The sequence below is a fragment of the Cucumis melo genome, chromosome 5 (genome assembly GCF_025177605.1).
Source record: "Cucumis melo cultivar AY chromosome 5, USDA_Cmelo_AY_1.0, whole genome shotgun sequence".
NCBI lineage: Eukaryota > Viridiplantae > Streptophyta > Magnoliopsida > Cucurbitales > Cucurbitaceae > Cucumis > Cucumis melo.
In genome coordinates, this window is record NC_066861.1 from 29,532,940 (window position 1) to 29,671,306 (window position 138,367).

Below are 138,367 nucleotides of genomic sequence, written 5' to 3' on the forward strand. Positions count from 1 at the left end.
CACATTTGTCAATCATTTATACTGCTCTGATTCGACATTGAAAGTAGATCATCTCCATTCGGAAACTTAAAGGATCTGTCATATTCTTCTTGTTCTGATGACCAATCTGACTTGTTTTACTAGGTTGCTGATTTTGGACTTGCAAAGTTTACCTCTGATGTCAATACCCATGTATCAACTCGAGTGATGGGTACTTTTGGGTATGGCCTTTCTCGAATCCTGTTATTTTCAAATTTCATCGGAGGAAGATCACCCTTTACTTCTTATTGTGTTTTTATAATGAATTAAGTACCATGTCAATACCCTTGAGTGAGAATAATTTCTAGTATCATTGTTGATATTTTCATCGTGAATGTCTCTCTTCCAAAAAAAATCGCCCAAATGAAATTCCACACTCGAGCATGAGCAGTGTTTCGAGATGCTATACACAATCTGATAGATTCCTAAATATGTTGATCAAATCTTTCGTTATTTTCTTCTCAATCTCTTCCACTCTGCATTCAGGTATCTTGCTCCAGAGTATGCCTCGAGCGGCAAACTTACTGAGAAATCAGATGTTTTCTCCTTTGGAGTTATGCTTTTAGAGTTGATTACCGGTCGTCGACCAGTCGATATGAGTAATACTGCTATGGAAGATAGCCTCGTAGACTGGGTAAGTTCTAGTATTGTCCATGGATGATCGTCGTAATCTTTTCTGAAGCTTCACTGTTTTCATTTCTGTTGCTCTCAATGTGATCATGCAAATTGTAAACATTGTAAACCATTTCCATTTCAGGCTAGGCCGCTAATGAACCGAGCTTTAGAAGATGGAAACTTCGATGTTTTGGTTGATCCAAGGCTGCAGAACAACTACAACCACAATGAAATGGCTCGCATGGTTGCCTGTGCTGCTGCTTGTGTTCGTCATTCTGCCAAGCGTCGACCACGAATGAGTCAGGTAACCACAGTTAAAAACCTCCAATGATGCTCTCAACGTATGTGTATAATATACTGAACCACTGCAACTGTTAACCGAGCAGGTAGTACGAGCGCTCGAAGGAGACTCTTCACTATCGGATCTCAACGAAGGAGTGAAACCCGGGCAGAGCTCGATGTACAGTTCTCATGGAAGCTCAGACTACGACACCCATCAGTACAACGAGGACTTGAGAAAGTTTAGAAAGATGGCACTGGGAAGCACAGAATATGGAGCGAGCAGCGAATACAGCGGACCAACGAGCGAGTACGGGCTGTATCCATCGGGATCAAGCAGCGAAGGGCAAACCACAAGAGAAATGGAGACGAGAACAGCAAAGAAAGAGAGTGGAGGCTTTAGTGGACGCTCTTGAAACAAACAAAGGCTTTGTTTTAAATTTTCTATGTAAAGAAACAAACACAGGCTGTTATTTTGACTTTGATTGTTACAAAAGAAGAAAAAAAAAAGACATCATTTTCATATTGAATTAACCCATTTTTTTTCCCTTCCTTTGGATATCTTGTTTTCACATTGTATTTATTATTGTTATTATTAATATTATTTGCTTATAATACAAATTACAAGTAACATGGTTCTTCATTTGCCTTAGGCATATTCTCCAACTTGTCATATGACTTATTCCTTGTATGGACAATATTATTTTTGTTTAAATTTTTGTCATCATTGGAGTTGCATGTTATTATATACTATATTTAAAATTTTTAATACTCTATTTTAATCCATGAATTTTGTTCTAGAAAGTTATTGTTGTATTTTTTAATAATTCGAACATAAATCTAATCTTAAAAGTAGAAATTGAAAGAATTCAAACTTAAAGCCAAAATTGTACAAAAGGCAAAGTAAGATGAACTTGGTGGAAAATTTCAAGCACAAGTTTATTTCGAGTGTGACTTAATTCTTAAATAATTTTAGTTATTAATTTATTATTATTATTGAAGGCTAGTTATTTTTATTTTGAAATGGACTTGTTCAATAACTTCCTATCACAGGGACTTCAACCTTTTCTTAACTTTATATGTAATTCCCAATGTATATTTCTTTATTTCTAAACTTGAAGCTTTTTTACCCCCTTAAAAGATAATATGAAATAGATACTAATTCCAATTTGAAGTATTTGATTGTTTAAAAGAATTAATCGAGTTTAATGGAAATTTACACTTTCAATTCGTGTATAAGATAGATCATAAATTTTTGAGAATATTGATCAAAGACATTTTAAGTCACAAAATTACAATTTCAAGCCTTTATTGGGCATGAAATTAAAAGTGTATAATAGATTTAGAAACTGTCCGATTTTGTGCTAATATGTCCGTGATATCTTTAAAATTATAAAAATTTTATTGATCTATTAGATATAAATTTAAATTTTACACCCGACAACCCTAATGAAGAATTCAAAATTTCAGTGAATTCATTAACTAAAAAAATTGAATAGAACAAAAGAACAAAATACAAAGACTTAATAGAACAAAATCAAAATAAAACAACAAAATTCAGGGCCTAGAGTTCAATTACAACAAGAGGCTGCTTTTTTTGTTCCCCTTTTTTTTTTCTTTCCGTAATACAAAGCTAAATATAAACCTATGAACTAAAATCAAATTTTAAAAATACAAAAATAAAAGAGATTGTTATTAATAGGAAAAAAAAATTGAAACCATTTTCACATATAGCAAAAAAAAAAACTTAAACGGTCTATAGTGAATTTGATAGGCTTTGCTGTATTTCATTAAAACAGGGCATGATGATTGATTGAAACACACAAAAGAGATTGCACAAATGTGGCTTAGAAATATCTTCACAGTCTATTATAAAGGGAACAAATCAGCATATTCCTCAGTCCAATGTGATGAATCGAAAAAAAGGGAAAAAGAAAGGCTGAGATTGGGAAGATAGGTCTCAAAATCTCTTATCTTTCTTTAAAAGGATTAAAAGAAGTAAACCATTGCTTCCAAGGAGCATCATTTTGTTGCTCAAACCATGACAAAAAAGCACTGTCCAACAAGCAGAACATATTAACATAGAGGAGTTGGTACCTCACTGGCACGTATCGGAAGTTTGCAACCTGAATGATCGGCCACACCGTACCTGACAAGATGAATGCGGGGAGGACGTCCCTCTTCAAGTCTTCTTTCACTTCAGCAACGTCTTTACCGTTGGCAAATCCCATATAACTGAAGAAGAAGACTAAATCGATTGGGCCAAAGATTAGACCATCCATTGCCAGTTTTGCCCCAACAAATTTGGCTGATTTTGGCTGTAGCTGAAGTTTTAGCCTTATAAATCTGTCCAAGCCTTCATACCTGTCAAAGGATCAGATGTCTTAGGAATCTGTGTATACACATAATGTACGAGTTGAGAAAAAGCATTTTACATCAATCGTTCCAATGAAGAATAGTACTTTACATCCCAAGGAAAATTTTATATGACCTAATATTAACAAATTGAGTGAATTATATTTAAACCAGCATTAATAAGTTGAGCCTAAATAACATGTCCCAAAATTTGAGTTTGCTAAACCTAAAGCCAAAAGGTTATATAAACTCAAGCACTATGACACTCCCCCACCTTTTTTTCTCTGAAGAGAGTCAGAAATCTCGTGTGGAATAAGGTGCAAGCACATCGCAACCAAAACCCAATTAGCCGCTTTGCTCTAGCACTGAGATTTCTCATCATTCCCTCTTTGAAAGCCCAAACCCTAAACCCTAATTTTCAAACAGATTGATCGATGCCATAGGCTTATGAAATCCCCTTTTAACACTCCCTATTAGAGTTTACAAATTATATATCCACAAACCAAACTCGTGATATATTAAACGCATGTCCTTAAAAGATATTTCCTTGTACAACCCAAACACAAGTTGCACAATCACAGGGAGACATGAGTGGAAAATACAGATAATGCGACCACATATCAAATATCCACCCATATACTCGGAAATCAAAGTTCAGAATTAACGCAGCGATTCTTGTAGTAACAAAGATGATAGATATGGCCAAAAGTTGAAAAGGCAAAGATAAAGGAAACAAACCACATGTGGCCGACTGGTCCAACAAAACCGAATCCAAACATGCTTGTGATTCCAACACGTTTCCAGTTGATTTTGAACTCTTCTACAGCATCTGACTACATAAAAAATAACAATAATAATATAAGAGCACCACGTAGCAACTACTTCCGATAAAAACCAGAGACAGTTCAGGTGAAATAAAAGAGCAAAACTAAAATATGAAAATAGAACAAAAAATAGACGATTGCTTTAGGATCTATTGTGTAATCTCAGTCACAGATTTAAAAACTTGATTATAGATCTAGAGCTGCAAACGGCATCTCTTCTCTATGGTCAGAAAAGGATTATATCCAGTTTACACTTACACACAGCAGCGTTAAAAAATTTATAGTCAAGATAATCATGCCAAACTTGAACTACAAGCAGGTAAGTAGGTAGTGAACTGACAAGAAGATTGACAATTAAGAAACTGTTATTTGATGGATGTACAAGAATGAGGTTCAACCATTAGCAAGAGGCAGTAGGCCTCAAAGGGGCAAGAGGAGCAGAACACAACAGTCAGCAGAAGGATATAGAGATAGATTACAAAAGATCCCCATGAAACGGATCACAAAAGACCCGTACAATTGAAGAGGAGGTAAGAATAGCTAAAGAGAAGGAAAAGAGGGAACATTTGCACCAAGAAACGACCAAATTAAATATATCATAAAAAAAAGATCTGAGTTAGGTGGTTCCTTGTCTTGAAAAATCCTACTGTTTCTTTTTTCTAAAAGAATTCTCCTACTTCTAGAAGAATTTTCTCTCCTTGAAGGGATGTCCCCCAAGAGTGAAATTCAGCATCTGCGGTGGTTCTAAGTAAAATTCTCGCAGAATACTCCTTACTTCAGAAATTCTGAATTAAGGAAAAAGATTGGATGAAATTTGATACTAGCTTTTAAGAATAGTAATTTTTGGATAACTCTTGAAAGTGGTTCTAAGTAATTTAAGAATTTCCAAATTCCTACCAAAAAAGAATCTAACTAGACGATACAAAGAACGTGAAAATGCCTTTAATTAGCCTAATACACATTTCACCATTCCAAAACCTAAATCAGACTCAACTGAAGACTACATTGAACAGATAAATATTACCTTAAAAAAGTTGCCAGAAACTGAGAACAAATATCCTTCCTATACATTCAGACACGAAATGATATCCCGCAGCCCAAGAAATTCAATTAATCAAGAAACTTCAAAAATTCACTGAAGGCAACAAAATAGCATTGACCTGAATATGCAATCAAGAAAACACATGAACAAAACCCTTTTCCTTTCCCTTATTAATTTCACAAAAGAAAAGATCACATAAACAGTAATTTCTTGCCTCAACAGAAGCAGATTCTCGGCTAAAACTAGCAAAAACAAGAAAAATATACATTTCATGGCTCCAAACCGGAATCAGCACAAAACCAAGACAAGAACAGAAAAAAGAATCAAGTCAACAAGAAAACTCCGATCAATGAAAACAAAAACCCCTTAGCACAAATAAGGAGTCAAGAAAGACAACCCAATAAAATTACTATAAAACCGAAAAGGAAAATGAAGGGATTGATGCTCACAGAAGTTGGAAGATGGGTTTTAGCGGCGGAGTGAGTAATGTACTGAGCTGCAATGTCGCCAGTACCCCATAAAAAGCCGGAACTGATGACTTGGGTCTTGACTGGATGGAAGGTGAGACAGTTCTGATACCATTTCCAGAGCCTAAACATGGTGAAAGGGATTCAGAGAAAGGAAAATTTATGGGAAGAAGAAGTGGGTGAAGGGAAGAATAGGGGAGGAAAAGAGGAATGAAGATGAGAAGAAACCCATAACTCCAAATTTCACTGCCGCTTTGACGGCATTGAGTTTTTTTTTTTTTATGATAATTCCTCACCCGCCTTTCTTTCTTCTTGTAATAAGCAAAGGTTTAAATTTTCATTTTAGTACCTAATTTTGAGTTTATTTCATTTTAGCCCCTTAATCTTTATTTATATATATAGTTTCCTTAGTTTAAATTTTAAAGTTTAATTTTTTTTCGTAGGAAATGATTGATGTAAACGGTCTTCCATCGAATTTAAAGTTAGAGGTTTGGTTCTTTTATTGTACGTATTTAAGCTTTTGAAATGTCTATTTTAGTCCTTACCTTATTGTTATTGGTATTCTCATTCCTCTAATACTTTGGTTTGAATAGGTTGTTGGAGTGGAGCTAACATGCAAGAGTACGTGTATCAGTGTGATACAAAGTCAAGGACGCTTTAACACTTGCTCACCTAAGCACGAAAAGAATTACCTACCTCTTGAGGTTAATGGTAAGTAACTATTTATAATGCTCGTCCTCTAACATCTTTAATACAATACGATGCTATTAGGTTAGAGAGTTTATATGTGCACTTCTCTAAACTCTATGGTCAAACCATAAATAACTACATGTGCACTATTACAAGAAATTGTCCCCAAACCCCCACCAGGGCACACTACCCTTGAACTCCTACTCGTTCATAGCGTCACACAACGAATTCAGGACATTCCAAGAGAGGGAAAATCTAGTGGTCAACCCGAGCGTTTAACTTTTATTTTTGAAATGTATGTACTTTTATGTAGGCTATAAGTGCTTTCGGGTTTGGAACTTCTATTAGGCAACTCACAACTAGAAACTACCATTGTACTAAAATGCTTAAGTGTTAATTTATCGAGATCGTAACAAAAAATAAAGATCAAATAATTATTATTTGCAAGCTCAAAACAAAATTAGACATTTCAAAAGTTTTAACAATTTAAACTTCTTCAACCACAAGAATAAACACTTTTGAAATCAAAAAGGTAGAATCGATGTCTATTCAAATGGCAGTCCATCCAACATTTTAACCCCTTTTTCCCACTAGGCCATTAGTAGTTAAAATTGAAATCTAAAGGGATCTTTCAAAATTGGAAGTTATTCTATATTGGTTTAAGTTATTAAATCTTGTTCGAATTGAATTTTCTTTTTAGTATACAATTCCAATTTTAAACAAAATTTGTTCTTGTCCAAATTGAGTTACAAACTTCCATTTTAAACAATATTTTTAAAAGGGTATTTTTCTTCATCGTCCATTATACTTAACCTGTCGAATTTGTCTTTTTTACTCCTCCATTGTAATAGAATTAAAGGGGAAATTTTAAATTCTTCTTCAGATTACACAATTATTTACCATTGCAAATCCATTTTTCTCACGTTCTTGTTTAGTTTTAGTTAAAATTTCAATTTTATACAATTCTTGGAACTACGATTGAAATTAGATATTTAAATAACAAAAGAATAGTTCCACTACCACCAACCAAACATATCATGATGACATGGTTTTTTCAGTACAATGGTTGTGGGAATGGGGAAGATCGAACCTCTCATCTACAGGATAAAACAACACACCACAAAATCAACTCAACAAGAATTGATGTTAAATGATATTTTTTTTATGAATCTTTAACACGAACATGTACAAAACTATTTCATGAATCAATATAAATGAACTGATTTTAGTAAAGAAGAGCAAGCAATGACAAAGAAATCAAACCCTTCAGAAGTCCTCTCAAGACCATGCAATTAACTAAACTATATTGAACTATCAAAATGATAGAGACTCTCACAAGGTAAACTCAGTTCGCAAATCACACTGCCATGAAATTAACCACTGGGATGCAACAATCTCGGCCTTGCACTTACGCTTACCCAGATGATGGTTGTAGCGTGGTTGGTTCAAATCCGAAGGTGAAGAAGAAGATATGCAGATGCTGCTGCTACTAATAACCTAATATCCCAATTCTTAACTTCTTTCAAGTCTACTTCTGTCTATGGTCATAATCTCGGAATTCATGGTTGAAAGTATCTGGGGCATTGACATTCCTCCCGAGACGACGATTTCTGCAATAAAATCGCAAAAATAATGACAGAGTTATGACTGATCTCCAGTGGGAATATGGTTCATCATACACACAAAAATTTCAGTTCTTTATTTCCCATCAACATTTCAGTTTTGAGAATATGTCAGAAACTTTCAGCATTTTCCATGGATCAATGAATTAATCCCAACTCTAACCTTGAGTACAATTCTTATCTAACCTATTTGTATTCTGTCACAAGAACTTGCTCAAACCACGCGATGATGTTGAAATATAATGTAACTGAGAATTGAATACCAACTTTACAAAGCCTCGGAAGTGATAGTTCAGTTCAGTTATATTGGACTTGACATTAGTAGCATTTCTAATATAGGGAAATTTATGCAACAAGCAAGCAAGAAAAAAGTGAAATGGAAGCCTCACCAATTCCTTCTCGAACTGATAAATTTGGTCTAATAACATCTTTGGTATGAACCAAGAAAACGTCTCCAATATAGAGATGGTTCGTTGGAACATAGACACAGCATAGCTCCTCCTCCCCAGAATAGCTCTGCCTCAAAAAAGAAGGGTCAGACAATCAAGTTTACTTAGGTGAGAGGAGAAAGCAAATGCATTTTCCGAAGTCTGAGCTGAGCACTATTGCTCAATAACACTCCCCCTCACCACCACAAATTTTTGTAGATTTAATCAATTAAAAATTCAAGCAAATAATTGTATCAATAAAATTTTCACACAATCAATTTAGACCCTTCACTAGGGGTCTGCTTTAGAACTGTGAATACATAATTTTTCACCATGTAAAAGACATTTTTAAATGCTGAGGATTAACAGAAAATTAGAGAAAATGTTGAAATCTGAAAACAAGTGTGTAATAGTTTTCAGAACGACGGTTTAAATTGGTTCACTAAGGAAAGTTTAAGATTCTAATTGATTTAACCTGCAACGTTTAGAAGAATAAATTGATATTTTTCAAAAGAAAATATCGGATTTTGTTTGCTTTCAGTTTACCTGGAGAACTACAGACGAAGTGATGAAACCAAATGCATATTCACCAATACGAGGATGTCTTATGATAGCTACTTCCTTGAAGGCCTGTGAGTTTTGGTCTGCTTATAAAAATAAAACAATTAACTGACAGAACTCAAGCAACCAAATAAGGGTAACTACAAATAATCAATAACCACCTGACGATATTGCAGAACTAATTTGCTTAGAAGCATTGTAGATATGACGCACAAATGGCATCCTCTTGATAAACCACTCCCCAAGGCCCAGAACAGATGCTCCCAACCAAGATGACATAAACACACCGACCAGGAAGATGAATGTAATGGAAGTTACAAATCCAAGACCTATTCAAGATACAAGAACAAAAAACATAAAGACAGCCAACTCGAATTAGAAGAGACATACAATACAAATGAAGCACGTTGCAAGTAGATAATCAGAGTATTATGATCTGATATTCTTGAGAAATGAAAGACTCAGAAGGTAAAGTTTTACAAGTTCATGAATCCTTGATCAAAATATTATGTCAAATTGTCATATGCCATAGCCAAGAAGAGCAAACTATTGCAGTAAATTCCTAAGATGTATCTGGTACAAAAATTTCAGTATAGTTCTAAACATCTAAACATGTTTTTTGAATAATTGGGGTGGGTGAGTGGGCGTGTGGATGTCTGTGGTGGGGTGGGGGGGCATACTCATCCCCAGGAAAACTGAAATCACCAAAAGGCTAAAGAATATTTGCAAGAGTAATCAAGTCATCATTGAAAATCCGAAAGCTAAGAGTCTTATTCAAGCACAATATGGCACCCTAACTGTATAGATTGTCTGTATGCTGTGTTAGGATAAAGAAAGAAACTAGCAAGGGCAAATTCCAAACATGAAGTGACACCAACCACTAGTTAGTGTATAAAACATGTCAAATAAATACCACAGGAGAAGAAAAGACGAAATAATGGCTTACCAAAGATATTAATTCCAAGATGTGCATAGATTGGAGAGAAGAATCCATCCACAAAACGAATAAACCACCACGTTATGTAGAATGTAATTGCTATAGGAAATAGGATGACACTGCAGGAAGCATTTTATTATAGAAAAATGAAGCATAAATGCAGAGATAAACATCTTAACAAAACAAATAAATGCAGAAATAGGCAGTGGAAGTACAACACTAGACAGAAAAAAGGGTGGAACTAGGCATGCCTAGTTCGCCAACTTGGCCTTATCCAAAAAATAACTTAAATTATTCGAGTTAATTTCTAACTGGGAAAGAGAAAGAACTAGACTAGAAACAATCATTCATATCCGTGACAGTGACCATTATCAAGGGCAAGAGTTTAACATGAATTTTGGTCTAATGGATTAATGGAGAAAAATCCATTTTATGTATATAATCAAAATTTAGTCATTAAGCATAAGCATTTATTGTTAGCCTTAGGAAAGATCCCTTAAGAAGAAAGGTTAACCCTTCAAGGCATTAAGTGCATGTTTGAGAGTAATTTTTAAATCGTCAAAGTCACTTTTGTCATTTGAAAATCATCTAAATCACATGTTTAGTCACTCAAAATTAATTAATATTAAATTTTACACTTTTAAATGTAATTTTCGTATCATTAAAATTAACTTTGAAGGCTTAAAAACATGTTTCAATTTTGAAAATGACAAAGGTGATTTTAACCATTTTAGAATCACTTCCAAGCATAACCTGACTGTCAAAAGACAGATATTACTTGTACATCCAATTGAGAGAAATCAGAAAATTCCAGAAATGGAGAAACACCCTTCAGAACGTTACTTGAACAAATGGCTCATGGTCTCTTCACCAACCAATAAATTGAACTCTATAACGTTACAATTTTCCAAAACATGAAGATTTTCTCCCATGTTCAGCCTACATACCCCCTACACCTTCAATAATTGCCAAACAGTATCAATACACTTGGACAACTGCTAAACCACTATTCTATAGCTGGTGACCACCAAAGGAAACACATAAACCAGCTAAATTTAATAATAATATGAAATTGTTTAAAGCATCAACCCACGGGCAATAGTAGAAAATTTAGTTATGCGAAAGTCAAGGTAAGGTACATGAAAAGTAACTAAAATAAATTATGTGATATGAAGATGCTCGCCAATAGAGATCAGGTAGCGTGCAATCATAGAGCTATTGTTATGAGTTATGAAACAGGAATAAAACAATGTACTGACATGTGCATAAAACTGATTCAATGATTAATGATATATAACAGACTGCTGCAATGTAACACAAGGGATGATCCACGTCAATAGATATCAAGATACCCAACATGCTTATATGACATGAAAGAAAATAAAGAGAAAGAAGAGCTCACCATCCAGTCATGAACTTCTTAGAGGCCCAGCTTCTAACAACCTTGTAAAATGTCTAAAACCAGTATTGAATAGACTGGTCAGGCAGATAATAAGAAAGAAAAATGCATAGCCACGATGAAAACATAAAATCTAATCAATTCAAATTGCCCCAGTGAATATTCTAATCACGAAGAACATACTGAAAGTTAATATTGGTTTGAAATATTCAATTGCTGCTAGGAATTGAAAAAAAAACAACATCAATCAATTTCGTCAAACGAAGTTCTAGGGCAAAGAGAATTCATCCATATTCTGAATGAATTGGTCAAGAATTAGTAAGACGAGGCAAGTTGTGTTAAAAGTACCCATATGCTTTGCTCTGACACTAAGAAACCATAGCAAATTTACCGAGCGCCAAACTAAAAAACGTTGTCGGCGAATCTAACAACCAGTTAAAAATGAAGCATGGACAGCCTAAATTATACCTCTCTGCCAGAATGATGAGAAGAGGAGGAAGACGACGAAGGTTTAGCGGATGCCTCATCAATAGCGGACTCCGCAACGGGAATAAGAAGCTCTCGATCTCGTTCTCTGCTCGCCATGGCAATAGCCGATTTCTCATCACCCATGACGACCACACTAACAGAGCAACACCCTTTTGTCTAATTTTTTTTCTTCCAGAAAACCCTAACCCTAATTCCCTCCAAAAAGCGGTAAGAACAGTGTCAAAATCGGAGAAGGAGCTGAAGAAAAGCAATTTTCCAGAGAGGAAAAAACTTTTCGAGATCTTCTTCCACAATATTGGTAGCTTAAATCTTGTAGCTTTTTGGGATTCCAAACTTGAAATTCTGGAAGTAATGAATTTTGTGAAAGATTGAAAAGCTGAAGTGGGAAGTGGGATTGAAGAATTGAATCAAATTGAAATGAATAGTGGAAAATCATGGAGGAAAGTATGAATTGGCATTGTTGGATTGGTAATTTGGTCAGTTGTTTGATCTTTGAGGACAGAATTCTGCTGTCAATAAGTAGTTTGTGAGCTGTCAATAATTCTTTCTCCCTTTTGGGTTTTTATTTCTTTGAAAATATCGATATTTATTGTTATTGAATAATTGCATTTTGCTAACAAATGTTTACACTTTTTGTTTCTTAAATTACAAAAATAACATCAACAACAAAGCAAACAAAGCTTGTCCTATTCGACAAGTCGTATCAACCAACTAGGAAAGTCCTACGACCATTGCTTTAGAATGTCATTAGTTATTGTCTTGATTGCAACTTTGTTTTGGAAACGATAAATTTATCCATGTTTTAAAGTCAATAGTGTTGTAACATTCAAAATCAATGTAGCGACCAATTTAACACTCGTTAGGTTCTCTATCTCTCTGTTTAATAAATGAGTAATCGTAGCATAATCGACATTTGTGATGATTGAAAAAAAATTGAGAGAGGGGATGCCTTAGTCCTTCCTTTTTTTTCTTTTTCTTTTTTCTAATCATAATGCATGAACCTAGAGGTAAGAAGAGGAGTCCAACGGCGAACTATCAAAAGTGATAAATTCGAAGTTACAGATGATCTATCAATTAATTTAAAATATATTTTCTAACAAATGAAATATATGTACTTTAATTAAGAGACTCGTTAACTTGAATATATTTAGTTTGATGAGTTAGTTGCATACTAAAATTAAAACCTTTCATCTGTTAAAACTCTCATATTTCAACTCATACAACACTAAAAGTAATTTTATTTAAGAAAAGTATTCAAATCTAATCATATTCTTAAATAAAAGCTTAAAACCAATAATCAAATACCAAACCCAACGTAATCTCCGACTGCACTTTTTTACTTCCAAAGTGGATGCTACAATTTTGACTGAGAAATTGAATGAATGGATTAGTATTTAGATTGCATCACGACCTTTGCTAAAGCAGCTAAAAGTTAGTTAATCTCTATCTTGAATAAAAATGTACATCTTAATTAGAGGTATTTTAGCTATTGATGAAGTTCAAACAATTAGGATGCCAATATCGTCTAAAATGTACAACACATTTGGTGGTCAATTGTTGTTCTACGACTAAATGCTAATTAACGAGTATAAACTCTTGGTGGACATTAAAGACTTTACATGTCAAATGATTTAGGATGATTTTCTTTTGTAGTGATCTCGATGGGATGGGTTTCTTCTACTGTTCTTACATGTTGGTTTTATTTTAGCTTATGTCTTGACTTTCAGCTAATATGTTTCCTTCTTACACGACTACGATGATAGTCGATACAAATAATAGAAAGTGAATGACTTGAATTTCAAGGTGGATTCATGATTTGAAAATGGCTATAAAGTATTAGATAACTAACCGATCATTTTTCTTTTTGTCATTTAAACTAGTAGTAGACCAAAATGCACACCACCCTCTGAACTTGGTTTTAAAAACGTAGATTAATTTTCTTAGTCATTATCTAAACATGTCCGATAAAATTAATCCTATTTTTTTTTTAAAGAAAACGGATATAATCTTTAAAAAATACACACAAAAAGGATAGTGAACAAAATCTAAATTTTGGTTGTATTGAAATAAATCTAAAATCATAGAAACAAAATTTTTGGATGGAAAAAGTTAAATAAATATATTAATAAATAATCAATATTAAAGAAAAAAAAGTTGTACAAAAAATGATCAATCAAATCTTCAATCTTAATTTTGATACAATTATTAAATAAATGATTTTTTAAAAAATATATTAAACAAAAACTAAATTACTTACACAAAAATATTTGCAAATAAAAAGAAATTAAAAAATAAAAATAACATATTTTTTCAAATATTTTAATCCATTTTTCTATATTTAAAAACAACAATTTAAACCTATATTTTATTATACAAATTGATAAAATATCTTAATTGAAAAAAAAAGTGAGAAGTTGAAGATGAAGAACAAACAAAGCTCATGCAAAAACCTCATGAATCAATCCAACTAATATTCTCTCCTCCAGATCTTCCACAACTTCCTCTGCTTCTTTCATCGATTCTCGAACCGGCCACCGGCAGCTTACACCAAAAATTCCGTTTGTTGCTTCATTGATTTTTCTGTAATTTCTCAAAAATTCCACGCCGTCACAGGCATTCGCCGGCGAATCCTCCGGCGAAACCCATATTCTCGAACTCCCTATGTTTGACGTAAGTTAAAAAACCGATTAATCTTCAAGAATTTTTTGGTTAGATGAAATGAAACTGATGAATGTATGTTTATGATTGCAAAGTTGATACAGAATGTTGGTTACCATTCGCATTCAGACGGTTGAGCTCATTCTTGTGACTGGAAGGCGGCGAATTGATCGAAATCGGAGTTTTCGGGCTAGATGCAGGTTTGGTAACTGATATTTCATGGTCTATGTACTTCGAGCTTTCTGGTTTGCGGCATGAGTGAATGAGAGAACTCTGGCTTTCGCTACAGTAATCTGTAATGTGGAAAAAGAAAAATGAGCTCATGAGCATCTTGATCTTAACGACGAAAACATGCTTAAAGTAAATTTATGTCTCGACACTGAGAATAGGCAGAAGAACAGCAGCTGATTAAAATTAATTAGATGGAACTGAAGGACATCTGTCACTCTTGATTTAGAATTGAAGCCCCAATTGTACGTTTTTATCTTAAAATGGAGATGAAGATATTTCACTTTTTACAACATCATTATGTGTTGTTTCACTCCTCTTCATCGATGAAGACTTCATTCCTTCTAACATTAGCAAAAATAATAAATGTTGCTAGTTGTATGAATTATTGGAATTTATTTGTGGTAACATGGGACGAAAATGTTACCATATGATGTTTATTTCTTATTGTTTTTCAAAGTTATACCGACATTCTATCCATAATGCCACTGAGTTTTCTCCATCCCAATAGCTACTCTTTACACTTACTTGTTTCTATAGCTATTGATGCTTGTGGATCAATTTGAAATCAGAACTTTTCATATCTTAAATGCTTTACATTCGTATAAAACAAAATATTTTTAGTTTTTTCTGCAGATCTTAGTTTGACTTGCAACAGTGAGCATAACCAACAACCGGTGTTCTGCTCTAGCTGTTCTAGTTTTATTAGTTAGGAGAGTTACCACATGTTTGATATCGGGAGCTACCGCCTTTTTCCTTCCTATCCAATAAGGATGCTGGAGAATATGTTTGATCGGGCTTCTTAAGATTGCTTTTGCCTCCAAAGTTAATTGCCTGCAGAAAGAAGATGTCACAAGTTTTAATTCTCTCCACATGCTAAAATTCTGTTCCTCATCTCCAATCAAATTTTCGGAGCTTCTAACTAATCAATTTTTGCATTTACTCCTCAATAATCTTCTTCCGAAACAATAACAGGGTAAATAAGATGTCATGTGAAAGCATGGGAATATGAGAAATGAAGTATTTTTGGACTCACCGGTGATTTCTCTACAAAAACCTCGTTGATGACCTTTTCTGCAATTGCTTGATTCACGCTGAATGGGCTGCACTCGGGGGCAGTGTCTGATGTAGGAGTAGAGTCATGAGGGATAGGTTCCTCTATGACATTTGGTTTGCGTTGAAGTTTGCTAAGGGATCCCTTTACTTCATCCTGAAATTTTGGCGCAATCTTAGATTTCACGAGTAGATTTTTTCTAGCTACAATATCTTTCCGTGATTCAAAACCTTTCTTATCAGTTGCTTCTTTCTTCTGGAAATTTTGATCGAGTAGAATGTGTGAAGTCCTTTTTTTGGGCTTGATAACATTGATACATTCTTTTGGTTTCCAATCTTCTTCTTTTGGGTACTGAGCTACTTTTCTGTGATAAATTCTTGAGATTGCTGTCTCTTCAGCCCCAATTGACCCAAACATTTTTTTGGAACATAAAGCTTCTACTTTATTGTCATTCTTTTGCTGATGATACTTTTCTTTCATCTTCAGTTTCATGAACTTTTTCTTGTTCAATGCTTCTTCTTCCTCAAATACTTGTGCTTGGCGTTCTTCCCATTCAACCTGTGAAACGCGCACAGGTTTTAGAAGTACAATAGGCTGGGCAGCATGGGTTGACTCTTCTCTTGAATGGCTGTAGCTAGAATAATTGAAATAGTCATTCACTTCATTTGCAGGATGTTTAAGAATGCCTTTGGATTGCTGGGTGTTAGACTCTGAAGTTTTCTGAGCTATCTTGTGTATAGCAGACTTTGGTTTCTTTGTCTCTGCCACCTCCATGCTAAATTCGGGCCTCTGACGATCTGAAATTTTCTCATCAAGAAACTGTTTATGTAGATTTTCATACATTTGGCTTGATTGAGGTTCTAGTCCCATTAGCTTGGCAATTAGATTTTTGCCATTACCCTTCTTTGCTGGGTTTGTAGCAGTGTTGTACATCATTGAAGATTGGCTAGAGCTTGTGGATGCGAAATCTGAAGCCGAGCTTTCCATACTACTTTCAGGAAAGCTGATTCTTTCAGCCATGTTTGTTGAATTTGGGAAGATGAGTTGTCTTGCAAGGTGATCTCGAATCACCTTCTTTAGTTCATCAGCACCATCTCCATAAGAATAATCTGCCGAAAGCTGGGGTTTATGAAATTCATTTCGGTTGAAGCCTGTTCTCTCCATGCCCATATTCCCATTTGTTTTCCTTTCTGTCCGTTCATTTTTCTTCATCTGAGTCATATACCTTGAAGCTTCCTGCAATTTCCCTAGAATGACCAAGGACTGCTGCAAATCAAGAGCTCCTTCAAACAAATCTCTTGCAATTTGGTCAGATTGTGTATCATATTTCATCCCATTAGACCACAGATCGATTGTCCGATTCAGCTTCTGAGCTCCTCTGGACACTTCCATGAGTTGAGATGACGATGAACTACTGATTTCATCTCTTACTTCTTTGATAGCTGTTCTCTCTCTTCGTAACTTACAATCCGAAAATTCATACAAGTTCTTACTAGCTCTCCGGTTTTTGTTCCATTTCTCCATTTTTGATGGAGCTTTCTTTCTTCTGACAGTGCTCTTATCAACTATGCCTTTCGGATCATTACAAGTCAGAAATGATTTGTAAATTCTTGAGCTTAGACTGTCCTGAGACATATCTTAATGATTGAGATCTCATATACATTGGCAAAGCAGAGTCAGATGCCAACACTGCTGATATTCCACAAACCATTTCCAATAATTCCTACATAACCCTGCATGGTTTTGGATATCATACAATAATTTCAAGCTCTAAGATAGTTTTGACCTGTTTGGCTCTGTACAAAGGAGAAATCCAAAAGGAAACATAAGTATGGAACCAAAATAAATAAGGGAAGAAAAAGCTGAAAACGAGAAGGTGTAGGCATAGAAAGAAGGCTAACAAAACCAATAAACAAAAACCGTCCAACGACGACGATGTCACAAAAGACGATACCTGCAATGGAAGTGAGAAGATACAAAACAGAGCGTCTCATTCGACGAAGCCAATCATACCAGTTGATGGCTTTGACTTATTGACAAAGAAGGAAGAGTGAACTTTGGTGCTTCTTTTTCTCTTAGTTTCTTTTTGAAGATTCAATAAAACCAAACAGATTCTTAGAGAAACCTAAAACTTTCATTAATGGCTGCTCTTGATTTTAGTTCTAGCCATTTTCAAGAGTAATGTTGAAGCAAAGCCTGTTATCAGCAAAAAGCAAGAAAAAAGCTTAAAGCTTCAAAGAAGGGAAATTTCCATGAAGTCAAGTTGGTTGAAATATATTCATTACATTACTGTTTCTTACAAATATGTCTCAGAATGTTTGGGCCATTTGTAGCCAACAACTATTTTAGGAACTCAAAATAGAAAATTAATAATTTCATGGCTTTCTATCCTCATTACCAGCAATGTGTAAGGGGAAAATAAATAAAAATTGCAAATCAAAAATAAAATTCCTCCCAATTAATGATTCATGTGGATATTGAATAAAGGGAATCATTGCCTCTCTAATCTATGATATTAGAATTGGTTTTTAGAGAAATTAGAGAGATAGCATTAAATCTTATGCATGGGAAAATCTTGTTATGTTGAGCTATTTTTGTCACCTGAGATTAATTTGATTTTTTTCTAATGGGCATCTCTATCTTTCATTTAAATGCTAATTAGGGCAGTCTTAACATTATTCACTAATCAAATTTCTACTTATTTCTCCATTTGGTATGGTTCCTATTTCTTGTTCATCTTATGAGGGAGGTAGTGCCCTTTGTTTTTCTTTTTCATAAGATTGGTGGAAAGTTAAGAATTGAATTATTTCATTCAAAGTTTATTAAGTAAACCATAAACTTCATATAAATAGTTGATTTCATGAATCTGACTTTAATTAATTTTTGAAAATGATGATTTATTATGTACAGATAATTGAAAGAGCTCCATGGTTAAATGCATTCACATGATTCTTGCAAGCTAAGGTATAGCACTGTTTTTTTCTTAATAATAGTTACTTTTGCTGCCTCTCATAAATGCATTCAAAATTTCACCGCTTTGTTTATTTTTGCCATTTAGATGACATTCAATTTCAAGTCAGAAATTTCTATTATATTTGAGTTTAATTATCCTTTAGGTATGATTGTAGAGTAGAGTCACCAAAATGTATGATTGTTTGAAATGGTGGTAGATAAATTGATAAAGATATTTTTATCGTATCGAAAAGAAAATCATGAAAGAAAAATAATAAATAAAATATCAAATTGCATTTTATGGACGTTTCCATTGGTATCTTTGTAAAATTATTGTTTCGAATGAAACTTAATAATCGCATTTATGTTTATGGTTTAAAATCTCGAAATTAGCTATATTCAGATATGTTGAATTGAATTCACACGTGTCTCGGTCCTGAAATTATCATCTAACTTTTCATATTATATTAATTCATGGAAGGAAGATTGGTTGTTAGAGAAGTTGCCATGTCCAAGTTTTAATCGAGATAGCTAAGAGTGAACATAGTTCACTAATGAAGAATTTGGTATCCATTCCAAAAATAATTAAAACTAATATCTTTCGATTTCGAATCAAAATTTGGTTTGTATGGTACACGCACCACCACATAAAACATATAAACTAAGTTGTTTATAAGTACCAATCAACACTAGCATAGTTTGATAGTGATAATTTATATGCACTCATTTCTCTATGGATTGTTTGAGGCGTTAGTTATTATAATAGTCTAGGTGCAAACTATTTTAATCTCAAGAAATATGGTAAATACTATAGGGAATAAAGGATGAATACAAAATAGTAGTTAGTATACTAACTAATAAACATCTTAACAAAAAGAATTTGAAACAGCAGTCCAATGTAGTTAATCCAACTATTACAGTTGTGGCCATTTTTTGCAATGGTAATCCTAATTTGGGTCTAATATCCTTTGGTCCATCTGTCATCCGGGCTTGAGTGTTCAAACATGGGCCTCATACTTGGGCCAGTTCTTGTTGGACCTTTCACCTCGGGCTTGGGTCTAGAAAATTGGGCTTCGCCAACTTGGCCCTAAGGACTAAATTTATGGACGTGAAGGGCATTTTAGGAAGTTGGGCAATATATATTAAAGAATTGGTTGGGAATGTATTCAAACACGTGCAAATATTTTAGATTAAAATTTACGAGAATTGTCGTGGATATTAAAAAGAATGAAACTATTTACAAAACATAACAAAAAGAAATTTAAATGACCTATAAACGTGATGAACTTTGCTATATTTTGTAAACAATTTCAATATTTTGTAAAATTTAGGGGAAAAATATTTAAGCATTAACCATTTCCATTCCCACGAGTATTCTATTTCTTAAAATAAATAAAGTAATCAATTAATTAATATGGGTTTTTTTAATTCATGGTATTATTTCATTTAAATATTTTTTTTGTTACATTAAGTAATTATTGAAAATGTGATATGAAATTCAATAGTTTTACATTTGATTTCATATTTTGTCAATCGTTGTCTTTTACTATTTTCCTTAAAAAAAACTTACATTTAAAATTTGACTAAAAATTCAAAGAGTGATATATATCATACCCATAATAAATATAATATAAGTATGTTAGAAGGTTGTTTTTGTTTGAGGAACATAATTACAATAAATGTAAATAAAGTATTTATTTTTCCCATTTATTACTATATACCAAACATATTTCTAGAAAAATAGAGGTTGAAATTGGAGACTAAAAACCATAGGTGGAGTTCCACTAATTTGCACGTCTATGTGAGAAAAGCAAAGACCGCATGCCACGTGTTGATTATATTTAATATACACTCCTTTATTTATTATTTATTTTAGATGTCGGCTTTCGCCAATTATCCAACTTTTTTAATTGGATATGTTTTTTTTTTTTTTACAAAAATTAGGTGAGAGATCGAACTTCATCTTTTATGACGGAAAGTTATGTCAATTATTGGTAGCTGAATTCGTTATTTCTATCCAATAGTTTTATGTTTTTATCGTGGGTAATAGTTAGGTGTGTACTAACTTTTTTAGAGAATTGTAATTTAGTTCTTAAATTTTGAATTTAATTTAAATTTAGTTCTCATGCTTCAAATGGTTGGTATTTAATAAGAAAATCTTGGTTTTGTTTCAACTGGGTATCTAGCTTTCAAATTTTGCACTTTTTAACCTCGATCTTTCACTAAACAAGTTTTGGCTAATTTTGCATTTGTTTAACTATTATCTTGAATTTTAAAAAATAAGAATCGATCAATGAGCTGTTAGGTACAAACAAACAGACTTAATGACTTATTAGATACAAAAGGTACAAAAGTGAAGGTTTAAAATTTTACTTTTTAAAGTTCAGAGTTTCGTAAATATAAAATTGAAAGTTCGAAAATCAAACTACCAAATTAGACACAAACCTTCTTAAGATCGACTAACCTCTAATTTGAGGTTATTTTTACCAAAACCATAACCGAATTATTATTCTCAAGACCATACTTTAACTATATTATAACTTTAGTTATTCTCTACACTAAACATAACCAAATAAACTAATTGAAAACAACTTTTTTTAGTTACTAACCAAAAACATATGCAAAAGTTTGTTTAAGCAAAACATGAAGTGGGCATTCTTAGAAACCACTCTCAAAGATCCCCTAAATATCCCTAATTTATGCAGTTTTAATTCAAACCCTAATTAATTTCTCCAAACAAAGCATGCAGCTATTTGACCTTGTAATCTGTGAAATTTAAACATATTTTAAATTGAAAGTCAACCCCAAGAATCATAAATTAATTTTGATTAAAGAAATGGCTTAATCTTATTGGGAATGGACATGTCCAGCTTGGTTCTGTCCCTCCATTGCAACCAAGAACAGTCTGTTTTAGACTTTGGAAAATCTCTCAAGATTTGATTGGTTGTAGGCAATGGAGTTGAGGAAATGTTTGAAATGTCGATATCGATATGTCTAGTAAAAGAAGTTTTATAGTCTTCGAGGGAAATTTAACCTTTTTTATTTCTTTTATTTAATCATAAACATATAGTTTGATCGAGTAGTAAAAGTTGAAATTGGACCCAATTGTGAACCTGAAATGAAAAGAGATCCAATTTCATGATTTATTAACTCCTTAAACGATATTATGAAAAAAGAAAAGAAAAAGCTCTTTACATTGCATTAAAAAAAACTCCTTGTATCCCAATATGAGTTTAACTCAACTAATATCTGTATGTATTTGAGAATCGAGAAGTCCTCGATTCAAATCTACGGTCCTAAAAAAAAAACTCCTTACGTGAGTTCCACAACTAAAATAATTCTATAGATTAAATAACTAAATTCATATCACCGAATGTCTAGATTTATCTAAAAAGAGTAATATTTATTGTGAACTTTATAATATTATTGAGGGATGTCTTTTCCCTTATGAATTATATTAATAATACATTCATGAATGGAGAAACAATATCCTATATATTAACAAAAGAGGGAGGCATATAAGAAAAATATAATAACTAAGATAAGTTTAATACAATATTTTAATCCAATACCTTAAAACAAACGATTTAGATGCCATTTTCTATTTTTAGTACATTACCGTTGTAAATAAGAGACGTAGAATCAAACCTAAAAACTAAAAAAAGAGAGATATTTATGTCTAACTACTCGACCTACCGATTAACTTTAAATGACTTCTAACTTTTTTACGGGTAGAAATCAACCGTTTAGAAAGTTTGGAAGTAAAACACAAACAAAAGTAGCCACTTAGAAAGAAAAACTTACCAATAAAGAAGTTTATTGGTTACATTTACTTTTTTAGAAAGAGAAAAAGAACCAAATACTAAAATCACTTTTAAGAGAGAGAGAGAGAGAGAGAGAAAAAGTGGTAGTTGTGCTTGAATGTCTCTCCCTAGTTTGTTGGCAGCTTTAATCTCTCAACCATTAAATTAAAAGAAAAAACTTAACAAAATTTAGCAGCCTTTATTTCATTCCACTTAAACCCTTCATTATTTGTTTCATAGACATGCACCCCACAATCTATTCTATCAAATAACAGAGGCTAAAGAAGAAAAAAGGAAAACTCCACTATTTTTCTCTTCTCTCTTCACAAATCCAAAAGGCCAAAACCCAAAAAAACCTCCTAAATCAGAAGAAAAGGAAAAACCCCATTTCTTGTTTGCTCAAATACATTACAAACTTTTTTGTTGTTGTTGAAGAAAAGGTTTGGAATCTCAAAATGGTTAGAGCTTTGATTCAGCAGCCAAGTGTTCAGCAGTCAAGATCATTTCAATTGAAAAGAGTGGTGGAACTTCCTGGAAGACAAGCTCATAGTTTGATTTTGGAGAGTGGACAAGAGGGTTCAAGAGATTCTTCTGAACCCCAAAAAATTGGATGGGCTTTGGGTGAGACTAAAGGTCCTGTTTCTTGTCTCGATGCACATGGTATCAGAGCAAGAGGTCATCGATGTCAACCTAATTCAGGTAAAATCGTGTTGTTTTTACCTGTTTAACTCGTATTCGAAACTTTCGATTTTATAAAAAATGCGAAGAAAGAAAGACATCAGAGCTTAGTTTTTATTGAAATTTGTAAGTTTTGACAAAGTTATTTCAAGGTTAGTTTGTGCATATTGAATTGAAAGTTTATGGAGAAAATTGATGCTACTTGACAAGTATAGGGTGAAAATTAAAGAATTTCCTTGTCCTCTTACCATTTTGGTCACCCATATGGTTTTGTTTGGTTTCAGATTTGGATTTGATGAAAGCAAAATTTGCAAAACTGCTTTTGGGTGAGGATATGTCAGGAGGTGGAAAGGGTGTTTCTTCTGCTCTGGCTTTGTCCAATGCCATAACAAACCTAGCAGGTGTCCTTTTTGACCTCCTTGTACTTATAATCTTTCCTCTTAGATCATTCATATTTAGAATCTTAGCATTCCAGCAATCTGATCTCTTGATTGAGAATATATGTTGTAACCAGTTGAGCTAGAATCTAATATGAGTAAATATTGCAGCGTCTACTTTTGGAGAGCAAAAGCTTGAGGCTCTATCTCCGGGGAAGAAAGCAAGATGGAGAAGAGAAATAGAATGGTTTTTATCCGTAACTGATCACATTGTTGAGTTTGTCCCTTCAAAACAAACGTCAAAGGATGGAATAGATATGGAGGTCCTCCCTATCTCTCTAAACCCCTCTTTTTGTTGAGTTCAACACATCTGACCTCTCCGTCACTCTTGACCGCTTTGTGTTCTAAAGAATTGCTTGTTTTCCCTCTTATAGATCATGGTGACTTTACAAAGGAAAGATTTGCTCATGAACATTCCAGCACTTAAAAAACTTGATGCCATGTTACTTGTAAGTACCTCTCCAATTTTCAGTTCTATCATCCTAATCCTTTCATTTGGATTCTCACTTAAAATATCATCGACAGAGTTACCTGGATCAATTTGGGAAACTACACGAGTTTTGGTATGTATCAAGAGATGATGAATCTGCTAAAGATGATACACAAAGAAACGGAGACAAATGGTGGCTACCAGCGGTAAAGGTACCTCCAAGCGGGCTATCGGATGTTACTCGAAAATGGCTGCTGTTTCAGAAGGAATCTGTGAACCAAATTTTAAAAGCAGCCATGGCTATAAATTCTCAAGTGTTGACAGAAATGGAAGTGCCTGAGAGCTACATCGAGTCTCTCCCTAAGGTAAGAGAAAAACTTGTGATCTGAGAAGTACAAACACTTTAGATTGGTCAACGTCACCATGTCCAATGTGTACACTTGTTAACACAGTAGCTAGATGTGTCAAACAAGTATGAGTCCAACATTTTTTTAATCAGATATTGAATACTAGTTTAAGCATTACTATAAATACTCAATTTTGCAAGAGAAGTACATCAAATTCGTTTTTAAGTAGGTAAATCTGCCATATATTTAGAGACTGTATATTTCAGTAAAGGATGTGTCAGTGTCCTATTTTTTCAGAAAATGACATTTCACAGTATTTATGTCTTGTCGTTTTTGTGTCTTGTATTTGTATTTGTACTTCTTAGCTTATAATGATTGGTTCCATGAAATTTGAAACTTGAGCTGAATTTTCAACGTCTTCTTGTAGAATGGAAAAACAAGCTTGGGTGATTCAATCTACAAGAGCATAACAGATGATCATTTCAATCCAGAGCAATTCCTAAAGTCAATGGACTTATCAACAGAACACAAAGTGATTGATCTTAAGAACAGGATTGAGGCTTCAATTGTTATATGGAAGAGGAAAATGCATCACAAGGATTTAAAGTCTTCATGGGGTTCAGGAGTGAGCTTTGAGAAAAGAGAGATATTTGAAGAGAGAGTTGAAAGCATCTTATTCTTAATTAAACAAAAATTTCCAGGGATTTCTCAATCTGCTCTTGATGTATCCAAAATCCAACATAACAAGGTAAAAACCAACACTTTGATCAACTTTTCTTCGGCTAAATTACAAAAATACTCTTAAAATGCATTGTGCTATTTCTTTCAAAACTATTCGTAGAGTTAAAAATTCGTTAGAATGTCGAATGGAAGTCAATAATAAGAACGGTATGGTGACATTCACATTCCTGGTCACTGCTACACCGTTTCATTTTCCTCCGACATCCTATTGGATTTCTAGGGGTGGTTTTGAAAACTTTTATGAAAGAATAGGGAAATAACTTCTTGTACTTTAGAATGTTGAATGGAACTTAGGACATAGAACGGTGCGGTGATGTTCACGTTCTAGTTACTCCTACGTTGTTTCAAGTCCCAACTTTCATCCAACATTCTATTGGATTTCTACTCTAAGGGTAGTTTTGAAAACTTCGAGGAAAGAATTAGCCTTGTTTTTGCTCAAATGTTGAAACATCAACAATCCATTAATCTTAATATTTGCTTTATTGTTCACAGGATGTAGGACAAGCAATCCTAGAAAGCTATTCAAGGGTAATAGAAAGCTTGGCATTCAACATCATGTCAAGGATTGAGGATGTACTTTATGCAGATACTGTTGCTCGAGAGTCGTCGATCGAGGAATCATTGGAGAATCTTCCTATGCATACAGAGAAACAGCTGAGTTCAAGTGATTCTCCATCTTCAAAAACACTTTCAGATTTCATGGGTTGGGAAATTGAGAAAGACAGTTCTTATATAAGATCATTAGCCATTAAAGAAAGTTGCTGTAAAGGAGAAGAAGACATAAATGTGAACAAACCTGGTAATGTTGCAACACCAAAAAGATTGTCTTATTTAGAGAAGCTTGAGAGTTTAGCTTTAAGAAGTCCAACAGCTCGCCACTAATGGAAAAGGTAGAAAGTAAAAAGGGGAAGGTAAAAAAGGATGTAGAGGAAGGTAATAGTGTGAAATTTTGGAGGTTTATCCAATGTAAAAAATTCAGACCCATATAGGATTTTATTAACCTATTCTTTTGTCGGGTTCCCTTCCTTCCTTTGTAAAAAGGAAAGAGAAGTTAATTTTTTTTAACCTTGGGGTTTGAACCATTTGCAATGTAAATTCTTTATAGTTGTATTAACACGAAGCTAATCTAACATCTCCATTTTATTTATTTATTTATTTATTTTCTATTGAGTATATTTTGTTATTTGTTTACCAATATTGTCTCATGTATATGACTGCATTCCACAATATCGTAAAAAATGTTTGAATTCTCAGAAAATTTCTAAAACCAAATGCAAGTTTATATATACAATAAAAGTTTAGTTTTCAAGTGTCAATTTGAGCTTTTAAATTTTTTAAAAGTAAATAACAAAAGAGAGAAGCTCATATAAATGAAAAGAGTGCTAACAGGCTCAATTTTCAAAAAAAAAAAAAAAAAAACTATGAACCTCGTTTGATTTTCAAAAACATTTCAATTCTTAGTCAAGTTTCAAAAACAAAACACTAAGACCAACTTCATATGGCAACCATTTGGTTTTTAAAAAATTGAGACTATACACAATTTTTCCATCTCTAAATTCCTTTATTATCTATTTTAAAAAAACTAATCAAAAATTTGAAAAGTAAAAAAAAAAAAAAAAAAACTTAAATTTTGATTAAGAATTTAACTCTTATATTTCAGCAAATCATGATAAAAAATTAAGAGGAAATAGATTTAATGAAATGACTAACAAATGGACATTACACATTTATCAAAAGAAACCTAGAGGAAGAATCCATAACCATTCTATTTGCAACAAGATGTTCTTCAAAGCATAGTTACATCATCTTTTTCAAGGGTAATAAATCCAACAATCATGACACTTGGATTCATTACAAGATGAAAATTTAACTTTAAACCTCATCCAATTTAGGAGCAAAAAGAAAACCAGAGGCAATAATTTAGGTTTACATTCTTGTAGATTGTAAAGAACTAGAAGTAAGAAGAGACCCCAATTGTCAATAAAAAGAAAACTACAAAGAACAAGTTCCTGCATAGCAAAGCCTGTCATAAAGGCATTGAAATACCTGCAGGAAAGATAAAACAGCATCAAAGAGGGCTTTTGTCTTGCATGAAGCTACTTGAAATGATGAACTACAGAATTGCATGCATAACTTTCTCCCATGAAAGAAATTAACAAAAATTAATGTTAGTAATCAGAAGTCATTTTGTGACCAAAGGGCAAAGAAAATATAACGCTACAGCTGTAAAGAAGCATTTGGGACATGGGTTTAGCTACCCAAGCCAAAACGATGTTTAGAATGAGGAGTTTTCAAAACTGAATTTTATCAGAGGAACAACCGAGTTTGAACAATAACCCACTATTCTAGCCCCCTCACGGTTCACACTGATTTAATTCTATGTTTCAAAACCTGCACCCCAACAACTTCCCTACCCATCAACCTAAACCCCTAAACACATTAAACCTAGGCTTGACGATGCTAAAATAGTGCCACAAACGCCCCCAAGATGTTTTTCTTTAGCATGGACTTTCACACTCTTACTCTTCTCGTTGTCAAGTACAGAAGTTTTAATCAGTGTTTGTTATGAGGAAGACAAAAATAGCAACTTTTTTCGAAATAAGCTCTGTACTACAAATACTATAAAGAAAACATAAGGGAGGAGAAAGGCTACTGGACATCTAACTTTAGTTGACGAGCCAAGATAGAGGCTACTGGACATCTAACTTTAGTTTACGAGCCAAGATAGACTGCCAAAAATTTGATTACCTTGACTTTTGTGAAAATTCCTATTATTTTCACTCTCCAAGCCTCACACAAAGATAATCAATATAGCATCAGTCTAGATAGATTTAGCCTGGTTTCTGAATTTTGAACGTAGTAGCATCTGAAGTATACAACTCCATTTTTGGAAGAGCTACCCAAGACCACAAAACAAAATAGCAATCCCCAAAACTTCCCAGTGAACCAGAAAGAATGAACAACAACAAAAGAGTCGTTATCCTCATAGTCAACCAAACGAGCATACCATTTGAGGGTGCAGGTGCAAGTGGAGTAATAAACAGTTATGCTACCAACTTCTAGGTCTTCCCATTGGAAATTGGTAATGTTTTTTTTTTACAATAAACGTAAGATATCAAATAGATTACTCTTTTCAGGTAGTTTTATGTCACCATGAGATGTGACAACATTCAAGGAAGAAGGTATTTGTCCAAAGGACAAAGGAGAACTTTACATTGGAAGGGATGAAGAGAACCTCCCAATTAAATGCCCACACCCACACACAAAAAAGGAACTCTCCCTGCTCTTAACTCGAACACCGATTGAATAAAAACTACAATAGCTCAAATAACAAAAAAAAAAAAAAAAGGTTCAAAAATCTATTGCAGGTGGAGAAAACGTAAATGTTCAACAATCCCATTCCTTTGAATTCTTTTCGGCCAAATAGCCCAAACATTTGCACCCACCGTAAAGTAATCTACCACAGCTAAGTTGTTGAAAAACTAGACTAATGCTAAAATTGTGTAATCAACTATGGCTACTTCGTATGTATGATCAGTTATAATAATTCTCGTTCAAATACTAAAGTTGCTTGTATGATTCAGCTTGTTGCCTTCATACACCAATCAAAGTGATGTATTCCATCCTTTTCATCCATATGACTCTAATCACAATTCAAAGGTCATGAAAATTCTAGCAGTACAGGCAAACATCAGGCCGATTACCTCAATCGTACTAGAGTTCCGCAAGACATAATGCATTGAACTAGACCCAAACTATGATCATCCTAAAAATTAAAAAAAAAAAAAAAAAAAAAAAAAAAAAAAAAAAAAAAAAAACCCCATTATTTTAAGAAACAAAATTCTATGAAGTGTGAACAAACAAAAGGATATTTGGAATGCTTCTTTGGCAACATTACTCGAGCACATACAATAATGGAGAATCATCAGCATTCACAAGACCCAGATGCAAGAAGAAACTTAAGCAAAACATACCCTGAGGAACCAAACCCCATCCTTGGGATTCAATGGTCAGACTTGAAATTAATCTAGCTGCAGCTATAGCGCTGTGCAATGGCATCAATGACCCCTGACTACTCAACTCCACTGGTAACCTGTAGTCAAAATCTATTCCACGTTTAAGAATTGAACTGAATTTCTTTCAGTAACTGATGATTCTATGATTGTATGATTCTAAGATGAATGGGATTGAAAATGGAGGGAAGAGACAAGTCTTACCGCGAAGTACAATGAAGACGCGATGTAGAAGCTGCGGAAGGCTGAGATTGACAAGTAGATTTGGATGAAAATAGCTCAGAAGATGAAGACCTTTTGTTGAACTTTGGAGAGAGGGATTGCAAGCGGGATGATAACCGAGAGACTGCTTTTAAGGACGCCATTGGAGATTTCTTCGTTCTGAGTGAAGCTATGAGGCCGTGTAACGAAAATTGGGGTTCAAAGAATTAGAGAAGGGTTTTATCAAGCTCAAGTTTTAAACGCCGCCGTTTCTGCCCAATAACTAAAAAGAATTTTGAGGGAAAATAAAGATTTCGCGATTTTATTATATTTTGTGATTTTTTTTTTTTTTGTGTATTTGAAAATAAAAAAATAAAATTATTAACTACCAAAAGGACAGAAAATAGTTTAAGTTATTTGAGTTTGAAGAATTATAAAGGGTTTAAAACCATTGTCATGCATATTAAAAATTGGTTCGAACTTTAATTATATCTTTAATTAGTTTGAGTTATAATAGTATGTGTCTATGGTGTGAATTATTTTAGTTTGGAAAGAAAATAATAAATACCATAACAAATAATAAAAAATGATGTGAACGTCAAATAGTAAAAATTACACCAAATTTGGTATGTTGATATAGCGTTTATAATACCTAATTGAGGATTTTTTTATAGTAGTTACGGTAACTAAGAATGGTTGTTGTTGTTTTGCATGCATAATCTTCGTTCCAAACGACTCTTTATTTTTTCTAAAAAGAACTCTAAAATGAAGCTTTTTATGTTATCGCTACTAATCCATTTTTTAAGTAAGAAAATGTTGTATAATTGTGGAGCCTAATGTGTAAATGAATAAACAAGTTATTAGTTAACTCATATTTCATAATTTTAAGCTTCCATTACATGCATACCGAGATGAAAATTGAAAATTAGATTGATCATCTTTTTAGATAATAGAAATAAATGAGAAAGTAGTTCTCAAATTCGAAGTGGATCACACGTTTTTTTCTCATTTTTTATCTCGAGAAAACTCAACGGAAAAAATAAGGTATCTTTCACCATACCTTGTGGCTTGAGTTTTAAACAACATTCAACAAGTTAAAATAATAAATAAGTATTAAATGGGAGGAAACAACAACACAGAGGCTCCAATCAGGATATCATAAAGTAACTTGCTTTGATACCATCTTAAATCACCAATTGATTCAAAAACTCAAACCAGTGAGTAAAAGCAAATTTAACTGTATATCACTGACATTCTTTACTAGCTTAAGAGAAGATTTGTCAACTAACTTAATTTAATCTACAAAACTACAGTAACTTTTAACATCCCTAAATTTAATAAAACGTGATTTTCATTCTAGTGACATGACTAACTGTGGTTGGTCGAGTTTAACAACTTTTTTCTTTAAATGACTATGATTTTCACCTTTTCTTTTAACAAATACTTTCATTTGTATTTGATTTTTTAAAAGCAAGTTTTCGAAAAACTATTTCTTAGTTTTCAGAATTTGTTTTGATTTTAAAAAACATGGACTAACAATGTATAGCAAAACAAGTAAACATATAGTTGGAGAAATTTAGTATTTTAAAATTAAAAACAAATAAATAAGAAACCAAATGAAGAGTTTGCGAAGTTATTAAATTCAATCTAATATATTGGCAAACATAACACAATACAAAAGAATTTACAAATATATCAAAATTCAAATCAAACAATCGAAATCTACCAGTAATATACCTTCATTAGTAGAAGTTCGTCCTTGCAAAAGTTTATCGAAATTTTGTTGTATTTGCAATTATTTCATAATGTTGCAATATACCTAATAATTGTCATTTAACAACTAATATACTTAATAAATCACTTTACTCAACTACTCCGAATAGAATCTTAAAATAAAATAAAATAAATAAATATAAATAGATCTATAGATTAAATATTAAATAATAAACTTTGGGGTCCCAAATAAATTTTAGGAGTACCTAAGCAACGGCTACATGTTGCTAGTCACATGTCTTGTTTATTTTAAAATAATATAATTTAAATTACAAATTCGTCAAAACCAACGTAAATCAATTAGCACGTGCTATTTGTTGGGTAAAAACTATAAAAGGTACTTTATATTATTTACATCGGTACATAATAGTAAAATTATTGTTAGCATTTGTACGATCGATTTTCACACATCAAACAACTTCATCAATATGGAAAACGTGATATATTGAAGTATTTGTTTTAGTTCGATTTGATTTATTTCGACGCATATACTCTCCATTTTGATATTTACGAAATGTTTGTTCACATAACTATATTTTCAATTTTGGTTAACTTAAAAAAGAAAAAAAAATGTACATTTTGATTCCTTAGAAATAAAAACAAAAAACTAAAATTTTTTATTTGATGGTATGTATGTTTTCAAAATCTGTCACGTTGGTTGGTATGTGGATTTTTATATTATTTAACAAAAATAGAAACAATTCCAAAGATATTTATTTAAAACAAATTTAGAAATTGCAAAAGAGAGAAAAAGAAAGAAAAAAACAAAACAAAAGTTGCCACCAACCAGGCCCATAATTGAAACCCAACAAAATAAACAAATAAATGTAATCTGTTATCTCTTAAATGAAATATACTAAAAAACAAATGACTAAATACAATTTTTTATTCATTACTTTATTTTAATAAAAGTAATGCAACTTGAATATATATATTTACTAGGAAATTCGAATCGAATTGAAGTGGATCATGATTAACGGTGAGCATGATAGATAGAAAAATCGAGTTTAGTTTTGAAAAGTCTTAAATCGAAAAATTTCAAAAAAAGTATTTTAAATGTTAAATCAACCACCTTACTTATCGTGTCGACTTTAATTTAATCTTTCACTAAACCAACAGAAAACGACCTCGACCGACCGAAGATCAATCATGGCAGTTTCGTTATTACTTCCACGTTTTTGTTCAAGCAATTCAACGTATGAACGAGGAATAATCCAATGCTTCCACTCACACATGTTCGAGGTAGGTAGGCAGTCAGCGACCAATAGAATCCATGAGAAAGACTAAACCTCCGGACCAACCAATGATGTATATCCACGTGGAAAAGCATTACCTTTGCACATGATATATCACGTGAAACAAAATTTCAGCGAGACTTTCCGATATTTTTCCGAGAAATTATTCGTTCCCATCCACGAACTCGCACTCGGCCATCTTATGGAGTAGCCGTATATAATTTCCGAAACGAGCTGAATTCATTTCAATTTCGTATTGATTTTGGTTTCTTTGCTTCAATCCAGAGAGAAAGTTGAAGACGCAGCTTAACGAAAGCTACTATCAATCATGGCGGAACCTTCGATCACCATGGAGGTTGGAAATGATGGCGTTGCTTTGATCACCATGTCTAATCCTCCTGTTAACGCTCTAGCAAGAAGCAGTGAGTTTGAGAATCATTCTCTCTATCTCTATTTCGCGTTTTGTTTCTGTTTTTTTATTTTGGATTTTTGTTTCCGGATATGCAGTGTTTCCTGCCATGAAGTCGAAATTTGAGGAGGCGATGAGGAGAAATGATGTGAAGGCTGTTGTTTTGACTGGTAAGTGTCAATCTCCAGCTGACTGGTTCGAGCACAACTTGGTTAATTGATTTTGGTTGGCAAGAATTATTTTGGTTTTCGCTTGGTTCTGCTTAGATCCTCGTGATGAATCTGTGCATTATGTTACTATCTTTCGTGGTAATTGAAACATGAGCTGATGGATTAAATTAAATACGTTTGATGTAGTTTAGCAGCATGTTACACTAATTAAATCTAGTTTTGATTCAAAAAAGAGTCCGTACATAAACTTTGACAAAAATCCCCTGAATGGAGTAAAAGTGATGTGGAAAAGCGAATTCATTATGAAAAACTGAACTGCATGTTAATTTATTCTATTTCATAGTTACATTGATTGTGTTTCGTTTTGGATCCTTTCTCTGATGGGGACAAGAAAACAACGTGATGAAAGTTATGCAAAGGGAGGGAACATGGCCATGACGTAATTTAGGCTTTGTTTAATAGCCGTTTGGTTTTTTCGTTCTTAGTTTTTTAGATTTTGAAAATTGGGTTTGTTTCTCACAATTTCTTTGATAGGGATGATAGTCAGTTTTAGAGCTAACCAAAAACTAAACCAGACCAAATGGTTTTACACACAAGGAATCCTAACCAATGCACCATAAAGAATAAAACCAATGGACTCTTTTAAGGAAGCACTTGAGATTTTATACATTTTCCAAATACAAAAAGTAGTTTTAAAACTTTATTGTTTTTCCAAAACCTGGCAATAACAAAACGAAATTGAAAGGAAGTTATAGGTGGAACTTGGAAATAGTGTTAATAAGCTTATTTTCTAAAATCAAATGGTTCTTGGACGGGTCCATATTTATTATTTTTTCATGTTCCAATCTTCCGTTCATTAAATTAGATATATAAATATATTATACATGGTTATTTAGATTTCCATAGTAATATTAAGGCCTACTTATTGCCTCTGTTTGTACATTACCAAATTATTTTTTCAGCTTAATTATAGATTGCGCAACACAACTGGCAACCACATATGTAGCCCTGCATGTTGCTGAAATTTTCCTACATGAACTAGTAACTTTGTTCTTGTGGTTAGCATTTGAAGATTTCTGAAATTGAGTAACATCCTTGTCTTTTTGTTCCATTCTTATTTTGAACATCCAATTTAATTTATTGAAGGCAAAGGAGGAAGGTTCTCTGGTGGGTTTGACATCAATGTTTTTGAGATGATTCACAAGACTGGTGCGTTCATATTTATTTGAGTTGGGACTTTAAAGGTGGAGAAGTTTGTTTGAGAATTTACCTTTTTGGTTGGTCTGAAATTGCAGGGGACACATCTCTCCTACCTGATGTATCTGTTGATATTGCAGTCAACACAATGGAAGGTTCTTCTCATGTCATTTTTAAAATTTTTTCCTACTTATTGTCTGCCAACTTTTCATTGTTCTCTGGGACTTGTTTGTCTATGAAAATAGAACTCCGTCATTCAGTGGTATTTTGTCATAAGTGCAGATGCCAAGAAGCCAATTGTTGCTGCTATCGAAGGACTTGCTTTGGGGGGAGGGTTAGAGATGGCTTTGGTTTGTGTTTCATTTTGAGCATTGTTTAATTATTTTTCCCCCTTTTGGACCTCTTGCATCAAATCATTTGTATTTTATACAGGCAAGCCATGCACGTATTGCTGTACCTAAAGTTCAGCTTGGTTTACCAGAGTTGTCGCTTGGAGTAATTCCAGGGTTTGGAGGTAAGTTTTTATTTTGAACACATTCCCCCCTCCCTCCCATTTTTGGACAGTCACTGAGTTTATGGGCATTGGTTGATTTATAAGGTACTCAACGACTTCCCAGACTTATAGGTCTACCAAAAGCTATAGAAATGATGCTGGTATGTTAAACATTCTCTATTCCACTTGGCTTTCATGACAAAGTATTCAAATTAGCATCCAAATTAGCATCCGAATCAGTTCATGTAACTCATTGGATGCTATTTTCTTTAATTCCTTGGATGGTAATTTGGAGAAAATTTTAACATCTAATTTTTCAATATCCGTGAGAAATAAGAAAAATTTTAACTATGTGATTGGTATCTCAATAGACCTTGTGAACTAAACTTTAAAGATACCCTAAAATTTTCGTTTTCATATCTGAAAAATCATTTTTGGCCTCTATATCTTATTAAAAGAATTTGGCACCAATACTTTGTTAGGGCCTAGGGTTAAACTTGTTTTCAAATTGATTATTACAGTATAAGTGTGATTATTCTCTTTAATTTTGCATTTCACCCAGTTTTCCAAAACAATCACGTCTGAAGAAGGAGAGAAGCTTGGTCTTATTGATGCTGTTGTCAGTCCAAATGAGTTGATGAAAGTAGCTAGAAAGTGGGCATTGGATATTGCTGAAAGACGCAAACCATGGATTCGTACTCTTCATAGGACAGACAGAATTGGGTCTCTGGCTGAAGCTCGATCAGTGTTAAAATCGGCTAGAGAGCAGGCAAAAAAGATAGCGCCAAACACTCCGCAGCAGCTTGCTTGTATTGATGTTATTGAAGATGGAATAATTCATGGAGGATATAGTGGAGTTCTAAAGGTACCTTTGTATTACATTCTGCGTATACTGTCTTAAGGTGTATTTTCCTGTGTGCAATTATCAACTTGGTTTTGTCCTTGTTTTTAGAAATTTTATTTTGCTGAAACATCTGGCTTGTTACTTGCTGCTGGTTCGGTTACTAACTTAACAATGATTGTGGCAGGAGGATAAAGTATTCAGGGAACTTGTAGCAACAGACACTGCAAAAGGTCTTGTTCACGTCTTTTTTTCCCAGCGTTTAATATCAAAGGCAAGAAGCTAAGACCCTCATCTCCTAACCCAACCAAAAATGGGAAACCACTACTTTTTCCCATGGTGTTAAGGCCTACTATAAAATACCATGTCTTTCTCCAATTTCATTTATGATTTCCAGATGATTTCAGGATGTACTGTGTCACTGATTACTGTACCTTCCAACTTGCTCAGGTACCAAATGTAACTGATCGTGGCCTTAAACCAAGAAATGTGAAGAAAGTTGCAATTATTGGGGGTGGTTTAATGGGTTCCGGCATAGCAACAGCTCTTATTTTAAGCAACATCCATGTTGTTGTTAAGGAAATCAGTCCTGAATATCTTCAAAAGGGTATAAAAACTATTGAAGGTAGGATTTTTTCTGTTACTAGTATTATTTCAGCCTTAAGATTTTGTTTGTCCTCTTTATGGTGGATTACTGTTGCACGTTTTTTTTGTGTTTGTGGAAGATAATATCACAAGAGTACTTCCCTGTTTGATTGTTATGGTCCAATTTTCTAAGTACTTTCCATTAGATAATATGGGTTCTATCTCAGAACCAATTGACAATGGGAGAAATAGCTCAAAATATCTTCTAAAGATTGTAAGGTCCTTTGATTGTTCCAGTGTGAGATCCTCAACAGCCTATTTGAGTTTGCCATTTTTTAACTAGATTCCATGTTTTTTTGGCCGAAAGCTTGTTTGTGCTTCATGTTCCCTAGTACCATATTGGATAGCATGAAGCTTCATCTTAAAACTAATTGGCAAGAAGAGTAGTAACTTATCTATCTTATAAACATTGTGAGGTCCTTGTGATAATTTTATATAATAAATTGAACATTCATAATAATTGAAGTACACGATGACCTTATACTAGTGGAAATAAATAGACCTCAAAGAAACCACTAAAAGAAAATATATAAATGCAAAATACCAAAAAAGAAAAAAAATAACGGAAAATAATAAGCCATAAACCCTAATTTCTTTTTAACAGTGGGATCCTCCGCATGCCGCTCAAAGATGGTGACTCTTTGGGTCACAATTTCTTTGATTGGATCCCAATTTTGTTTTTGGACCATTTATTTTGTTTGAGATTTATGGGTTTTGATGCTATATTAGATAATAAGGAGTTCCATTTTAAAACTAATCGACAATTAGAGAAGTAGCCCATATGTCTTGTATTCTATTAATTAGTTGGATATATAAACATTTAGATATGTTGACATGTTAACCAAAACCATAAAATGCATTTTTGTCAATCATTAGATAGCTTGTTTGGGATTTTGAATAATTTTTTTTTGGATAATAGTTGGTAGAAAAGTTCCTTGCAAAAGTAGTGTGTTATTGACAGTTATAAAATTATGGATCTAAGGTTTTTGGGATTGATCACAATGTACATTTTGTAAGCCGATGACATTTTTAATTAAAGCTTCAAAGCCAAAGTCATGGTGGATTTTAACTGTTATCATTTTTATTTTAAATTTAAATAGAAGCATTGTTATTGAGCATCATTGAACTTTATTGTTCTTTGAATTACATCTGTTATTTATTTGACAGCAAATCTCCGAGGCCTAGTTGTTAAAGGCAAGCTGACACAAGATAAGGCAAATAAAGCTCTTCTGATTCTTAAAGGTTCATTGGATTATTCAGACTTCAAAGATGCGGATATGGTGATTGAGGTAAATTCTTAATTTCAAACTTTCAGGAATTAAAATAACATTGGTTTGGTTGTGCTGACGTCAAATTACTATTACTTATGACAATCTCTCTCTTCAATATTTTTCTCATTTCCAGAATATAATTCATGTACGATCTTTTTAATTTTTAGATTGTATTGACAGCAAAGAGAAAAACTTGTTTTTGTAGGCGGCTGTTGAGAATGTTCCTCTTAAACAAAAAATATTTAGTGAAATTGAGAAAATATGCCCTGCTCACTGCATATTGGCAACAAATACCTCCACTATCGACCTCAATCTAGTTGGAGAAAAAACCAGATCCATGGATCGAATTATTGGAGCACATTTTTTCAGGTCATATTCCAATTTGTTTTTGTTTTAATTTAAATTTAAAGTTCCTTCCTGTCAATCCCTGTTCAAGTCAAAGTCAACCAGTGTTCAATCTTAACGAACATTTTGAACCTCGATGGTTCCGTCAGTGTGCGAGGAATGTTGTTTTCCTGTTTTTTGTTCGAAAGAGAAAACCTGTGGACTGTAGAGGGAACTTTTCCTTTTTCACTTTTCTAAAATATAGTTTGTAGGAGTCAAAATTAATGCTGTCATATAGTAATTCAAAGGGTATGGTAGTTTATTTCAAGCACAAATTTGTAAGGGCAGGTAATAGTAGAAGTGAAAAGCTCATTCAGGATCAGGTTAAGCATATTAACTGAAATTTGTAGGGGGCATTTAATAGTTATTTTCTTGTATTAGAAAGCCGTCCACAGGTCAGGACCAACTTTTCAGCTTATGATGTGATGTGTATTGTGATTGTTGTCTTTTTATTATTTCCATCTGTCCAAGGAATTTTTGTGAGTGCACAATAAAAGTTGAGATTTACGTCATATTTTGAAAGGATTGCATGTTATCTTGAGTAACATTGGATGGAGTTTAACTGCTTCTTTGAAGAAAGAATAATGAAGGCCTTATTTGACCTCCTAGTTATCTTTTTTCTCATGTGTACCTGCGTTATTAAGATTCCCAAGTCATGAGTCTTTATTTCCATGTTTTGTCTATGTTTCTCCTGATTCAATTATTAAATATTAGCAACTTTTGCTCACGCCTTTCTAAAATGGACAGCCCTGCTCACGTGATGCCCCTCCTTGAAATTGTACGGACAGAAAAGACTTCTCCACAAGTTATTCTTGATCTGATGACTGTCGGGAAAATCATAAAGAAGGTTCCTGTTGTTGTGGGAAACTGCACTGGGTTTGCAGTCAATCGTGCGTTTTTCCCATATGTTCAGGCTGCACAATTTTTGGTTAACTTAGGTGTTGACCTATTCAGAATTGACCGGGTGATCACCAATTTTGGTCTTCCCTTGGGCCCTTTCCAGTGAGTCAATTTCTTAATGCTAGAGTTATTGATATCGGAGGCTCTTCTACATGCACCATCGTGATTGCTTCTTATGCTACAGGCTTCAGGATTTAAGTGGATATGGAGTGGCAACTGCCGTATGGAAAGAATTTTCTGCTTCATTTCCAGATCGGGTTCTATTCTCACCTCTTGTTGACCTAATGAGGAAAAATGGACGCGACGGTACTGAATTTTTTTAGAATTACACCTTACTTTTGTTTGCACACTTCTCCAAAACGATTCATGTTCAGAAATGTGAACTGATGCATTTTTCTCATGCAGGTAAAAACAACGGTCGGGGATACTATATTTATGAGAAAGGAAGCAGACCAAAGCCCGATCCTTCAATTTTACCAATTATAGAGGAGTCTAGGCGCATTGCCAACCTTATGCCCAGTGGAAAGGTACTTAAAAACTTGATAGCAGAAGCCATTTGTATGAACGTGAATACACAATGTGCATAAATCACCATCTTTAAGCTGCGGTTGGTTATTATATCTTCTTGTTTGCTTCTGGCAGCCTATTGCAATTTCTGATCAGCAAATTTTGGAAATGGTACTCTTTCCTGTGGTAAATGAGGGATGTCGAGTGGTAGAAGAAGGAATCGTTGTTAGGCCGTCCGACCTTAATGTTGCAACTGTTCTTGGAATGAGCTTTCCTTCCTACCGGTATTACACCTTCACTCATTTGTTATCTTTTTCGGATTACGAAATGGGGCTGATGCCTTACTATTTTCTACATGTTGGTGGAAAACAATCACTAAGATGCAAAAACACTCTAGTTTGGCTAACATGTTCATGTCATACACTTGGACATAGTGTAACAGTGTATCAGACACTTGTTAGTTCAACAAATAGGTTAGACATGCATAGAGCACTTATTGAATAGATTACAAAGACACATACATGACAAGAATAATAAATTGAGTTTGAAATACATCAAGCTAACTTTTTAAATATATAAATTCATCAATCCATTAAAAAAGGTACATATTTTTTAAAGGTATATTTTAATAGAAATGTCTTTGATGTGTTGTGTCCTAGATTTTTAGAAAATGTCAAATCGTCGGCTTCCGTGTCTTAGATAGATTCATATCCGGCTTGTTAGGTTTTAAATTGGCTTCTTCTACTATGCAGCGGAGGCCTCCTGTTTTGGGGAGATTTGGTTGGGCCCAAACATGTATATGCAAGTCTCAAGAAATGGTCAGAACAATATGGTGATTTCTTCAAGCCCTCCAAGTATTTAGAAGAAAGAGCAGCTAAAGGCATACCTTTGGTAAGATCCCAATTTCCTTTTCTCATCCTGCTCGTGGAAGTAAATCTAAAATGGTTAAAATCACAATAAACCACCTTCTCAATGATTTAAATTCAATTTTTGAGGATATGAAAATTGTATTTAAAAAGCGTAAAACTAAATATTAGATTAATTTTGATGGACTAAGAGTGTGTTTAGTTTAACTTTTCAAATGTTTAATTTAAAAAAAAAATGAAGAGTTATTCAAAATAGTTTTCAAAGTGTATTTTAAATTTTTTTTTTTAATAAAAAAGGTTCAAATAAAAATAAAAGATACCTTTTATCTTATTCAATCAACTACTTCTAAAGACACGTTTTAATCAACTACTTCTAAAGACACGTTTTAGAGTGATTACATAATAACAGTTATTAACAACGTGTAATATGTACGAATGAGATCTCTCTTTCTCTCTCTTATGAACTGAAACATTCATATCTCTCTTATGAATAGAAAACATGACATTTTCTTCATTTTCTTGTAGAGCGAAGCCAATTCAGAAAATGCAGCATCGAGATCCAAACTCTAAGCAAATAAGCTTCTTCTTTTTCCTAATAATTCTTCCCTTTCTTAGATCTAGCAATCGCCCATTAGGATAAGCATCAAGAAGGGCTTTGTAATGCTTTTTACTTGCTTTGTTATTTTGTTTTCCAAATGTTAGGTTTATGGTTTTCTTTTTCTTTATTCCTCTTTTTGGTTGGTAATTCAGTTCAATGATGTGTGGGGTGGGGATTTTGAAATCTTATCATGTGAAGGATCATCCATTGAACTTGAAACTTTGGTAGTGTATTTAATCTCTCTAAAATAAAAAATAAAAATAAATAAGTAGAGGAGGCTAATAATTATATGGAAATTTGAAATCTTTACATGTTTAATTAATGACTGCTTGAAATAGATTTTATTTCAGTTTTGTTTCATACATTCAACTAAAATACGAGAGATTGTTTTGGACGATCTCTTTGAAATGAAAATTTATTTATTATTGTAAGTAGGTGTGCTTCATACAAAAGGTCTTGGATTCAAATTTTCTTAAATAAAAAAAATAATTAGTAGTTTAAAGTACTTCTAGAGTTTTTTTTTTTTTTTGAATAACTTGTGGAGTTTTTTATGATATAACTAACGGTGTAGAATTGTTAACTAGATTTTAGATAATTATTCTCAAAGATCGTTCAAAGTGGCTACTTATAACAAGAGTTGCATGAAAATATTTATTTTGTAATGTTATTGTCTATTGGTAATAGACTTTTATGAAGATCTATCAATGATATGATAGATGATAGTAGTCTATTAAGAGTCCATTATTGTCTATTACTAGTAGTTAGTAATATTTGTAAATGTTATATTTTAAAATATATTATTAAAGTTCATCATTGTCGGTTACCGGTAGATGTTATATTTTAAAATATCTCAAAACGACAGCTATTATCCTTTAGGTTTAAAAAACTTCAATAAACTAATAGTAGGGACTAGATTTAAGATCTATTGAAAGTATAGAGACTAAAATTAAACAAATTTTAAAGTATAGGATCAAAATGACATTTTTAATCTACTTTTAAATATAGTAAAATATTATCATATTTCTTAAACCAACTCAAAATCAAAGGATTCTTTTTTAATACAAACTTACTTTCTAATTGTTTGCTTTTTATTTTTTTGTTGGGATAACTTGAATTTTTAAAGTTTTTTTAATTGTTATATCTAAAGTTAATGGCGAATAAATAAACAGAAAGAAAAAGATTAAATTTCATAAGATTCGTCGCGACTTTCTTATTGTCAAAATCTTTATCCACTCTAAATTACTTAATTGATATAAAATATCCTTCCAAAATTCAAATTTCCCAATCATTGCTTGTGTGTCCCTTTCAAAATAAATATAAACAAATAAATAGATTTCAAAAGAATAAAGCGTATTAGTCAACGTTATTAGAAATTGCAAACGTGTTTCTAAATTATGATCTATCAGGAAAAAAATCAATAGTGAAAGATTTTGTTATACTTAATTAACTTTTTAAAGATGTATAGAATCTAATAAATATATTTATAATTATTTCTTTTCTTTATAGTTCAACTGAAAATAAATTTACAAATGGTTTGTTCATTTATAATTTTTTTTCTTATAGTTAAACTAAAAATTAGATGAAAATTAATTTACAAATGGATTCAAGATATTTGTTCATTTATAATTTTTCCTGATAGTTAAACTAAAAATTCCATCAAAATTAATTTACAAATGGATTCAAGAGATTTGAGAGATTTGTTCATTTGTAATTTTTGCTGATAGTTAATCTAAAAATTACATCAAAATTAATTTACAAATGGATTCAAGAGGTTTGTTCATTTATAATTTTTCCTTATAATTAAACTAAAAATTACATCAAAATTAATTTACAAATGGGTTTAGTGGGTTTGAGAGCTTTGTTCATTTATAATTTAAAATAAAAAACTTATGACCTTTATTAGACACAAATTTACGACTTCATTAGACAAAAAAATCAAATTTATGTCGGATTAATTTTCACAAATTTCAAATTTATGAGAAGTTAAGTAAAGATGGGAAGTTAAGTAAAGATGGTTGTGAAACTCCGATTATAATATTTTATATTTTCAACTATTATAACCTACAATATTCTTACTCCAAATTTCATATCCATCATCTCCTTTTTAGTTACAATGTTACATTATTTTCTATCAAGACTAAAATAATCTACCTTACAAACACAAAATATTATAACCCATAATAAATAACAGTTTACACCAAAACAACGGGCAATAATAAACCACATCCCCAAAAGTCTTTGAAACAAGTTTCCAAGTTAAGGGGCTAAGCACGTAATTTCACAAATTTTTTCAATCGGGAAAAAAAAAACATTAAGCAAAATTCTGACTACGAAATAATAATGTACAAAGTGTAATATTGATTGATAAAGCTCTTGTTATTCAAATGAAAATCCTAAAGGAAACTAAAGACTATGGCAACAAATCTTAGCTTTAGCTATAGAATTGGGCAAATTAGAAATAAGTTATGAAAGGATTTCCATATCTCTTTTCATCTAGAAATATGAAAAGAACAAACCCTAAACCTTTGACCTCTCCCAAAAAAGGAGGAAAAATAACTAAAATTACAAAAGCTAAGATGGGGAACTCAATTTCATATCTAAATGAGAATATGAGCAGCAACATGGGGAGGATTTGCATTTCACAGCATCAATAATGACCAAGAATGGAACTCAAAACATCAAAATTTAACTTACATCAATAATGTAGGAATCCGTGGAACGGTTTCACTCGTCTAAATATAGCTTCCAACTCTGAAGGGGTCAGCAGAGTGGAATGGACAACCCGGAATGAGGGTCGAGGAGGTAAATATCACATTGATCGACAGCCAGCAGCTACATATTTCTTCATCAAATTTCTTGTCAGTCTTTTGTTTGATGTTTATCAGTTTCAAGACAGAGGCAAAACTTTCTGTCGCTGGTCGTTACTAAGGGTCATGACTGCTGGAGTTACTGTCTGAGATGTCTTCACTGACGGTGTAATCGAAGGTTTTGTGACTTTATTGTTGTTGAGTTGGCCCAAATTACTTTGAGTTTCGGTTTTAGAATTTGTAGTGCCATTGTTAAATTGTTGTTCTTCGTTACCTACTTCACTTCTGGCTAAAGATGAACATTTTGTCTCTGCAATGAAAAAGAAAATAGCACTGCCCATCAGTTCTGTGAAAAAGAGAAAAGAAAAGAAGAAAAAGAAAAGGAAAGGAAAAAGAAAACACAAGAAAATATTTGCATTCTATCATAAACTAAAATGAACACGATAAGAGTGCAGAACAAAGTTAGAAATAAGAATGATGCAAGTAATATAACTCAAAGAGCATGCAATCAAAATGACAGATTCAACTTTCATAGAACGCCCATGGCATAAACAACCGTTTCACTATTTACTTTATACTTGCAAGAAAATCCATTTTGAATCCCAAAGGAAACTCTATCTGTCTACATAATCTAAAGTTTAAATAGTGTGTGTGTGGTGATGGTGATGGGGAAGTTTTCTTGTTTGATCTTATAAATCATCAGACTTGAGGCATATTCAAGAAAGAAATCAAACAAATTTTAGTGAATGGAAAAACATATTGCAAATTCAAGAAATTTCTTTTTGGAGTTTCCTGCTCAAGACAAATTAAACCTTTCAGGATGCTTCATGTTGTTTTGTTGGTTATCTTAAAGGGGAAGCAGACATTAAAACTTACCTTTTATTTCTCCTAAAGTGATGAGTCTATTAAGACAATCCCTAAACTTTGTAAGGACGATCCTCTCCTGCTCTGCATAGACCTCTGACGTGTCTCGTCCATGAGGCAGTTGTGAAGAGGTGCTGCAGCCAGGACCCATTAGTCTATTGGGAGAAGCAGCAGCCATTAGCATCGTATCTTGCTCATCACACATCAAAGCTAAAGTTCCAGGAGACATGGGTGCGCCCTTTGGCACATCTCCACCATCTGAATTGGAATCATCGGGGGTGGTTTTATCAGCCTGGTTCGCACTTGAACGATCATCGGCTGCAGACTTCTCATCAGATGCATCTTTTTTCTGCCCATCTTGAGTGGATGATGCAACAGAAGTTTCCGTCTGGCCGTCTGATTGCTTTTCTGTAGCACTTGTTTGGTCTGGAGAGTGAAAAAGAAGATATTTTCAAAAGGTCCATTCAACAGCTTTTTGCTGAACTTCTTAAAAGACCTAAGTTTCTAACCAATGTACTGAATAATAAACAAAACATAAATAGAGGTGGAGAGGCTTGAGCAGATAAAATCATAATACCTTGAATTGTCTTGGCAGCTTCACTTGACAGCACAACCAAAACAGAGCAAAGATCCTTCAAATCTTGTGATTGAATGATGTCTGCCATTAAAGACCTTCAACAATTACACACGTCAGTCCTAAGTCCAAAAATATGGTCGAAATTATGAAGAGATTTATACCTATATGTAAACTTTGAAGGCCCCAACACTGACGGGCTTCCAACACCAGCAATAGGGAAGGACGGTAATGGAGGGGCAGTGGCTCTAATATGATTTACCTGCTAAGTAGAGTAAACAAAAACATCACTATCAGTATAAGAGCAGTCCCTTTAGCACAGCTTCTTGTGAAAAGCATTATAAAGTTATCTTTTTTTGCCTTAGAGATTCTACCAAATTTATACATGATGTTGTCTTATATTTATAGTAAATGATTAGGTCCACCTGTTGAAATGGCCCTGGTCGATGAGTGGATATGTCTTTGGCTGTTGGTCCAAAGTAGAGTTCTTGACCTTTTCTTTTCTTGGATACAGGAGGTGAGGCATAGCCAGAGGACCCAATAGCTCCGGTTATGGCAGCATTAGCTGCCTGTTGAATGAATGTCATGTTGCTACCATGGTCTCCATGGAAAAGAGCTTGCCTCTCTTCACTTCCCTCAAAATTCTTGCAATCCATGCATTTACAGTTTTCCGAACAGAGAATGTTGGCCTGGAAACACTCACAATATTTTTTAAGACAACCTGATTTCTTGCAGTGGCATCCCTTATTGTGTTTACCCAACATCAACAACTCCCCCGCCTCCTCCTGCATGAATTCAAAACAATTGGCATATCATCAACAAGTTCCACAGAAGATATGTACGATTATTTGATGTCATGCCACTCATTTATAAATTATACTATGTGTAAATACTCAATGCAATTCTACTTGTTCTATCTACATATATAACTAGAAGTGCCAATGAATTTAAATGGTAAAGTCCGGAGGGGATTGGCAAGCAAATAATATAATGCCATTTGAATTAAGTCTATATTAGATGCATAAAATATTTTAAACAATCAAGACCCAAAGGTTGTACAAAAATTCCCATATAATGCCATTTCTCAAAAGTAAATAATTAAGTGCAAAGTCTGCAACTTGCAGTACATGCTATGGTATGAACAAAAGGTAGAGCTATGATATATACAAAAGGTTGAGCAGTTATTATTTAAAAGACTGCCATACCCTACTGTCCCGCATCCCATGAGGGCTGCTCGCAATTTTTGGTCGAAATGCATTTGGATTACGCTCTAATGTAGCTTCAACTGCTTCTCTTCTAGCAGCATCATTCTCAACATTGTTATAACAATTGATGCAGTTGCAACCATCACAGTATATTCCAGAAGCAAAGCATTCACAGTACCTGCTCAAATTGGTGGGCAAATTACTTTGTTAATAAATAACGATAATTGACAGCAATACATTCCAAATGAGTTATAAACATAATAATTTTATAATTCATTCTAGTTGTCAATTTTCTCGTTGAGAAAATGATTTAAAAAAGAATCAAGAAGCAACAAAAGAGATTATAAATTATAGTATCTGCTATGGCCTTCACAAAAGCCATAGATTGCCACCAAACGTTTCCCCAAAAGTTGCAAATATAATAAAAATGAAAAATAGTATTGATGAAGCCTGAAACATACTAGCAAACAATGAAAAATGTAGAGCAAAAAAAAAAAAAAAGCTAAATAAGGAAATTTTTCTCAACAACCAAAAATCTTTTGTTACCATATACAAGCGTACATGAACATCTACTATAGAAGTCATCAGTGTCTATCACAGAAATTCCAGAGTAGAGCAGAAAAATGTAAAATGTATTTGTCAGAAGCTTGACGGATAATAAACTTACAATTTTAGACACCGCGAATGTTTACAGTTACACTGTTTTTGCTTCTTAGGAGTACTGTCTTTAGCTTCCATAGCAGGTCTTGCTCTTGACATTGGTGATTCTGGTTTCCTATTTAAGAATAAAGTAACGTCCATAAATAATCAGATGGCTAAACGCTGAATTTACTAACCGAATAGTTTCTATATAGAGTGTAAGAAAATTTAAGTGATGCCAAATCGCTCTAGATACAAAAGTTTCATATTTTAAATTCAAATGATAGAATTGTACTTCTAAAAGTGAATCCACAACCTAAATCGTCCACTGAAAGGATTTCACATGAAATTAGTCGAATTAAGCAATATCTCATAATCCAAAAAAGACAAAGACGTTTTGATGAGCTCCTCATTTACAAAATTGGATTGTCCTTCCATGTCAACAGCTCCAACGGCCAAGGATTCTAAATCTAATCTATGATTGGACATTAAATTAAGCGAACGAGATTGTAGAGACTTACACAGCTCGTACTGACGAATGAGGCGCCAAAGGTGCGATTGACGCCGCCACCATCTGCGTCTGTGGCTTTGGTTGAGCTTGCGGAAGATTCTGAGCAACTAATGGAGCCTGTGACTGTGAATGCGAGTTTGAATGAGATTGAGGATTCGAGGCCCCTCCATAGCCGGTGAAATCGAGCTGCCTAGCGAGCTTCTTAGAGGGAATATCAGATGACGAAGAATTACTCAACGTTGCACCATCTGATTGAGCCTTCTTCTGAGACGCACCCACGGAATCTTCTTCCCCCATCAAATTCAAATCCTAAATTTCAATAATCTCGCCACTATTCCAAATTTTCCGTAAAAAAGGAAAATCAAACTCGAAGAATCAATCCACTCTTGAATTAAAAAAAATGAAATTCCACAAACCAACTTCGAAATCGTCCAACTTCCGGATCCAAATACCGATCAAAATACCACTAGATAAAATTATGCTTTTGAAGCTCAAATTACGCTGAAACTCAACAACAAGAAACCCAAATCAGAAAAAAAAAAACCTTCGCCTTCACGTGAAAAAATCACAGACAAATTAAAAACAAGAGAAGAAAATTTGAATTATTTAGGGTTTCTTTTTTTTTTGTTTCTTTCTTTTTTCTTTTTGAACTGTGAATTGAAGAGAGCTCCGAAGGAAAGAAGAAGGATAGGAGCGAAAAAGGCCTTTTGTTCTTCTTCTTTCCTCCCTCTCTCTTCCTAGATTTTGAAATTTCAATTTCGTAAATATTGAACGGTGAGATTAAGACCTATTGTTAAATCTACCGGTGGAAACAATTCGATATGATCCAACGGTGCGAATTCATAGAAGCGAGCCTTGAATAGGTTTCAGACCGTTAGATTCTGTGGGATATTGATTTTCGACAAAATTGTCGAGAGCAATGATCCAGTATTTCCCACATGCAAATTAAAGACCCATTAATACTTCGCCACGTAAAATATCCCCACAAGATATTACACTTCGGGGACACGTGGGTGTACCTGAGTGGGTGAATAAAATGGGAAAGTGTGAGTGAAAAAGGAGGGAATTAGTCCAAGATTCCATTCAATAAAGAAAGAAAATAAAAACAAATTTGGCGCTAAATAGACTATCGGAAGCTGTTGGACAGCCTATTAATTTTATTAATTCATTCATTCAAAATTGAAACCTTTTTCTCATCTTAATAATTCATATAATTTTCATATACATATATGTATGTAAATAGATATTAGAGGATAAATAAATTTGTTGATGCAAGATTATGGTTCATGTACATGGTTGAATCGAGTTAGATAGAGTTGGAGTTGGAGGTATGAACTAAATAGCTCGTTGGATGTGAAACACATTATTTATATAGAGTTGGAATTGGAGGCGTCAGAACGTGGTCGGTAATTTTGCATTGTCCAATGTATCGAAGATAAATTGTAAAAGTATTTTGCTTACATAACTTTAAATCTACGTCCAACGGTTATTAGAAGATAACCATGTGACGGTTTTATTGAGCAATTTGTTCATATAAACAAACTCGGCTTGTTAGATTTGTCAAACTATCTCGTAATTCTAATCCTTCATTTTGTTAGTATGACATTTGAAGTATATACAATGTTAAAGATCTAAATTAGTTCACTCATGACAACTTAAAAGTTTAATTAATACAATTATAAATCTCACCGGATGTTTTTTAAAATTAGAAAATTGTGTAAATTTATGAACTTTTAAAAATTAAGAATCTAAATTGATACATGTGTTAGTTTAGGACTTGTTTGTATAACTTTTATTTGTTTCAAGAGTGTATAATTTGCAAAAGTGTAACATGGGCATGTTTAAGAGTGATTTTAAAAGAATTAAAAATCACTTTTTTTCAGGTTCTAAACCCTCTCCTCTCAAATATGTATATAGTTCAAAAGAAAGATTCTCTAACCACCGTTATGAATTCATATAAAGTTTATTAGTTACACGATAAAAATAAGAAAGTTTACATAATCAACGAGCTCAATTTATTCACTCAGTGTACAACTCCAACAATCTAACGTGCAAGCAAAAAGCTTCTTTTACTTGTGAAAATTTCGACCAATCTATCAAGACAACCCTCTAATCCTGCCACGTTTACTTGTCGTACTTGTTGAGAAGTAAAAACGGAAGTTACACGGATTGATCACGTAAGAAAACATGAAGGGCAAGATTCATACATATAATTAAGCTATTATCTTACCCTCTCAACCTGATAATAAGGAGAAAGGAACAATAACAATAGAGCAAAAACTTGAAAATATGTCAATTTTCAAGAAAAAGCATAAACATAAACACAAGACAAGGAGCCACAGTCGTGGGCAGCCAGTTTGGCAGACACAAAAACTTGAGGTCCTTGAAAAGAAAGGGAGGGGAGCAAACTCACATCTTTGTTTGTGCAATTATACACAAATTACATTAACAGACAAGACATCCTTCAAGAAGGACGTCGGGATGACTATTCCGACATCTGAGTTCTCCAAGCTTTTGGTGTTTTAAGTAGGAAGACTGAAGAGGGATTATGGTATCGTAGGATAATAAATAGCCTAATTGGGATTCAGATACAACATTCTTCAAGAAAGGTATCGGAATGACCGGCCCGACATTTTTGGTAGATCAAGTATGGGGAGCGATAATGGCATTGTAGGATAAGATATGGCTTGATCACAATGCAACATTTACCAAGGAAGCTTTTCCTTACAAGCAATGAGGACTAACCGAAACAAAGTATAGTTTCAAATATTAAGGAATACCTGAATCACTGTGGCTCAATCAAATTGTATGGAGTAACCAGTGGCATTGGTGGTAACATTCATCGGGCCGATTTCATCCATATCAGAATCTGACTCGTTGTAGTCGTACCATCCTGCAGGAGAATCCTCGTCCTGCCCACTTTTGGTCGAAGGAACGTGAAGCTCGGACAAGGGAACAGGAAGTGGCTCCTTGGTGAAATACTTATCTTGTAGCAACTCCATAGCAGTCGCTCGATTAGCCGGGTTGTAACAAAGAAGTCTTTTAACAATAGAAATTTCATCAGAAGAACAGTTGGTAAGACATGCTTCTAAACCAATTGGCTTTTCGATTGTGTTGAATGAAATAATCTGAAAATCAGGAAGTTCGGAACAACCTGGCCACGACTCTTCAGTCAAGTTGCCTAGAGTAGCAAAAATTCTGCTCATTTGATCTATATCAGCAGTTCCTGGAAAAAGGGGTTCCAATGTTAAAAGTTCTGCAAAAATACAGCCCAATGACCACAAATCGATCTCCAAACCGTAGCTTGTAGAGCCATAGAGTAATTCAGGGGCTCTGAACCAGCGAGTACCGACACATGAAGTGAGAGAACCATGTCCATCATCTGCTGGAACTCCCCCTTCCATTTCATAAGAATATGATGAACCTTTAAATGGATCATCTTCAAGATCACTTGTGGTACATGTTGCTAAGCAAGAAGTATCTCCATCATAAGTACATGTTTCTTTGTCAAATTCATTTGCTGAATTTTTTGCTTTCAACTCATCTAAAACTCTAAAATATTCCTCTTTGCTAATTGGCTCTTGCTCTTCAGTTCTATTACCCTCTCGAACCGAGCTTTCTGTTCCGGGAAGAACTGCAGATGGTTGAGAAGAAGGTACTTGATCTGAAGAGTTGATCTCACATGGTTGAGAGATCTCATTCGATTCAACATAATCAGGCCCCATGAGTATCCTTGCCTGAAACCAACATCAAACTCATTCTTTTAGGAACACTGAAACCAATATCGAGGGACTCCTAGAAATTCAAAACATGAAGGAAATAGGAGAACAGCATCAAGTAAAATTCAGTACCATGAATCTGAGCTAGAACTTGGTATAAGAAGAAACATAAACCTTCAACATGAACAGATAAATAATACATTTAATCAAAATTCATTTCAGATTACTTCTCTCAAAATCTTATATTGAACATTCTACAAGCAGAGATTTTGAAGCATCCAACCTGCAACTAATGAGTTGAATGGGTCGTTCACAGTGATTCCTCAAAATAACGAGCTAATTTTGAGAAGCAGAGTGTGTACAGAATCTCCACATTTAACTTTGATTTCTCGTCATCTAAACAGATTATGTAATATGCAGACTATAATTGTATGCAGATCTTAGTCGAAAAAGAAGATTAAAAGAGAATTACCTGTCCAAAATCGGCAAGCTTGAGCATGCCATCATCAGAGATCAACAAATTGCTAGGTTTCAAATCCCTATGCACGATCATGTTCCTATGACAAGCATCAAGACCACTCAGAATCTGGATCATCCATCGCTTCAACTCCCCCACCGCAAGCCCACGCCCAGATTCTACACCATCCGATCCTCGCTTCTTTGCCTCTGCTATAACGGTGGCCAAATCCGTTCTCATAAACTCGAGAACAAGCACGGCATCCTCATCCTCCCGCCAAAAGTACTCGTGCAAAACGACGATATTAGGCGAACCTTGAAGGATTTGAAGAGCCTCGATTTCGCGGAACGCCGACTGATAATCGTGGATCTCCTTCAAGGCGACGATGACACCATCGGAGAGCCGCCGTGCACGGTAGACATCGGAATAAGCGCCGGATCCGACGCGCTCGAGGATCTCGTACTTGTGGATGATGTCTGGCCGAGAGTGGATGCTCCAGCTCTTGGCCGATGAAGGTTCCATTTGCGAAGGATTTGGAGATTGTGTGCGTTCTAGGGTTTTTGAAGATAGGGGTTATGGAAATTCCTTTACAGTTTACAGTTAATTTTCGCCGGACGGTGAAAAGGACTAGTCGCCGGTCGGTGAACCAACGATGCCAATTGCCAATGCCGCCGATATTATTTTATAGGTTAAAAAAATACACTTCAATTTTTTTAATTTTAATATTTTTTAATTATAAGGTTTAATTCCGATCCTTATATTTTCAATAAATTGAAATTAGTATTATTGTTGAATCAATTAAATAAATATCAACTTCGTAGAAATAATATTAAACTTTACAAGAGTATCAAACTAAAATACATTAGATTTAAAATTAAACAAGTCAAAAACTACGATAACCGAATTTATATTTAACGTAGGTTATAAATTTGTAAATATTTGAAAGAACTAAAATTACACACTTTACTAAAACTCAAAAATAGTTTCAACAATTAAGATATATACTTTGACTAACGAGTTCAAATTATGTATCTCCAATTTTTCAAGTAGAACTATACTAACATAAATAGAAAATTTACATGAACCCATTCGAGAAAAAAAAGTTAACCAATACTTAGATTCATACGGATCACTTTTCTTATAAATAAGAAAATAATTTGTTAAGAAAACCTAAATTGTCATGGAACGAGAACTTGAAGGGATACAACCTGAACAGAAGAAGCATAAAAGCAGCAGTACGAACTATTCAGATTCACTTTTCATGATATTACATTACGTAGGAAGCCCAAAGCTAAGCAAGTAGGACCCTTTACATTCAAATCAGTTGAACCAAACATGAGCCCTTTTTTATGGATTTGGGAGTTTCAACATAGAGAGAAAAAGAAAATTACTTTTGTAGAAAAATCTCATTTGATGTAACCTGTCATTTTCACTCTGTCCAAAAATGGTGGAACAAGCCAAACCCTCCATTAATTAAAGGGAAAAAGGCGAAATCTTCCACTGGCAAAGGAATCCATGGAAAATAGTTCAAGGACTTTCAACCCAAATAAAGTAATGTTCTGCCGGGTATCGTGCAAGTGTTTCATATCGAATCGATGTGCCTTGTAGAAATGAATCAAAAGATTAAGAATGGCAGGGCAATTTTTTAAGCATAACAGCAAAAAGGCTACAACATACACCCTAAGTTCTTGCGAGAATGAACGATTCCCTCCAATTTTTTCAAGTTGTGTGCAAAATGGAGATCAACATGTACATGCCCTTTTCTACCACTACAATTAAACTAGTGAAACCACAGAACAGATTTAACAAATACATAGAGAGGAGTATTAGCTGTTGGAGCAAGCTCGAACCGGAAAGAGTTATAACACCTCCACGAGATAGGATTACTTGCGCATTGTAGCAGCACGTCGTGTTCTAGGCAGCACAACCTCCACAAATAATTCTCCTGCTATGGTTTTATATGCATCAATGACATAATTACACAATTTTGTAATGGCAAAAGCATCACAGATAATTGGGATGCTTACGTGAACGAGCAGCCTGATCCTTGCCACCTCTTCTTCCTCGTGACCTCTCTTCTCCTCGGAGGTTGAAGAACAACTTTAATGGCAGTATCAAATACAGCTTTGACATTCTAAATAATCGACCACAAGCTCCAGTTAGATATAGTACATCCAAGTACATTATCATTGTTCATTTTTTCTTTTTCTTTTTTTAATTGGGATTATCATGCAGCTAATTAAAAACTAGCGTTCAAAAGAGAAACATTATGATCTTCACAAAAATTACAACATCTTTCTATGTTGTCTTGTCTACCTGCTGTGTCTTAGCACTGCACTCAATGTAAGCTGAAGCACCAATTTGTTTTCTCAGCTCCTCACCCTGCTTGTTAATGTTAAGTTCACAAAGTTGACCTTCTCTTTATAGTTCACATTGGAGAAGAAAAAAGAAGCAAGAATAGGGAAAGCAAACCTGAGAAGATGTAATGACATCATAATGCATTTGTTCATTAGCATATCGACGATCTTCACGGAGATCTAAACGGAAAGGAGATAAATTTTCTCGATATTGTTTGTGGAATTACACAAATGGACATTAATAAAACAAAATGTAACATCAAATAATTGATGAATTACTTTTGCTACCTACCGAGTTTAGTTCCAACTAGAATGATTGGAACATTGGGTGCAAATCTACGCAGTTCAGGCATCCACTGAGAAATCAAAATGAAGCAATATTGTTAAACATTACACTCTAATCAAACAAAGCAATACAGTACATTTTAATATAAAGTTTAGAAAAACATGTTTGATGATAATTCTCTACTATTTGTCCTCAAAGAAGCCCTGTTGTAATCTCATAATAATTTTAAAAACACCAAAATGCACCACAATTTTCCTAGTAAGAAAGCAAATCAAAACCGGAGAGAAGAGGAAACTAACGTGAGCGTAGCTCAACAGTAATAAGCATGTACTTCTTTCCTTAAGGTTGGAGATTCAAATTCTCATACATCCACATTTGTTGAGCTCTCAAATTTTGTACAAAAAATGTAGCCCTATTTTGTTAGTTTAGTTAGTTTGGACCATACCATAGTATTTAGTTTGATTTTGGCTATTTTGGTGAATTTAGGGGTCAGTTTTGATCCATTTGTGATTTGTCTATTAAAATTGGTTGATTTTAGTGTCAGATTTCAAATTGTATTAAACCCGTAGGTAACTGAATTTTGCCAAAAGATAAGCTAAACTGACTCTAATACCGATGTTCCTGAACTATCAAATCAATACCTTCTTGAGGATATTTTCATAGCTGGCTCTACTAATTAATGAGAAAGCTAGAACAAACACATCTGCACCTCTGTAACTCAAAGGCCTTAGCCTGCTATAATCTTCCTGGCCTTCAAAGCAAAGGACAAATAATAAATTAGATAATACCTCAGTAAAGTAGATAAAAATCCTGACTCTAGACTCATCATCAATGGAATAATAAAGAATGCACTTCTTATTCAAGGGGTTCATAACTACCTGCAGTGTCCCATAATCCCAAATTGACAATGTTCCCATCCACAGATACATTGGCACTGAAATTGTCGAACACTGTGGGAATATAATCCTGCCAAGAAAACCACCAGTATTGAGAGAGAGAAGTCTAGGTTCAGCTGCTCAAACTTAGTAGTTTATGTACTTCCAAGTTCCAACTAATAATGAAAGAAAAAATAGGAGAAAACCACCAATGTTGAGAGAGACAGAGAGAAAGCTCCAGTTTCAACTGCTCAAGCTTAATGATTATGTAATTGCAGTTGCAGCTTTTATTTGAAGAAAGAGAGAAATTGAAGTGGGGAGAAAACTACCAATGTTGAGAGAGAGAGAGAGAGAGAGAGAGTTCCATTTACTAAAGAAAATGGTCATATAAAATGGAAAAAAAAAAAAAAAAAAAAAACTCATCTATATGAAGAGAGTCCATTTAAACTGACGTAGCTTAGTGTTAATGTACTTGCAGCTCGTTTTTAAAGAAAATTGAAGGAAATCATCAGTGTGCAGAAAGAGAAGGAGCAAGAACTCCATTTTCAATGGCTAAAATTTGGATTTGAAGCTCAAATCAGAAAAAGAGAGAGAACTCCATTTTTAGGTGTTCAAGCTTAGAGTCTCGGAGAAAATCACCCATGTTAAGAGAGAGAGGGTCTAGGAGAACTACATTTTCAACTGCTCAAGCTCAGTGTAATGCACTTGCATTCTTGCAGCTCGCATTCAAACAAAATGGAAGAAAATCTTTCATGAATAAAGAGTGTTAACACTAACATGAATCTAAAATGCTAGAAAACAAACTCATAATCTGACAGATTACTAGGCAATAAATGAACTAAAATAAAACATGAAACAGAATTTCATAAAAGAGGCCTCACAGTGGGGAACTTATTGCTAGTGTAACAGATAAGCATACAAGTTTTCCCAACCGCTCCATCTCCAACAGTAACGCATTTAATGAACTTAGAAGCACTCATCTTCCAAAACCCACCAGAGAAAAACAAATTTCCTCAAAACTCACTTTGGAGAATCAGAATTAGAGGGCTTGTAGGAAATGGGAAAAAGGGTTAAAGTGGTAAAGCAAGAAGAAGGATTCGAAGTGTAACAATGGCAGAAATGAGGAAAAGGGACTTGGATTTACAGTGAAAAGGAGCTTTTAAGTTTACTGAAATTTCTTCGTTTCTTTCGAGAGAGAAGTTTTCAATTTCAAACCTCAGAGACAAAAGGTTTTGGAATGCACAAAACGAGAGTCTTTTTTTTGTGTGTGGGAATGGTAGCTGAATGAAATGGATGGGTCAGATGGGTCCCTCTGGTTCCTGTCGCTGCAGCCATTAATGGCGTCCAACCACACAATTGGAGCTCTTGAAATGTTGCATTTATCAATTCCCACTCACTCACCTTCCTCTCTAACCCATTGGCTTTGGGTTCTGTAAAATATTGAATTCTTTGAAAATTGTATAGTAATTAACGAAATGAACAAAAAAAATATATTTTTTCAAATACAAATTATTATCATATATATATATATATATATATATTAATCTCTATTATTCATAAATTATAATATTTTGTTACGTTTGTAAATATTTTGAACAAATTTTATTATTTAAGACAATTTGTCGTTTAACCATGAAAAAAATAGATTTAATATAATATGTAAGATAATTATTTTAAATTGTAAAAATATTAAAAATATCAATAAGTATAGCAAAATATACTCTTTATCAATAATAGACAGTGATAGACACAAATAGATATATAGTCAAAATATTATCAAATGAGTAAAACTAGCCTACTTATTTACAAATATATCAAAATTTTACTTATTATCGAGAATATACTTACATGGACATCTATCACTTTAGTTTAGACATTATATATATTTATCCCTTTTTATTGTAGTCTATCACATAAATAATATAAATATTTTAAAGAAATTTTTCACCTAAAACAAATTTTCTTTAATTTATCTTGTAATGTGTAACGTCCAAAAAATTAAGATAACGTAATGATTATCAAATTTTATTATGCTACATACTTTCAAAGAGTTTTTCTTCCCTATAATACACTGCATGAGTGTATTTTTACAATTAACTAGGGGACAATTGATTGGACGTATTGATTGTATGATCCATGAAAACTACGTCAACTTCAAATTGACATTTAAAAATATAGAGACAAAAGTAGTACAAAACTCGAAAAAAAAAGTAAGCAAAATGGCATCTTTAACCTTGATTCTCGTAATTTTCTTTTTAACAAATTGTTTTACTTTTTAAAATGTTCAATTTTAGTCTAACAACCGCATTAAATATTAAAATCAATTCATAATACTATTTCTTATTAACTTTTGTATGAAAAAAGCCATGGTCTAGTATTTATTTTTATAAAAATAAAAATATATCTTGTGTGTGGTGTATTTTTCTTGAATATATTAATTTGTAAATCTAGTTTTTAACCTATATCACATTTTGAAAATGTCCATAAAATCAATGAATTTAAAATCTTCATCTAATAAATAAACTAAGTAGAAACAAATTTTATAAATTAATCCATACGTGAATTAGAAAAAATGATGAAATGCGTCAATTAAAATTTTTTTACTAAAGAAACTAAAAACTCAAATAGATCCGAAAAATTCAAAAACTAACTTGTAATGTAACTAATTGTGTTTTTCGTTTTGAAAACAAAAATACTTCAAATAAAGAATAAATAACTAGCTTCAAACATAACTTCACCAATCAACGACATATTTTATTATTATTAAAAAACCGTTCAAGATTTATGATTGTCTTGAACATCAAAGAAAACAAAATTAAAAAACACAACTTTCAAAATCTATCCTACATGGGAAATTATTATGTATAGTGAAAAAGAATGAAACTATTTAAAAAAATATACCAAAAAGTTTAAATAAATTAAACAAAGTTAGATGAATTTTATTATATTTTATAAATAGTTTTAACATTTTATTATTTTACAAAATTTCTCTTTTATAAACACAATTAATTAAAAGCTTTTCAAAAATAATAATTAAAAACAAACTATATACCCTTCATAAAAAAATCAGAAAAATCAATTACACTTTAATTTTTATTTTTATCTTTTCAATTTTAGGGTTTATGACAATTTCTCAAATAATAATTATTTATTTATTTTGTAAACTGAAGTTAAATTTATAAATTCTATCCCATCTGAAACTTTGGATAAATTTGACCGTTGGATCGTAAAAATAAACCCTAAACCCTGAATCGTAAAAATAACAAATTTAAAAGTAAATTATCCTCTAACAACCATCTAATAATTTTCGATGGCCTTTCGAATCTTTTAATAACCTTTTAATAGTCATCATATTCGCCATATATACACATATAATTATAATTATTTTAAATAATAAAACTCTTAGAAAATATTTACTAACATATCGAAATATATCTTAAATAGATTAAAATAGATGTCTATCACCTTACAAATAAACACTACTTGTAATCTATCGAAATTTATCGTAGATAAAACAGTATTATTTATTATTATTGGTAAAAATATTTTAGTTTATTTTTTATATTTAAAAATAACTCGAAGAATAATCATAATTTTTAAAAGAATAACGAATATATAAATAATAGTGAAATTGAGTGCCATTTTAGGCGACATGACGTGTGCTAAACTGAGAAGAAAAAAGAAAAAAAAGTAGATCACAGCAGTTACATAAATGCAATATTGTACGAAATAAAGTTGTCAATATCATCTTTAGCAATGGAGGTTCGTAATTTGTTTAAAAAGCAATCAATACTCAAAAGCTGTATTAATAATAATCTTACAATTTTTTAAAAAATAAGAGTAAAAGTTACTGTTAACTTTTTCATATAAATTGTTAGTAATAGCAATACTAATTGTTTAAAACATATCGTTTGAATTTAAAATGTTATTAGTACCTTCAAACTTTAAATAAAAGTTAAAAAATAATTTTTGTGTGTATATTTGACACACCAACTCATCGGTCAATGCATAGAAGTCAATTTGAATAATATTCACACACTAAATTTATATTTATCGACAGACTTCATTTTACATTGTTGTAATAATTTATTTAAACATATTCATGACGAGATCTAAAATAAAATTTGTAACTAGATTATATATATATATATATATGTATATATTATAATACAAAAATAAAAATATAATTATTTAGGATTGTTTGGAAACCATTCCAACGATTTTATTTGTTTTTCAAATCATGTTTATAATTTTTTTTATTAACAAAAACCTTGTTCTTTTTCATTCTCATTTTTTTAAAATTTTAAAAATTAACTTATCGTTTTTAAAAACAAACAAATGAAATGATCATAAGATGCACCCATTTTTAAAAAGCTAAAAGTGAAAAAACAAAAAACAAAACATAAATGGAATACCAAAGAAGCTCTTACTAATTTAATTATCAACACCAATTTATAATAAAAAAATTTCAAATGACAAAATTGACAAAAATATTTATAAATATACCAAAATTTTATAGTTTAATAACGATAGACATTTAGAGATATTTTTAGTATCTATCATCGATAGATTATAGAACTTATCTATCGATGTCCGTCAACATCTAATATAACGAGTCCATTCATGTGTATCATTTAAGTTCATTTTGCTATTATTTGAAAACATCCATAACCTAAAGGGTAATTATAATATGTATAAATTTTTAGAATAATTATTAAGTATGTAACAATATTTTTAAAAAATTACAAATATAGCAAAGTCTATCAGTGATAGAGTCTATCAACAGTTTATCAGTGATAGACCAACATTTGCTACATGGTCTATCAGTGATAGACTCCTATCATTGATAGATTTTGACAAGTTTTGCTATATTTGCAATTTTTAAAAAATGTTGCTATATACTTAATCATTTTGAATATAATTGTTACATTTGCAATTATCCCTAAACTAAACTAGGATATTTTACGTGACATATATTCATTTAAAAAAATTGTTATGGAGAATCTGATACATTTTGTTAGACGATCGTTTTATTCTTTAAGATTTTTGGTATATAATCGTTTAGATTTGGCTAAACGATTTTTTAAAAAAAAAATTTGGTGTAAGATGGTTAGTTTTTTTTAAACATTTTGTAAAAAAAGAAATGAAAAAAATGGCAATAAATATTTATATTTATGAAAATTAAGCTTTATTTTATTTCAGGGGGCAAAAGAAAAGAGAAGACATCATTTTGCTCTAAAGAAGATCGAGAAGAATCAAAGAGGACAAAGTCGTGAGTTGTAGAGTGGTACACTACAGGATATCCTTAAAGCTTAATCGTCTAAATTAGGGTTATCAACAAACGGATTCATCAAGATTCTCTCCACCCAACGATGAAGCTCAAGCAATTAGAGTCCTTACTCGGTGAAATTCAGCAGTTCTCCAATCCAAAGGTTTTGATTTTTTCTTCCCCCTTTTTTTTTAATTTGTTTTCTTTTACCCATTTGTTCAATCAACACTACATTTTTCCTGCAGATTCAGCTGGAGCAGTACCCTACTGGACCTCACATTGCTTCTCGCATGTTGTACACCGTATCTCTCTTTCCTCTTCTTTCCCTTTTGCTCTAATCTCTGGTTTTTCCCCATCTTCTATATTTCATGATTAAGATCAGTTCTGTCATGTTTTTAAGTACATAGTTAATTACTTCAAATCGATTCATTAAATAGTTTTACGTTTTTAGACGCATTTTCATACTGTTAACGTAGATTTTTTAGTTATTAAAAGTCGTAATGGTGGTTTTAACAATTTTAGAATCCCTCCGAATATGTCATAAGTCTCCACGGAACCGATAGATGGAATATGGGAAATTTGATTATTTAAGTGGTTTAATGCTTGCTCTCACCCGTGGGATTGAATAATAATTGGACATTACTAGTTTGAACGTGGAACTTTCTGCTTTGATATCATATTAAATTACTCCTGAACCTAAAAGTAAGCTTAAGGGAACGGTTGGTTTGACCATCGATAGTGTGCCGAGTGGTTCGATTACTTGGTTATTTGATTGAAAATCAAGTTGTTTACTCAAGAATGGATCATCTCTTTTGCTAAATAGTATCTTTTAAGTTTTATCATTACATATAATATAACGAGTGTCGAGTTCAAATTTATACCTGTTTGCAGATTTCAGATATCGAGGCTTTTCTAGTTTTCTTTTACTATCAGTATTTAACTTCCCAGCCAACACCATGAGTTTGAGCGTGGCCTAAAAGATCTATTACTTTTATCCCTGTTTGGATAATTGATAAGGAGCTCCCCTTCCTTCGTTTTCTTATTGGATCTATAGTCAATATGGTTGTATCTTGGTGTAAATGCAGCCTCTGTTCCATTACCCATTGCTTTTCCTCCCTACTCTCCAAATGGAGAGTTTCTTGTAGTTAAGAAAAAGTTGATAGTTTTTGTATCTAATTATATGAAGCATGGGTGTATAAAGAACGATTTGTTTTGAACCATAGATTTCTTTCATAACCAACTATAGTGAATATAATCAATTATGTATTTTTTAATCAGTCCCTGAAAAGCGATGGAGTTTGTTTATTACATATTCGATTTATGTAATCATAGCTTATAACATGGGTCATTCGTTTGAAACTTTATCAGGCAGAGAATTCTTTTGGAGATGTTAGTGGCAAGGTAGTGGCTGATTTGGGTTGTGGTTGTGGTACATTGGGAGCTGCAGCCGCAATATTGGGTGCAGAGTAAGTGGTATTTTCCCCCTGTTCCTCTCTATTTTTTTTCTGGTTCGTTACTCTTTTAGTTTCAGTTGCAAATAAAGATTTTCTGTTCCATGGTTGAAAGTTATCAATCTTTTTCTGACTACAAGGGAAGTGGATAAAATGTTGTTATTCAGCATATATTTGATTTTAACCATACCAATGCTTCAAATCTTACAATTCTTGGACAGACATGTTACTGGAATTGACATCGATCCCGATTCTCTTGAAATAGCATCTTCAAATGCAGAGTATCTTGAGGTTCTACTATCTTTTGACTTTATGTATGATTGTCATGTGTTGGATTGGGATGCTTTGGGTTTTCTTCGTTGCACCTGTTTTTTTGAGTTGATCTGTTGAAAATTGCAGTTCGAAATGGACTTGGTTCAGTGTGATGTGAAGAACTTGGGATGGAGAGGTAACACACCAAAACACCATGCTTGCTAAGTTTAAATGCTTTTCATTCCCATCGTGCACCTGCTTACTTGTCGACATGCTTATTGTTTGATTAAATCTAATGGCTATTGGTGCCTCGTGTATTCTTCAATTCTCTTTGAATGAACTTTTTGTTTATTGTTTGATTCACTTAATGATATTATTGTTTGTTCACAACCGTTTTAGTAATTGGTTTGCATTATTTGTATCAAAAGAATTTATGAATTCATGATATTGCATGAGTCATTATTACGTATAGATGTTTATGTCTTTATTTGGATGTTGATAAAATAAAAGTGTTCAAATTCAGTTTTCATCGGTTTCCTTGTGTACTATTTTCTTTGATCCAACCTTTTGCCAAGATGAGACTTTTTTGAGCTTATCTTTTGTATCTACATTAAAAACATCCGGCATATGGCCAGGTCGGGTTGTTGATACAATTGTAATGAATCCTCCATTTGGAACACGACGAAAAGGTGCAGATATGGAGTTCCTTTCTTCAGCTTTGAAGGTAATTATAGTTCTGCATCTGACTGAGATGCTCAAGTACATATGTAAAATATTTTCTCATTTACTAAATTCTTTGAAATTTCTTTTCAGTATGCGTCCAAAGCTGTTTATTCTTTGCACAAGACCTCAACAAGAGATGTAAGTTCACATGTTCAAACTCAATGCAATAAGAACTCTGCTGGGTCACTAGGTCTAGGTTTGCATTATCTTGTCCGTCCTGTCCATTCAATGGTTACTAAATGTAAGGAAATGAATACAGTGGAAGACTATTGACTATTCTTTTAACCCTGAAAAGCCTATTTGTGCAGCTCACTTTATGTAATATTTCCATTTTCCCAATTGGAGCATTCCTCCCTATTTTCATTTTACTACTTTTTAGGAATTGGATAGGAAGTATAAACTTCTTCTCAGATTGTCAGATACCTTAATTTTGATACCGTCTTTTCCCTTAAACCAACATTTTCTTGTCCCCATACAGGAGTATATTATAGGAATGCTATTAAAGGTATATTAGTAATTAGCCACAAAAGTTGTTAGGTTCTTTGGTTATTAATAGAGGCACGGGGAAGGGAGTACTCAGACGACATAGACTTTAGTGGCAATTGGCATCTCAAGAAAGAGGAGGGTTCAGAGTACCTCTATTACTTGGGGAGTTTTATTATAATTTCGTTATCTTTTATATTTCAATACTTCTGAGTTCTATTTGAGGAGAAACACATACATGCGTTTTCCTTCTTCTAGCAATGTGGCGAATGATAGAGCGATAGTTATTCAAGCTGTGAGAGGCCTGGCTTATTGGGTTATTGTATTTAGCCAATGCGAATATCTAAATTGTTTATGAGCGAGAGAATTTAATTTTGTTGAAATACAATCAAGTGCTGACCTCTATAATTCTTACAAGCCTTTATTTTATTGCAACAGCACATAAAACGCGCAGCTTTGCGAGATTATGGAGCCGAAAGTGCCGAGGTTTTGTGCGAGGTGGGCAACAGTTTGTTGGGTGATTTATACACGTTGATGTTCAAATTTTCAATGATATTTATGCTTTTCTTCTTGCAGCAGGCTATTCTGTTCTTATTATGATTCAATTCAACACAAATCATCCTCTTGTTCTAATCTAGCCGTTTCTTTCTTTTCTTTGTTTTCTCATCTCTTAGCTTCGGTACGATGTGCCCCAACTTTACAAATTTCACAAGAGAAAAGAGGTCGACATTGCTGTAGACCTTTGGCGATTTGTACCAAGAAGTCACCGAGAAAATGATGTCTAGTAGTGATCTGCATGAAGTTTGTGGCACGTCTCTGATGCACGTAAAGTGATCACATCAAATTTCTGTTGGTGTTCACATATTTCTTGCTAAAAAAATTGTGGTACTTAGTTCTTAGGTCTTAGAATTCATTGGAAAAGCCTTCACCCCCTTTCCCCGCCATTTTCGTTTGTTTAACTGCTTCCCGTCAACGGATATGGAATTTTCATTGTAAAACAGTAACCCTTGTGAAAAAGAACTGTAATGGTTAGAAAAGGAAGAAAAGAAATTCTACGAAGCCAAAATTTTCGGAAACGATTTTTTTTTTCCTTTTAATATTGTAAGTTAAATGAAGTAACACCCTTGAAATTTGTCCTTTGGTCTAGAGTATCTCTATTCTCTTAAGATTACGGTATTACTCTTGACCTTAATTTTCGTAACTATTTTTGGTGTAAATTCTTAATGTGGTTATCTAGAATATTTTGACAATTTAATTTCTTGTTATAGGTCATTGTTCGTTCAAAATCTAAAGGGTTTTTTATTCTGGTGATAGTTTTGAAACGCTAATGAAAGGTATGATAGCTAGGGGTGAATATGATAGACTAAACGACTGAATTGACCTACCAAACCGAAGTTGGTCGGTTGAAAAACGAAAAAAGTCGGTTTTAGAAAGTTTTAAATTGAGAATTTTTAAAAAGTATTTTTAAGTGTTAAATCAATCTGATCATACAATACTCGTCAATGTTGAGATCGGTCGGTTCGAACATTTACTAAATTGACTATGGTCGGTTCGGTGATAGTTTTGTCAAAAAATCGACTCCGACTAATCGATGATCATTCTTTGATAAATAAACAGTTTCTTTTTTAAAAAAAAAAGCAAATGACAAATTATTCTTTTTCTTTAAGTTTATCCTACTTTGAAATGAGTCTCGATCTCATGTGTATTCCTTCCACATGAGTAATTATCTCACGTTATTAAGATGAAATTGTATATAATACGAAATAGTATACCATACATTTTCCATTTACAAAGTAAAATTAACCTTTTTTTCATCTACAAATAATTTAGCACATTGGATCTTTTAACATCCTCAATCCTACCAAATTGATTTTAACCAAAGACATGGGTCGTCATCAATACATTAAACAAATTGGGAAAATTTTAAATGAAGAAAATACCACAATCATTAGTTAATAGAAGTTTAATTAACAAATTTTGCAAAAATAGGAAAAAGAAAAAAAAAAAAAACAAGAAAGCAACATTTGAATTGTCGAAGAAACATATAAAAAACACAATCATAAAAAAAGAACAAAATACATATGAACACATTTATTTTAAAATTGCCCAAAAAGACTTGAAGGTTTTTGCATGAGGCAAGTTCAATGGATTCATTCAAACTTTATATTAATAAATTAAAGAGTTCAATTATGATTGAAAACTATAAACTAATAATAATTATTTCATAATTGAATAATGTGATGTCATACTCTCTATTACACTTTCATTTCATTGCCAAATTTTGCTTTTCAAAGCTGTGGGAAAAAAAAAAAAAAACAAAAACAAAAAGACTTTACAGTGTTTTGTTGTTTTTTATTCCAAATGGGCCAATGCCCAAGAAGAATAATTTCTTAAAACAAAAACACACACACACAATAGATTCTGTTTGTTTTGAGTCCAATCTCTTTGTTACATTCTTATCTTTCATTGTTTATTTTAACTTTAATTATGGTTTAGTATAAGGTTATTCTATTATGTAGTTAAATTACAAATTTGGTTTCTATAGTTCGGTAAAAATTAGAATTTAGTATCTAAATTTTGACTTTTAAACCTATTGAAATTAAATTATATTATTTTTTCTCTAAACAATATGGACTAAATTTGTAATAACATACAAAGTACTATTTTTTAGAAAAAAGTCACTATCAGATGACAAAAGTATTTAGAAAAAAATAGTCTATGTCACATTTTTTTTTGCATATTACAAATATGACAAATATGACAAGTAATTAGTGATATCAGATGACTATTAAAAGGTTATCGGAAGACTATGGAAGAGTTATTGACTTTTAAATTTGTTACTTGATTCTAATATCATAAATTTTGTTGCTATTTTTATAATTGTCCCTTTTTTTTATGGTATACATTCCGAGGTTATAGTTTTTATATTATCGTTTTGAAACGACACTTGCAAAAAATGCTAAGGTTAGTTCTATAAAAATATATAGGATTTATATTGAAAAATATCAAATTATACTTCTAAACATCGAAAGTTTAATCGTTAAAACTCTAGATTTTAGGAAGTGTATCTATTAATTAATACCTTTGATTACGTTCAATTCGCATGAGATTTATAATTTTAACGGTTAAACTTTTAAACTTTCATAAATGAATTAACGTAACATGTTCGAATACATTAGGCAAAATTCATAGTCAAAGGGAAAAAAGAAGTTCACCTCTAAAATTAAAGTTTGAGAGAAACTCTCTCCAAAGAACTACGTTCAATTCAAAATATGATTCAATAAGCTTTTCTATTACAAACATAAAAGTGGCTATAATTATAGCCTTTACAAGAAAAAAGACAAAAATGACTAATTAATCCATCTAAATTACTAGGTAATCTATGTTAACTACTAAATTACTATTAACTAAAATACACTAATAATTATCTAATAAGTTTTTCCATATGATAATCTGTATTTTGTTAAGTCAACAAAAAATTTATTGTTAGCAATTTTTTTTTTTAAAAAAAGAGAATAAACGATCTAGATCATATGAACTAAATCGACACAAACTTTAAAAAGTAGAATGATTAAATTGTTACACAGTAAAGTTCAGAGACTAAATTGTTACGAAATTGAAAGATACAGGAATTAAAGCGTTACAAATCAAAGTTTGAGAACTAGTTAAACTGTTACTTTTACGAAAGTTTAAGGACTAAAAGTGATCATTTTTAACGAGTAATAATCTAAGCAATACTTTGATGACATGAGAGGACATGTCGAGAAAAAGCAATTCGTTTGAGAACACTATTTTTAAATTCATTCTCAAACAATAATTATGTTGATCATTGTTAGAGAGTATATAGGAGACAAGAGAAACTTTGTTTAGGGAAAAAGAAAAACCCTTATCCAAATAAAGATGCATTGAATATTTAGTTGGTTCGATAGTCCACTCCAAGAAAAATGTGTCTTTATCAAATTAATAGCTAAAATTTGAAGATAGTCTTTGAAGTTTGATTTTTTATAAAATTAAATTAAATTAAAGGGGCCACATTATTATTATTATTATTTATTATTATTATTATTGCATAATTTAATGGAACAGAAAAATTGGGAGAGGCTAACTAAAATAAACGATATTGTTTATGATCATGACAAGCAAAATTAAGGAGGAGAGAAATGTGTCGTTTGATTTTTCTTTTGTAAAGAAACGACAAATCTATTCTATTATTTATACTTTTGAATCAAATGAGCTATCGCTAACAAGTTGTTGACGAAAAACGACAAACTTTAGTTCTACTAATCATTAGGGTTTAGTTTGCGGCCTATATTCTTCTCTAGAAAGACTATATATATATATATGTTTTCTCTACACAAAATTTATACGATTCGAATTATATTTTCACTTAAATTTAGAGATAATTGAAAAGTGAATAATTTAATTTTAAGAAAACACAAATATATATTTCTTCAATTTAATTACAAAAGAGACAGTGATAAGAAAATGACAATTTAAGAAAAAAAAAGTTTTATCAAATGAAACTTTCAAACTTTGGTAAAAGGAATAAGAAAACAAATATGTTACTTTAATGCATTATTAATATCTATAAGATCTCCTTCTCTTTTGTAAGGATGTTAGTTGTAAAAATCATCTTTCCAACTCATTAAATATAATTAACAAAGTACTCTTATATATATATATAGTGAGATTGAAATTAGGGTTTGTTAAATATTAATAAATAAATAAGAAGAAGTGAAAAAATATAATGGGAGGATATTGGGAATTGGGCATGTGTGAGGATTAAGAAGGTCCCATTACACAGTTGTATGTGTCAAAACCTTTTTTTATTTTTATAATGAATTAATATGTTAGCACTTGATTCCCTCATAGGAGAGAGCTTCTTCACTTTTTATAATATTTGTTTAAGATATGAGAAAATCTTCCCACACCAAACCCTAATCCCTAACCCCTAATTGATTCTCTCTCTCAATTATATATATATATATATATGATGATATTCTAAATCTCTATATAGTGGTACATCCAATAGTTTTGTAGACGGAGTTTGAAAAATATGTAAGAAATAATGGAGTTTAAACTTGGATCTAGAGGAACTGTCATAGCTACTGATGTTGATATTATTTTAGTCTTTTAAAATATATATATATTTATATATAAAGAGTATAAAGTCGTGGGACGCTCTGGCCCTTCTAAGGCTATGCTATATTAGTAATGAGATCAAACCAATAGTTTCTAAAACAATAGAAGGTGCATTTATCCATGGAACCATACATACATACATACATACATACATATATATATATATATATACATATACAAATTGAATAATAAGTATAATATATTGTATCAAAACATGTAGAAATATATCGCTCGAGAGAGAGAAAATATTTTCTTATTATGACAAACAAAAAGTTATTTTAGACATTAAAATGGTGATGAGTTCATGATAGACACATGATTCACCAAACCAAAGACATAATGAAAAGAATGGTCCTTTTTAAGGGAGAAAAAACCATATCAAATATAATTAGTTGCCACATGCTCACCTATATTTTAATTACACATATTTATTAATTTATATATTTTTTGTACTCTTTAATATTTGCTAGAAGCTTATTATTCCATAGTTTAATTAATCTACAATTTTCCAAAAAAAAAAAAAAGATTTTCTCATATATTAATAACAAAGAAATAAAAAATTAATATAAAAAAGAAAATAGTATCCAATGATTTGGATCTTATTTTCATATTTAAATTTTTTTCCCGTTTTCTATTTTAAATCCCATACTTTTTAAAAATTAATTCTCTCCATTTTGTTCTATAAAATTAAAATTTTCATGATGAATTTAATAGGAATTTTAGACCCATTCATTTTTGGCTCATCATAATGTCACGTGAGAATAGAATTTTCACTCTAAAACACTACACAGATTAAAACAAGGAATTTTATTAATAATAAAAATAAAAATTTTCTTCATCTTATCTCAATAATCAAATCAAGCATTATTTGACGAAATTCGATTCATTTAATGTATTATAATATTATCGATAGAACATAATTATACATTTCATCTCATAGAAAAATCGACACACCCACATTATAGATAAGAAGGAATTTTATTACCTAATTTAGATACACGAGAGAAAGATTAAAACTATTACGATTTGAATTAGTTTCTTACTAATTAATTAAAGGACTCAATCTTCTCCAAGAATCTTGAGAGATCCTCTCCTTTGTTTTGGTTTCCCCTTTTAAATATTCTAAAGAACACCTAATAAATTATATTTTTATAATTCATAGTTCTTGGCATATAATAGAATAATGGAAATTCCAATGTCTCCTAATATTAACCATTAAATTACATATAAAAAAAAGGCTGTTTTTTAAAAACAAAAATTATATATATTTTTTAAAATTAAAGGCTGTGGTTCAAGTAACCTACACCTATACTTTTAATTGGAAGAGAATCTTTATATTAAAATGGGATTAGAAATGATCTTTATGGATTGGGGACCGTTTAGCAAAATCACTTTATTGTTTATTTAAATTAATTTTCCGTTTTTTGAAAGCTAAAAAACAGCGGTTTTCAAGGGATTATTTTTAAGTTTGGATCAAACCGTGTGGTGTTATTGTTTGCACGTGCTAACAAATCTACGGTGGATATTTCATATATTCTCTACATCTCTCCTCCACTTTTCTATTTTCCTCCCAAATTAGTTTCTATAATTTAAAAAATAATTAGATTTTAGGAAAATTATGAAAATATTTTGCGGAGTTCTTTTAAAAATAATTTTTTTAACAAATTATTTATACTGTACAAAAAAAATATATTTAATTTTTTTTATGAAATATAGATATTTTGTTAAATGTTCTATTTTTTTTTTTACAATTTCTTTTATAAATATAGTAAAATATCATAATTTATTTTAGCATATTTGTAATTCAATTTGCTAAGAAGCTAACCTCTATAATTTATAATTAGAATTTAATCATAAGAATGTACTCTTTTTAAATTATCACTATCAGTCACAATGATAGGAAACGTATAGTGTGTTTGTATATATATATATATGATCAAACCATAAGGATTATTGATAAAGTTTTATCTAACTAAATTCTAACTTTATTTAAACTATAGGAACGACCATAATTTTAATTAGCACACGTAGATGTATTATGCATGTACATTGTGCATTGAATTTTCAAAAGGTCATTCTGCGAGCATAGCTTAATTGATAAAGATACCAATTACTATCTCAAAAGTTAATGAGTTTGATCCTTCGTATTACAAACGTTTTAGGCAGAAAAATGAGAAATTTAACACTAACATAAAAGATCTTGTCTCTCCCCTGTAAATTAACATTTGCACAAAAATGAGTTCATTTTGATTTTTGTTTTTTTTTTTTACTAAAACTTCAAATTTGGTTTTTTAAGAACACTAGATATGTTGGGGTATAGATATATGAATCATTAACATTCATGCAAATGGTATATAATAATTGACAGGTTGTATATTATATTTGTCTATATTAAAGTAATTATTCTTCTCTTAACATTCATTTTAATAATTCATTTTAATAAAAGAATAGAGAGATTATATTAATTTGTATATTGACATATGAATGTCTTTAATGATTAAAAAAGTCATTTAGGTAAAATAAATAAATAAATAATCCTTGTTTTGTTCTCTTTCTCATTAAATTTGCTTTCAAATCTATACATTTTAGTGATCATGTTAGAGTAAACAATGAGTCAAATATACCTAAGATCTTGCAACCATTCTTGGGAATATAATTGTAAGTAATAAAATGATATTTTAAGTTAAGATCATCATTTTCATTCTTGAAAATCAAGCAAATTAATCCTATGATAAATTTATAGGATGTATATAATGCAATAAATTTATATTTTATATATAAGCTTTATCATTTGGGTTTTTGGTATGGTTCCAAAAGTAACACATTGTTTTTAAATAGTTATGACAAGTTACAAATCAATTTCGGTTTTCTAAATCTTGTAATATATATTCTCTTTGATTTTTTTTCAAGTTAAGAAAAACAAGGATTTGAACCCTAAATTTTATATAATCTTGATTGTTGATAGAAGTGTTTACGTTGGTTGCACTATGCTTGAGTTTGATGTATACTTAATTCAATCCTTAAGTTGAGTATTTTTTTTATTATATTTTTTGACATTAAGTAAATGAATGTTATGTACAAGAACTTTGGTGAATTAACATATAAGAATTAGTTAATACTATGATGATCATCACATCTCCGACGTTGATGCATGTAAATGAAGCAAAATACCTAAATCCCATAAATTTTGAATTATTCGAAGTCTTTTTGTCAACCCTATTGTCTTGTTGTCAACACGAGCATATATTAGCAATTAAGAGGTGTGGTTTGAATTCTCCCACTCATTCAGATTATCACTTTGTTTCAGGTCAATTGTCGTAAAATTCTATGTACCATTTTTAATTTTATTTGAAATCCTAAAATTACAAGTTTCTATTCCCCATAGACAATTTTCAAACATCTATCAAAGATGAATTTTGAAATTAGTGTAAATATTCTTTTAAACAAATAGCAAAATTTAAAAAGAGTTTTGTTATGAAAAAGAAACCTCCTTTCTAGAGTAGTTTGATAATTAAGCTTAAGATGTCGGTTAAAGATATACTATATATGTAAATCGACAACGCTATTTAAGCTTTAACGTCCTCTCTTGACTGTACTCTTATATATAATTTATTTTTTCAAATAGTATTCTCTTGGTCATTCTCGATAGAGAGAACCTCGAGATATATGTGTGTGTATATATATATATATATATATATATATTTATTTATTAATATGGTTGGGAACTACAATAGATAAATAAATAAAATGTAAATTCCCCATATTTTTTTCACAAGTCAAAGTGAGAGTTGAACACGCAAACGTCGCGTGTGAAATCTCATCGATAACTTTGGTCTTCCTTCACCAATCATATTGTTTTACATATTATATAAATTATAATAATATTATTTGAAAATGTTATTAATTGGAGTTTCTCATTTATTTATTTATTAAGAAAAGTCATTTGATTCACGATTTAATCTTATAATAATATTTTGTCTGAATTATTATTATTTTAGTGTAATCTTTCTTCACGTTGAAAATTAAATTATTGAGACTTTGGATACGTAAAGTTAACCAAAAGCAAGAATATGGGAAACAACAAGATATATGTTATATAAAAAAATAATTTTTTATTAAAATCTTTACTGTAAATTTTGGTTCGGTGTCGTCCAATTTAGACCTAAATTTTCGTGATTTTACCTCTGATTTTATTTCAAAAAACTCACATCAATGGAGTACACCTCCTATTCATCCGTTTTAACTCTTATCCAGGTTAATTTCTCTTTTCATTGGAGCACACCACCTATTCGATATATAAGTTATATTCAACCACATATTACATTGTGATTTACTTTCGAAGTTCAACTATATTTTTATTCGATATGCTAAAGACTCTAATAACTTTAATATCATCTTATTAAAATAAAATCAAACAAAAATATGTTACAAATAACACAACAAAAAGTTATTATTGTTATTTAATTAATTTCGATAAAATATAATTTTAAAAAGTACTATATTTAAGATTTACTCTATATATATAACTAAAATTGGACATTTGAAAGTATAGGAAATAAAATCGAACAAAGTTTAAACTACGTCAACCAAAATAATATTTTAATAAAAATAATTAAATAAAATTTTTTATTAAGTAAAAATTAAATATGTTACAAATTTCATATATTTATAGTACTTTATTACATGTTTGGATTTGCTCACCTTATACACAGTTTATATATATATATAGGTGTGAAAGAGAATTTTTTATTAAAATTTTCATAATCATACTTGATATATGAATATAATTAATTTAAACATATCTTTATTGTTTAAAAATAATTGGAGAACTATTCAAATTACTATTTTTTAAATTGCTGTCTCCCCTATAGTTATCTCAACCTCATTCTGTTTTTCAAACATGATATATTTTTATTATTAATTTAAATATATTTTACTATTGTTTACTTTTTTTTTTATTATTATTAACTTATGAAATTTTGTGTGGACTACACACATGTTTTCTTCTTTAAAAATAAAAATAAATACTTCGAGTTTGAAAATTGCTTTGCACGAAAAAAAAAAGTTCTAAGAAAACTTAAAACGAATGATTGTTGTGTTTCCAAGTTAAAATTCCTTTTAGCCGATTTTTATGACATTTTGATTTTTACCTTGACTAGTGAGGTGAGGGCAAATTCAAATTCAAATTAAATTTATTATTCCAAGGTCAATTTTAATATTCGAGAGAAGTTCGATAAAATATTATTCGAACTACAATAGTTGTCCTATATCTTAAAAAGTATGATCACTATAGATCGTACATATTGTTTTTAGTTTCAAATAATTTTAAGATGAGTGATAAAACGAACTCGAGAGTTTTTTTTTTGTAATTAGGGTTGGAAAAATAATTGTGTGAAGGTAATAATATATATATATATATATATTATGTTACCAAAGAACGAAAAATGTTACCAAAAATATATATATACTATAAACTATTTAGTTAATTTTATTCATAGACTTCAAAGTTTGAAAAGTTTCTTTCTAACCCTCCAAGTTTGAAGGTTTTTTTTTTTTAAAAAAAGAGACACATAAGACATATGAGTGTGAATAACAATTTTTTTTAAAAAAATTCCAATTCATTATTATAACGTAACTTCTATATCGTAATCGTTTAAGAGTATTTTTCTTATAATATAACCTAAACAATGACAACATTATTTTATAAATATGATCCATAAAATTTTAAAAAATTGAGCCAAATTAAAATAATTCTATAACTTCAAACGTTCAATTACTCACTATCCCTATAATTTACAATAATCATATGAAGCCACAACAAGATGTATTTACAAAAACAAATTAAGATATAAATTCACCGTTAAATTAAGCTAGTTAGCTTAATGATTAGTTGACTCTTCAAACTTATTTAATCCAAACGTTCCATCATAATAGATTGATTTTCTTTGACATTTATCCACCTTTTAACCTATTTTTATCAAGCATTCAAATTTATCTGCAACAACCAATTGATCTAGATTGAAAAAAAAAAAGAAAAAAAAGAGAGAGTGAGAGTTAGCTTTTAATTAATTAAACAACAAGCTGTTAATTAAGATTTAATTAAGAGAAGGATTAATGTGGATATGGGAAGTAAACGAGTTCACGTGTTGATTGAAGTAAGAAGACGGTTTTATCCTTCAAAGTCTTTCTCATTCCCTCTCTCTCTCTAATAGACTCTAAATTAATTAATATAATATAACCCTCACAGATCATGCTCCAAACACCTCAATCAGATTTGGTCCCCAAAATAATACATTAATTTACACTTTATAATTTTTAATATATATCCTTCTCAATTTTATCCTTATCATTAATTTTATTTGGTTAATTAAACAAAAAAGAAAAACTACTTTACTATTAAGTTGGTTAAAATATAATTAACAAAATTTTAAATACCAAAATAATATAATTATTCTAAAAATTCTCTTAAATAAATATCAACATGAGTTAGAAGAATATGTTATAAAAAAAAAAATTAAATTCCACACAAACCTAAGGGCTAAAAAGTAAAATAAATAGATTTATTTAATTTGGTCCTCGAGTTTTTTCGAAATGTATCTTTTTTTAGTCATTAGTTATTAATAACACAAAAAAATGAAACTATTTATAAAAATATAAAAAAAATTCGAATAGGCTCTAAAGAGTTCGATAAATTTTGCTATATTTTGTAAATAGTTTCAATATTTTGCTATTTTTAAAAATATCTCTTGAAAAAATAATTTCTAAAATTTTAAAACTATATTTTCTAATTTTAAATATCATATATATAATTATTTTTTAAAAAATCAAACAAAAAAGATACGTAAAAAACCTCTAGGTTTAAGAATCCGAAACCTAAAACGATGCATTTTGAAAATTTAGAATCAAATAAATCGATTTTTATAAATTCGAGAATTAAAAATATATTAAACATAATATATTACTCAAAATTTAGGAACTAAACAGTGATTTTATCCCAACAAAAATTACAAAAAGGTAAAGCTAAAAAAATGTCGTCTTTAGAGAAACCCTAACAATGACTTTTTTTTTTTTTTTTTTTTTTATAGATAAAATAAAATGCTACTAAAAATAGATGTGTAGAACCTACATATATGATAATGCTAAATGTGATTAAAGCATTTAATTGATATTAATTTCTTCCCGAAAGTTTTGAGTTTTAATTATTTATTATCCAAAGTAAATTAATTAATTACTTGGGAATTTGACAGCTGGGTTTATATATATTATTTCTTCTTTAGGGCATTATTATTGGTTTAATGTTTAGAATAATTTTTAATATTTGGAAACAAAATTCAATTAGTGGAACCCACTTTTTAAGGGTTCGATCGTACGTGCATGATTAATTCCCAAATCATGATCAAATCTTCTCGACATTTGAGCTAATTAATTGTGTATTTTAATAATTATTTTTCTTTACAAGTATTATTAAGTATTTTTGCATCAATAAACACGATCTTTCATTATTAAAAATGATTTATTAAGCAACTCGTATGCTGTGTATATTCCTTAAAAAAAAAACAAATAATTGTACCTATTAAAAAAGAAAAAACAAACAAATATTTTGTATATCAACTCAAAAGAATCAACTTTTTGACATATAATTTTGATTAAAATTTAATGATTAAATCCAGATTACTTATAAGTTAACAATATATTCTAAAATATCTCGAAGACAGATAAAAAAATCGATATTTTTGATATAAGTAGGTATAGGGTAAATCAATTAGTAGATAAGAGAAATTGATCGAAGGTTTAATCTCTCATTATATAGTTATTATATTAAGAAAAACAATCGATTAGAACATTACATATTGACATTGAGTATAGACAAAGGTACTACAAACATGTCAACCTAATTGAAATCAAATATTTACATTCCTATTTCTCCATCCGTTAAACTACATAAAGAAATAAAGTTTGTAACTTTACGAAAGAAATTATTGAAAATGTTAGAATAATTGAAAATATTTTATTATTGATAGTAGACTTTACATTAATAAAATTTGAATTTAATATTTCGTTATATTTTATAAATATTTTAGTTAATTACGTTGTATTACATAATGTTTCATCATACAAATAAAAAGCATTTATGGGGTGCCACAGAAAATAGAGACCATTAAAAAACTACTTAAAATCAGAGACGATCACCATCAAATGGAATGGTTAAAAAAAAGGCAAAAAGAAAAAGGAAATTATAACAGCGACAATGATTGTTAATATTATATAATTAATTGAAAAAAAGTGTATTGAAGTTCTCAAAATAAAAGGAGAAAAGAAGAAAAAAAAAGCATAAAATCTAAGTATAAATAACATAAAAATCCTAGAGAAAATCTGATCCAGCGATGCAATAATTGTTAAGACAGTGAAAAAAAAAAGCTTAAAAAGAGGAATTTTGAAGATCTCTGGCTTCTCAAATTAAGCCTTCAACTCTCTCTCTCTCTCTCTCCCTCTCTCCCTAATTTTTTTTTTGAAGTTTGAATTTTTGGAATTAGAGAGATTATATTCTATGGGGAGTGGTTATTTTGGGGAGATGAATAATATTGAAAAGAGGAGAAGTGGGTCGCCGGCGGCGGCGGGGGGGCGGAGAGGGCGGAAGGGAGGAGGCGGAGAGAAACCGAAGCAACCGCAGAGAGGGTTGGGAGTTGCTCAGTTGGAGAAGATCAGATTGCATGGTGAAATGGGCTGTGCTGCTTATTCTCACTTCTATCCAAATCTCTCCGCCGTAAAATCTCTCTCTCCTATATGTATATATAACCTTTGAAGCTTTACATTTTCATGGGGTTTTTAATTTTTTTTTTTATTTTAATTTTAGTGGCCATGATTATAGATCGGAGAAATTGAAATTGGTATTATTTTGAAGAAATATTTTATACAGGAACAATTTTTAGGTGAATGATTTTTTAAAAAAAGAATTTAGTCTCATGTTGTGTATTTTGATGTTTACTGTGTTTTTTTTTTTAAATTAAAATTTTCTTTCTAGCAAATCAAAAAAAAAAAAATTCTTAAAAAGAAATAATTCATTGACTCCTAGAATTTTGGAGAGCAAATTGAGGAGATTGTTTCACTTTTTTTTTTCTTCCTAATATTTGAACTTTCATTGATTTTGTTTGTCCAGAGATTTTTTTAATTTAATTTTCATTTTTACTATGTACTCTTGAAATTTTCACCGACGCAACGATATCTATGCATCACACTCTCATCGAATTTGCTATAATAACAATCTATGATAATTTAGAGATGTACATGAAGACGAGTGTAATCTCGAATGATGTTTGGAAGTGTTTTTATTAGAATTTTAAGCATTTAAATGGTAATTTAACGTAATCACAAAATTTTATTTTTCATGTTAATTTGCATTTTAATGGAGGATTAATGGATGATTTAGGGTTTATTTCTGTTTACATGTAGGGAGATGATATGAGAATGCAAACAACAACGCCTTCTAATTTTTCTTACTCCTCAACTCAATCATCTTCTTCCTCTCCTAATTCCTATGGCTTCCATCAAAACTTTATGGTAACTCTCTAACTTCCTTCTCTCTTTAGATTATCATATATTTTTTAAAAAGAATATTACAATCATACTCTAAAGATTTTCATTAATTATATATCAAGAATTTGATTTGTTTACTTTTCTTTTAAACTTTAAATGGATCCCAAGGGAATGGGAGAATATGAAAGAGGAAGCTTTAGATATGGTGATTCTCAACTAACAACAACTTCTTCTTTAAGGTAAGATTAAAGATCAATCTTTTCATTTATTAATTCACTAATATTCTCTTAATTAACAACACTAACGTTGTAATTAAAATTTACTTTCCATTAGCTATGATTAAACCTTTTTCTTTTTTTTAAGAAATTAATTTGGATGATTTAATTTGTGATATACTTTAGATGGGACCCAAGTAATACATTTCTGGAGACCCAACATTTTGGGCAACCAAACATGAGTGGACACCTTTTCAATTCTCATGTACAGGTTAGTAGTTAGTATATATCTTCTCTTTAATTTACTTCATTTTAATTAATGTATTTTTCAAGGAAATAATTAATGTATTTTTAAACAATTTATATGTAAAAATAATAAGCTATTAATTTTTTTAAAAAAAACTATGAAATTTCTCTAATATACAGAATCATGCTATTGAGGGACTAATTTTGAAACTACGTCAACAGTTAAAAAAAGAGATTATCGTTTTATTTTCATCGAATGTCGATATTTTTACATTGATAGGAAGAATTAATTGATATTTCTACTACATTATGAATAATCCACGAAATATATGATATAAAAATTGACATGTGAATGGGTTTGAGAATCATAAAGCGTTTTTATTTACTAATTTAAATGCATTTTTTAGAATTATATTTTGTTTCTATAATTTTTCTAGAAATATTCATCGACATGTTGACATTTCCATCGACATTTTCTGTAAAATTAAGAGAGTCATTCAATATTTTTGGCCAATTCAATATTTTAATTTCAACTTTGCTTATAGTGTTATATAGGTTAAATTGTAAAATTCGATCCATACGAGGAGTTCGAAAAGGTTAAAATTTAGTTTATAAATAATCTTTATAGTTTGATAAAATTTTCACAAATAGTTTGTGTCATATAGAGACTAATTTACGAGAATTTTATCGAACCATAGGAATTGAATAATTCTACCTAATGTTATGTAGTGATTTATTATCAATTTTTAATGATATTAGTATGATTTTAATTAATATATTGTTTGAAAAATACAGGATTCAATAATTCACAACAACATGAACACAAAATATGGGAGTGATTCAATGGGATCAAGCAGTCAGAATTCTGAATCAAGTGAGACTCAAGAGCTAGATTTGGAGTTGAGATTATCAATCTAATTAAACTAAAGTTTGTGTTACAAAATATAATCAACCAAGTTTCCTACCATTAATATATAATCAATCCATAATATAATCATAAACTGCATTTTAATCCTATTTGATGAATCATATCCCTCATGTTTTTAGAAGTAGTTTCAAACATCTCTTTAGTTTGTACATTTTCAAATCATACCCTTTTAATTGTCAAGTCAAGTGTAATAATAGAATTGATACATTTAGCACTTATTAATTAGAGGTAATTAAAATTTTGATAAAAGGGTATTTTTTTTTTCTTTGAGATGTTTGAAACTATCAAAAAAGAGAGAGTGAGAGAGAAAGAAATACAAGGGTGTGATTTGTAAAATGGGCAAATCATAGGGTGTGATTTGTAATTATCATTCCTCTATATAATATATATATATATATATATTGCATGCATGCACAAGTCCAATATATTTCTTTTCCAATTAAGTACAGTCTCCAAATTGCATTATGGGGTTGCAATATTGAAAGAAAGCTAATTTCAGCTGAAAAGTACTGTCATTTTGTAATCAAAGGTTAGATTGAATTTTTATTTTTTTTGAGAAAATAATAAGAAAAGTATCATAAATTACGATAAAATTATTAAAAATATTTACAAAATATAGCAAAATTTCGTATCCTATCGATACTTCTATCATTATTTATATTATTTATGAATTTATGAGTGTCTTGTTGATAAATTGGGAAAGTGAAGACCAAGACTTTATTGCTTCCTTTCAGGTCAACATATTAGATATAGCAATCAAACAGTATCACTATTTTGATTGATGTATTTATTTAATTTTTCTTCTCTTAGTTGATTAAGAAATAAAAGGGGAAAAGAAAAAAGAAAAAAAGAAGAAGAAAATTCTATAAACTTTATTTGATTCATTGGTTTTGAGCATTTTTTAAATTTTATTTATTTATTTATTTTGATTCCTCTGTTGTTCAACAGTTTCCAAACTTTATTAAAAGAAAAGGTTAAGAAAAATCCAAAGATTAAAAACAGTATTGAAAGACATTATTAATTAAAGCTATTTTTTAATATTTTCTAATCAGCCTCACACTTTGACTCGCTTTTTGAGTTTATAAAAGTTAAAATAAATTTATATTCTTTAGTTCTATGTCGTGTATTTCCTAATCACTGTTTACGAAAGATATCCATTTGAATTCATATATAGGTTCTGACCCTTGATCTCTAATATCTCTTTAAAAAAATTGAATAACGGGAAGATTAACTCATGTATCGTATAATTAATTGTGAAATTCCTTAATTTGTTCAACGTGGATATAAATTCTCAGCTAATTATAAGTTATGTTATATATATGCACACACATTAACGTAACTAATTCAACTAAGAGATTTGATATGTGAAACCAAATTTGAATATCATATTCTAGAAAAAGAAACCATAACCTTAATTTTTTTTCTTTTCTAGAATTGATTCTAATACACAAAGAAATGATTTTGGCATAGAAGTTCATGTTAGGAAGGAGGTAGGGAAGTACTAATTGTTTTGTGGAGATCAATAGATGGAGTACAGTATAAAAAGAAAGAAAAAAGGGAAGTGAAAAAGGACTCTTCTTTTGTGTTTGCATGCCTTGTTTGTTTCACACCAAGCATATTGAGTGCTAGTAAAAGGAATTTCGTGTGTGGATGTTGGCCTTTCCTATTTTTCTTTCCCTATATATACTTGTAAGAATTAGACTTTTTTTTTTCTAGAAAAAAAAAACTATTTTCACCGACGACACAGTGACAGAAAAAATTTGAATATTGTCGCACTTACACAATGCACAAAGAAACTATATGGATATAGATCAGACAACCATACACAAATTTACTAATCGTAAACGAACAACAACCCTCTCACAAGTTCACCATTTTTTCTAAAGATGTGTCGTTAGAAATATTTACAAATTAAATCGGAATATTAACACCATGTTCTTCTTTTATTGGTTTTTTTCTCGTCCTTATTTTATATCCATCGATCATTCTTTTGAGATTTTTTTCTCTCCATATACACTGATCTTTGTTTGAATGAAATTTTTGGAGCTGTGACGTGATGATGTTGCTAAGAATATGTTAATCGCTAAATATTGAGATATTTGACTTGGTACTCCTACGCTAGTTCACTTTTTATCGTATCTTTTTCTAAAAAGACAAGATATTGTCCATTTTAGAGGTCTATGTCTATATGGTTTTTCTTTTGCGTCAAATGAGTATTGTCTTTATCTAGAAGTATATGACTCTCTCAACTTTTATTCGAAGGATTGTAGTGATTAGAATTATGTGTGGGATCGATTTTGTATTAAATTATAAGTAAAATATATATATTTATTAAAAAAGAAATTAAAAATGTGTACTAATTAATGTGAAATAGTGAAATGAGAATAAAAGTGAAAGGAAATGATGAAGATACTTTGTATGGAAATTGAAAAATTCATGTCAAAGTGATTGGGAAAAAGGAGCATGCATGAACCAAAGTGATTTTGGGCAAATTCCCAATATTCCACTGTTTTTTGTATTAGTGGGGGAAAGTGATTTGACATTAAGGTTTATTTCAAGCTTCATCAATGGGAGGCATTGAGGGAAAACCCTACTTTATATATGTGACTTTAGAGAGGGGATCATAGAGAGCTTTGTTTTCTTTAGAGACAGAGAGAGAGAGGATAAACTAATAACCCTAACACTTAAAATTAGGGTTTGGGAAAAATCTTCTCAACAACATATTTTTTTATTGATGTTTGAGGATCCTATTTTTTATATGATCAATTGAATTAATCTATTTAATTTATCTTTTAAAAAATGTTTTTGTTTAACTATGTTAGTTCTTAGTTTTAAATATGTGATTTAATACATACGTGTAGACGTATAATGACCGAGTAATATAATATCCTTCGATCCGGTGCAAATTATAACAAATTTATCTTCAAATGTAAATCTTCATTCATTCTGTCAATCATAAATAGAAAAAAAACTAAAATCTTTTGTTTTAGAAAAATGAAAGTCATTCATCACGTGATAATTAACTTGGAAAATTAAACAACTTAAGGAGTTACGACACGAAGATAGATGTAGCTCGAAATGAAACGATTTTTCCACAACAAACCTCTCGATACAATGTACATATTTTAAAAATAGCAATCATAAAGTGTGTAGGCATATATACTGACACATCATAGAATAATAATAAGGAAACTAGAACCTATATACTTTTATTTCTATTTTTAGAGAGAATAAACTTTTGATAGTTATATTAATTCAAAATTTATATTCTCTTGTTTTATTTAAGCTGGTCAAAGGATATTGGTTAAAGTGAGAATACTTCAATTGACATAAAGTTGTACTGTTTGACTTTGAACTTAGAGATTCAATTTCCTTAAATACGGCCCCTACACGTTGACAGAAAAAAGTTCTTATTTGGTCACGGTTGTGATTGAACTTCTATAAAAGTAATAATTTTGACTTTAGTAAATAACCATTTACTCTTTAAACTCTAAGATTTAATAATTTTGTTTCACATATACTTTCAAATTTTTAATAATTTAATTTTTATGATGGATAATCTACAAATTTTATGCTTAAGGACTTAGTAAATATTTTACCAAACAATATTTATAAGAAGGGTTCATTAAATAATCTTAGTAATATTTTTTTACAAACATGGATTAAACTATTATAAATTCTAAAGTACAAAGACTAAATTGTTACAAACTTGAAAACATATCGATAAGACTTCATTTAGTCACCATTTGACTTTTTATTTTTAACTTTTTGAAAATTAACTCTTTAAACACTTATTCTACCTCTAAATTAAGTGGTTTTTTTTCTTTTTTTTTATTAATATTGCTAAAACTAAACTAATTTTAAAGGAAATATAGTTCTTGAGCATGCAAAACATTATAAAAAATTGAAAACAATAATACACTTGGTTTTCAAAAATTATAACAAAATACAAAATGATTACTAAACCGACCTTTAATTGTTACAAACAAAGTTTAAGAGATCTTTTGTTTCGACAATCATTATATTAAAAAAATTTATAAAAATGTGTTTTAAACACATTTTAAATTTTGTTGCTTGATCGTGTTCCTTTTGACAATCTTAAACGCAAAATACTCTCTAAAGTTTAATTATTATTGAGTCAACAATCGCAAATTTTAGAAACCTTTCTCCAAAAATATACCAAAAAAGGGGAAAAAATATCTTTCTTTTATAAAGGAAAATTATAATGGTTTGAAATACTCTTATGATCTAACAGTAATATATACTATTAGTCTATTATTAATAGAATTTGATAGATTTTGTTATATTTGCATTTTAAAAAAATATTATTATATATGTTAATATTTTGAATCTTAATGCTATACTTGCAACTATCCCAAAAACATTAATCTTATAGACCTACTCGAAAATCTATTTGTTTCTATTTCTATCCTTTGATTTATAAATTCTCTCTCAATGTTTTTTCTTTTTCTATCCTTCATTAACCTATCTAAGTATTACTTCCAAATAATAATCTTATGATAAGTAAAATACATTTTTGTCCTTTTAAGTAATTTTTATTTGGTCTCATAGTTTCAAAATGTCAGCATTTTCGGTTTTTGATTTTAATCGTTAAGTTTCAAGATTTACCCAACTTTTCACCAAATACTCACTTGAGTCTTTGATATTAACACGGGCTAATTAATTGAAAATAATTATGAAGTGAAATTTTAAAACTAATTTTTATAGTAAAAAGATTATGGAACTCGATTAATTATACATAAATCTTTTAATTAAATTAATTAATAAACTTTAAAACCAAATAATGAAAGTGAATATTTAGTTAAAAAAATTAGGTTAAAAATGTAAATCTTGAATTCTTTGGACTAAACAGAAATAAAACTCAAAATTTAAGAACTAAAATTGTAACATTTAAAAGTCTATAGAACAAATATAAGCTAAGCCCAAAAGTAAAGTCAAATATAAAACACAGCTAGGCCGAACTAAACTTATGATTTATCCTTAAAAAAATAAAACTTTTAAACTTTGGATCATATCGTAAAAAGCTCTATAATGATAGTTATAATTATACTCTTAATTTTTTATATATATAAATTGAGCAATCAAACTTGGTGCAAGTGTTAAAATTGAACACAAAACTCACATAATTGTAGAAAAAGTAACCTTCATAGAAGTTTCAACCCGTTCTATTTTTAGGTCAAATTTATATAGATATCGTAGTTAAGTTTGAGAGCTCAATTTTTACAATTGGAAAGAACGAGGTTATAATTGCAACTACTACCTTGTTTTGCATTTTCCTTAAACTTTTTTACCATACTTTTATTAACCTCAAGAACTTATGGCTTAAAAATCATCCAATTTTCAATTTCCCTTAAATTAATTAATACCTAGAATTAGTAAAAAAGGTTAAGTTTTCCCCTTCAAACAAGGAACCACCAGAGGCTATTTTAATGATCCCTTAACTGATTTGTTTGAGCCATAAAATGCATTATAGAGAAGGAGACAAAAGCTGAGGATCAAAAAAAACAAAAAACCAAAAACAAATAAAACAAAAGAAGAGGAAAAATTGTGTCATTATAAACACAAAGCTGCCATTGAAGAACAAGGTAACTCAGACCTTCAATGGCGGCCTTTCTCAAGGCAGCTTCCCTTCTCCTCCTCCTCCTCCTTTCTCTCTTCTTCGTCTCTGCTCCCGCTCAATTCGATACCGTAGGTGGGTCTTACGGCCCCGGTTCCAACTCGCTCGACAAGGGTTTGAATGATATATTGAACGGCAAACCTTCGACCAATAAGAATGAGGGTGGTGTGAAACCTAACCTTCCGGGAATAACATTTAAAGCGAGTCCACGACCGGTGGATAGATCGGGCACACGTGACTTCCCAACGACGTTTCTAGGGACATGGAAGATGGTGTCTAGAAACTCCATGGTCTCAGCTATGCACATGAATTTGTTGCCAAATAACAAGATGATCATGTTTGATGCATCTGCATTTCACATTTCGCAAATCAAATTGCCTAATGGAAAATGTTTCCCTTTCAAGACTGATCAAGGTGAAATACTGCAAGATTGTTGGGCTCATGGCGTTGAGTTTGATATCGAAACCGCTAAAATAAGACCACTTACGGTTCGTAACTCACTCGATTAACTTATATTTATATTTAGCCTATAGAGAATAGTTTAAACAAGACTGATAAATCTAGTAGGATCCGGAATCTCCCACTCTTTCTTTCTGAAGAATTGACATATGCTTGTATGCTCATTAAACTATGCTTATGTTCACTGTTTTGCATTTTAATTTAGATAACGCTTATGTATTGTTATATATATAAAAAAAATGCTTAATTAAACATCATTAATTATCCAATCTATGTGATAAATATTTCTTGTTTAGAAAAATAATTTTTTTTCTCGTGACCATTTGTGATTAAATGCTTGAAGATAGACACACTATTAACACTATCGGGATGCACCCAATTCTTTTTTATTAATTATGTTAGAGATGATGAAAATCTTTAATTTCCTATTTTGCCCTCAATATAAAAATAATTAAGAATTTCTCGTGACGTTAGATGCCTACGGATCCATGGTGCTCGTCGGGAGGGCTCGACGTGGAAGGAAGATTAGTAAACACCGGTGGTTGGATGGACGGAACCAAAACCGTACGATACCTTACTGGATGCGCTACTTGCGATTTTAAGGAATATCCAACGACATTGGCAAGTGCACGTTGGTAATTATTATTAATTAATTTCATTTTTTTTGTTTAATTAGTTTTATTAATTCATAAAATCCGTTAACAAACCGACGCCGGAAACATTGTAGGTATGCGACTCAGGCCACCATGCCGGACGGCGGTTTCATCTTGGTCGGCGGCCGGAGATCTTTCGATCTTGAATTTGTTCCGCCAGAAGGAAAAGCAAATGCAAAAGCTATTAAAATGCCATTCTTGGACGAAACAACTGATTTGGATGAAAACAATCTTTATCCTTTTGTTCATCTTTCTACCGATGGCAATGTCTTCATCTTTGCCAATAGTCGTTCCATCTTGTTCAACCCTAAGACTCAAACTATCGTTTACGAATACCCGGTTTTGGACGGCGGGGCCCGAAACTACCCCGCGTCGGGTATGTCTGCACTCCTTCCTCTCAAGCTCTCACTAGCTAATCCTGAAGGAACCCCTGCAGAGGTATGTTCTAACCACCATGCAACTCAAAAGCTTAAACTTAACGAATTAGAAAAATATAGGGTCGATAAGAACAAAATATAACTACATGCAAAATGCTATTAGTAAAATTTCAAACTTAAGCTGATGAGTTACGATGAACAATCAGGTAATCGTATGCGGTGGAGCGAAACCGGAAGCATACCGATTGGCGGAGAAAGGGAACTTCTTGCCAGCATTGCAAGATTGCAATCGTATAGAGATCACAAAGCCAAAGGATGTTTGGAAGAAAGAAATGATGCCATCTCCGAGAGTAATGGGCGATATGTTAATTCTCCCAACCGGCGATCTCTTGATTATCAACGGCGCTACTTCTGGTACATCCGCATGGAATTTCGCCGAAGCCCCGAATTATTCACCGATTCTTTACAATCCCGACAAACCCCAAGGTCAACGGTTTAAACAACTAATCCCCACCACAATTCCAAGAATGTACCACTCCACCTCCGCCGTTCTCCCCGATGGTCAAATCCTGGTCGCCGGCAGCAACACTAACGCCGGCTACTTATACCAAGCTGTCAAATACCCAACGGAATTAAGGGTGGAGAAATTCTCTCCGCCGTATCTCGATCCGGCATACACCGCAAACCGCCCTGCCATTCAGGTGAACCAATTGGAAGCGAAATGGCAATACGGACAAGATTTCGTAGTGAATTTTAATTTAATCATCGACGGGGTACTTGATCGGGAGAATGATATTAGAGTCAACATTTATCCGCCGCCGTTCACCACACACGGTTATTCAATGAATCAAAGGCTTGTTGTGTTGCCGATTAGGGAAATTGCGGAAACTGGCGCCGGGATTTTTAGTGCGACGGTGGTGGCGCCGCCATCCGGAATAATTGCCCCGCCGGGGTATTATATGCTGTTTGTGGTCTATCGTGGAATTCCAAGTGTGGCAGCTTGGATTCAAATTAAGTGATTTAATTACGTTTGAATTAAATCATGTCGTTATTATTAATTCTCTTTTGAGATTATAATTCGGCTCTCCATTTTGAAGAAGAAAAAAAATTTGGTGGTGGATCGTCACTCTTTAATTCTTCCTTTGTTTTTCTTTTTTTCTTTTTTTCTTCCTCCGATTTTATTTTTAAATCATTTAAATTATTTTACTATTGTTTATTGTTGTGATTGTTTATACAAATTCTGTCTCAAAGAAATCGGAGATATTATTTGAGTTTTTTTTTTCCTTTCTTTTTTGAGTTTGGGGTAGTTTGTTGTACACTGCATTTTTTTTTCTTTTTGCCTTTTTTTTTAAATTTATAATGTAAGCCTTTGTGAAGGTTTGGATTTTCATTTTGGTCCTCTGCTTGTAATTTGATTTTAAATTTTTAATGTGTTTGTTTTAACTTTTAATTAGTTTTTAATGATATTGATTACTATTTTGCTTCTAAACTAATTTCAAAAATAAAGTTTGTAATCTCATGTAAGTACGAATAAATTGTTTACTACTTGAGATTAGCCGAACAAGTAGGAGTTGAGTATTTTATTTGGCCAAAGAGCTTTTAGATGTATTGTGCATTCAACTCTTCGAACTACTTACTCGTCTCAACCGAAAAGTATTCTTGAATTTATTTTTTTATTGATATATATATTTTTTACTCAATAGAATGCTCAACTTTTCTTTTTGATATTCGTGAGTGTCCGGATCAACTTAAGCGTATTTTGATCAATCTCACATGATCACAATATAATGCTCTAACTCCAAACTAAGTTTCATGATGATCATCTCTTTGCTGGTATACATTTTATAAAACACTGCAGACATATCAAACAAATATAGATCGACAACTCGACTAAATCCACCTCAATATAAAAAACATAACTCTTTTAAGAAAAAATCATCCCATCAACAATAAGATGAATGAGCCATAATAATTTAATTATTCACATTTTTATAGGTATTTTATCCCTTTGATTGTTTTAGAATGCCCACTCAATGGGCCCAAGTCGTTTGGTTTGATTGGGCTAAGGCAAAATGAAACTCTCTCGTGCATGTGGAATTTCCAGCACTTGAATATTTGCTAACCAACAAGTTGGCGCTCCTGCGAATATGGTATTATCGCTCATCGAAAAAGAAGGGAAAAAAGTTGGAAAACAAACCCTTTAGAGGAGAAGAGGAAGAAAGAAGAACAATAACCCTTCCTAGTATCGGGGTCTAGGGGCGGTGCACCCTAATGGAGGTTCGAGGGCGTTGCCTTCGAAAGCTATTTAGTTTTTGTAATTATTTACGATTTTTACCTTAAGATTTAGATGAATGCAATATATAAATTCTCTAAGCTACAGCGTACTATTTTATTATGAAACAGTCTCTTGCTTGTTTATTTTTAATAACTCTAACGATACTACAATTAATTCAATATCTTAGTTTATATTTTTTAAGTATAGTTTTATGCCATTGAAATTAATTTGAAGTGATTTAAAACATTTATGTAATTATTCTGAAAATGAAAATACTGACATTAGGTATTTTAGAAAATCCATCCTATATATAAAACTATAATTAGACATTTTTGAAATGTTGAAACTAAATTTGATATGGAATTTAAAATAGCAAAATAAAAAATTGTGTTTTAACCAATTTTGTTTTATTAGAAACTAAAAGTCAGAATGAATAAAGATATGACGTGATTTAAACAATTATAAATTTATTTATTTGTTGGTTACCTACGCTCTGACAACGATGTTTAATGACTTTCTTAAAGAAAAATTAAATGGGTGTGATTTTGAATTTTACCCAAAGAAAATATATGTCCAAATAAATTGAGTAAAATATGACGTTTTTGTTTATTTATTAGTTAGTTTGCTTTTTTGAAATAAGAAATTAAAGTAATTGAGGCATCTTTTAATGTTTCTAAAAATATTTTTTTTTATTATTTGAGAAAGTTGTAAAAACCATTTGCTTGCTCTTGAATAAAAATGATGACGTGAGATCATGCAAATAATGAAAAATAAAAAAAAAATGATTTGAACGAGCAAATCTTAAAAGCATTTTTAGTTACAACAAAATGATAAAATTGAATTCTTTTTCTTCTTATTTTGCTATATTTATAAATAAATTATCTATTTGTTATATACGAAAAGAACCCGAAAATAAAAGTAAATTTTTAAGAAGCAATATGGTTACTCTTTTTGTTGACGCTATGATTTTAGTAAAATTGTCAAAAATAGAATATTTAATAAAATATTTACACTTTATAGAAAAATTAAATATAACAAATTTTGTCTTCTATTGGTTTTGTTCTATAAAGTATAAATAATTTGTTAAAATTTTCCTATTTTTGAAAAAACATCTTAATTTTATCTTTAAACATGTTCTTTTTAATAATAGTAAGTCCTAAGTAAAATTTTAAAATACTTTTGAGGTAACGACCAGTTAATTAAAGCAGAACTCGATGCAGCGTATAGAATTTCTTTTTTAAAAAACAATCCAAAATCAGTTGAGTTGGTACTAAAAAAACCTTCTATTGCTACACTAATATGTACCTATTCCATCAACATTCAACATTTTACGAATTTATATTGTTTTTAAACCTTTCATGTAAAATTGAAAATACTATTAATCTTGTTTGTACTTCCATGGTAGGAACACATTTAAAACTTTAAAAACTACAGAAATTCGAATAAACATACATATGTCCATATAATTTAAGAAAATATGGAGACAAAAAAAAACATAGTTAAAAACATTATTTTCAACCATAAATTTTAATTCAAACCTAAGAATTCAAAAGAAAAAAAAATAACAATAGAATTAAAGGCAGCTTAAATACAAGGTCATAGCTTTTAAATATTTATCAAACCCAAAAATACTACATATTTAAAAAAAAAATATTTTCTCAAAAAAACTTTTTTATTTTAATCATTCGAATTTAGTTATACGAATTTTCATACAATGAAAAGCTGGATTTGAATATATTTTCATAATTTATAAATGAGAAGGCTAACATACATTAATTTTTCACAAACAAAGACAATAAAAGAAGTTAACAATCAGCTAATGGTACAAATTAATTTAAAATTTACTGACTAGTAGAAAACTAAAATATAAATACTAAAATAAAATAAGTAGAAAATCAAAATATTATTTTAACGTCAAGAAAATAAGACATGTGAACAAGCCGGGAATTGCATAGTTTAGTTAGAGCCAACAACTGAGCAGCCAAACTATTTTATATTAAAAATAAATCAACACGGTGCTAAATAAAAAATGGAAAAAATAAATGAAAGCAACACAATAAAATAAATAATATTACGGTTCAAACTTCAAAGGGAATATATATATATACACATACACATATATATATCCCACTTGGTCAGAACCAATATCGGAATTATAATTTAATTTATCACACCAAACTTCTAATTAAACAAATATAAAAAATGAAATATGAATAAAATATTGAAAGCAATCCGCCAAACTAATCAGTGACTTAATAATTTAATATAAAAAGTTAGTGCAATGATTTTTAAATTTGCGTTTGTTATCTATAAACAGAAATTATGTTGGAAAAATATTAAATTAATTTTAATCATTCTAACTAAGTTATTAACAATTTTAAAATCAAACTCAAATAAATATATACTAAGATAACAAATCCCATATTATTAAGATTATTTTACATAATTTCAATGTTCATTAATAAATGGAGAAAAAGCTTAAAGTTAAAAAATGTAACGAAAGAAAACAAAAATAATCCATAAATGAGACATTCGGAGATAAAAAAATTATTATGTATTACTTTCGTTGAGTAATTTATTAATTTACTAATAAAAATTTTAACATTTACAAATTCTCGTCCATCATTTCACCTTATTAAATTACAATAGAATGAAAGTACAAATATTTCTTGGAGTTGGATGGGTGAGGTTGAGATAGAGTTAGTAACTCCGTTCCTTATTTAACACATCTTTGTCAAATTTTGCGTGGGCTCCACAACTTATTAACACCAATTTAATGACTTAAAGTGAAAATTGCTTTCGGGATAGGTAGAAGTAAATATATATATATATATATATATATAACCATTTCTTGTATTTGGTAAAATCAATTGGGACTAAATTAATTTTTAAAACACTTTCATTTTATTATCTCTATTTTAAAACTATTTACGAAATACAGTGAATTTCCTTCAATTTTCCAAAATAAATTTAAGTTTTTGTTTTATATATGAAAATAGTTTAATTCTTTTTATGTTCAATTTCTCGAAAAACAATATTAGGTATCATTTAGACTTTTCAAAATGTTTTAATTAATATTTAATATTTAATTTTATCCTTTAAAAATAAGATTGGTTTTATATATCAATTGCCCTATCAAATTAACTTTCCAATTTCCATGAGTTGAATCCATCTTTTTTTCTTTTTTAAATAAAACTATTTCCTTTAATATTAAAAAATCAATATACAACAACAAACAAAAACATATTCTTCTAAAAATCGTCAAAATCTATAAATCATAAAAAAAAAAAATTAAGAAATCAAAGTAAGGTTTTTAGTTATTATATTTAAAACGAGATAGTATTCATTTACACCACTAAAACCTACCTCTTCAAGTTTCAATAAATTTATCAATCACTAATTTATTCTATTTTAGATTTTATTTTATTTCAAGGTCGATTCTCATTTTTTAGATGCACACTGTATTTTATTTCTATAAATCTCAATAAATTCATCGAACAATATTTTATTTCACTTTTTACAACTAAATCTAAATTCTATAGAAGTACGTTGTTTACTTCGTACATCTCAAACTAAACAATACTAAATAACCCCTCACGCTTAACAATTTCAATTCCATCACTAATAACCCTAAGTGAGGAAATAAAAAAAGAAAAAAGAAAAAAAGATCAAGAAGTCAAAAATAACACGTAGGATGAAATTACGAAAGTAGCCCTAAGGCTTTGAAGATTATCCCTTGGAGTCCAAGGTAGAATTAGAAAGAAATGCGTATAACAAGGAAACGCCCTTGGTCTACCTGTCCTTTGCCTGCTGGTCCTCGTCTTCTTTTTTTGTGGCTTCCGTTTCTTCATTTATTTATTCGTATTTTAATCTCTTTATATATAAAAATATATAATTATTTATTTATTTATATATATCTGAATTATTCTTTGTGTTATATATATATAATTTTTGAAATTTGTTTGCGATTTGATCTTCGAAATCTTCGAAACCCTCGCTTTGTTCATGCTCTGACCGATCTCCACAAATTCGATCCACTTTTCATCTTTCGGTATGGAGCGCGTAATCGGCGGCAAGTACAAGCTTGGCCGCAAGATCGGCAGCGGATCCTTCGGTGAAATCTATCTCGGTGCGTTCTAAGGACTGGATGTGTTTGAATTAAATTCTTCTTTTGTATTTTTTGTGATTTACGACTGAGAATTCTTGTGATTCTTTGTTTCAGCTACTCATATTGAGACGTTCGAAATCGTTGCTGTGAAAATTGTAAGTTCTGATCGTTTGACTGAATTTTGCGTCGTTTGTTTCTGTATTTTGTGGATACTTTCTCCGATGTATCTTAGTTGAAGTTTCCATGCGTGGATTGGAGTTTCCGGAGTTTACTTATGTGTTTGGTTCTTTTCTGGCAGGAAAACAATAAAACGAAGCATCCGCAACTGCTTTATGAGGCTAAATTGTATAGTATTCTTCAAGGAGGAAGTACGTAAGCGATTTTGATAGATTTTTCATGTTCTTTGTAGTTCAATGCTTGTGTTGAAGGACGATACCAGCTTTGATGCTTGTGTTGAAGGACGATACCAGCTTTGATGTAACTTCTTTTGCTGTCGCCTGATTGTTGTTTTCTTCTTAATTCAGGCGGTATTCCTGCTACGAAATGGTCTGGTATAGACGGGGAAGAGAATGTGCTTGTCCTTGATTTGCTTGGACCAAGTCTCGAAGATCTCTTTGTATATTGTGGGAGGAAGTTCTCGCTGAAGACAGTCTTGATGTTGGCTGATCAAATGGTATGTATCACTTCCTGCTGTGGTTTACCGGCAAGTCTTAAATGCTTTGAGGTCTCTTCTCTAGTCTCATTCATTTTCATTTTTGAAGATCACAAGAATAGAGTACGTTCATTCCAAAGGATTTCTGCATAGAGATATAAAGCCGGATAACTTCCTTATGGGCCTCGGACGCAAAGCTAATCAGGTAATAATTCTGTTTCAAGTTTATCTGTTCTTATTATCAATGAATCACTTCAAAATTTTCTTGCTAGCTTCGTTTTCTTGGTTGTATATTGATTCTTATCTTAGCTTCATTTCGTTATCAGGTTTACATTATAGATTTTGGATTAGCAAAAAGATATCGAGATGCAACTACCAACCGACATATCCCTTACAGGTATCCTTTCAATTACTTTTGGAACTTCTTTTAAGTTTCTATCTCATTTTTTAAATCGATATGAAATTGCGATATAACCTTCTTTTATTTGTAATCTATCTTACCAGGGAGAACAAAAACCTAACAGGGACAGCTCGCTATGCTAGTTGCAATACTCATCTTGGAATCGGTAAGTCGGACTCCTGAGTTTACTACTAGCATATTGTTCACTGAATTTTAACTCGAGCCTCATGTAACCTCTCTCCTGTCTTCTTCTAGAGCAAAGTCGGCGTGATGATTTGGAGTCTCTCGGATATGTGCTTCTATACTTTTTGAGAGGAAGGTATACCATTGCCCTCACTACTTTTATTACAATCAATTAGCTATGCATAATAGTGCCTCCTTCATGCAGAAGAATGTCATGAGATTCTACAGAATGTTGTATTAATATCCCCTTGTCCCAATTCAAATACATTCTATCTGCATATCCTAATAACTTAAATTTCAATTTATAGCCTTCCATGGCAAGGATTGAAAGCTGCCACAAAGAAGCAAAAATATGATAAAATATGTGAGAAGAAGTTATCTACTCCTATTGAGGTATGTTTAACCAAATCTCTTGCGTCTTCGGTAAGTGTATATAATCTGGAGCTTATTCAACTATTTTTGTTATCATTCTCAAAGGTTCTATGCAAGTCTCATCCAGTGGAATTCGCTTCATACTTCCATTACTGTCACTCTCTGACATTTGATCAGCGACCTGATTATGGATTCTTAAAGCGATTGTTCCGTGACTTGTTTGCTCGTGAAGGTAGTGATGTTTTGGTGTAAAACTTTGTTCAACCATTTTCCTATTTGGATGAGACGTGTTCTTCCATGAACCCTAATTAAATGTTTTGGTGCAGAATATGAATTTGATTATGTTTTTGACTGGACAATCATAAAATACCAGCAGTCACAGAAGAACAGAACTCAGCCACGAGTATCTGTAAGTATCTATCACTAGTTTGCAGTTTTGTCTTTATGTAATGATTTCATTGGGAGAAATTGGAATGAACAGATTTGATTCTAAGTATGGTCTATTGCCTCTTACTTCAGCCGGTTGTTGGTGGTACACATAATCATCATGCCACACCTATGGAAGGGGAAAATCGTCAAGGTTAGGTTTCTGCTGGATGCATATTCATGTCAAATTTACCATTGCATTGTTTAAAGTAAGTGACTTAATATTTATTTTTCATCAGGTGGGTTTAATACCTATTCATCAGCAGAGGTTACGGATCGTGTTAGATCTGATAATGTTTCAAGCCCCGCAGTGCGACTGCATTTCAAACAACCAACTCCAAAGAATTTGAGTTCTGACAATGCTCTTGACATGAATGTAAACGATCTTCTTTACGGCCTCTTTAAAACAATCTTATTTATGGAATAATTTCATCCATTATTTCTTACTATGGTATTTGCCCTTGTATGTTAGTGTTATAATAACTTACTTGTGGTCTATATTAATAATGTAGGCTCTAAATGATTCTCGCATGGCTACTTCATCATTTACACCTGCTGGTAGCTCAAGAGGAAATTCTTCTAAACCGTTGCAGTCAACCGAATCTCCAAACCGTGTACAGGGAAATGGTCACAGGATTGGCCCTTCAAGTAGCTGGATTTCATCATTACAGAGAATCTCATCTGCCAAGTGATCAAAATGGTAAGCCCTCGGTATATTGACTTGGTGCTGTTTAGATTTTGCCGTTTGTTGCTCTAACATGTTTAGATTTTCTCTAACCATTTACTACATCATGATTTAGCAACAGATCTGGCCAGGACACTATTCTAAGCTCTACATCTATGAAGCTGCAAATTGTGATGATTTGATGTTATCTTTTTGCAATGTAATTGAAGAGATTCTGATGATTTATTGGCAGAAGCTACAACATGCTTGCTCGTAAAATGTGTTAGTCCCTGAACTATTGCAAGCTCAATGTTATTCCTTTTTTTGCAAAGGTGACTAAAAATGCTTTGGTGGTTACAGAATTCCAACTTTCTAAAGCATGGCTTCTGCTGTGTAAATAGAAGTGAATCACAGCAATCTTGTACCTATGGTTCTATGTAACATTACTCGTGTGAAAGAATGTCGTGCTTTTTAACCAATTTTTGTTACTATACTTTTAAGATTCCTTTTGTAAGGCAATATCGATGGGTAGTACTTGTTCATATTGCCCAATAATATCTCTTTTATTATTGTGAGTGCAATCTTTAAACTCTTAAGCCTACTTTAGTCTAGAGCATGAAACTGCTACTGTGGCTTTTATGATAGGATCCAAGTATTAGCTTCTACAATTACTTACTAGGTTCCAGGCGTTTACAAGAAATTACCTTTCTGCCCAAATAGAAATTTATTGAACTGACTAGTTTATGAAAATCTCTATTTTGAACTTATAGTTTGTTGCATTGTGCCGAAACTATCTTGGAAAAAAAAAGTTTGCTTATGTTGCTTTGCAGGTTTGAAGAAGTTAATTGGACATTTGAAGAAGTTTTCTGAAGAGATACAAATATGAGCTTTACCTTGGTTTATTTACAAATTTTCCCTATTTGTTTTCCATTTTCAAAACTTTATATATTTCATGTCTTTTATTTACACTTTAAGACCTAAATGTTTTGCTTATTTCTTTTTCCCCCCACTTTCTCAGGTTTTCTTTCTTCATCCAACTCAGTTTTCCCCACCACTTCACAATTTAATCATTTTAGTTCCCTTTGATCATTTTATAAATGGTTTTTAATTCTTCCTGTAGCTAAATCTTTTTTTAAGCGTCACTTTGAAATGAACTTAGAATTTTTATCTTCCAAGAGTTCTATAGTTGAGCTATTTGATACAGGGGCTTCTAAACATGCATCAACATGTTAAAGATGAAATATATCTACTTTTAGCCTTTCATCTTGTGCCTATTGAGAATATTAGACGTTTTATATCTTTTGATAGTACCTAGAAATTCTTTTAAATAACTTGGTCTGTCATCAGTTTATAGGTGTGATTTGCAGGAATTTTTCCCTTCAGATTTGTGCAATATGAGAAGATTAAGGAAGGGACACAGGTTTTCGGCAAATTGTTCGTGAATGAATTATCCAACCATTTTTCTAACGAGCAAAGCAACTATTATGTGGACTATCTATTTTGGCATATCCATGACTATTGGGCAAGTGATCATCTGTGATGCTGCTATTGTTCAACGGTTTTACTGTTGAAATTTGTGAACATGGTAATTTACATCCTTACTTTTGATCATATGGATTTGCAGAATTTAAAAATCCTTCTTTAGGCATTACAAAGATTAAAGAATCCTTTGGGTCGTTGCTAACACCTGATATATTGAGGTTAGAATCCAACTCTACTTTGTCGATTTTATGTTAAATCCTATAATTACTTGGAGAGCTATTAGTTAGGTTCGAAGTTCTTCGAATTACTCAGAAAGCAATGAAGATCTTCTGGATCGTCTTGCCTCCAGAAGCAGAATGTCTAAAGTGACACTATTACCGTCTCCTTTGAGTGAAATTTATGTAAGGATTAATGGTCCAGCTTCGAGAAAAATGCATAACAGTATTTATCTTTTTACTGGATTCAGGTAAAATATATTGCCATGGTTATTTTTACAAATGAGGTTTAAATTGAAGGTTTTATACTTACCCAGGCCGATCTTACATTTAAATTAAGGGTTTCTTAAACCCTGAAAACATTGGATTTAGCTTCCTCGTTAAGGGCACCAAATTTCTTGAGAGTTTTAAGGAGATGGGATGATAAGTCATTGGCGTAGGACACGAGGGTGGTGTTCTATAATAATTGAAAAAAGTGATAAGTGGGATAGGAACGTTTAAATTGAAGGGAGCAAATTCTGCTGCTGATGATGAAGAACATAATAGAGGTTTTTTATTCTTGGTGCAAGTTCAAATGTACAAATTGGTTCGTGGAGAAGAAGAAAAAAAGGGTAAAATATGGAAGAAGAAAGACTCATTCCAGCTCCTTGAGGAAATCAACGTTATCTACAAACACCTGCACAATACACAAAGAAAACAGGTAAATAAAATTACCGTCGTGAACTTTTTTTATCTATTCTTTTTTTTTTTTATGAAATTTAAAAAAGGAAAATGCAAGAGAAATTTTCAATTTAAAAAAACTTTTTTAAAATTTTTTAGAAACAAAAGTAATCTGTTCTTGAAAATACGGCAAAATTTACTTATCCATTTTTAGATTTTGATAGACCGGTAAACGTAGTCTTAAATTTTACTATATATTTTAATTATTTTTAATAATTTTATCATTCATAATAATTTTCATTTTAGGTATTAAATAAAAGGTAACAATTCTTCGAAAATTTCATTAAAATTTAGGAATAGTTGCAAAATGTAGCAATTATATTTAAAATAATTAATTTTTTAGAAAAATTTAAAAGAATAGTAAATATAACAAAATCTGTGTGATAGATCAGAGAGCAAATGAGGTCTACTACTGATAAATCTACTACTGATAAATCATAAGAGTATCAACAACAAGAGTTTATAAACGATAGATTTACAATTTGTTTAAAGATATTATTATACATTTAATAATTATTCTTAATATTCCTATCTTTTATAATTATCCTAAAATTTAGACCCTCTCCTTCTAAAACGTCTTTGATTTTCAATCAAATATTAAAGGTGAAGATTATTATTAAATGAATAAAGATTAATAACTTAGAATTTACAAAAATAATAGAAATTTGAAGTTTTCGTTACTCTGGATGAATTCCTTTTTGCTTTTTATGAAATAACCGCGAACCCATCAGTTAATCTACACCAATATTTTTATAAAATAAGTACAAAAACTTTTACTGTATTTAGATCCTGTATTAAATATTTTTTCAGACCTCATTAACTTTAGTTTTTTTTTGTTCTATTCCTACTTTCTACATTCTCACTCATTGACATTTCAACTGTCACCAAAACCTTTTCATCAAGCTCCCCATAATTCTTCGATTTTCTAGCCCTTTTCTCTAAAGTAGAAGCATGATTACGTTTGTCAAATAGGGTGGTCTATTATATTCCAAAGGCGCATTCTACAATTCAGGTTAAACAGACAAACTCGAAAATCATTTCTGCCTAACTTGGTAAGAAAATCGTCTATCAAAAGGTGATTTTCATTGCATTTAATTCCAATGATTCTAAGCATTATACAATTATAATAATGCATTCTCCAACCACACACAGCAATAAAAATGTTGTTTGCACAATAGATTGTTAACTTTTGTAGCAAATTTTTTGTTCTCGAGCAAAACTTCCGCAAACACATATAGGATCTATTTGGTAAAATGTTTGTTTTTTTTATTTTTTAGAATTAAAATTTAAAAAATGTAACTAATTCACTTGTTCTAAAACAAGAAACTAATTTTTAAGATTACTCAGGAAAAATGAAAATGAAACCCACTCGTAAAACTATGAAAGAAAGTTCAGAATGAAAAGAAAAAAAAGTATTAAAAGATATATGTTTTTTAAAAACAAAAATCATTACCAAACTTGATTTTTATAAACAATAATTTTAAAAACAGAAAAAGCATACACAAAACATAAAATGGGAAAGGCCTACCAAGGGGCTTAGTTTTTCAACAAGCTTAAAAAATGTTTCACCTCAGGCAAAATGTTGTTCCCAAAAGAGAGAAGTTCCTGATCTAAGTAAATAAATAATAATGACGATAATAATAAAAAAGGTGTTCCTGATCTGAAAAATTGTCTTAGATAACTACACAACAAAGTCAAGCACGTTTTAGGAGTTGCGAGAACCTTCATATATCACATTAAAGATGTTCTGCGTGAGCACACAAATCCTAAACTGAAGTAATCGACAACCAGTTGAACCAAGTTTGTCAATCTTCAACTCTTACGAAACCACAAAGAAAAAGTTAACAAGAATGCTTGGGTTGGTTTGGGTTGGCTTGGTTTGTTTTGACATTTATGGTCTAGTTTGATATCAATCTCATTTTAAGATATATATATATGTATATGTTTTTTATGTACTAAATTTTCAATTCTGTCCAAAAACTGGAATTTGAATTTCTAGTAAAATTCTAAAAGGAAAACATATAGACTTACAATTATAGATAAAAGTGGGAAGTTTGATGTAACTATTCTTTTTTCAAAAACCAAAAACAAAAAAGCCAAGCAATTATCAAATTAGGCTTGAGAGATACGATTTAAATCGTTTTATAAGCCAAAACCATCCAAATCACCCAAATATCTTACAACTTAAGCCTGTCTCGATGGCTTTTTGGTGGTTGATTTCAAGTTGAGATTCTCTCTAAATATCAAACAGCCTCTTACCTCTCAAATCATTATAGAGGTTTACATTTTATTAATTAGGTAAAAACAAGCTAAGTTTTGACTTTTGGGGGTGGTGTAATACTGCAAGTATATTACAAATTAACCGAACAATTTTAGTTTTGTTAAATGGTGTTGGACGGAATAGAGGGATTGTATGGTAAGAGATTTTCTTTGTTCTTTATGTTCAGAACAAAACACCGAAAATGAAAGAGTGATATGATGAAATGGTTGCGGTTATTTCTCAATAACCTAATGATTTGTAGTTCAAAGTAATAGTAAGTGTGTATGGGAAAGAAAAGGATGGCTAGTCCACAAAATAAAGAGAACATAGGTTCTAAAACCGGAATATCTTAAAAACTCAAAGCATCACATTTGGAAAGTAGCACTCTATCCGACAATCTTTGACGTTTCTAATAAAAACCGTGACTATCTAGTCTAACCAGGATGATCCTGTGAGATGGAATCTAGATAATTTTTCATAATTTCTTGTCATATCTTTCGCCAAATAATTATTAGTTGGTCATTAAACTTTGTCTAAAAGGGTCTGTGCAAACTTAGTGGAAGGTGAGAGTGAATGATCTAATTTGGTTAGTACTTCAAGGAAGTCTGGAAACGGTGGGTAGGCCTCCAAAGAAGGGTCCTAAAATTAGTATATAATTTGCTTAGGTTTGGAATCGGTCTCCAAATATTATTAGAGCACCGAACATGTTAAGGATTGAGTAGGCACATGAAGGTTTTATTGATTAGTTTTGCCAAGGCCTTCGATTTAAGGCAAAAGCTTTTCATGGAGACAGATTTGACTTCATTGAACTCACTTTTTTTTGTTTTACTTCGTAATCCAGTTTGAGGTCGGTTGTTTTAAGAGGGTTGGGATGGTGGTCTGTTAGTGCTATTTATTTGGTTTATCCAAACATTTAGATTTCTATTGTAACGAATTTTTTGTCATTCCTGCTAAATTTCTACTCTTAATAGTTAGCGAAAGTCGAGGCAGATAGAAAAACACTGCTCGCTAAAATCAGATTCCAAAGAAGGACTTGTGTAAAAGATAAAGCGCGAAGGCATGAAAAGTGAATTATCTCGAGAAGCTTACCGTCTTCCAACCATCGGGATCCAAGCAAGCGGTAATCTTTGTGTTAATTCCAGGCAGCGGTCCGGCTTCTCGGGTGACCTTTCCCCCGCTAAGTTTCACTGCTTCTGCAGTTCTGTACACATCGTCTGTACCAATAGCAATCTTCTCGCAGAGAAGGACAGACATCAGTCTTAGTTTGTTATATAACCTTATAAGTTCAGTAACATCTCATTTATTGATATCACGAAATCAATAATGAGAGTAAATAATTAACAATTTTAGAATAATTTGAAACTATGGTAACTATTTTTACAAACCGAGCTGAATGTTTGGAAGATTTGTTAAGAAAAATGATTTTATGAAGATTGGAAAAAATATAGTACCTGTGCATAAGCATTCCCTTTTTCATAATCCGTGACACCGTAGTTATATGTCAACTCCATAACAGCATTTTTGTCTTCCGGACCATAACCCATCATTGCTATAGTATACTATAAAAGAGCAGTCATAATATTAGTATATCATATTATTAGATTAACCGACACACACAAAACTCACAATAAAGCTGAATATGATATGCAATGGAACACGTTTAACCAGTCCAGGACTGTAATAGAAACAGGCAAGCTTAAAATTAGTTATTATGGCACTGATATGGATAAAAAATAGTACAAAAATGAACAAGAACAGAGTTGATAAATGGTGGAAACTCACGATAAAATCAACCATGTTCTGATAGCCAAGGCATGTAGGTTCACATAAAAAATGGATCTCAACATGAGGGAAGCATTTTAAAAACGAAAGTTGTGTTAAAAAAATAACCTATTTTCTGCAATAAACACATTTTGAAGACTCTACATGTCCTTCCAACGATTCAATTCCTTCAATATACGTACATTTAAAATATTTCATTCACATTTCTCCACACATTTGTAATTTTGAATCCTTCTTCAGAAAGAAAATATTCAACTTAGCAGAAATTATCTTCCAAATATAACGAGAAATTTTAGGTGGAATACTTCTAAACTACAATCAATTATAAGATTTCTACCTTGTAATCTGGATTATCACGTTTACGTAGAAGCTCCATTCCATAAGCCTATATGGAAAATTCAAAGAAAGCCCAACAGTAAATATTACTCACATCATTGATATTCAGAAAAGTTAAGGAAGAGAATAAGAAATGAATCAAACAAAGACTGTCAACTACACTTGAAAGAATCCCAAGTACACAATCTTACCTTCTTATAGAAATCTATTGAACGATCTAGATCACCCACACGAAGCATTACTTGGCATAAAGGTTCAGGAGTAGGTCCTCTTTCAATAAGCTCAAACTTATAACCATCCGGATCTTCAACAAAAGCAATGACGGTACTGCCACCTTTCACGGGGCCAGCTTCTCGAGTCACTTTGCCACCCTTAGCTTTTATGAGTTCTACGGTCTTGTAAACCTATCAAGGAAAAGAAAGGAAACCATTTTTGAAGAGAAATGTTGCTAATGTCCTTTTTACTAGACAGTGGCGCAGTTGGCACGCCTAGGTGGCCAAAAGAGTAAAAACTGATATGATAGGAACACGAGAGAAAATAGAGTAAAGGAAAAGCTAAGTTAAAATTATGAAGAAACAATCAGAAGTGTACATGCGAAGTGGAGAATTGCGTTTCCCAAGACATGCCGGCGAAAGATTAAAAAGGAAAAAAAGAAAAAGGTTTTACCGAAACAAAAATCAAATTTAAGATTTTTTATTCTTAGGAAAAAGGAAACAATCGAGAGTTATAAACCAATCCAATATAGAGAGTCTACTAAAATATCAAAGATAACAAATAATTATTATTTGCAAGTTTAGAATTTAAACGGCCCAACAATGGGAAAAGATGACCTCAAATTTCATGGTTTAATATATAAAGAAAAAAACGTACAACAAGCTATACTATGGACGAACTCATTTTTCCATTAAATCTGGAACAATATCTTTTGTGCTATGACTTTGAAACAACAATTGAAGAACAATAGCTTGCGTTTTAGCTTGCTCATTCAAATTATTGCCAAACCCTTTATAATAAAATGTTGCAAAGCATACGGAATACCAAAAGTTTTGGTTTGTAAGTAAGGATAAAATTGAACATGCAAAGACCAACGGAAAGCAGTTTCCAAACAGAGGATCTTACATCTTCAACCGCAATACCAAAATGGCCAAACCCAGCGCCAATATCATATTTGTCGACCCCATAATCTGGAACCGTGACCAACCAGAGTCAAAATAATTAGACATATTTACAGACCACGAGTATCTCCTAAATTCTTTGTAGGAAAATATCCTGTTAAGTACCACATTTTAAGAAAGTACAGAAGAAAACTAAAATTTCTGAAATTACATAAGTAGCCAAACGGCTGCTAAATAGCTCATATCTTACTGTAAGTGAGCTCGATCACGAAGTGGGAATCCTCTGGACCAAACCCAAGGAAGGCATTTGTGTATTTCTCCTCCGGTATGTCACGTTTTCGTAGGAGCTTCATTCCAAGGCACTCTGTATAAAATCTGCGCAACAAACAATCAGTTTTTGGTCTTTCAACCTTCTTATCTCTCTCCCACTCTCCTTTAAGAATTTCTTATCTTATTCCTGCATTAAATTGAAAATGGTATCTAAAACAAACATACTTTATGGTCTTGTCTAGATCTCCAACACGATAGACAACATGTAGCATTCTTCTCTTGTCCTGTTTCACCCAGTCTAAGAGATTTTCGGAGGAAGAACTAGTGCTTGCTTGGGCTGCATTTCCAGCTATAGTCATCCCCATGTTGCTCCCTTCTCCCCTTAACATCTCAGAAGCTTTCAGACCAAAGTATTGCGACTGTGGAACAGCTGTAAAACAATTTATGATCATGCAATTGCCTAATATCAGATTATCAGTTATCAACGAGTCATTAACAAATTCTTTTTTTCCGCTCACTAGTGCGTATAGACCATTTTTGATGTCGAGGATTAAACTTCCACCAGACATTTATGGCAAAAGCCCCGTAAAGAACGCATAACAATTAACAAAGGTTACGGCAAAGCCTGGCTGTCACAGACGATAAAATCCGTAAACAGATAAATGAAGGTTAAGTAAATCGATATCTCTATCCAAATATCAAGACCACTTGAAAAATATTAATAATATAAAACAGATTATTCCATTCGACTCACTTACAAGTTACAACACAGTTCATGAGTTCAAACAGAAGAAAACAAAATGTAAATAAAATTGTTAGGAAATTCATGCCATTAACATTATTCTTATGGACGAACACTTCTCGACAGATAAAGAATATCCAGGAACGAATAGATATAGATAGATGGAGACAAATGCGTATCAGAACTTCAACACATTAGCAAAAACATAAATATAATTTAGGAACGAAATTGTTCACGTTGAACATCCACCGAACTGTTGCCAAAAGAGAATCAGCAAATCCATAGATGAAACCACATATATGAAATTAAAATCGTTACAATCACAAACCGTAATCCGAATTCAATTCACTACAACAATCAATTACATCTTAAGCCAGCGAGCCACTGAATAAATTTCCTACCTAATACAGAAGACGTAACATATTATTCAACTGAATCGACGTCGAACGGAGAAGAACAGAAGTACATAGCAAGCGAGGATATCCACCAAAAAAAAAGAGCAAGAAGCATCTCGGAGAAGTCAACCGAAATGGAAAATTAGTAAAGCATAGTGCTAATCAACAAATTAAGGATCGACAACGAAAGAACATAGAGAGAGAGAGAGAGAGAGAGAGAGAGAGGAAGCGGAGAGATACATACCACTGCCAAGTTGCAACAAAGCGATCCTGCGCGTAGTGTTGAAGGAGGAGAGAGAGAGGCCGGAGCGAGAAAATCCGGAGAACCTGAATGCCGATAAAGAAGGGCGAACGGAGAAGGAAGCCATTGGAGTTATCCTCACCATTCTTCACGAACTCTTTCTCTCTCTCTTTGAGAAGTTGTGTTGTGTGTTCGCTTTGTTCTATCCGCGCTGCTGTAACCCGCGAGCCAATAAATCGATGTAATTCGATGCGAAGCAGACCGAAGAAACATAATCAATTGGTTTATATATATATATATATATATATTTAAATTAATAACTCATCCACCTCGCGCTTAATTTCTCTCCGCTGTTAAAATGTAAGGAAATCGTTTTAAACCATACAATTGTTTGTAAAAATTTATTAATATAGGATATTTTAGAAAAATTATTGTAAATTACCAAAAGAAAAAACTATCGAAAATATATATAACCAAAAAGTCTACGATATCTATTAAATTCATTCATAAAATTTATCAATATTGCAAACACTTATTTTCAAAAAAGGAAATAACAATATGTATTACTTTTAGTTCCCCTGCGTTAAATTTAATACCTCACGTTTAATTTCTCTCTCCACCATTCATTTTGTTCAAGTACTTCTAAACAAGTTTAAATAAATATATTGAAATGGTCAATTTTTAAAAGTACAATAACCAAATCAAACAAACTACATAAACCCAAATACTACAACTAAAAATATAAGGATCGAAATAAAGCCTCAAATAAAAATTATTATTATTATGATCTCTAGGGGGAGGATGCATAATTTTGGTTGGTCCAAATCAAAAATTGTTTTGAAAATTAGACAGAGAAATAAATTTCTGCCACTATTTTCAACTATGTATAACCACCACTATCATATAATTTATAAGAATGAGATTTTACATAATTGTAGAAGAAAAAAAACTTGAATTAATGTTAAAATATTTATTAAAAAAAAAAGACAGATTATTCAACATATTTTGCTTGAATTATAGATCTTAATCAACAAGACAAAGACCGTTAGAAGTTAGCAATGTGAAAATCAACTCAATAGTCAATATGACTATTAAACTTTAAGGATGAGAATTATAATACATAATTAAATTATAAATACATCAGAAATACTTGGAACCCCTTCAGCTTACCTTTTATCATACGAGTAAATAAATTACAAACAGGTGTGCCTTCAAAACCCATCTCGTTCACCGGCCCTTCTTCGACTCCCGACATTTTCATTCTAAGCAAACATCGTAAATGCTATCCTTAGAATTTAAGGATACAGAAGTACGACTTATAGAGGAGATCCTGTTTAAGTGAGGTCGTAAAGAATGTAGATGGTGATACCAAATCAGCTTTGTGCAGAGGCAGCAGGATTTTTATTTGGAATGGTTGGGGGAGCATTGTCATTCTGCACACTAAAACTCTCGTCGTTGGCATGTCGAATGAACTCTTCTGGAGACATGTGAGTACCATGGCAAGCACAGACAATTTTTATCTGGTTTGCATTATATTTATATGTTACACCAGAGATTGTCTTACCTGTAGGGCCTGGAGCAGTGGTGGAAACCCAAGGAAGGTTTGGGTATGAACCACATCCCCCAAATTCAATGTCTGCAGCAATGCCTGGCTTTATAGCTGGAAAATCGAGGGAGACACCCGCTGCTTTTGACCGTTCTAATACGTCTTTTGCATTCATATTGGAACTGCTCCCTTTTGCATGTTCCGCTCGAGAAGAGGATCCCTCTTCCATGGCAGGCTGCTTGTTATCGCCTTTAGTAAGTTCGGTCACCCTCCCTCCATACAACAAACCGTCAGATGAAAAAGGTCCAATTACTTGCCCAGGAGCTATGCATACAAATACAGACAGCATAAGTAATCATCTTAGCAAACTATTTATTGACAGAAGCATGGTCAATTGAAAGTTTTGTATGGGTTTACACCGAATGAGGATAATGTAAAATCTATTTATAATAACGTATTTGTTAGATCGGTTGAAATAATGACATGCAAACAAAACCATGTTGTTTTGGTCTGAAATCATGGCTATACCTGAGCTAGATGATGCACCACCAACACCACCATAGGGATGATGGATCATTTGTGGATGAGAAACCAATCCCCATGCCTTATCTTTATCCATTGCTGAAATCTGAAGTGGTGAAATGCCAGGCATAAGAGGCAAGTTTCGAGGGTTTATGTGTTCAGCCCCTGGTCGGTCACCATTTACTGTAGGTCGCACATGCTGAATTCCAAGTTGCAAATGACCAGATGTGCTGGGTGCACCGAGACTGTTAGTATCCTTGACTGTTATGGGAAAATGCACATTATGCATATTCAAGGCTTGAACAGCGTCTGAAACTCCAACTGATGAACTGTTAAACCTTTTCTGCCTACTTAAGTCTGCACCACTTGAATCAGAAAATCCACAGATATCCTTTGAACCCTTAGGCAAACTAGTTTCTCCTATACATTGTTTCGAGCTATCATCATGTTTTGATGCTAGCCTTGATGTCGAACCCTCCGCTCTAGACTCTACTACATCTCCTTTTTCGGCGGTTGAACCATCTTCGGTAGAGGAAATGTATGATGCCCTTCCCTTTTCATGTAGATCCACATGATGAGATTCTCTTTCCTGCTTCTTTTGACTGTTCATTTCCATTAAAAGCAACTTTCGCTTGTTGCCGATCTCCGGCAGATTTTCATCCTCAGCTTCTGCATAATTACTTTCAATCCAGGCTCCTTTCCTCTTCAAATCGATGGAAGAGTCTCCATCTACAACAACCTTGGACAGGTCATTGAAGAAATTATCTTTAGATGGAATTGAATTACTTTGGAATGATCCAGTGTCTGATTCTTGCCTCTCATTATCTCCATGAAGAAAACTCTTAAAATCATCAACCAATTTATTGCCTCTATCGCTTTCCTCAGCATTTGCACCTGAGGAGCTAGTAATTTTACCTTTAGACTTGACAGAAGCTCCACCCAGGGACAGACCCAAGCTAAGCTCAAGCCCATCCTCACTCTCCATTTTTCAAACTAAAAGTTCATTGACATCAATCCCTTATGACTTCCAGTAAGTAAGGCTTTGGCAGCGGAAGTAGGGAAGAAACAACAGACATACACACTCAGCCCTAGCTTATGTACAAAAATTGCCCTCTAGACGCTAATAGATCTACAATCCTCAGAGAATTCAATCTTATCACAGATAATGATGGAAGAAATATCAAATAGAATAAATCTCACATGCGGCATCAAGACATCTAGTGCAGTTAATGACGATATACAATTACCTGCAATGTAGAGGAACAGCATTTAATTTCATGAAATTTAAGTCTACCTCAGTAATAAATGAGAACAAAGAGTCAAACAAAAAGAACAGAAAACAATTGTAAATGAAGAATTTCTAACTAACAGACTACTAATTTGTGACGACTTAATTATAAAGTTACTGTATATCATTCAAACAATTCGCAGCTGTAGCTCGTATGATATCAGTAAGTCAAAACACAAAGTTAAAAGTTAAAAGTCAGAACACAAACAATTAGAGTGAGATTAAGATGAAGTAAGCAAATGGTGATTTAAGTGAGCACAAATAAAAGTCACCCCCCCCCCCCAGAGCACCCTTTTATGTGATCATTGTAAACTCCAATCTAAGAGTTCAATCAAACTTACATATCATAACAAACATTGCCGTCAAGGTTTATCACTTCTTTTTTAGGTAACATTGACATAATTCCCCACAACATATTACGCACCCCCTAATACCAATAACAGAAAAACCAAGGTATCTGCTGGAAATGCAATTAGCAACAGCAATTCTCGTTTTCAAAAACTGAGCCAAATTTTGAAAACTAAAAAAGCAGTTTTGAAAAACTTATTTTTGTATAAAATTTGACTAAGAATTCAAGTTTTTCTTCAACAAAGATGAAAGCCATAATTGAAAATTCAGGATGAAACAAGCATAAGTTTCAAAAGCAAACAACAAAAGCCAAAATCGTTACTAAACTGATCCTTACAATTCTTATAGCCCAAACCAGATCACCAGGTCGGCAAGGTCTCCTAAATAAATTGGTGTGGGGTATGTCAACAGTATAATAATGCAAGAATTGCTCCAGCTATCTTTACTAAATCCAAAAATTCCAACATCTATATGCTCAACGAAAATATCAATTTGATGAAGTTTCTTTCAATAATAACATCGCTTAATTTTCCCTAACAAATATCTCAAGACAACTCAATGTCACAAAATACATCAAAACCCAATATCACAGTGGAGAAAATCTAGACGGATGAAAAACTTTAGAATCCAAAGCAACAACAACAGAATTCAAATTAAGAATCGTGACATATTCCGAAAGTACTCGAAATCCTTGAAGATAATAAATGAAATTTTACATGCTAAATCAGAGGCACCTACCACAACAGTGCACGCTACAAGCAAACTTATGAGGGGGGAAAAAAGAGCATAGAAAAACCTGAAATGGAAACCCTAAAGCTTCAGCCATGGCGCCTTGAACAGAGAGAAACAGCCGTGGAAATTTCGGCAATCTGCAACTCTGAGAAATGTTTCATCCTCCTTTTTTTTTCTTTTTTTTTTTATTTCTCTCTCTTTTTTCAGTTTTCCTTTTTCTTTTCTTTTTTTTCCGCTCGGTCCCTTTCTTTTAGGCACGTGACCATTGTTTGTCCCGTTCCTCTTACTTTTCTTCGGATTTATTCTTTTCCATTTTTTTCCTTTAATAAAATAACTTTCGGGACTATATATATAATAATAATATTAACAACAACAATATTAGGTGTTGTAGAGAGTTCTCGGTTTTTATTTAATTTTGGTTTTCTAGACCATCGGTCGGTTAACATTTCCTTTTTTAAAAAAAAAATTAAATCTATATAAGTATTACTTTTTACTTTTTTTTTTCATTTATTATGGTTAAAAATAAAAAATTTAACAAAATACTTATAAAATATTTTATAGTAAAATTTTAGATAATATCAATAATAAACATTTATATGTTATTAGTGATATTGTTAGACAATAATAAAAATTTATCGATTTGTATCGTTAATAGAATATAAATTTTTGCTATAGTTTGAAAATATTTTAGTTTAATTTAATATATTTAAAAATATTCATTTTATCGATGGCTTAGAAAATAAAACTAAAATATTATAGCTTTGAAAGGATTGATTATGTTTTAGAGTTTGACAAATAGTTCAAATTGTACTTAAAAATGATTGGAAACCGTTGCTTGAAATGGAGAGGAAATATGTTTGATTTTCAAAAATTAGAAACAAATAACAATATTTACCCAACGATGCTTTAAGTAACCCTTTCGTTCTTTTTGTTTTTTTTTTTTTTTGTTTCCAATTAAGTTTATTAATATCTCTTCTATCTCTAAATATTTTGCTCCGTATTTTAAAATTTTAGGCAAAATTTGAAAATTGAAAACAAAATTGTTTTTAAAATTTTATTCTTTTTCTTTTTAAAAATTAAAAAAGAAATAGCTGCTGCAAGGGTCTAAAATTTCTTTTGTTGTCATCAAAGGGAGAGTTACATAATTTAATTATTTATTGCTAAAGTTTAGAAAAATTATCAAAAATATAACCTTTGGTAAAATATTTAAACCTCGTAAAAAATAAAAAAAATCAAGTGTAATGAATTCTGTAATTTGAAATTTTTCTATGTTTGATAAACTCCTAAAATTTAACTTATAACAAAAAGTTTATAAATAATCTTCTTTTAATTGACTATTAATTTCTAGTGTATTGATCACTTTTATTATTTTAAGAACTAAATTTTGACATTCAAATTTTTAGAAATTCAATTATAATTATATAATCTTTTATTAATTGACTATTAATTTCTAGTGTATTGATCACTTTAATTATTTTAAGAGCCAAATTTTGACGAAATTTCATTATAATTTTCTTGGAATCATCACATTAAATTTCATTTGTTTGTTTAAAAACTTTTTAAGTCAAAAGTTTAATATATTTATAATATGTCTATAGATGAATTAAATACTATACTCATAGTTTCATGATTGAAAGACGTGAAACACTAACAAAATCATAAAATTTAAATCAATATCAATAGTTTATTAGGTCACTCTAAATGTAAAAAAAATTAGATACAAGAATTGGTCTAAACTATCAATATAACAACAATTATATAATTTTGTTTCTGTTTTTTCTATTTTTTAAAGTTATGAATTTAAATTATAGTCTACGAATAGTTAGTGGGTTCTTCCAATTAGTTTTATGAATTTATAAATTTATATAAATATTTAAAACAATCTTTCGTTAGATTAGAATCCAACTTCTGTATTACCTAATAAGTATTTAAAAACATGAAATATAACTTTACTTTTATTGAACCACTTACTTGAAAAAAGAATCACTTTTTCTAAAAGAAAATCGTTGTATGTCCCTTTCATGACATTCGATAAAATTGGAACAATCCCTACAAAGACATTTTTATACATACACACACACACATATATATATATATATATATATATATTCTTTTCAATATCATATACAAGACCTACTCAACATTTTACAATAAAAGCAACAAGATTTATGAGCCACGTCGGGTAAGATGACTCTAAAAGGGTTCATTTGTTGCAATTTCATTGACTCTAAAGTTTTCTAATTAACCTCGTTTTGTTGGGACATGGAAAAAAGAATGTGATTACATTTATTGCAAGAAGTTGGTGCACATAATTAATATTTGGGCATGTTCCCTTTTTTTCTTTTCCTTTTCCATATTCATATATCACATTTATTTTAAACACTAAAGTAGGTGAATTTTGGTGTTTATCACATTTTAGAATGATTTTAAAAGAATGATTGTATTTCATTTTTCATTAATTGATTGTTTGATAATGGGGTTTGAGTAACTATTTCGTTGTCTATGGGTTGGTGCATCTTCTTCCAATACCTCTTTGGAAGCTAAAAGCTAAAATATATCACGTTTGTCTTGCATAGGGAGATTGTTCCTAGGATGATAAGGCTAGGATGATAAGGCTAAATTGACATTTCGCTTGTGAAATTAAAACTCATTTAACCGGAAGAATCACTTGCATGCATGGTGATAGAAACTAAGCTCTCGGTACTAAATAGTCTCATTCGTATTGATGGTTCGTTTTGCAAAAGTAGTTGTGATAGTTACTTGATGCTTGTACTCAATGCTCCTAATTTGTCTCCACTTGTTTCTCATTTTTCTTGCAAAGGAAGTCATATGATACCAACATTTGAAATCTCGTGAGCAACTCCGATAAAACATACAAGAGGATGTGGAAAGGAAGACGAACCGGTAAAACACAATATTAAAAAACGGTGAGAGAAATTTTTGTACGAAACGACTGGACGAGGAAAAAACGACATATTGGACTTTAAAAAAAATGAAAAAACAAAAAAGAAAAAATATTGCATTTGAGATTAAAGTGATAACGTAACATGACATCGTTGAGGATCAAAATTCATTAATTTTTTAACTTCGTCCAAGTTTTTCATTTAACTGAAGAAACTATAGTTCCATATTTGAAATTTTATCTAATAAATTAACACAACTAATTTTAATATTATGACCCAGTAAGATTTATATTTATAATCTTAAAATTGAATGAACTAAATTTATAGTTTCAAAAATTTAGAATCAAATAGATAGATTTAAATTGACCTCATACTTTTTATTAATATACACTTTTGCCCTTACTTCCTATTAATGTTGAGATCCAACACCCAATGTGTCTTTATATTTCAATCTAAAATTTAGAAGTCTTTTCCTTCCAAAGGGGAAGTTAGAGATAAAATAGGCCTTTCATAATTTCATAAATATATCACAAATCTGAGAGATTAACACTGCTCTTCAATCCTCTCATTATTTTTTTACCCTTTACCAGTTTTCATCTGATCTCAATTTCTCTTTTACCTCACCATCATTTCGAACAATAGTTTTCGTTTCGATTTTACTTCTCCGGCCAATCTCCCTCACGGTGGCACCGGCAATATAATCAGCCTCTCTCAATCTCACCGTCTCCTTCTCATCTACCGCACTCTTCATGCCACACTTCACGCCTCGTATCTCAATCTCCGACGTTCACCATCTTCCTTCTTATCTAAATGTTAGTGATTATTTATTTTGAGTTTTTTTCGTTAATTGAAAATTTAATAGATCCGTAGTTTTTGTAGTAGATCTGTAGTTTTGTATGACTAAACTCAACCCAACTTAATTCGAGAATACTATTAAGGTTGACGAATCTAAAAATATGAGTTAAGTTGGAAATGTTTGTAATTCGACTCAATTTGTTTACCGTGTATAGTATTAACCTTATTCTTGACATATTTGAGAATAATTTTGGAACGAAATTTAATGAAAAGGGTGAATTAAACATTGAATTAATTTTTTTGTGACTAAAGATTTATTTCAAATATGTAATGTTATTTTGGTTGGATTTTTGGCAGTAAATAAAAAAAATATAGATTAGAGAAAAAGAAAAAGTGGAATTAAAATCATGGCAGGGGGTGGATTTACAAATGAAGGACAATTGAAAAGAGCTCATCTTTATGAGTATAGATTCACATGGTATTTCTTCAATGCATGCATTGTTGCTGCCCTTGGAGGCTCTCTCTTTGGCTATGATCTTGGTGTTTCTGGTAATTCTAATTCTCTCTCTCTCTCTCTCTGTTATTTTTTCCCTCTTTCTAAGGATAATAATTTTTATTTATTTGTTATTTTTAAAAATAGTTTTTCCCCTAAAAGGATAACATCCAATAATATATGATTTTTTTAAAAAGAATATTATATATACTTTATAAATTTTTTTTATAATTTTGTAAAGTGTTAAGCTTTTGTATATTTTAAGCCCATATATATTAACTTGTAAAACTCATGTTTTACCTTCTTTATTTAGAAGTCCAAGAGTTTGTGTCTAATGGGTAAAAATTAAGGTCATGCATTTTGAATTTAGAATATAGTTTGTAAAAATTAATTTTGTTTCCTAAAACTAAGACGCAAGTAAATATGCAAATACATGTAAAGCTAAAAGTTAAAACCTTGATTTGTTTATTTTTGTTGTTTTTAGTTTTTTAATTTAAAAAATAGATATGTTTAGCAACTAATTCATTCTTAAAAAACTAACAAGAAATTTGTTTCTTAAATTACGTAGCAAAACTAAAATTTAAAACATTTTTTCTTAATTGAATCTGAATTATTGGAATGTGACATAAAAGTTCTAAAACTTAAAAATTACGAGTAAATTCATTAGATTTGTAAGATTCAATTTATGTCATACATCTTTTTTTTTTTTTTTTTTTTTTTGAAAATTCATATCATGCGATTTTATAGTAATATAATACAATACGTTGGGAAGTGATTTTGAATTTATTATAATCAAAATCAATTTTAATAATATAAAAAATTGGGTTTAGAATTAAAAAAAAAACTATACGTTAAATTGTTTTTTAGTTATTAAATTGTATTTTCGAGCAATTTGAACTAAACAACTGATTTTAATAATTTAAATAAATCACTCCCAACGACGATATGATTTTCTCAAAAAGTAGCAAATTTCTGAAGCAGAAACTGCAATGGCGGATTTCAGGTGGAGTAACTTCCATGGACGAATTCCTAAAGCAATTCTTTCCAAAAGTCTACAACCGCAAACAACTTCATATCAAAGAAACAGATTACTGCAAATACGACGATCAAATCCTCACTCTCTTCACTTCCTCTCTCTACTTCGCCGGTCTCCTCTCCACCTTCTTCGCTTCTCACATCACCAGAAACTATGGCCGTCGAGCAAGCATTCTCGTTGGATCCGTCTCCTTCTTTCTTGGCGGCTTTATCAACGCCGTCGCAATCAACATTGCCATGCTCATCATCGGCCGAATCCTCCTCGGAATCGGTATCGGATTCGGCAACCAAGCCGTTCCATTGTACCTTTCCGAAATTGCTCCGGCCAAAATCCGCGGTCAAGTCAACCAATTGTTCCAATTGACGACTTGCTTAGGGATTCTGATCGCCAATTTCATCAATTACGGGACAGAGAAGATTCATCCATGGGGATGGCGATTATCTTTAGGGTTAGCGATGTTTCCAGCGGCGACGATGTTCATCGGCGGATTGTTTCTTCCTGAAACGCCGAATAGTTTAGTGGAACAGGGAAAATTAGAGGAAGCGAGAAGAGTTCTTGAGAAGATTCGAGGAACGACGAACATCGAAGCGGAATTTGCAGATCTTGTTGATGCCAGCGATGCGGCTAGGGCTGTGAAGAATCCGTTTAGGAATTTGTTGCGGCGGAAGAATCGGCCGCAATTGATCATCGGAGCGATTGGGATTCCCGCGTTTCAGCAGCTTACGGGGAATAATTCGATTCTGTTTTATGCTCCGGTGATTCTGCAGAGCTTAGGGTTTGGATCGGCGGCGTCTTTGTATTCGTCGGCGTTTACAAGCGGAGCTTTGGTTGTTGCAGCTTTGATTTCGATGTTTCTTGTGGATAAATTTGGGAGAAGGAAATTCTTTCTTGAAGCTGGTTTTGAAATGTTCGTCTACATGGTAATATTTCTTTTCTCTATATTTTGCTTCAATATTATATTCTTAATTAAAAACGAAAATTTATGTTTCCTTTTCTTTTTCTTTTTTTGAAAAAAAATGAAAAATGAAAAACAATCTATTTCCAAATTTTTTCACTTTTTTCCTTAATGAATTTTCAAAAGTTTCTTAGTTTTTATTCTCTCTGTTTTATTTAGCAAAAATATTGAAACTATTCCTAACAAAATTAATTGCCTACTTGAAAACTTACTATATTTTATATTTTTTTTTGTGTGCTATTCGTAAAAATTATTCCCATCGTTTAGCATAATTTTATTTCACTTGTGTTATTCATCATTTTTGTGCTATTCCTTTAATATGGTATACATGCATTTTGTTTCATTCTAAAAAAAGAATTACAATTATGTATCATTAATAAGTACATGGTCATTCATAAAAACGACTTTATCGTGCACGTCTGATAAATTAACTGGACCCGATTAATCATCACGTTGATTGAAACTTTTTTTGTATTTTTCCACTGTGTAGCTGTGAGTTTTCTTCGTTTTTAGAGATGTTATATTTAATCCGTTAAACTATTCTCTTTATTATAATATCATTAAGCAAAATTTTAAAAATATAAAATTTGACAAACTATTTATGATCTATACAATAAAAGACAATCTATTACACTTAAATATTTTGTCAAATATTTTATTTTTGGCAATTTTCTTATTATATATAATAATAATAATAATAATAACAATAATTATTATTATTATTATTATTTGCATATTCGTTGACAATATAATTGTTATAACATTTTTGAAAATTGAACGCAGATAGCCGTGGCAATAATACTGAAACTAAACTTCGGACAAGGAAAGGAGCTATCAAAAGGCGTAAGCATATTGCTAGTGTGTTTTATTTGGCTATTCGTTTTAGCGTACGGACGGTCATGGGGTCCATTAGGATGGTTAGTTCCAAGCGAGTTATTTCCATTAGAAACAAGATCCGCCGGCCAAAGCATCGTTGTCTGTGTAAACCTCTTCTTCACAGCTCTCATCGCTCAGTGCTTTTTGGCTGCAATGTGTCATCTTCGCTATGGCATTTTCTTTCTCTTTGCAGCTTTGATATTTCTCATGAGTTGCTTCATCTACTTTCTTTTGCCTGAAACTAAGCAAGTTCCTATTGAAGAGGTTTATCTTCTTTGGGAAAATCATCCTTTTTGGAAGAGTTTTGTTCGTGACGATGATCAACCAAATGTTTGAATCAATCTCACAAGGAAAAGCCTTCTATTCATCAACTACTTTAATTTTAATTAGGCTTTGAGTAAATTAAATTTGAACATGGTTCAAGTTAATTTTATGTTAAGACGTAGATTATGCTTTTGTTAGCTTATTATTATACATGTGTGTACTGTGATTTGTGGTTATCCACATGGCTGTTTATGCCCAATTTTACATCAATAAAAATGAGAAAATTTATAGTGTTAAGATAGTAAATACTATTGTGTAGATTATTTGACATGACATGTCAATAAATATTTTTTAAAAATTTTAAATATTCTTTATTTATTAAATATTTACTGCATAAATCTCACACAATTCTTAATAATTGTTTAGGTGAACTTGTAATAAATTGATATGATCGGAGGTTTAATATCAAAGTAAGCTTAATATGATATGATAATACCAAAGTAAGCTTAATATGATACGATCAAAAGTGTGGTTTCACGTATGTTTTAGTAATTCGTTTATTTTCTTTCCATTGAATTTTATTTGTAGGATTTTCTTATAAACCCATGAATGAGAAAAAGTGTTGAATATAATACTAAATTTCATACTTGTGAAAAAAAACTTAGAAGCTAAGTTTTTTATAGTTATTCTTTAATTACTAATTTAATCTTCAAAACTCCGATATGAAATTTAAAATTTATAAATAGTCTGCTAGATAGATACCAAACTAAGACCTAAAATTCTATTAGATATAAAATCCAAATTTATGCATAGTAAGTCAATTATTTCTATAGATGAGAGCCATCGACATAAAATTAATTCACTCCTTCGAGAATGTTGTTGATGAAAATTTTCCACTACCTCATATTGTTTTATTTTTCGTAAAATTCCAAAGCTTTATTTTAAAAAAATATTACATGTAAAAATATATAAGGTGGTGAAGCCAAAGATATTGATTTTAAATAAATAATAATAATTGGCTAATATAATCAAGTGTATCTAACTGTACATATCAAGCCAATAATTTTGCAAGTTCATCCACTCCTAAGCTTCCTTGTGGTGAACTGAAATTATAATCACCAAAATTTTTCTTCTTTTTCGTTTTAGAATCCTTCTTCTCATTTCCTGCAGTCTCTTCTTCTTTCACTTCCAATTCTCTGCTTGTTTCCTCCTTGCTCTTATCGGCTGCTACCTTCTTCCTTCGTTCGTGCTTAAAAACGGGTGATGGAGGAGCAGACTGAGAGAAGGCAACCGATCGTTGATAAACGACATCAGCATCCAATGAAGAACTGTCTAATACAACGGCACTGCCATTTTCGACTGCTTGCTTCAACAATTGAAGAACACCATCAGTGGCATTGCTTGTTGGTTTGTTGAGAGCTTGTGAACCTTCTGAAGTATACACTACGTTAGTTTCTGAGTTCCCTGTAGCTGCAATGGAATCGAATTCCGATGGTTCCATTGGTTCTGCTTCGTCAAAGTCAGAGTATTCGTACCCCGACTCTATCTCACTCTCACCTCCAGACATTGTGCTCCATGAATCCAAATCCTCAGATGTGGTAGATATGTGCAATGTTTGGTCATCCGACGCTGTAGATTCCATATCATATGACACAGAATTGATTTCATGCATCATGGTTGTTAATGAATCGACATCGGCAGAGATAGACTTCTCGGCAATCATAGAATCTGGGTCCTCATTTCCTCCCGTTGAGAGGCCTCTAGAATCCAAAGACGTCAAGGTGTTCTCAACCGACACATCTTGTTCAATGGATGGTGCAACAATAGTTGTCTCGTTCATTCCATGTGCCTTCGCTCCCTCAGGATTTCTTTCTATATATGGGAGGGAAGATTTCCAATCTCGTCCTCTCCACAAAAGAATGTGCTCACTTTCAAAAGAAATAAGAACACAAGGGACAAGATCCTGTAGTTAAAGAGATCAAAAAGTTGGTTCAAGAGACTGCTTGGCAAAACCTAACGGGAAATTTGGCATAGAGTTGATGTTTTTTTTTTCATCAAATGAAGAAAATAGAAGAAGACCTTTAGTTTAGCCCCAATTTTCCGGAAGTCGCTTCCGTTCATCCCTTGGCAATTAATCCTAACAAGTTCACACTCTTCGAACGCCTCTCTAACATGTTTTACAAGGGTAGAGTACACACCATTTTTCCCTGCAACGTATACAAACAACAGAATGTTTAGCACAATATTTCACACATCCTGACAGAAGAGTAAGAAGATGCCAATACCTAGCTTGCATATAGGTATTAATTTCCGTCCCTTCCTACGCATTTCAGTCGCTTCCTCCAGTGTAAGGCCATCAGGGATGTGCTTGATTAGTCGAGGATACACTGGCGTAGCAGGTTTCCATAGCATGAGAGGGAAGCGAGGACGGGTTTTATAATTGTAATTTCTACCTCGATAAAGGTACAATGCCCCACCCCTACTATAGATGATTTTGCCCCCGGTTTTTTCCTGCCAAAAGTATGTCACAAGAAAATGAGTAAGAAGCATAGATCGACGCTACACTTTACCTTTTATAATCAACTAAATGCATGAAGTGATGCATAGGCTGCAGAGTCAATGGTGGATTGTTCAGAGATTTAGAATCATGTGAAAACACAGAAGAATAAGAATCAATAATGAGGTTATTTGATCGTGTGGTGATTATAGTTGAAGATGTCAACACAACTTACGAGTTAATGTCAAGGAACCAACAAAACAACTATATCACATGCTAAATACATTTCCAATAGAAATAATAGCTAGAACATAATTTAGAAGCAACAATCAAAATTTGCTAAAAGCATATTTCTCAAGAAAGCAAAGAAGTGATACATTTATTTTAACAAGCACAAGATATAGGAACTAGGAGATCCAGGCTCTAACTCTTAACTTAAAAAGAAGCGAGACAGTGACAAACTGGCCACTGGCAAAACCAAAGACATGGCGATTGTTATCCACAAAGACTTACAAGCACAACAAGAAACTATAAAGGTAAAGTTGAAACGAAACATGAATTATAAGCCTAAAATATTTATTTAACCTAATTTATATTTGTACTGGAAAGGACGCATAACAAAGGTAATTAGTAGTTATACGTCGTGCTATGTATAAAGAGGCATCAACCTCCAATTGCTGTTTCACATTGTCCATGTCAACCGTACACACTCCTTTGCATTTTATCTTGCACACTCTACGTCGTTTCCAATGAGCATGTATGTTCTCCAACATATTGTGCGTTAAACCATCTCTACCTAAAGCAATTCAAAAGTAAAAAGTTCAGTAAGCTCATTCTACCATACGCTGAAGTGCAGAGAAGATAAATTTCTCCATTTATAGCTTATTCTAATGATCTAATCTGTTTTTCGAGTTCAACGAATGCTATATTTCCGATGGAAAGGACGAATGGTACATAAAATTCAAGTTTTCCAATAAGATTGAAACCAAAACTTTAACAAACAACTCAAACCATTAATAAAAATCTTTCTTCTCCACTTTGAAATCAACTACAGGAACCCACTAAAAATCAACCCCGCAAGTAACTAAGTTTGAAGGTAGAAAAAAGAGAAACTACTTTTCTTCTACAGTAATCTCAATGCTCCGTAGTTGCATTTTTCAGTCATGATCAACAATGGAGTTCTGAAAAATGATGATAAAGATAGCTAGAAAGTCCAGGCAAAACAGAAATCGCTAAGTAAAAAAATTGGGGAGTAAGAATACCAATATTCAATTGCCTATTGGATTTGATGCATCCACGAATCAGCATCTTGATCTCCTCCTCTGTTAATGGCTCACCCAATATTTCTTCCCTCGACATCACATACTTTGGTCCAGAACCTGCTAAGAATGGTCCAGGCGCCTGAACTGGTTTAACTCCTTTCTTATTTTTCGGCGGCAGCTGAAACGAGTCGAATTCCGGCAATTTCTTTTTGCTCGGTGGCAATGGAGCACGCCCTGTCCACGGCCGCGGCATTGTAGTCGGCCCAAACGGTGCATACGGCGGTTCACGCAGCTTTATCGGCTTCAACTTCGGCGTTTCTGTGTAGCTATACTTGAACTCAAATGGAGCTCCATCAATTACGAACGAAACTCCATCTTCACTTAGGCTAACATTAGCTTCTACGCCAATATGTCTTTCTTTAGGTGCGTTCATGGTCTTTTTGGTCTTCGAAACTTGACGAAATGGAGATGGTGAACCAGGGTTAGGGTTTTTGGAGTACTTGGATTTTCGACCAGGGATTGAAGGTCTCGATGGAGATGATGGAGTGCCGACAGACCTGAATGTTTCAGTCCGGTCGATGGCGGAGGAGGGCGAGTCGGAATCGCAGAGGTCGACAATGTTAGTGGCGGAACTGAAGCGGCGTTCGCGGCGGATTTCGTCCTCGATTTCTTGCTGAGACCGTCGGCGCTGCTCGAATTTTTCGGCGTTTGCATTGTTCCAACGGGAGAATCGGATTTCGGTAAGAGTACGGTGCGAGGGAGTTGAATTAGGGTTAAATTGAGGAGTGAAAATGGGGAAGGGGAATGGCAATTTGAGCGCCATTGAAGGTGAGAGCGCAGTGCTGAAGCTCAATTACGTTTCCCGGCATGGATATCCAAACCACTGTCAGCAAGCCAAAACGACGTCGCCTAACTTATTTTCTCCATTCTCAATTTTTTCTCTCCATTCTCAATTTTTTCTAGGGCTGAGCCTGTTGTCAAATTAATAATTTTTTATGATTTAAATTTTATTTTGGTCTTAAATTTTGTACTATTTTAATTTATAAATTGAAAAAATAAATATATTGGATTTTAAATTTATCATATTACTCAAATTAATAAATAATTAAAAAATATTTGTTTATTTATTCTATAAATTGTTTGTATCAACACATAAATATCATATTTATCAAATAAAACAAAAAAAAAAGTAACTTTGTTTTTTTTTCCCATAAAACACAACATCCCTCCCCGACTCTCCATCCTTCCTTTTATTGAAATTGAAATCTTAATGCAAAATAGAAAAATATTAAGTAGGGTAAATAAAATAAAATAGAACTCATATATTGGTTTTCTAAAATAAAATTTACAAAATTATATTTCCACCATGAATCGTGTTGTCCCAAAAAAATAAATAAGAATAAAAAGTTGGGAGGATGAGAAAAAAAAATCCTCAATGAATCACAAAATATCCCAAACTTATAATACACTATAAAAATTATATGTGGATGAGATTGCATTTGTCATGAGTTTTGAAAGAAGTGAAGTATAGCGTCAATACTCCAAAGTGATGACGATCAAAATAACTTATTGAGTTATTTGATAAAACATGGATTCACCATTTAAGTGTGAGCATGATAGACCATAAAATTGGTCGATCGAAAAACGAGAGGGGGTCAGTCGATGTTGGTTTGAGAAAGTTCGAAATCAAGAAAATAAAAAAAAAAAATCTCAAAGAGTTAAATTGGCCGTTCGACCGACATTTACTCATAAATGACCGAGGTCGATTTGAACACTTACTAAACTCACCATAGTTTGTTCGGTGACAGTTTGGTTAAAAAACTAACTCAACAAAAAACTGACTCCGAATGACTGATATCACCCCTACTACCATCGGGCCCCAATCATCTTATTTGATGGTTTAGTCATTCATCACAAATACAAGCCAACTCATCATTCTGTTGAAAAATTAATGGACTCCAATGGCATAGACAAAATATGTTATTTTTAAAAAGTTCAGGGACCAAAACGATCATTTTTAAAAACGTAGGGATCAAAGTAGAAAAAGACACAAAGTTTAAAAACCAAAATAAGATTTAAATCTATTCTTTAAAATTTAACGTTTAAAATAGTTTTTTTTTTCTATTTAGTGTACTGATCTATTAGTCATAATTTCTAAAACTAAGGAAAAAAAATAAAACTAAAACTCTTAAGGCATAACACATGAGATGACGATATAGTTCTTAAGACAGAATACAAATTTATAATTTTAGAAGAAAAATAACATGATTGTTTGAAAACATATCAATGTATAAAAGAGATACACCAACTTATTGCGTAACAACTTCAACCCAAATAGTTTGAAAGGGATAAAGAAAGCGTGGCAGTTTTTTATATTTAAAGTCTACATATCATACTCATGTATGAAAATTTTTACAATTTTGACCGGAATAACTATGATAAAACAAACGCATATCACACTCGTGTAAAGAATACATCACTTTGCGTGTAATCACCTCAACTCTTATAATTGTTACAAATGGCAAAATATGAATTTTCAAAGTATATGAACATAAAGCAATATTTTAACCTAACATTAAGGATGTATTTGGGGGAGGGAAAGAGTTACGGGAAAAAAAATTATAATAATCCTAGGATTTTGTTACGATGGTAATTTAAAAAACAATAATAGAATTTGGATTGGTTTATTTGGATAGGTTAATATAGTCGTAAGAAAAGAAAAGAGAGAAGAGGAGATAGGGTTATTTGGGGATTAGTATAATTCTAGTCCCCATTTATCATAACCCTTGGGCCAAACACGATTTTACTCAATTTTTTAATTCTTTCTCCCTTAAAATCCCACCCCCAAACATACTCTAAAAGTTAAAATTTATTAAAATTAGATAGTTAAAAGTACTCATGCCAACTCCGAAAATAGATACCAATTACGCTACTCGGTTGAAGTTTAATTATGATTGTTTTTAGGAAAAACTACATTTTTAGTCTTCAAGGGATAAGTATGTACGTTTGGTCCCAAATTTTAAAAACGAACCATTTTAGTCCCTAGGTTTATAACAATAGACAAATTTGGTCTTTAAGTTCTCAAACTTCACTTTTTTAGTCTCGAATTTTAAAAAAGGTTTATAAGGTCTTAGAAGTATTTTATATTTGATTTTTAAAAATAATTATATAATACATAAAATTTAAAAAACAGTTCAATATATTTTTTAAAAATTATTATTCTAATTTAAAATGTTATATAATTATTTAAAATAAAATAAAAGTACAAAATTATTAGAAATCTTTTAAAGCTATTTTTAAAAATTTAAGGACTAAAATAAATACCTTCTTAAGAGATGAAATGAATATATTTTTATAATACACCGACGAAAAATCTATTTTCAAAACAAACACATATTCTGAAATTAAGGATTAAAAAGATAATTTCTATATATATTTTTTTATTATCATCCATCTTTGTTCTCATTACCTCCCGTGTTTTTCTAATAAATTATTTGTTTTCTTTTCTTATTTCATAGAAAAAAGAAAAATAAAAACTCCCAAAGAGATATTAAAATAACATTTCAGGTAAGAGAAAAGCTGTAATTTTTTAAAAAATTATTATTTCGAGTGGATTTTGAATTTGGCTTTAAGTTATTATGATTCTATCCATCCACTTCCACAAGACCCGCTGCAAAAGAAATCTCCTCTCAGTCAAAAATCTCCACCTGTAGGCTCCATACTCAAAAGCATGGCAATAAGACACCACACCATTATTCAAATTAATTAATCAATTCTCTTCCCATCAACATTTTAATCAAAATCCAAATTCTGGGTTTTTCTCATAAACTCAAAATCAACAATACCCATCTCTCCAAATTTGCAGATTCGTCCAAATCTTTTGGAATTTTATGCGAATCGTACTTGCCCACATCCCATTGGATGCCTTTGATCCAAAGACTCTTTCGTGGGACCAACGATGATTCGAAAAATTAAAGCTACTGGATAAAGATCATCCAATTCTTCATTCCTTCCTCATGACTCTTCTCTTTCTATCGGTTTCATTTTGATTTTCCTTTTTTGCACTTTTTATCACTTCCAATTCTCTTTTTCTTCTTCTTCTTCTTTCCCTTTGCGTGTTCTTTCGTTTTCAGTTCATCAGCGTCGAAAAAGAAAAGAAAAAGAAAATGCTGCTCTTTCACTCTTTCTATTTAAGTTTTTGGGTCGATTTCGTCTTTGAAGAATGATCTGATTCCATTTTCGCCTTTGATCGTTCTTCAGAATCGCTTCCCTTGTAAGTGCTTCCTTCTTTCGAGGTTTTTTAATTGCTTTGTTAGCTTTGTTGAACTGTCGTTTTTATTGGGTTTTGTATGAGTTTTCTGTTTTTGTTCTCTTTGATGTTCTTATTTACTAGAAGGGTCTTGAATGAATACCGAAGTAGATTCCGGAGTTCTTAGTATTAGAAAAAGAAGCATGAGATTGATTCAAGAAATTTAAAGCAATCTACAGTTAAAGTCAGTCAAGAACTACAAAGACAACAATCGGCCTAAGAAATCCCATAGATCCAAATGGGAAAATTCTCCCACCACACCTGAGAACAAACCCAGCTAATCACCCATTAGACCAAATGGTGAGCCACCTGATCCTGTGACTGACCTATATGTCGAAATTGCCTCACATTTACGCCCACGCTCTCACTGACCTCGAGAATCTACTCCACAAGGGACCTTACATTAGCCTAGTACATCTCTCTCTGCCTTCACCAATTTTAGAGCAGTGGGGTTATATGACTCTATGATTAATTGTAGTCGTTATAATAGTTTGTGTGGGTTTGAGGTGTAAACTATAATAGTAAACAAGGAAGAATAAAAAAAAATGATGGAGGTAAAATAGTAAAAAATTGAAGCAAATGAGGGACTTTAAATAGAGTTTGCCGTTGAAAATTGGAACCTTTTAAGTAGTATTTACTGTAGTAAGAGGTGATTATTATAGTCTTAGATAGTTTTTGCCTCAAGCGTTCCCTTAGAAGCAATGACCTTCAACCCATCCACTATGGCCCAAAACTCCAATGGCCGTGGATCACACTTCTCACAAACGTTTCGACATCCTTCACCTACAAGCTTCCTCATGGTCTTGTGCTTTCAAATTGAGTCATTATTAGTGTTATGCTCACATTAGCAGTATTTTGTTGTTAAACCTGTACTGTGTGATGGAGATCAATATTGTATGGTATTGTTGTGAATTCTTCTGCTTCAATTCGTAGCTTCCTAGTTTCTATCTGATTTGTGAAATTATGGCCCATAATCTCAGAACTTGAAGATTGGATGGGAGATGCACAAACTCAGAATGAACCATACGAGATTGCTTCCACGGTGAGTAATTTTGCTATTCAGTTTCGAATTCGTACAGCATGCTTGATTAGTTTTATGTAACTTGCCGATTCCATAAGGAAGCCTGACCTTTGGATCTCATATTACTAATTCATCTCAGGCACACGATGATACTCTTCAAATCTTCAGCATTGTATCACCAATGGATGAGATTCTTACTCATCTCTTGGCATTGACCAGTTACATAACTCGTCGATTTGTCAGATTTATTGGTAAGGTTTGTTAGTTTGAGTATGTGCCCATCACTTAGTTTCTTGTTTCTCTAGCCTGTCATGATTTTATCCTAATGGTAAAGATGGACTCTGCATTATTCCCAAGTGTTGTCCTTTAACCATCTCAATATGTTTTAGTTCTTTGATGTCCATATTTTGAGGATATAATAACTGTTTGCTGCATGTGGCAGAGGATCTTATAGCCAGAGATGTCGACAGATTTCTCACCGACCATATCATCGTTCCACAGAGAGTTTGTTCGAGTTATTCTGGTCAGAATAGGCAAAGGTCTGTTTCAGAAGGTTCATCATCTTCCATTGCAGCCTCCAATTCAAGAGACGGTCTGCTCATAGATAGAACATCAGATGTAGAAACTATTTATAGTTACGAGGTTGCATCTCCCATTTTTGAAGGGTAAATGATATATATATATATATTTATATTCTTTTGTTCTTTCTACTAGTATAGTTTTGATCTCAGAACTTCTTGTTCAAACATAATCTGTCCAGCGACTTTTCTATTTTTCTTAGCTACTTTTTCTTGATGTAGGTTGATGCTCCCATTATACGGTTTACAATTTGTTCAAAAATTAGCATCATGCTCCTTGAGAAATTGTTTCTCGTGCATTCGATGTGTCGAACTCTGCCTTTACAAGTAAGAACACATATTTTTGAACTTATGTTTTTTTCTCATGAACCAATGACTGATAGTATATTTTATGTTCTTTAATTGCTTTCAACTTGAATTGATCTTAACTGACTTCTTTCTTTTTCGATACAGTATAATGTGTAGAATTAGAAAAACCTTGCTCGGTTCTTCGAATGATATTGGATGGCTGCAAACCACTCCTGGCATGCCTCCTGTTGTTGATGGAACAGCAAGATTCTTGGAATTGCTCTCTGATATAAGGTTATTATCTTCCCAACCTTAGTACAATATAATACATTTGTTTTAATTTGATAGATTTAGTTCATGCTCTCCACAATCTGCAGACGTATTCCTCAGCAGAATGAATACCCTAATTATTGACTTTCAAGTTATTCGTAATGGCGATTATTTGATGTTAATTTTTAATCACATTTTCTTTCTTGAACTATGATGTGTGAATCTTTTGTATTCAAGATTTCTCAAACTTGAAAGTTTATTTATTAATCCTACTCCATCCATTTCGATAATTTAGGAACGGAGAGCATAAACTACCCAACTCATTCGTTTATTTACTGATTCCAGGTAGAAGAAAAACCTGATTTGTTTTAGTAATCATTTTGATGTATTTCTTTCACTATTTCCAGTCCGTAATGGAAATTTTGACTTCTCAGGTCTGTTTAGCAATCATGGTCCCTTGTATTTTGTGGGAACCAAGAAATTTTTTTCAAAGATGGGCCTTACTTGCCATATTGCAAAAATTCATAGTGAGGTAATAGATTATCTCTCTTCTGCTGGTATGTCGTTCGAAGCATGAATGAATAAACCGTAGCCTTCTCATCTCTTGCTGTATGGTTTTGTTTCCAAATTATAGTTTTGTTTGAATTCCTTTTCTGTGCTTGAAGGCATCTGTTGAACACAATGCCTGGGAGTTAAAAGAATACGTCGAGGAGCTTTACTGGGGCTCGGGCAAGCGAGTGATGCTGCTCGGCCATAGCAAGGGTGGGGTTGATGCTGCTGCTGCATTATCAATCTACTGCAATGAGTTGAAAGACAAAGTTGCTGGCTTGGCTTTGGTACAAAGTCCATACGGTGGAACTCCTTTGGCTTCGGATTTTCTTCGCGACGGGCAGGTTGCTGACAAAGAAACGCGGAAGATCATGGAGCTATTGATTTGCAAGATTATTAAGGTTACATTTTATTTTACTTGTTAATATGCAAGATCATTAAGGTTACATTTTCTTAATTGGAATCCTTGGTTTGATTTTTTGTAGGGGGACATTCGAGCATTGGAGGATCTAACGTATGATAAGCGGAAAGAGTTCATCATGAACCACAACCTCCCCGAGAACGTACCAATACTTTCCTTCCACTCCGAAGCACAGGTTGCACCAGGAGTTCTTGCTACAATGACTCATATAGCGCATGCCGAGCTACCTTGGCTACCTCTTCCAAGATCATGGACAGAATCCGACACAGTGGTACAGGGCGGGCGGCGTGTTCCCGTGGTGATTCCCCTTTCTGCTGTCATGGCATTGTGTGCTCTTCATTTGCAGCTTCGGTATGGGGAGAAGAGCGACGGATTGGTGACCTGTCGTGATGCAGAAGTTCCTGGCTCCGTTGTCGTGAGACCGAACCAGAAGCTTGATCACGGGTGGATGGTTTACTCTTCCAAGAAGAAGAGTACAGGTGATCCTGATGCTTGTGAGATGTGTGAAGCAATCTTGACACTGCTTGTGGAGCTTGGGATGAGAATGAAACAAGTAAAATAGTTGGTGGCTTTCTTGTAATATTCGAAAAACAAAATCCAAATTCGTACGTTGGAAAATCTATTGAAAATTTTCCGGGTGCTCTTGAAAATTGAAAGCCGACCGTATTTTTCATACGACGGGTCGGCTGAGAGATTTGGATTTCAGAAATGAAATCAACTGAAATTTTTTTAAAAGAAAAACTTTGGGTGCAACCTACGTAGATTACTTTTAAAAGAACGACATATAGTTTTGCTTTTTTTCTTTTAGTACTACTCCTTTGAAAGAACAACTTTGGGTGGATTAGTTCTTTTGTAGAATTTTAAACTCACAATTCTTAATTAAAAAAAAAAGTAGCACCCAAGAATGAGATAGAAAACCTACTAGAGCTAGTCGAAGGGTGTGTTTGGCTTGCCAAAATCATTTTTCTTTCTAACATATATGATTTTTCCAAAAATAGCTATCTAAATGTTAGCCATTTGTGAAATTTTTTTAATTCTAACCATTGTAACAAAAGGTTAAATTGTTATAAAACAGATAATTATATATGTTTTGAATTTTGGTTGATTCATATATGTACTTGCATATAAGAATTTAACAATAAAATAAATAAAAATAGATCTTTACCATAATTATTTAGTTGAATATTTTTTTTTCTCATATAGGTATTATTAAAAATTTATTTGTATCTTCTTCTCTTTCGTTAAAATCACCATCCACATTCACTATGAAGATGCTAAAGTTTTACAAAAACTAACACATGGATGTAATTAGTATCGTGGTCATTTTTTGTTCGACTTAAAAAATGTATTGTTTTAATAGATGTAAGAGTAACAATCTCTTGATTTAACATATTAGTAGTTTCATGGTATATATTTGACTCAATAATTATTGCAAGTGATTTAATGATGAAACCATTCAAATTCCTTTCAAAATTGCAACATCACAATGCTCTTCTTTTTAATGTTTTTTCAACCTACGTCAATCAAGTTCTATTGACTATTTCAATTGGGTTTGCATTTAATTTTACTTGCGTTGTTGTTTTATCATGTTATGAGTGAACTTTAACCTAACAAAAATCGAAGATAAGATAAGATTTAAGCTAACTTCTATAAATACATCATTATTACTTCATACAAGAAGGTAACTAAAACTTACGATTTTTTTCTCTTTATTCTACCATTTTGATCAATTTGGCATCAAAATCACTTTACTTTATTTAATTTGTATGTCCTTTTTTTTCTTTTCCACGCAAATGTACAATTATTGTCACGTAAAGAGCATGCGCGTTTTCTTCAATCCAAAATTTCGATATCAACTATTCATAGTGTAAATTTACAAAATGGCATAGTGTCAACTAGTTATAAATGTATGACTTGTTGTTTTCAAAATAGACTGGTTTACATTTTAGCCCCAAACTCCTTTTTCATTTTTCTTTTAGAAAACTCCTTGAATTTACTATAATTCACCATCGTTTTCAACTTTAGTGTTTACTAATTATGAAAAATAATACAAACGAGAATAAAAGAATATGAAACGCGCTACTGTATTAACTATACGACAAAGGATATTTTTTTTTTTTTATAAATTGTGGGATCGATCGAAAGAAGCATACACCTACCCATAAATCTCATCATTATCTGCACCCATGTTGAACGTTTGGTTGAGAATAAAATCAAAAATACCGTGTTAGATTTTTTTATAAATGTTTATATACATAATATTATTTAAAATTTTATTTTTTTTCAAATTTTGTTCTCGACTGTTTTGTTTAAAATTGATTGTTTTCAATCTCATTTTTTTTTGTAAAAAAATGCATTTTGAAATGTTATTAAACATATAATATTTTTATTAAATGATTTTTTTTAAAAAAATTTAAACACTTTAAAAGGTAATCTAGACACACCCAAAAACATCCGACTCAGTGAATTCGTAAGCCAACTACGATCATCATCTTTCAAAGTTGAAGAACAAAAAAAAAGTTCACATGATGAACAAAAACCAGCAACAAATTAAAGCGAGCTATACAGTGAACAATCCTATTACAAAAACATAGTCGTAACGAAAAGGAAACAGACCCCATTCCACTAGCAACCGCACAAATTTCATTGATTGTGTTCTTAACCTTAGTAAAATCAGAAGATCAATAGCAATTATTCATCGAGTTGATCCCCTCCGTAGGCTAGAACAGCACACATGTTAATGTTAAGTACTAATAAACCCCTTGGAAACCATAATGGTTATTATTTATTTATTAACGAACCCAATTTCTTTTTAGAAAAATGGTCAAAAATAGCAAAATTGACAAAAAAAAAAATTCACGTAATATAGCAAATTTTCAAATTCTATCAATAATAGACATCAACGACATTGATAAACAATAATAGAAGTCTATTAGTTTCTATCGTTTGTAGAATCTAGAATTTTGTTATAGGACGTAAATATTTTTAATTTACCATTTTACTTATTTATTTTTTTATAAATAATGATCTCTACGTATGAGTGTTGTTTGTATTTTGTTATTTAAATAAACAAACATGTGGAACCCACTTGGCAAGGTAAAACGTGCGGGAATTATTGAAGACGAGAATTGATTTATCATGGATGGGCCCATGCGAAGAAAAACGCGCCCACGACAAATTGTTTTCCATTAAGCCCAACAACTGAGTTATGTTGGGAGTCCAAGGCATTAAATCGAGGTAGGCCCATGGGCCCTCGGCCCACGAAATGCTTCAATCACCGGGGAGGAAAGCTAGCGATAGCACAAAAATGACCGTTCACTAAGTAGGAAGGAAGGAGACCAATACCATGGAACATTGGAACTACACATAGAAATAACATTGTTCTTAATTTTTTCCGACAACAAAAGAAAAAAAAAACATTATTCTTAATTTATTTATTAGAAAATAAAAAAAAAACGAAAAGAGAAACCGTGGAGTAAAATCTTCACCGACGCATTACTTATTTTTCATCATATCAACGTAAAGATCTACTTTATTTTAAACAAAGTTTCAATTAGGGGTGAGTATATGATAGACCAAAAACTGAACTAACTAATTGAACCGAAGTTGGTTGGTCGGAAAGAAAGAGGAGTCGATCGATGTCGGTTTGAAAAAATCCAAGAAATAATTTTAAAGAGTTAAATTGATCAACCGACTTTTACTCCTTTACGATCAAGGTTATTTTGAACATTTACTAAACCGGTCACAGTTAAAGTTTTGATGGTAGTTTTGTCGGAAAATTGAATACGACCAACGGTTGCACACCCCTAGTTTTAACCCTATAGTTTTACGCCCTCACCAACGTTTGCAAATGAAGTAAGCCAATTTGCTAAATAAACTGTCGGTAGCATGAATTGATGAAGTTCCACCTCTAGGAGCCAAAGGAATTGGTACCACATTATGGTTCATGCTAACATGCAAGAAATAAAAACTCAAAAAGAGATGTATTTTTTAGTTGACGCTGCCAATTAGATTTGTTATGTACTTGTATCTCATATCTCATCCATCGTCTAGATATAGAAGAAGAAATCATATCTCATAGAAAAAAGTTTGGTTAATCCAACTTATTTACTGGACATAGACCCTCCATAAAATACCCTTAGAACCTATAAATGTTAAAGAAACCAACATCTTAGTCTATTGCACTAACGATAAAATAGCTTCAAAATCTTAGTCTATAAATGAATTAATCTAGAACCTATAGGCAGAATTTTCTTTGAGAATCAACCGTGTATTTACTATAACCGTCAACGTTATAAAACCAATTTGAAGAAGTCAACACAAATTTGAAAATCAATTATAAGTAGACAATTTCCAAAAGTAATCGTACTAAAAGATCTAGATTAACTAGCTTTACGAAAATGTTGAAAGTGTTAGGATCCTTTTGTGGTATTTAGGGTTTACATTAGGTTGAAAAATTATGTTTCTAAAGACATTGCAAACATGCCCTCATATTTTGAAGTGCTTCACCTTCATGTGCTTACTGATAATTGATAATTTGAGTGTAGCCTAAAAGCTAGGCAAAATATCGTGTGTCGTTCATTTATTTGCTAAAAATAAAATTGATGTTTTTCTTTTATAGAAAAAAAATAGACTAATTTTTGCACGTGTGAATTTCGTTATTACCTTTATTAAATGAGCGAAGTAGGCTAGATATTAGATAAAGAGACGAAAAAGAAAAAAAATAATGGCCCATACGTAAGAATTATCAAGGAAAAGACGATATTGAAAAAAATGTTCTAACTGTTATACTACGCAGGACTAATTAATTAGTAGGATCGCATCAGAAGAAGAACCAAAAAATAAAGTTTTAATCTGAATTGTCGTTTAGTTATTTAATTTTCTTTTTACACTCTTTAAATTTTGAATAGATATAATTTAAACAAAAACTTCATTTATTTATTAAGACAAAATAACATGTTTGATCTATCAATTACCATATTTAGTCAATATATCTATATTTGTTCTCGAATCAAAATTTTTGATACCGACACCAACATTGTTATCTTTGATTGAAGATTTTGATATAGTTAGACATCAATATTGTTATCTTTTGATTAAAAATTTTAATAAAGACACCAAAATTGTTGTTTGACGTTAAAAAAGTTTGAACAATTTCTACTATGAGTTTCCCAAGCTCTTCTAAGTTTTCTTAAGTTTTTATGCGTCATGTAAACTTCACTAAACTTCTCTCCGTAGGTTTTCTAACTCTCTCCATCGGTTTTTTGAACTCTACTAGATTCTTCCTATAACCCTAAACTTCACTAAGGCTCTCTCCGTAGGTCTTCTAAACTCTTTCCGTCGGTCTTCTGAACTCCATTAGACTCTCCATATAATCCTAAACTTCACTAAGGTTCTTTGAGCGTCCACTAGATTCCTCCAAGCTCCACATGACTCCTGCAAAGTATCTAACCCCATGGTTCGTATATGAAACTCTCTCCTAGATTCTCTTTGCGTGTCTTCCGAAAGCTCCACAAGGCTCTCCGAATTGATTATCGAGCTCACTGTTCGTTATTAAGCTGCGTTAGCCATCTCCTTGAGTGGGCTAAATCCACCCATAAAAGAGTTTTAGTGTTATTCTAAATGAAAAACAATGTAGTTAAATTCTTATATATCACGTTGTTCTTAAAAAAAAAAAAGTTATATATTATGCACAGAATTGCCAAATGGTTGAAACACATTCAAGCAAATCCTTTGTCATTTTAATCATATCTATGCTAAAAGTTTGCAACAATTTTCGAACTACAATAATGGAAAATTAAGTCAAACTACCAAAGAACAAAAACTAGGCTTCCATATAATAATTGACCTATTTTAATTTTCAAAAAATAAACGTGGGGATTTCTTTTGGACATTTTTCAAAATTGAAATTTTGTTTGTATCCTTAGGTTAAAAAACTTGTAATTAATTATCTGTGCTCTTTGTCTTTTTTCTTTCTCATCTCTGTCTCTCCTTTCCTTTCTCTCACTTCTTTTTTCTTTTTCCCCTCTCCTCTCTCATCCCATCATATATGACTTGAACGACGTTTTAGGGTTGAAGAAAAATATTGCAGTAATATTCCAAATAAGTGAAAATCATAACAGTCATTTCTAGGGTAGAATGGTTAACAAACTACCCTTCAAGTGTAGATCTTGGAAAGTACACACGTAACCAATAAAGAAACAAAAATTTAATTCGATCGATTGAGCTCAAAGGTATGGAATTTCAAATTTTTAATTTAGATTCTTTTGATTTTCTGAAGCATTTAAAGTTAAAGTTCATTGTTTTTGTACTAAGTAGTACGGTTGTAAATAACACAAAAAAACATGTAAAAATGTGCGACCATACAGAATGAGTCTTTAAATGAATGAGATCTAATGTTCAAAGTAATATGTTGTGCAATCACACACCATTTTAAAAACAAAATTAAAAATTATTGCGTTAATTATCCTAATCCAAATTAGCAAGAGCCATAATAGTGGTTTCTGGGGGTTGATGAATGGTTAACAAATTACCTCCGAACGCGTAGATCTTGAAAAGTACACATGTAATCAATAAAGAAAGAAATATAATAATTAATTTGGTGTGAAACTTAAAATGAATTTTAAATGAAAGAGATCTAATTTTTAAAATAATATGTTATCCAATTACACATTAGATTAACAAAATTTCACTCATCAAAAAACAATTTCTTAAGAAAAAGAAGATGACTTATCTGTTTAATATAAAATTTTAGAAACTTTTATTAATGTTTCATATGATTGATTTCTATCAATTAAATATATATATATATATATATATATATATATATATATATATATATAAATGAAATTAGTCAATCGATCATCAAAGCAAGCCATTAAATAAGCCATAAAAATAGAAACCAAAACACATTACCAATTTTCCAAAAATTAAAAACTTTAAAACTATAAGTCCTCCTTTTTGATAACCATATTAATAAAATTCGATTTCGAAGAAGGAATATATTCAAACAGTCAATAACGTAGCACCACATTTATAATACAGTCTTTCAAAGACAAACTTTTGAAAATTTTCGCTCTCTATAAATCATTGTAAATGATATCAGTTCAAATTGATGAGAGTCAGTTTTTCGACTAAATCATCACTGACCTAACTATAGTCAGTTTAGTGAAGGTTTAAATCACCCACGAACATAAAAACGATACAAATTGGTTGTTGATCAGTCAATCGTTTAGTGTTTTCGATTTAGATTTTTCCAAAATCGACACCGACAAAACTCTTCATTATCCTCGATTGGTCTGATAGATTTTGATCTGTCGATTCGGTTTTGGTCTATCATGTTCATCCTCCTATTTTATAATAAAGAAATTGTCAAAAATGATAAATTTAACAAAATATAGCAAAATTTTGGATTCATTCAATAATAAACATAGATAAACACCGATGTATATTATTATCTATCATTAATAGAATCCAAAATTTACTATATATGGTAAATATTTTGTTTATTTTATTATATTTGAAATACCATACAAACAAAAACAAAATAAGAGAAATTCAGGAGACAGAGAGATTTATAAATCGATAAAAGTGGAAATAATTTGGTCCACTTCATAAATATTAGGAGAGCGTGACGGATCTCCAAACTTGTATCAACCACTTCTTCAAATGCTCACTTTCCCCATTAATATCCTCAAAACAATAATTGTTATAAATTTATGTTGAATTACCTAAAATATCCCTCAATCTATATTTTTTAATTCCTTTTTTTATTGTCTCGACTTCAAAATAGAAATTGTGTCCTAACAAAAAGAGAAATTCTCAAAAGTATCAAATTTGACAAAATATTTATAAGATATAGCAGAATTTCAGATTTTATTAATAATAGACATTGATAGACACTTATGTGTTTCCATCAGTCATATTTATACAGTAATAAAAGTTTATTCGTTATTATCATCGATGGAATTCAAAATTTTGCTACATGTTGTAAATACTTTAGTTTATTTTATTATATTTAAAAATGTTATTAAAAAAAATACTATTCAATACTTTTCTATTAGAATTATGAATAAAAATTGGCACGATATCTAATATTTAGAAAAACAAGGCACGTACTCGATATCATTTACAATGTGTAACAAAGTTAGTTTTTGTAAATGATGTTGTAAAATGATATAACAACAAACGTTTTCAATTTATGATTAATATTAGAAATGGTAAATCTAGAAATGAAAGTATAACGAATACATATCATATGTAGTTGAATGGTTTAAATCCCTCGTTATCAATTGTTGAATAAAGGAGAGAAAAGAAAAATCAAAGTTGAAAATTTGAGTTCCTATGATAATATATATCTATGTAGTCCATTTCCAAATCATAAAAAATAAATTGTAATGAATTTTTTTTTACTTTTGTGATTTTTTTTTCATGGAGTGTAAGTATTTTGTCTTTTTTAAAAAAAAAAAAATTTATCCCTTTATTTTACCTATTTTACTTTTACATATTTTTTTTTGTTGTAATATATATTTTTTCTAAAATATCAATTTGGTCAAGGATTGTTTTTGGTGTAACCTTTTTGGCCACTTTGATAAAAATGCATTTTATTTAAAAAAAATTACTAATTTTAGTGTGTTTTTTTTTTCAAATGTAAATATTTGTATTGGTATAACTTTCTCGATAAATAAATAAATAAAATAATGAAACTAATTTTAATATAATCCTAGAGATCAAAGTTGTGTTTGATTTTTTTTAAAGTAATTTAATTTTTTTTAAGATGCTTCGTAACTTTTAAAAATATAATCTTTAAAAATAAGATTAGAAAATAATCTATTTTAAAATAAAACATTCATAACCAAATTTAAAGAAAATAATTTTTTAAAAAAATTTATGTATATAAACACTTATTAACAAATCTAACCAAAAATTCATTGATAATCCAAACGCACTCAAAACTACTCATTAAGAAAAATATGGGGACAACAAATTGTTTGAACGATTCGGATTACCGATATGTTTAAGTTTTCTTTTTATCCAAAATATTGTTTATTTAATATAGATGTAATAATTTAATTATTCAGACATTGATTAAATCTTTTTTATTACATTTGTCCCTTTGCCTCAAAAAGTTGCTGCATTTCAACTAATTAATATTAATGAACATCTTTGCCAAGTAATCTCAAGTATTAAATGTATCCGATTAATTTAGTTCTTTTTTGTTTTGACTCACGCTATGATTGAGTGCGTGGTATTGAATTTTTGTTGATGTGTGATATTTAATCAATATTTGTACATTTTTATGGATGTGAACAATCGATCGATATTTTATTATCTCGTAGAAAAATATATGAAACATAAAATATAAACAACAAAATGTTACTAATATAAATATGATAAGTTTAATTTGTTTAAAAATCATAAAAATTAGTTTAATTACTTATTAATCATACTAAAAAAATATAAACAACAAATCCGACTGTCAATTATTATTCTGACCGCCCGACTTCGGTTCGTTCGATTTCGATCATTCATTTCGATTTTTCGACCCACCATGCTCACCCCTAAGCTTCCTCAACTAAAACTCCGAACGACCCTTGGTGGATCTCTCTTTATGTGATACAAGAAAAATTGATTGTTTATTATTTTGGTATGTTGGAGAACTATAGCACGCTCTAAATCTCTTTATATACTAGTTTAATTACGTTTTTATTAAATCCTAATTAATCTACAATAGACTTCTATCAATTTAGTTCATATTCGATTGTGAATTCGAGATCTTAATTAAATAGATCATGTAATAAACTCAATCTAATAAAATAAATCTAACATGATAAATTATTAATTCACATATATAACCCATACCAACGTGTAAATATACCTAACAAAACCTCCATTATTATACATATCATACATATTTGTTTATTTTGAAATATTTTAACATCTTCCATTTCACACTCACACGATTGCATTGTTTCCTTCTTTTTTTTCTTTTTTAATTTGGTTTTTTATTCAGACGACAGACATATAACTATAGAAGAGACAAAAATAACCATATTTTGTCATATTGATAATATTTTTGTTAGTATTTTCCTTTTTACATTTGAGATATTTTCTAGACATTTTGACGTTCTTTTACACAATTATTGAAGTTTAAAGTAAGCATTTCAATTTATTGAAAATGCATATGATTATGTAATATTTGTGGGTCTCATTTTTTTATACAAAAAATTATTTTACATAAATGTAAGAGGACTTAAAAATATTTACTTGCGACTTATTCTTCTCATATCTATATTATTATTTTTCATTTTTCATATTCTCATTTATTTTTGTTCGCGATTTAATTTCTTCCTTCTTCTTCGTCTTTCGTTTTGTTCCTTCTTGGTACAAGATCTAAACAATATTGGTACAAGATCTAAACGATCGTGTACCATTAGATTTTATACAAGATCGTTTAGATTGAGTACAAAGTACAAAATCGTTTAAATTGGGTATAAAATCATTTTTCACATGTGTATGACCGATTAATCGTTGAGTATTTTTATTATTTAACGTT

General features: G+C 31.5%; 19 protein-coding genes and 1 long non-coding RNA gene across 28 annotated transcripts in view; 10 read left to right on the top strand and 10 right to left on the bottom strand.

The window, feature by feature from the left end:
* The window catches only part of LOC103497793 (proline-rich receptor-like protein kinase PERK1), a 3,620-nt gene extending 2,174 nt beyond the window's left edge, over positions 1–1,446 (top strand). Inside the window, exons 5-8 of the mRNA XM_008460142.3 lie at positions 124–200; positions 505–652; positions 776–937; positions 1,020–1,446. Of these exons, the coding sequence (XP_008458364.1) occupies positions 124–200; positions 505–652; positions 776–937; positions 1,020–1,328 (696 nt within the window). The 3' untranslated portion in view covers positions 1,329–1,446. The remainder of the gene's footprint in view (positions 1–123; positions 201–504; positions 653–775; positions 938–1,019) is intronic.
* Positions 1,447–2,721: 1,275 nt separating this feature from the next.
* LOC103497800 (uncharacterized) lies at positions 2,722–5,893 on the bottom strand. The gene is made up of 3 exons (XM_008460155.3): positions 5,583–5,893; positions 4,006–4,100; positions 2,722–3,276 (listed from the first exon to the last, which is right to left on the bottom strand). Exons 1-3 carry the CDS (start codon positions 5,730–5,732, stop codon positions 2,883–2,885), a joined length of 639 nt encoding a protein of 212 aa, XP_008458377.1. The 5' UTR covers positions 5,733–5,893; the 3' UTR covers positions 2,722–2,882.
* A 1,388-nt stretch (positions 5,894–7,281) lies between these two features.
* On the bottom strand, positions 7,282–12,302 carry LOC103497810 (protein CONTINUOUS VASCULAR RING 1-like). The gene is made up of 7 exons (XM_008460167.3): positions 11,706–12,302; positions 11,241–11,293; positions 9,848–9,957; positions 9,063–9,230; positions 8,887–8,984; positions 8,302–8,428; positions 7,282–7,900 (listed from the first exon to the last, which is right to left on the bottom strand). The coding sequence occupies exons 1-7, from the start codon at positions 11,847–11,849 to the stop codon at positions 7,803–7,805; spliced, it is 798 nt and encodes a 265-aa protein (XP_008458389.1). The 5' UTR covers positions 11,850–12,302; the 3' UTR covers positions 7,282–7,802.
* A 1,708-nt stretch (positions 12,303–14,010) lies between these two features.
* Positions 14,011–17,914, bottom strand: LOC103497820 (uncharacterized). The gene is made up of 5 exons (XM_008460177.3): positions 17,621–17,914; positions 15,649–17,462; positions 15,335–15,446; positions 14,501–14,677; positions 14,011–14,385 (listed from the first exon to the last, which is right to left on the bottom strand). The coding sequence occupies exons 2-5, from the start codon at positions 17,299–17,301 to the stop codon at positions 14,165–14,167; spliced, it is 2,163 nt and encodes a 720-aa protein (XP_008458399.1). The 5' UTR covers positions 17,302–17,462; positions 17,621–17,914; the 3' UTR covers positions 14,011–14,164.
* Positions 14,248–15,114, top strand: LOC103497829 (uncharacterized). Its single transcript, XR_539489.3, has 2 exons — positions 14,248–14,396; positions 14,480–15,114. It is a non-coding gene; the product is annotated as an uncharacterized LOC103497829 (long non-coding RNA).
* A 4,708-nt stretch (positions 17,915–22,622) lies between the features above and the next one.
* On the top strand, positions 22,623–26,218 carry LOC103497837 (rho guanine nucleotide exchange factor 8). The gene is made up of 7 exons (XM_008460194.3): positions 22,623–23,120; positions 23,384–23,500; positions 23,648–23,799; positions 23,911–23,985; positions 24,062–24,331; positions 24,741–25,061; positions 25,547–26,218. The coding sequence occupies exons 1-7, from the start codon at positions 22,877–22,879 to the stop codon at positions 25,934–25,936; spliced, it is 1,569 nt and encodes a 522-aa protein (XP_008458416.1). The 5' UTR covers positions 22,623–22,876; the 3' UTR covers positions 25,937–26,218.
* A 562-nt stretch (positions 26,219–26,780) lies between these two features.
* Positions 26,781–29,538, bottom strand: LOC103497847 (uncharacterized). Of its 3 annotated transcripts, none has more exons than XM_008460218.3 (3): positions 29,272–29,538; positions 29,029–29,147; positions 26,781–27,100 (listed from the first exon to the last, which is right to left on the bottom strand). In XM_008460218.3, the coding sequence occupies exons 1-3, from the start codon at positions 29,430–29,432 to the stop codon at positions 27,081–27,083; spliced, it is 300 nt and encodes a 99-aa protein (XP_008458440.1). In that variant the 5' UTR covers positions 29,433–29,538; the 3' UTR covers positions 26,781–27,080. The 3 variants fall into 3 exon arrangements, with proteins under 3 accessions (XP_008458440.1, XP_008458447.1, XP_050940829.1); XM_008460225.3 differs by having other exon boundaries at positions 26,781–27,187; positions 29,272–29,496; XM_051084872.1 differs by lacking the exon at positions 26,781–27,100 and adding an exon at positions 28,756–28,820 and having other exon boundaries at positions 29,272–29,495.
* Positions 29,539–32,417: 2,879 nt separating this feature from the next.
* LOC103497860 (peroxisomal fatty acid beta-oxidation multifunctional protein AIM1) lies at positions 32,418–40,853 on the top strand. 2 transcript variants are annotated; one of them, XM_008460240.3, is made up of 18 exons: positions 32,418–32,698; positions 32,784–32,855; positions 34,002–34,064; positions 34,151–34,207; positions 34,335–34,402; positions 34,485–34,566; positions 34,651–34,706; positions 35,108–35,410; positions 35,574–35,660; positions 35,837–36,011; positions 37,199–37,320; positions 37,508–37,671; positions 38,434–38,688; positions 38,771–38,892; positions 38,992–39,113; positions 39,229–39,377; positions 39,846–39,984; positions 40,485–40,853. In XM_008460240.3, the coding sequence occupies exons 1-18, from the start codon at positions 32,605–32,607 to the stop codon at positions 40,527–40,529; spliced, it is 2,175 nt and encodes a 724-aa protein (XP_008458462.1). In that variant the 5' UTR covers positions 32,418–32,604; the 3' UTR covers positions 40,530–40,853. The 2 variants fall into 2 exon arrangements, with proteins under 2 accessions (XP_008458462.1, XP_050940830.1); XM_051084873.1 differs by having other exon boundaries at positions 32,450–32,698; positions 39,846–40,853.
* A 2,045-nt stretch (positions 40,854–42,898) lies between these two features.
* On the bottom strand, positions 42,899–47,889 carry LOC103497867 (protein tesmin/TSO1-like CXC 5). 2 transcript variants are annotated; one of them, XM_008460253.3, is made up of 8 exons: positions 47,168–47,889; positions 46,675–46,782; positions 46,008–46,185; positions 45,228–45,587; positions 44,967–45,067; positions 44,806–44,900; positions 44,241–44,654; positions 42,899–43,674 (listed from the first exon to the last, which is right to left on the bottom strand). In XM_008460253.3, exons 1-8 carry the CDS (start codon positions 47,452–47,454, stop codon positions 43,445–43,447), a joined length of 1,773 nt encoding a protein of 590 aa, XP_008458475.1. In that variant the 5' UTR covers positions 47,455–47,889; the 3' UTR covers positions 42,899–43,444. The 2 variants fall into 2 exon arrangements, with proteins under 2 accessions (XP_008458475.1, XP_008458483.1); XM_008460261.3 differs by having other exon boundaries at positions 44,967–45,064; positions 47,168–47,888.
* A 1,446-nt stretch (positions 47,890–49,335) lies between these two features.
* On the bottom strand, positions 49,336–52,023 carry LOC103497883 (cyclin-dependent kinase F-1). The gene is made up of 2 exons (XM_008460272.3): positions 51,349–52,023; positions 49,336–50,894 (listed from the first exon to the last, which is right to left on the bottom strand). The coding sequence occupies exons 1-2, from the start codon at positions 51,853–51,855 to the stop codon at positions 49,953–49,955; spliced, it is 1,449 nt and encodes a 482-aa protein (XP_008458494.1). The 5' UTR covers positions 51,856–52,023; the 3' UTR covers positions 49,336–49,952.
* A 933-nt stretch (positions 52,024–52,956) lies between these two features.
* LOC103497892 (rac-like GTP-binding protein ARAC7) lies at positions 52,957–56,283 on the bottom strand. Of its 2 annotated transcripts, none has more exons than XM_008460291.3 (8): positions 55,733–56,283; positions 54,855–54,942; positions 54,618–54,727; positions 53,983–54,046; positions 53,806–53,870; positions 53,650–53,715; positions 53,361–53,467; positions 52,957–53,278 (listed from the first exon to the last, which is right to left on the bottom strand). In XM_008460291.3, exons 1-8 carry the CDS (start codon positions 55,829–55,831, stop codon positions 53,248–53,250), a joined length of 630 nt encoding a protein of 209 aa, XP_008458513.1. In that variant the 5' UTR covers positions 55,832–56,283; the 3' UTR covers positions 52,957–53,247. The 2 variants fall into 2 exon arrangements, with proteins under 2 accessions (XP_008458513.1, XP_008458504.1); XM_008460282.3 differs by having other exon boundaries at positions 52,957–53,281; positions 55,733–56,231.
* A 3,770-nt stretch (positions 56,284–60,053) lies between these two features.
* On the top strand, positions 60,054–64,161 carry LOC103497905 (uncharacterized). Its single transcript, XM_008460304.3, has 9 exons — positions 60,054–60,283; positions 60,366–60,422; positions 61,489–61,586; positions 61,793–61,862; positions 61,971–62,019; positions 62,459–62,547; positions 62,637–62,684; positions 63,468–63,527; positions 63,704–64,161. Exons 1-9 carry the CDS (start codon positions 60,224–60,226, stop codon positions 63,812–63,814), a joined length of 642 nt encoding a protein of 213 aa, XP_008458526.1. The 5' UTR covers positions 60,054–60,223; the 3' UTR covers positions 63,815–64,161.
* A 12,387-nt stretch (positions 64,162–76,548) lies between these two features.
* On the top strand, positions 76,549–79,310 carry LOC103497912 (protein SPEAR1). The gene is made up of 5 exons (XM_051084876.1): positions 76,549–76,935; positions 77,622–77,729; positions 77,874–77,944; positions 78,107–78,191; positions 78,962–79,310. The coding sequence occupies exons 1-5, from the start codon at positions 76,720–76,722 to the stop codon at positions 79,082–79,084; spliced, it is 603 nt and encodes a 200-aa protein (XP_050940833.1). The 5' UTR covers positions 76,549–76,719; the 3' UTR covers positions 79,085–79,310.
* A 5,267-nt stretch (positions 79,311–84,577) lies between these two features.
* Positions 84,578–87,500, top strand: LOC103499633 (aldehyde oxidase GLOX1). Its single transcript, XM_008462673.2, has 4 exons — positions 84,578–85,220; positions 85,666–85,826; positions 85,919–86,282; positions 86,428–87,500. Exons 1-4 carry the CDS (start codon positions 84,717–84,719, stop codon positions 87,238–87,240), a joined length of 1,842 nt encoding a protein of 613 aa, XP_008460895.1. The 5' UTR covers positions 84,578–84,716; the 3' UTR covers positions 87,241–87,500.
* Positions 87,501–92,264: 4,764 nt separating this feature from the next.
* Positions 92,265–95,882, top strand: LOC103497925 (casein kinase 1-like protein 3). Of its 3 annotated transcripts, none has more exons than XM_008460346.3 (15): positions 92,265–92,625; positions 92,719–92,759; positions 92,903–92,972; positions 93,129–93,277; positions 93,366–93,461; positions 93,583–93,653; positions 93,761–93,822; positions 93,912–93,975; positions 94,148–94,232; positions 94,317–94,443; positions 94,538–94,620; positions 94,731–94,791; positions 94,877–95,013; positions 95,150–95,337; positions 95,444–95,882. In XM_008460346.3, the coding sequence occupies exons 1-14, from the start codon at positions 92,550–92,552 to the stop codon at positions 95,327–95,329; spliced, it is 1,302 nt and encodes a 433-aa protein (XP_008458568.1). In that variant the 5' UTR covers positions 92,265–92,549; the 3' UTR covers positions 95,330–95,337; positions 95,444–95,882. The 3 variants fall into 3 exon arrangements, 2 of the variants coding, with proteins under 2 accessions (XP_008458568.1, XP_008458561.1); XM_008460339.3 differs by having other exon boundaries at positions 92,266–92,625; positions 95,438–95,882; XR_007821035.1 differs by lacking the exons at positions 95,150–95,337; positions 95,444–95,882 and having other exon boundaries at positions 92,410–92,625; positions 94,693–94,791; positions 94,877–94,927.
* A 1,644-nt stretch (positions 95,883–97,526) lies between these two features.
* Positions 97,527–105,137, bottom strand: LOC103497944 (probable lactoylglutathione lyase, chloroplastic). Its single transcript, XM_008460367.3, has 9 exons — positions 104,863–105,137; positions 103,707–103,911; positions 103,462–103,586; positions 103,216–103,280; positions 102,288–102,500; positions 102,098–102,145; positions 101,430–101,537; positions 101,068–101,208; positions 97,527–97,674 (listed from the first exon to the last, which is right to left on the bottom strand). The coding sequence occupies exons 1-9, from the start codon at positions 105,002–105,004 to the stop codon at positions 97,633–97,635; spliced, it is 1,089 nt and encodes a 362-aa protein (XP_008458589.1). The 5' UTR covers positions 105,005–105,137; the 3' UTR covers positions 97,527–97,632.
* Positions 105,138–105,920: 783 nt separating this feature from the next.
* Positions 105,921–109,494, bottom strand: LOC103497953 (ninja-family protein mc410). The gene is made up of 3 exons (XM_008460376.3): positions 109,360–109,494; positions 106,934–108,174; positions 105,921–106,729 (listed from the first exon to the last, which is right to left on the bottom strand). The coding sequence occupies exons 2-3, from the start codon at positions 107,910–107,912 to the stop codon at positions 106,233–106,235; spliced, it is 1,476 nt and encodes a 491-aa protein (XP_008458598.1). The 5' UTR covers positions 107,913–108,174; positions 109,360–109,494; the 3' UTR covers positions 105,921–106,232.
* Positions 109,495–113,350: 3,856 nt separating this feature from the next.
* LOC103497958 (sugar transport protein 14-like) lies at positions 113,351–116,914 on the top strand. The gene is made up of 3 exons (XM_008460385.3): positions 113,351–113,542; positions 114,490–115,442; positions 116,261–116,914. Exons 1-3 carry the CDS (start codon positions 113,401–113,403, stop codon positions 116,687–116,689), a joined length of 1,524 nt encoding a protein of 507 aa, XP_008458607.1. The 5' UTR covers positions 113,351–113,400; the 3' UTR covers positions 116,690–116,914.
* A 694-nt stretch (positions 116,915–117,608) lies between these two features.
* On the bottom strand, positions 117,609–121,291 carry LOC103497971 (CRS2-associated factor 1, chloroplastic). Its single transcript, XM_008460405.3, has 5 exons — positions 120,377–121,291; positions 119,783–119,910; positions 118,903–119,128; positions 118,697–118,824; positions 117,609–118,580 (listed from the first exon to the last, which is right to left on the bottom strand). Exons 1-5 carry the CDS (start codon positions 121,197–121,199, stop codon positions 117,669–117,671), a joined length of 2,217 nt encoding a protein of 738 aa, XP_008458627.1. The 5' UTR covers positions 121,200–121,291; the 3' UTR covers positions 117,609–117,668.
* Positions 121,292–124,203: 2,912 nt separating this feature from the next.
* Positions 124,204–128,553, top strand: LOC103497980 (uncharacterized). 2 transcript variants are annotated; one of them, XM_008460427.3, is made up of 10 exons: positions 124,204–124,649; positions 125,666–125,727; positions 125,846–125,957; positions 126,161–126,371; positions 126,507–126,611; positions 126,738–126,866; positions 127,138–127,187; positions 127,277–127,374; positions 127,508–127,792; positions 127,877–128,553. In XM_008460427.3, the coding sequence occupies exons 2-10, from the start codon at positions 125,680–125,682 to the stop codon at positions 128,372–128,374; spliced, it is 1,536 nt and encodes a 511-aa protein (XP_008458649.1). In that variant the 5' UTR covers positions 124,204–124,649; positions 125,666–125,679; the 3' UTR covers positions 128,375–128,553. The 2 variants fall into 2 exon arrangements, with proteins under 2 accessions (XP_008458649.1, XP_008458641.1); XM_008460419.3 differs by having other exon boundaries at positions 124,208–124,649; positions 126,149–126,371.
* Positions 128,554–138,367: the final 9,814 nt, after the last annotated feature.

Excerpts from the sequence above, each read along its gene's own strand:
- LOC103497800 (XM_008460155.3), bottom strand. The coding sequence starts at position 5,732 with ATGTTTAGGCTCTGGAAATGGTATCAGAACTGTCTCACCTTCCATCCA. Across the intron at positions 4,101-5,582 it reads AAACCCATCTTCCAACTTCT|TCAGATGCTGTAGAAGAGTT; the intron begins GTGAGCATCAAT and ends TTTTTTATGTAG. Across the intron at positions 3,277-4,005 it reads GGACCAGTCGGCCACATGTG|GTATGAAGGCTTGGACAGAT; the intron begins GTTTGTTTCCTT and ends ATCCTTTGACAG.
- LOC103497810 (XM_008460167.3), bottom strand. The coding sequence starts at position 11,849 with ATGGGTGATGAGAAATCGGCTATTGCCATGGCGAGCAGAGAACGAGAT. Across the intron at positions 8,985-9,062 it reads TAGTTCTGCAATATCGTCAG|ACCAAAACTCACAGGCCTTC; the intron begins GTGGTTATTGAT and ends TTTTATAAGCAG. Across the intron at positions 8,429-8,886 it reads CTTCGTCTGTAGTTCTCCAG|AGCTATTCTGGGGAGGAGGA; the intron begins GTAAACTGAAAG and ends TTTTTGAGGCAG.
- LOC103497820 (XM_008460177.3), bottom strand. The coding sequence starts at position 17,301 with ATGTCTCAGGACAGTCTAAGCTCAAGAATTTACAAATCATTTCTGACT. Across the intron at positions 15,447-15,648 it reads TTTTTGTAGAGAAATCACCG|GCAATTAACTTTGGAGGCAA; the intron begins GTGAGTCCAAAA and ends TTCTTTCTGCAG. Across the intron at positions 14,386-14,500 it reads CAACCGTCTGAATGCGAATG|GGAGTTCGAGAATATGGGTT; the intron begins GTAACCAACATT and ends CGTCAAACATAG.
- LOC103497837 (XM_008460194.3), top strand. The coding sequence starts at position 22,877 with ATGGTTAGAGCTTTGATTCAGCAGCCAAGTGTTCAGCAGTCAAGATCA. Across the intron at positions 24,332-24,740 it reads ACATCGAGTCTCTCCCTAAG|AATGGAAAAACAAGCTTGGG; the intron begins GTAAGAGAAAAA and ends GTCTTCTTGTAG. Across the intron at positions 25,062-25,546 it reads CCAAAATCCAACATAACAAG|GATGTAGGACAAGCAATCCT; the intron begins GTAAAAACCAAC and ends TATTGTTCACAG.
- LOC103497847 (XM_008460218.3), bottom strand. The coding sequence starts at position 29,432 with ATGGCGTCCTTAAAAGCAGTCTCTCGGTTATCATCCCGCTTGCAATCC. Across the intron at positions 29,148-29,271 it reads CGTCTTCATTGTACTTCGCG|GTTACCAGTGGAGTTGAGTA; the intron begins GTAAGACTTGTC and ends TTTTGACTACAG. Across the intron at positions 27,101-29,028 it reads ATGGGGTTTGGTTCCTCAGG|GTATTTCAATGCCTTTATGA; the intron begins GTATGTTTTGCT and ends TCTTTCCTGCAG.
- LOC103497860 (XM_051084873.1), top strand. The coding sequence starts at position 32,605 with ATGGCGGAACCTTCGATCACCATGGAGGTTGGAAATGATGGCGTTGCT. Across the intron at positions 36,012-37,198 it reads GGGTATAAAAACTATTGAAG|CAAATCTCCGAGGCCTAGTT; the intron begins GTAGGATTTTTT and ends TTTATTTGACAG. Across the intron at positions 38,893-38,991 it reads GAGGAAAAATGGACGCGACG|GTAAAAACAACGGTCGGGGA; the intron begins GTACTGAATTTT and ends TTTCTCATGCAG.
- LOC103497867 (XM_008460253.3), bottom strand. The coding sequence starts at position 47,454 with ATGGGGGAAGAAGATTCCGTGGGTGCGTCTCAGAAGAAGGCTCAATCA. Across the intron at positions 44,655-44,805 it reads AGCTGCCAAGACAATTCAAG|ACCAAACAAGTGCTACAGAA; the intron begins GTATTATGATTT and ends TTCACTCTCCAG. Across the intron at positions 43,675-44,240 it reads CACTTTAGGAGAAATAAAAG|AGACAAAATGTTCATCTTTA; the intron begins GTAAGTTTTAAT and ends TTTTCATTGCAG.
- LOC103497883 (XM_008460272.3), bottom strand. The coding sequence starts at position 51,855 with ATGGAACCTTCATCGGCCAAGAGCTGGAGCATCCACTCTCGGCCAGAC. Across the intron at positions 50,895-51,348 it reads AGCTTGCCGATTTTGGACAG|GCAAGGATACTCATGGGGCC; the intron begins GTAATTCTCTTT and ends TGTTGGTTTCAG.
- LOC103497892 (XM_008460282.3), bottom strand. The coding sequence starts at position 55,831 with ATGAGTGCTTCTAAGTTCATTAAATGCGTTACTGTTGGAGATGGAGCG. Across the intron at positions 54,728-54,854 it reads GGGATTATGGGACACTGCAG|GCCAGGAAGATTATAGCAGG; the intron begins GTAGTTATGAAC and ends TTTGCTTTGAAG. Across the intron at positions 53,282-53,360 it reads GGATCAGGCTGCTCGTTCAC|CAGGAGAATTATTTGTGGAG; the intron begins GTAAGCATCCCA and ends ATAAAACCATAG.
- LOC103497905 (XM_008460304.3), top strand. The coding sequence starts at position 60,224 with ATGAAGCTCAAGCAATTAGAGTCCTTACTCGGTGAAATTCAGCAGTTC. Across the intron at positions 61,863-61,970 it reads CAAATGCAGAGTATCTTGAG|TTCGAAATGGACTTGGTTCA; the intron begins GTTCTACTATCT and ends TGAAAATTGCAG. Across the intron at positions 62,020-62,458 it reads GAAGAACTTGGGATGGAGAG|GTCGGGTTGTTGATACAATT; the intron begins GTAACACACCAA and ends GCATATGGCCAG.
- LOC103497912 (XM_051084876.1), top strand. The coding sequence starts at position 76,720 with ATGGGGAGTGGTTATTTTGGGGAGATGAATAATATTGAAAAGAGGAGA. Across the intron at positions 77,730-77,873 it reads GCTTCCATCAAAACTTTATG|GGAATGGGAGAATATGAAAG; the intron begins GTAACTCTCTAA and ends ATGGATCCCAAG. Across the intron at positions 78,192-78,961 it reads TTTTCAATTCTCATGTACAG|GATTCAATAATTCACAACAA; the intron begins GTTAGTAGTTAG and ends TGAAAAATACAG.
- LOC103499633 (XM_008462673.2), top strand. The coding sequence starts at position 84,717 with ATGGCGGCCTTTCTCAAGGCAGCTTCCCTTCTCCTCCTCCTCCTCCTT. Across the intron at positions 85,221-85,665 it reads CTAAAATAAGACCACTTACG|ATGCCTACGGATCCATGGTG; the intron begins GTTCGTAACTCA and ends TCGTGACGTTAG. Across the intron at positions 86,283-86,427 it reads CTGAAGGAACCCCTGCAGAG|GTAATCGTATGCGGTGGAGC; the intron begins GTATGTTCTAAC and ends ATGAACAATCAG.
- LOC103497925 (XM_008460346.3), top strand. The coding sequence starts at position 92,550 with ATGGAGCGCGTAATCGGCGGCAAGTACAAGCTTGGCCGCAAGATCGGC. Across the intron at positions 93,976-94,147 it reads CTATACTTTTTGAGAGGAAG|CCTTCCATGGCAAGGATTGA; the intron begins GTATACCATTGC and ends TTCAATTTATAG. Across the intron at positions 94,233-94,316 it reads AGTTATCTACTCCTATTGAG|GTTCTATGCAAGTCTCATCC; the intron begins GTATGTTTAACC and ends TCATTCTCAAAG.
- LOC103497944 (XM_008460367.3), bottom strand. The coding sequence starts at position 105,004 with ATGGTGAGGATAACTCCAATGGCTTCCTTCTCCGTTCGCCCTTCTTTA. Across the intron at positions 102,146-102,287 it reads CAATAGATTTCTATAAGAAG|GCTTATGGAATGGAGCTTCT; the intron begins GTAAGATTGTGT and ends TTTTCCATATAG. Across the intron at positions 97,675-101,067 it reads ATCCCGATGGTTGGAAGACG|GTGTTTGTAGATAACGTTGA; the intron begins GTAAGCTTCTCG and ends TGTATTGTGCAG.
- LOC103497953 (XM_008460376.3), bottom strand. The coding sequence starts at position 107,912 with ATGGAGAGTGAGGATGGGCTTGAGCTTAGCTTGGGTCTGTCCCTGGGT. Across the intron at positions 106,730-106,933 it reads TGGTGCATCATCTAGCTCAG|CTCCTGGGCAAGTAATTGGA; the intron begins GTATAGCCATGA and ends TTGTATGCATAG.
- LOC103497958 (XM_008460385.3), top strand. The coding sequence starts at position 113,401 with ATGGCAGGGGGTGGATTTACAAATGAAGGACAATTGAAAAGAGCTCAT. Across the intron at positions 113,543-114,489 it reads CTATGATCTTGGTGTTTCTG|GTGGAGTAACTTCCATGGAC; the intron begins GTAATTCTAATT and ends GGCGGATTTCAG. Across the intron at positions 115,443-116,260 it reads TTGAAATGTTCGTCTACATG|ATAGCCGTGGCAATAATACT; the intron begins GTAATATTTCTT and ends AATTGAACGCAG.
- LOC103497971 (XM_008460405.3), bottom strand. The coding sequence starts at position 121,199 with ATGGCGCTCAAATTGCCATTCCCCTTCCCCATTTTCACTCCTCAATTT. Across the intron at positions 119,129-119,782 it reads ATGTGAAACAGCAATTGGAG|GAAAAAACCGGGGGCAAAAT; the intron begins GTTGATGCCTCT and ends TACTTTTGGCAG. Across the intron at positions 118,825-118,902 it reads AATACCTATATGCAAGCTAG|GGAAAAATGGTGTGTACTCT; the intron begins GTATTGGCATCT and ends TATACGTTGCAG.
- LOC103497980 (XM_008460419.3), top strand. The coding sequence starts at position 125,680 with ATGGGAGATGCACAAACTCAGAATGAACCATACGAGATTGCTTCCACG. Across the intron at positions 126,372-126,506 it reads GCATCTCCCATTTTTGAAGG|GTTGATGCTCCCATTATACG; the intron begins GTAAATGATATA and ends TTCTTGATGTAG. Across the intron at positions 127,188-127,276 it reads CGTTTATTTACTGATTCCAG|GTCTGTTTAGCAATCATGGT; the intron begins GTAGAAGAAAAA and ends TTGACTTCTCAG.